Source organism: Nicotiana sylvestris, chromosome 10 (genome assembly GCF_000393655.2).
Source record: "Nicotiana sylvestris chromosome 10, ASM39365v2, whole genome shotgun sequence".
Classification (NCBI taxonomy): Eukaryota; Viridiplantae; Streptophyta; class Magnoliopsida; order Solanales; family Solanaceae; genus Nicotiana; species Nicotiana sylvestris.
Window position 1 is genome coordinate 169,259,252 of NC_091066.1, and position 144,179 is coordinate 169,403,430.

The window sequence follows — 144,179 nt, forward strand, 5'->3', positions numbered from 1 at the left end:
CAAGATGTCAAAGATCAACTCAAAATGAGTGAAACTTGCACAAGTACCAAAGACAAGACAAGCTCCGGCAAAGCAGGCCCAGTGCGGCCAGACACCATTCTGTGTGGTCCGCACTAGGAGATTCAGAGAGGTTGATTTCCAGGCAAAGATGCAATGCGGACGCACTAGGTTTTGTGCAGTCCGCACTGAAGGCAATGCGGCCGCACTCGATTTAGTGCGGTCCGCAAAACCCAAGATCAGAGAGGTGCCAGATTTGAGGATTGAAGCCTATGCGGTCCGTGGTCCATTTTATGTGGACCGTGCTAGAAGACCTGTGCGGTCCGCAGTATCATTTTGTGCAGACCACACTGCTTATTGTTCTGAAAGCTGAACCTCAGGAAATGCGGCTGCACTACATTTTGTGCGAACCACATTGCCCCTTGTGCGGCTGCACTACATTTTGTGCGGTCCGCACTGCCTGGATACAGAGAGTGGGTAGTCTGAACCCCACCTCTGTGCGGACCACATGGACATTTTGTGCGGTCCGCAGTGGCCCCTGTGCGGCCGCACACCATTTTGTGCAGTCCGCATTGGGTGACTTCTGCAACATGTCTGCAATTTTTTCTCCCATTCTGCAACACTGCGTTTCACTGTCTACTGATTCTAACAAGTTTACTTGATTGTGGTTGCAGACAATGGTGAAACAACAGGGTAAAGGATCTAAACAACATGGCAGAGGTGAATCCTCCTAGGGAGGGAAGCAAAAAATGATAAAACTCACTTCCCAAGCTAGGCAAAACATCAAAAACATGAGGAAGATGATAAAAGCTACTGACAGAGCCATTGACATGTCGGGGAGTGAGTACGAGCCCTCCCGGGAGATCTATTCGGACTCTATGCCAGAATACATCCCTGACTGGCCGGAGAGGAACATGCTGAGAGACACACCTCCGGCATCCCCCGCTGCACAAGCTTCCATAAACATTTCTTCTAGGTCGTCTGAGGGCTCAGGTGAAGGTAGTGGGGAATACTCCACCTCTCCCACAACTTCATATCTGGAGAGGGTGCAGTAGGTGATGAGGAAGAAATAGGGGGAGAAGAGGAAGTAGGAGAAGGAGGTAAACCACAGGTGGGGGGTATTGCTAGAACTAGGAAGGTAGAGGTGTGGCAAGACCGATTTGTTAGTGAGGTAGCATATCATAAATTCCGGGAATGGTGGTCGGTGAGAAAGTTGATCCCGGAGAGGAGTTTTGTAGATAGAGACTTGCTACCTCACAACCCCAATGTGAGGAGGCAATTTAGGGAGAGAGTGGGCTGGGAATATTTTTTGGATGAGTGTGGGGATACCAAGGAACACTTGGTCAAGGAATTCTACACCAACGTTGTCCACATCAAAAAGGGCTCCAAGGTGACCAAGGTTCGAAACCTGAAAGTGTTGTTTGACGGGAAGACAATAAACGATTACCTTGGCTTTAATGAGGAGGATGAGACCATATACATTGCAAAGATGGAAATGGGCAAGGAGGTCCGTCCCTGGCTAGCACAATACCTAGCAATCTCGGGTACCACCCCTGACTGGTTGACTGCACGCGTCAAGATTTTGAGACGTAGTCTGAATTTCGAGGCACGGAGGTGGGAGACATTTGTATATAGCAGATTGGACCCCACGACACATGACAACTCCCTACCTCTTCACCAAGCAATTTTGGTGGTGTCGATCATGGCGGGGTACCCAATAAATGTGGGGAATGTGATGTCAAGAATTATTACAATTGTGGGTGCTGAGCATGACAGAAACTACCCGTTCCCCAGTTTTCTCACTATGTACTTCCGGGATCTGGAAGTGGAAAAGAGGCCCTTCGACATCAAAGTCAAAGCGAAGGCCCCTTTTTCCTGGTATAACATGTAGGGGGTGATAACCCCAAGAGCAAGAATTTCAAAGGTACAATTACTGCTCCAACTGGCCAGTCTGAAGAGCCAGTTGTGGTAGTGACTCCTGCTGAGCCTGCCTCTACTTCCACTGCTATCCCTCCTGGTCCATCCACCTCAGCGGACCCGGAGATTCCATCCTCCCGTGCGCATCATATTACTGCCCACCGACTGAGCCAAGCACTTTTTAGTATCAACAACTGGATGCAGAGTGCGTCCTACCACAAGGAGATATTGGACAACCAAAAGAAAATACTCGACACTCAGAAGGTACTGACTGAGGTAGTTGATTCACATAGCAAGGCTCTCAAGGAGCTTGCTCGGGAGTACAGGAAGCTGAGAAAGACACGGGCATCCAAGGAGTCCGTGAAGGAGTTAAGAGCTGATGTTGACAGACTAAAGGCAGGTCGGCTGCCTTTAGACTTATTGCTCTAGGACCCAGTACCCGCAGCTCATTCCTAGCCAGAGCAGTCACAAAGGCCTCCCAAGAGGAAGAGGATGATTCCTAGAGCGGATGATGCAGTCATCCAGTTGGCCGACCCACCGGAGGCTTCCTCCAATCAGCCACAAGATGCACTTCATGAGCTGTCCAGGCCCAGGTCCCAGTAGCACAGCAGCAGGTCATCGGGAACTAGTCTGAGGCTCCCGAGCATAGTGAGGACCCTGGGACCACTCAGGAGCCTATGCAGACAAACATGCCATAGGGAGTCCCTATACCCTTTTTCCTTTCTCTTTTGATGCTTTATTTGGTTTAGTTGGCATTGGGGACAATTCCATCTTTCATTTGAGGGGGTAGGACCTACATTCGGATGGTTGTATATATTTAACATTTTTTATGCTTTCTTGATTTTTCATCTTTGGGTTGTATATAATTTTAATATTTCGTTACATTTATCGCACTTTTATTTTACTTTGGGTCTGTATATATGTTACATTATACATATTCATCCCATCTATTGTATATTCAAATCCCCTCTTGTATATATTCATTCTACTTTCCGCAAATTTTTTGTTCTTAGCTTCTTATTTGTGATTCATAGCTTCTTATTTTTAAAGTTTGCAATAAGCCTTTGGTTTTCTTAATGCCAAGGTTCTTTCCAAAGGAAGATTTTGTGTGAACCAGGTGGCTCTTCCCAATGATGGATGGCGTGACAACCTTCTTAAAGGTTTGAGTCCGTTTTTCTTTTTGTTTTTAGTAGTTAGTGTCACACCTCCTTTTTCACCCGCGCCATCGCAAAGGGACGTAAAGAGAGTTTTTTCAATTAAAAGACAATCGAAATGAGATTTTATTTAAAGATTCAGAGTCGCCACTTGGGAGATTTGTGGTGTCCCAAGTCGCCGGTTGAATCCCGAATCGAGGAAAAGAATGACTCTGTTTAACAGTCTGCGCACCAGAAATCTGGATAAGGAATTCTGTTAACCCGGGAGAAGGTGTTAGGCATTCCCGAGTTCCGTGGTCCTAGCACGGTCGCTCAACTGTCATATTCGGCTTGATTATCTGATTTTATACAATTATGAACCTACGTGCAAATTTAACTGTTTACCGATTTTGTTATTATTTATTCAAAGAATTGCAATGTCGTGAGAATGCATCTCGAATTGCGCCACATAAATGTACCCGCAATTTTCGATACGTTCCAACTTCGTTGAGATTTGGATTTGGGTCACATAAATGTGCACCCGAGTTTAAGAAAGTAAATAATTTAAAACGCCGGAAGTGACTTGCGCGTTGTTATCTTTTGGGGAAGGCCGTGGAATTGGCTAAACGGCCCGTCTCTAAGTTTAAGTATTTTAAAATAAATATTTATTGAGGGCCCCGCAATTTTGTATTTTTTATTCGGCGAGGCTCATCTCATTTTTTATTCAAGGATATTCTAAAGCGACTATGATTTTCTACTTTATTCATCTTTTAAAAAAGAAATCCTAATTTATTCACTGAGATTATCCAGATTATTCAAACGTGCTTAACAATTAGAATCGAGGAGAAGCCATATTTACTTATTAGAAATTAATGAAATAGTGATTCCTAGAGTCCTAGTTTAAGACTCAGAATACTTATGTATTAGATACTGGAAACACGATCGTGAAAACCCGGTTATTTTTAGGTTGATCCGAACTAATATTACTAATTGGCATTAATGAACCTGCTATTGAAATAGAGAACACGATTATCATATGGATTCAACTTATGCTACCTAAATCAAATTGACCAACTTATTGATCAAAACTTAACAGACTTGACCATTGCTTCACTGACTTATACTCAAACACTAATATTAATTTGGGAGGACCATTTGAGTTCACATGCCAATCAAACTAAAAGAAACTTACTCATGAGAAATGGTTTAAGCCCTGAACTAATATTAACCGTTATGTCAAAATTCCAACTACTGAAGCACGTTTGGCTTAGAAATGAACTTGATGTTGTCAGTGCCTCATGCTTTCAACTTGGTTGTAATTTTAAACTGCTTTTGGTTCTTAAATTTTAAACAGCCAAATGCTCAACTAAATAAATATTAACCATACTAAGTCTAAACCTAGAATAACCATAAATCAACAGTCCAGCAGCCTACATAGTTCAATTTAATCAGTACAGTTATACACCCCAATTAATTACAGCATACAGCAAACCAAACTACATAAGTTATATAAAAACATAATGAAATTATGAGGACAACGGATCTACGGCGGAAAACTTCAGTTTCATTTTCGCTATTCCGACAGGAGACAATACATTGAAACAGTCTGAGATGTGTACCTGGAAATCGAATCAAATAGAAAAGGAGAGGTCAGCAGCAAGTAGTCAACTGGTATTCAACAATCAACAAGCAGCAGTAACGGGCAGAAATCAACAACAGCCCAGAGCTTAACTCGACCAAACCAGGAATAGTATGAACCCAGTAGAAACCAAAAAAAAGAACACCCAAACACAACCTTGACCAAACCAACTGGTATTGAATTTTGATTCAAACAAACAGATCCAAAATGAATTCTGCCCCTGTATATCTAGTGTCCAGTGTGTATATCGAGTGTATACTGCTCTCTCCGCCCCCCTTCTTTCTTCTCTATTGTGTTCTATTTAAAGACCAAACTCGCCTCCCTCTTTTCAGATTTTCTCCTTTACAGCTTGTATATCCTCCCACATGTATCCCTTTTGCCTTTTATCATTGTGCTCCCATGTTATTATGTTGTGTTCCCCACTAATTATTAAACAAATGCATTATTTTAATGGTACATTAGTACTTAGTAAACAAAACACTCAAACTATCCATTTCTTCATGTTTTCAATTCCCAAATTACCCCCTCGAATCTCTGAAATTACTATCCTAATCGTTCAACTAAGGTCTTGGGAGTTTTAATTAGTTATAAAATGAGGCAAACATCACAGTGCAGATAAATATGAATGAAAACAATCAAACAGTAAACACACACTGGAAAAAGATGAAAATCCGAATTTTTAGCACAAATTAGAAACAATTCAACTATAAGACAATCTGACTTCTAATGCTCAGTTGCGATTTTTTATTATAACTAAAAGAAAAATGAAGCATTCAAGCCACTGAATCACAACAAATAAAAGCAACCTAAAATCTAAAATCATACACTTAAAGACACAGACTATAACAACAATAAGACTAACAATTAATCGATTGAATTACTCAAACGAACATTGGAGTATTTAAACTAACAAGAATCAGAAATAGAGGCGGGATATTTACTGGATTAAGAACCTATAATTAAATTAAATTAAAACCTAAAGAAGAACCTAATTACAGCTTAACAAAGATAATCAAATAAAAAGAAAAGGGAGAAACTAAGAAGAACTTACTGGTTTTCGGATCCCACCAGCATGCCTTTCGAAATTGATTTCCAGTTAGTATTATCTGTCTATTTCGTCAAAGATAGGCTTATAATACTAACTAGAACTCATTCGACCCTGGCAGCCCTCGAAACAGTCTCGAACCGTTCGATCCCTAGATCTGCCATTCGACGAGTTTTACTCGGATTCGGGATGAGGAGGTCAAAGGGGATTACTCGGTGTTAGTTTGGGGCTGATTGGGTAGGTTCACGTTTTACTTGATTCTTCGATCGAAGATTCGAAACAGGCTGGGATGATTCAAGGTCAAAGGGTATAGATTTGGACTGAGGGGGTCAAAGTGGTTTAGGGGTGTGAGTTCGAGGGCCATCGAACCTCAGGCCGCCGGGTTTTCAGGCAAAGGGAACGAGGGCGGCTAGGGTTTGGTGGGTCGTTTGATTCGTCTCTGAAAGAGACGACTGGGGGGGGGGTTGGAAATGAGATGGGGTAATGGGTCTGGGGTGTTCTGGTATATTAGATTGAAAGGGTTAATGTGAGCCGTTGGATTACAAAAATCTAACGGTTGTGATCAAACCCAAGCGAAACGGGGTCGTTTCGTTTAAGTTCTGGGGCGGGGCGGGTATAGGAATGGGTAAAAGAGAGATGATCTTGGCCGTTGATGGATTGGGATGGATGACTAAGATTGGATGTGACAGATACGACGTCGTTTAGACGTCGCATTGCCAGGTCGGTTGGACCGGGTAAGAGGGGTATTCGGACTGGGCCTGGACATATTGTTTGGGCCTGGTCCGAGTTTATAAACTCTTTCTTCTCTTGTTTCTTCTTTTTTTTTTCTTTTTTAAATCCTAATAAATTGTAAAGCCAAAAATTAGCTTAGAAAATACTAATTAACCCTTAATAATAATTATCACCCAAAATTAAATACAAAGACAATCACACAATTTGACATTAAACACTAAAATGCGAAGTACGTTATTTTTCGATTTTTTATTTTCGTAAAACAAATTACTGTTTAATTAATCCTAAATTGTAAATGCAAATGCAACACATATATTTTTGTATTTTTCATTACTAAACATTCATAGAAAAATGCCAATAATACAAGAAAAATAAAACAAAATTCACAACAATTGCAAACAAACAAAATTATTTTATTTTGAATTTTTGGGAGTAGTTCTCGTAGGGCAAAAATTACGTGCTCACAGCTGCCCCTATTTGTCCGAAAACACGAAGAGTTTTCGTGCAAAGATAAAGTGAGCGGATACGAGCGATTTTTGCCCGTTCGGCTACTCCGTGCGAAGCATTTTTGAAAAGATTTAACCGAACCTTTGCTTCAAAGGTTTCCTACATATCCCTGGCTAGAAGGGAATCAGGTTAATGTAGTTCGGGAAGTTTTGGTAGCTGGGACTACCATGGGACTGTGATTTTGCCGTTACTGCTGTTGCATGCTATTATTACTGCTTTCCGACCTCCTTATTACACCATGCTGAAAGAAAACAAAAGCTAGACTAAACTATAGTCCATGAATTACAAAATCTTATCTAGATCTTCAGTCGTGCTCTTGTGTCTCTTGTTGCTTTGATGTCTCGGTGACTAATGTTTCCTTTGATGTTTCTTTCTTTCTGATTTGTCTTGTATTCTCCCTTGACTGCCGATCTCGAACTGCTTATTTCCTTCTCGTGAGCTTCGCATTATTTTTCATCGAATCTTGAACTGCCTTCCTCTGCTGGGGATTTTTTTGTTGTTGTTGTAACACTCTGCTTTACTGACTTCAAACTTTAATGTATTCCTCTGTTATATGGGCGGGCTCCCAACTTCAAAACTTGAAATGTAAAGGCTGAAATGTATTCCTCTATTATATGTGCGGGCTCCCAACTTCAAACTTGAAATGTAAAGACTCAAATGTACTCCTATGTTATATGGGCGGGCTCCCAACTTCAAACTTGAAATGTAAAGACTAAAATGTACTCCTCTGTTATATGGGAGGGCTCCCAACTTCAAAACTTGAAATGTAAAGACTGAAATGTATTCCCTTGTTATATGGGCGGGCTCCCAACTTCACTTGAAATGTAAAGACTGAAATGTATTTCTCTGTTATATGGGCGGGCTCCCAACTTCAAAACTTGAAATGTAAAGACTGAAATGTATTCCTCTATTATATGGGCGGGCTCCCAACTTCAAAACATGAAATGTAAAGACTGAAATGTATTCCTCTGTTATATGGGCGGGCTCCCAACTTAAAACTTGAAATGTAAAGACTGAAATGTATTCCTCTGTTATATGGGCGGGCTCCCAACTTCAAAACTTGAAATATAAAGACTGAAATGTATTCCTCTGTTATATGGGCGAGCTCCCAACTTCAAAACTTGAAATGTAAAGACTGAAATGTATTCCTCTGTTATATGGGTGGGCTCCCAACTTCACTTGAAATGTAAAGACTGAAATGTATTCCTCTGTTATATGAGCGGGCTCCCAACTTCAAAACTTGAAATGTATTGACTGAAATGTATTCCTCTGTTATATGGGCGGGCTCCCAACTCCAATACTTGAGATGTAAAGACTGAAATGTATTCCTCTGTTATATGGGCGGGCTCCCAACTTCATAACTTGAAATGTAAAGACTGAAATGTATTCCTCTGTTATATGGGCGGGCTCCCAACTTCAAAACTTGAAATGTAAAGACTGAAATGTATTCCTCTGTTATATGGGCGAGCTCCCAACTTCTTCAACTTAAAATTTAACAACCTCCATTCTATAGGCGGGCTCCTGACTCCAACAACAACTTAAAAATAATTCAGCCTCTATTCTCCAGGCGGGCTCCTGACTCCTTTAACTTGAATCATCTTCTTTCAACTGCTTCCCTCAAAACTGGTATCTTATTCCTCTGAAAACTGCTGGGGACAACACCGGTGTTTTATTCACAACTATGTTATTTTCCTTCTTCACAGACTACTTCCTTTAAAGTTAGTGTCTTCCTTCCACTTGGAACTACTTTCCTCAAGCTGGTGTTTTCACTTCTCTGAAACTTGCCGGGGATAATATTGTTGGGGAATTATCTTCCTTCTTTAAGACTAGTTACTTTCCTCCCTTTAACAATGGTAGGGATGATACTGATTCAAAGACCATTACCCTTAAAACTTGGGTTATCTTGCTTCTTTCAAGATTGCTTTCTTTAAAACTTGTATTCTTTCTCCCGTAAACTGCGGGGAATTCAACTTCCTTCAAAACTTGTGTTATCTTCCATCTTCCCCAAGTGAGTATCTGATTTCATGAAAATTTCTGCCCCAGTTTGATAATCTTCTTTGTGGCAATGTCTTCCTACTGTCAATAATATCTCTTTTCCCTGTTTCAAATCAAAGAGACATTTGTTAGTTTAAAATGTGGTGAGTGGTCGTGCCACTTCTGCTGGGGATGGTTTTTCCTTTTTTCCTTTCTCTTCTTTGCTACAAAACTTGTTGGGGATGATATTATTTGTTGAGGATGATACTTCTGTTGGGGATGGTTTTTCTTTTCTCTTCCTTCCCTGCTCTGTGTTGTCCGACCATTGCGGAACTTGGTCGAGAATCTGTCAGAGTTGTTCCTGTATCTCGCAAATCTGTTGGGGATCCACATAACCTTTTAACTGTTGCTTTTTCCGTTTCTCTCCAACTTCCCTTGGAAATTTAGTCCTCTTGGGATCTAGACCCATTCATCATTTGGTCTTACGACAGACTTCTTTTCGCTTTGTCGCCTTATTTTGGCCTGTCCTATTTGCCTTTTTGCTTTGCACCATTTTGGCAACTGGTAGTAAGCTCTGAAAATCCTTTTCAAAAACAAATTGCTGGGGAGACAAAGTCTTTAAACCAAGAAATTAAAAAGTGATGATTTCAAAAAATAGAAAAAGAAGAAGTCTTTCTGAACAAAGGCTGGGGAGAAAGAAAGAAAAGAACTTATCTGGATGATATAACCGATCCCAACGATCATGTCGTGCATTCCGGATTAATCATCCCAGTCTATTGAATCAATCCTTCGGACAGCCTCATCTTGCTGGGGATAAACAATTACTCAACTCTTTACCAAATGCGGATCCTTCCCGCCAATCTTGTCCTGTCGCCTCATAGTGCCCTTCGAGGGGTTTTCACTAATAAGACTCTCTCATTTCTCTCAACTCCCGTCGTCTTGTGGTGCCTGTGAAGGTTTTCACCGATAAGACTCTTTCGTTTTATTTCTCTCATCTTCCGTTGCCTTATGGTGCCTGTGAAGGTTTTCACCGATAAGACTCTTTCATTTTAATTTATTTTTTAAGTTGGGGATCGGAGTGTTACCGATATGACTCTCTCTGCCGGGATTCTTTTCGGCTATCAATTCATTTCCAGTTTATGATCCTCTTCTCTGCTGGGGATCAGAGTGTTGTTTCCGACTTCCGTTTGCATGACTTGGCACTTCTCGGATACTGATCGGGAGGTCTTTTTTGGACATCAATATTGGTTTTTGTGTATGGCTAAAGGAAAAGGGGTATCAAAAGTTCAAAATAATTTGGAGGGGTGAAACAGTACAACTCTTGGAATCAAAATTTCTTTCCAAAATTATAAACACAACTTCTGCCCCAGTTCTTCTTGCTTGGGGATTTTTTTTTTGTTACACTATGACCGAGCCGTGAGGCGCCTACGTATCCTTCTTTGAGGAATCAAGTCAAACGTAGTTCCCAATTCCTTTGTTTTTCTTGTGACTTTTGTTGTGTTATATTTTTCTTTTCTTTTTTTTTCTTTTCATTTTCAATACTGATTTTGAGAGAGGGGTATGAAAGAATAAATAAAGCTCAAAAGGGGAAGCAAAGGTTAAAGTGTTTGGATAGAAGAAAGAATTGTCTCCGTCATTTCATTTTTCGATAAATGCCAAGTACAAACAAACAACAATTACAATTAAAAGAAATCATACATAATATCTCTTAACTGCGTCAGAATTGATAGTCATGTCGACGCATTTCCCTTCGATAACTGTTAAACATAAAGCGCCATTGGGCTTGCTCTGTTCAGATTGCGATAATCAACACACACCCTAATTTTTTCATCTTTTTGGCACGGGCACCACATTAGCCAACCAATCAGGATATCTAGTGACCCGAATAACCTTAGCATTCAGCTGTTTGGTTACTTCTTCCTTAATCTTTACACTCATGTCGGTTTTGAACTTCCTCAATTTTGCTCGACGGGAGGAAATGCCGGGTCAGTGGGCAATTTGTGAACCACTAGATTGGTGCTTAAATCCGGCATGTCGTTGTATGACCATGCAAAATGTTTTTGAATTCAATAAGTGCTTTGATTAGTTCTTCCCTGATGTTTGGTTCAATGTGGACGCTTATCTTAGCTTCCCTGATATCATCCGCATCCCCTAGATTGATGGCTTCTGTGTCATTTGAGTTGGGCTTGGTTTTTTTTTTTTTCAAATTGGCTCAACTCTCTGTTAATTTCTTCGAAGACCTCATCCTCATCGTATTCCGACTCATCATCACAATCTTGTACTATAAGTTCGAAATCAGATTGATTTTTTAGACTAGGTTGAAGATCCGTCGTACATGCCATGTCATTAGAACCAGTATAAAGAGAACTGTTCAGAAGAGAAAAAGAAGAAGAAAAATTAAAACAAAATAAGGAATGAAGAAAAAAACTTTCACTTTATTAAAATACGGGATAGCAAGGTTTCACACTTTGGCGAGCACAAAAAGAAATCTGGATTACAACCCTGGAATAATCCAGACAACAAGAAAGAAAATCAGAGCCCACTACCAAGACTCCCTTCGGATAGGAAGAGGAGTAGCCATTCAATTGTTGATTTTTGCTTTCAGCCCCATAAACTGTACATCCGCCTTGCTGGACCCTTCCCCCATCACCATAACTGGCTTGTTATCTACACACTGCACCACTGCTTTTCCACTGGTCGGTTTTTCTTTCGAACTATTTTCACTGGCACGGATCGTCATTACCGTTTGTGAGGGCTTCTTAAACTCCCCTCCCTTGTGTACTAGTTCGATCATGTGTGTCTCATGGTGCACCGGTAGCGGATTTTGATTAATGTTTGGTGCTTCTGGAGCCTGAACCTCGATCCTATTTGTATCAAGAAGCTCTTGCACGGCATTCTTCAACTTCCAACATTTCTCAGTATCGTGTCCGAGAGCCCCCGAACAATATTCACAGCTCGCTGACGGGTCAAGATTTCTAGGAAGGGGATTTGGCAATTTGGGCTTAATAGGATTCAACAGGCCTAACTGCCTCAATTTGTGGAACAGAGTAGTATAAGATTCTCCCAGCGGAGTATATTTCTGCTTCCTCTCATTCTTGAAAGCTTGATTCCCACGGAAACCTGACCCTGGAGGATTTCTATAGGCCCCCGGAGGTGGATATGTGTTTTGTGGATGTGGGTATGTGTTTTGTGGAAGTGGGTATATATTTTGTGGGGGAGGTGCATGCCATTGCGGGTGAGCCGGAGGCTGGGTATATGCTTGGGCGTGATAGACGGAAAAGCGTGGCTTTGATGGTGGGTAGTAGGGTTATGGAAGGCCATATGGCATGTGTGGGTAATTTGAGTGATGGGGTCTGGGCTGGTAGTGATGGGGGAACCTTCGAATCTGGACCAAGTACCTGCCTCGACTGTTGCGACCTCCTCTTTTTTTTTTCCCGAGCGCACCTCCCGTGCCGCTTTGGATAGCCTGAGTTGTGGCCTCGATTGCCGAATAGCTCATTATCTTGTTGGACCTGAGTCCCTCTTCTACCATACTGCCCATTTTTATTACTTCGTTGAAAGATTTACCAACTGACGTCACCAGGTGACCGAAGTAAGTTGGCTCCAAAGTTTGTAAGAAGTAGTCCATCATTTCACCTTCCCTCATTGGTGGATCGACTCCTGCCGCTTGTTCTCTCCAACGGAATCCGAATTCCCTGAAGCTCTCTCCAGGATTTTTCTCAAGTTTCAACAGTGTGAGACGGTCAGGGACGATCTCAAGGTTATACTGGAAGTGACCTGCAAATGCTTGTGCTAGATCGTCCCAGGTATACCACCTGCTAGGATCCTGCCTCGTGTACCATTCCAGTGCGGACCCGCTTAAATTTTGACCAAAATAAGCTATAGCAGCTCATCCTTTCCACTTCCCCCGGTCATCTTACTACAGAAACCTCGCAGATGTGCCATAGGATCACCATGTCCCTCATATAGATCGAACTTTGGCATCTTAAAACCTGCCGATAATTGAACATCGGGGAATGGGCACAAATCTTTGTAGGCCACACTGACTTGGTTGCCTAAACCATGGATATTCCTGAAGGACTGCTCCAGGATTTTCACTTTACGAAGCACTTCGTCCTACTCCGGATTCTTAGCCGGCCTCTCAGTTTCTGCCGGTAGGTGAAGGTGAGGGATGTAACTGTATGGCTAGGTTGCTTTGAAGGTGAGTTCAGGAGGGTAGTATTGGTTGTCGTGAACACTGGTTCATCGGATGATTTTTGCAATGTGGCGGGTGGAGGTGCCACGAAAACAGGAACATTTGGTGGGGGAGGGTTTTGTTTGGGTGGTGGAGCTTGGGGATTATAGGAAGTTTCCCCCTGATAGTATTGGGAAATGGGGAAGCTTGTTGATGGACCAGTGGGAGGGTGTTTCGGAGTCCGAGCCGGTGAGAGGGTAGGAGTAGGGGGAAGGATTGATGATGTTTGTCCGCTAGCCCAGGCTAGGTGCATCCCATCTATCTCTTGTCTCAACCTGTCTATTTCCTCCTTCATCATTTGCATCTCCGTCTTTTCCTCCTCAACACTTTTTTCCGAACCAGACATGCTTTTTGGAATGGGCCCTTTAGATCTTGTGTGGTAATGGTAATCTGCCAGAACGTTCTAACGAGCTAACCGTTTCGAAATCTTTCTCTGGATAAACAACAAACTTGTTAGCGTTAGAGTTTAATACATATTGCAATTTCACGTTGGGAAATGCAATGTTCCTAGGCAGTTTAACCATTTCTAACATGTCTTTGCTTCGACTGCATCTTAAAACCGCGGGCTTTGATGCAAGGCCCCTTTGCAGATCCTTAAAATCTTCCACGATCTGGTGGACATAAATCCTTATTAAGGTGATTAAGCAAAAATAAAATTTATTTGACTCAACCAATTAGCTATTTTTTAAAAAAAATATTTCACAGATAATAAGAAAGATCTGGTTCCGAACACGGCCTTTCAGCACTTCAGGAATGAGGATTTTAAGGCTGTGAGGGTCAACCGATCAAAACTCTAAAGGATGATCAAAAGTGACCGTTTATGCAAAGTCAGCCTTCTGGCGTCCCTTTCGGGAATATTCGGCTATTCTTGCAAAAAACGGCATTACCCGACTTATTTATGTTGACAATTAAAAATGAAATTTTTTGGCTATTTTTGCAAAAGGGGAGGTTGGACCCGATGAGGGTTGCCTACGTATCTCACATCCTGTGAGAATTAAACCGGCGTAGTTCGGGCCACGACAATAAACTAATTCTGACAACAAGACTTGTTTAAATAAATCACACTAAAAAAACGTTTTTTTTTCACAAAATTTTGGCAGAGTTCGCCGGTAACTCAGAATTATCTTTCTACACTGCTATTTTCTTTCCTCAAAAGCTGGTCAACATGCAAGTCCGAAACAAATAAATGCACAAGTAGAAGCAAGTAAGATGCATCAGGATGGTTGTTTTTATTTTTGGTACACCTGTCCTAGACAGACCCAACCCCTGTGTTGAGCCTCCAAAGTCAAATGCACGTGATGCAAACAAACGTTCCTACTAGGGATCCGACATGAAGCTGAGTTATTCTAGGTTCATAACCTGGGTATCTGTTCTAGACTGTGTACCCGAGCAGACAACTCGAGTCGAGGAGGGGGCTACGTACCGGGGACCCGCGGGATCGTCCGGCTTTGTAACTTGTCCGACCTCTTTCTTATTTCAAGGTATGAAACTAATAGAATAGGGAGTCTCGACCAGCAAGCTCCTCCCCGGAGGTAAGAAGAGAAGGGTTTCGGCACAGTTTATATACAGTTCAGATAATATCAAAGCGGTAAGAGCAGCATTTAGCACATTAGGCCCAAACATGTAACAAAAATCAGATAAAGCCAAATATAACAATTTATCTAAGCTCGAATTCTGAACCCTGAACCAGAGATTCTGGGTTTGTTCCCCAGCGGAGTCGCCAAAGCTGTCACACCTCCTTTTTCACCCGCGCCCCCGCAAAGGGGTGCGGAAGGGGAGTTTTTCCAATTAAAGGACAATCGAAACGAGATTTTATTTAAAGATTCAGAGTCGCCACTTGGGAGATTTGTGGTGTCCCAAGTCACCGGTTGAATCACGAATCGAGGAAAAGAATAACTCTATTTAACAGTCTGCGCACCAGAAATCTGGATAAGGAATTCTGTTAACCCGGGAGAAGGTGTTAGGCATTCCCGAGTTCCGTGGTTCTAGCACGGTCGCTCAACTGTCATATTCGGCTTGATTATCTGATTTTATACAATTATGAACCTACGTGCAAATTTAACTGTTTACCGATTTTGTTATTATTTATTCAAAGAATTGCAACGTCGTGAGAATGCATCTCGAATTGCGCCACATAAATGTACCCGCAATTTTCGATACATTCCAACTTCGTTGAGATTTGGATTTGGGTCACATAAATGTGCACCCGAGTTTAAGAAAGTAAACAATTTAAAACGCCAGAAGTGACTTGCGCGTTGTTGTCTTTTGGGGAAGGCCGTGGAATTGGCTAAACGGTCTGTCCCTAAGTCTAAGTATTTTAAAACAAATATCTATTGAGGGCCCCGCAATTTTGTATTTTTTATTCGGCGAGGCTTATCTCATTTTTTATTCAAGGATATCCTAAAGCGACTATGATTTTCTACTTTATTCGTCTTTTAAAAAAGAAATCCTAATTTATTCACTGAGATTATACAGATTATTCAAACGTGCTTAACAATTAGAATCGAGGAGAAGCCGTATTTACTTATTAGAAATTAATGAAATAGTGATCCATAGAATCCTAGTTTAAGACTCAGAATACTTATGTATTAGATACTGGAAACACGATCGTGAAAACCCGGTTATTTTTAGGTTGATCCGAACTAATATTACTAATTGGCATTAATGAACCTGCTATTGAAATAGAGAACACGATTATCATATGGATTCAACTTATGCTACCTAAATCAAATTGACCAACTTATTGATCAAAACTTAACAGACTTGACCATTGCTTCACTGACTTATACTCAAACACTAATATTAATTTGGGAGGACCATTTGAGTTCACATGCCAATCAAACTAAAAGAAACTTACTCATGAGAAATGGTTTAAGCCCTGAACTAATATTAACTGTTATGTCAAAATTCCAACTACTGAAGCACGTTTGGCTTAGAAATGAACTTGTGTGGTCAGCGCCTCCTGCTTTCAACTTGATTGTAATTTTAAACTGCTTTTGGTTCTTAAATTTTAAACAGCCAAATGCTCAACTAAATAAATACTAACCATACTAAGTCTAAAGCTAGAATAACCATAAATCAACAGTCCAGCAGCCTACATAATTCAACTTAATCAATCTAGTTATACACCCCAATTAATTACAGCATACAGCAAACCAAACTACATAAGTTATATAAAAACATAATGAAATTATGAGGACAACAGATCTACGACAGAAAACTTCAGTTTCATTTTCGCTATTCCGTCAGGAGACAATACATTGAAACAGTCTGAGATGTGTACCTGGAAATCGAATCAAATAGAAAAAGAGAGGTCAGCATCAAGTAGTCAACTGGTATTCAACAATCAACAAGCAGTAGTAATGGGCAGAAATCAACAACAGCCCAGAGCTTAACTCGAGCAAACCAGGAATAGTATAACTATGAATCCAGTAGAAACCAAAAAAAAAAGAACACCCAAACACAACCTTGACCAAACAACCTGGTATTGAATTTTGATTCAAACAAACAGATCGAAACCTATAAACGACTCCAAGTATAGAGCAGAAGTAAAAGGAAGAAAGGTTCTAGCTATTTCAGCTCCCAAAACTCTCCAAAATGAATTCTGCCCCTGTATATCCAGTGTATCCAGAGTGTATATCGAGTGTATACTTCTCTCTCCGCCCCCCTTCTTTCTTCTCTATGTGTTCTATTTAAGATCAAACTCGCCTCCCTCTTTTCAGATTTTCTCCTTTACAGCTTGTATATCCTCTCACATGTATCCCTTTTGCCTTTTATCATTATGCTCCCATGTTATTATGTTGTGTTCCCCACTAATTATTAAACAAATGCATTATTTTAATGGTACATTAGTACTTAGTGGACAGAACACTCAAACTACCCATTTCTTCATGTTTTCAATTCCCAAATTACCCCCTCGAATCTCTGAAATTACTATCCTAATCGTTCAACTAAGGTCTTGGGAGTTTTAATTAGTTACAAAATGAGGCAAACATCACAGTGCAGATAAATATGAGTGAAAACAATCAAACAGTAAACACACACTGGAAAAAGATGAAAATCCGGATTTTTAGCACAAATTAGAAACAATTCAACTATAAGACAACCTGACTTCTAATGCTCAGTGGCGATTTTTGATTATAACTAAAAGAAAAATGAAGCATTCAAGCCACTGAATCACAACAAAGAAAAGCAACCTAAAATCTAAAATCATACACTTAAAGACACGGACAATAACAACAATAAGACTAACAATTAATCGATTGAATTACTCAAACGAACATTGGAGTATTTAAACTAACAAGAATCAGAAAAAGAGGCGGGATATTTACTGGATTAAGAACCTATAATTAAATTAAACTAAAACCTAAAGAAGAACCTAATTACAGCTTAACAAAGATAATCAAATAAAAAGAAAATGGAGAAACTAAGAAGAACTTACTGGTTTTTGGATCCCACCAGCATGCCTTTCGAAATTGACTTCCAATTAGTATTATCTGTCTATTTCGTCAAAAATAGGCTTATAATACTAACTAGAACTCATTCGACCCTGGCAGCCCTCGAAACAGTCTCGAACTGTTCGAACCCTAGATCCGCCATTCAACGAGTTTTACTCGGATTCGGGATGAGGAGGTCAAAGGGGATTACTGGGTGTTAGTTTGGGGCTGATTGGGTAGGTTCGCGTTTTGCTTGATTCTTCGATCGAAGATTCGAAACAGGCTGGGATGATTCGAGGTCAAAGGGGTATAGATTTGGACTGAAGGGGTCAAAGTGGTTTAGGGGTGTGAGTTTGAGGGCCATCGAACCTCAGGCCGCCGGGTTTTCAGGCGAAGGGAACGAGGGCGGCTAGGGTTTGGTGGGTCATTTGATTCGTCTCTGAAAGAGACGACTAGGGGGGTTGGAAATGAGAGGGGGTAATGGGTCTGGGGTGTTTTGGTATAATAGATTGAAAGGGTTAATGTGAGCCGTTGGATTACAAAAATCTAACGGCTGTGATCAAACCCAAGCGAAACGGGGTCGTTTCGTCTAAGTGCTGGGGCGGGGCGGGTATAGGAACGGGTAAAGGAGAGATGATCTTGGCCGCTGATGGATTGGGATGGACGGCTGAGATTGGATGTGACAGATACGATGTCGTTTGGACCTCGTATTGCCAGGTCGGTTGGACGGGGTAAGAGGGGTATTCGGACTGGGCCTGGACCTATTGTTTGGGCCTGGTTTGAGTTTATAAACTCTTTCTTCTCTTGTTTCTTCTGCTTTTTTCTTTTTCTTTTTTTCTTTTTTAAATCCTAATAAATTGTAAACCCAAAAATTAGCTTAGAAAATACTAATTAACCCCTAATAATAATTATCACCCAAAATTAAATACAAAGACAATCACACAATTTGAAATTAAACACTAAAATGCGAAGTACGTTATTTTTCGATTTTTTATTTTCGTAAAACAAATTACTGTTTAATTAATCCTAAATTGTAAATGCAAATGCAACACATATATTTTTGTATTTTTCATTACTAAACATTCATGGAAAAATGCCAATAATACAAGAAAAATAAAACAAAATTCACAACAACTGCAAACAAACAAAATTATTTTGTTTTGAATTTTTGGGAGTAGTTCTAGTAGGGCAAAAATCACGTGCTCACAGTTAGTAGTTAAGGGTGCCTCAAGCAAAGCTTCACTTGGGCCTAGCACATTTTCCTTTGATCTTATGGTCAAAAATAAATTGTTGTTATTAGGATGGTGAAAGTAGTGACTTTGAGACTCTTGTGTTGACCGATAATCATCAAGTGGTTTTTCGGGACCATTGTGTGCTCAAATCTTATCTAAGGTCGTTGTGGGCCCTCGACTCTGCGTCTTTAGCAATCCCATAGCTTGTGTGGTGAGTAAACGCATTGCAAGCCCAAGTCCCGAGCCATTGGTCTAGAACTTGCCCTGAATGTTTGTTGAGGCGAAATCCTAAGTGAATTTTGACTTGAGAGATGATTATAGGCTCTCATTGGTCCAAATGATACCCTCTCTTGGAACCTAATCTTTTTTTTAGCACATGGCAAAAGTATAAGTTTGAGAGGAGAGACGAAGATTGCAACAAAGTGGTAAAAGGCACAAAAATAAAGAAAAGTAAAGGCAATGAAAAAGCAAAAAAAGCAAAATGGCAAATAGAATGTTTAATATGAAAAAGAACAAAAAGGGATTCAAGAAAAGCAAAGAATGAAAGGTGTGGAAAGTTAAAAAAGGAGAAAAGGTTTGAAATGTATAAGAAAGAGTGACAGTGTGTCTCTCTAACCCCTCGAAAATAAGTGAAACGACTCAAAGAGTCAAGTGAATGTGTGCCAAATGAATCAAAAGAAGTGTTTAAGGGAAGATGGAACCTACTTAGACCAAAACATTTCCTACCCTGAACCAAAAGCCTTCACAATATCTCCACAAAAGCCTTATATGATCTTGAGTTGAATGAAGCTTACATTAGTGGATACTCACATAAGGGGCAAACATATGGTACTTAGAGACGGACTTGTGACTTTTTCTTGAGAGAGATGAGAGAATTTCAATTATCCTCGTTCTGAGTGCCACTATCTTAAAGGTGAGGATTGCTTAGGGAGAGTTGAGGATGTGTGAGTTTGGGTTCCACAATGACCGAAGTAATAGAAAAGAGTTCTTTGATGTGTTCAGTCAATTCTTGATGCTCTTGTGTCGCACTTAATCCATGGTGTTTAAATGAGTAAAAGTTGTTAATGATTCATTTTTATTGAGGGCAATTGTTAGTCCCAATTGATGCTAGATGAGGTTACTTTAGAACAACTGGAAATTTCTTGGATTTTTCCTTAAGGGGTGGGTCTTATTTTGTTTGTTTGAGGACAAGCAAAAGCTTAAGTTTGGGGGAGTTTATAACTAGGGATTTTAATACATTTTATACTCCTTCTTGCTTAAGTTTTGATTAGAAAGTTGTACAAAATAGTCCCAAAAGGCTCACAAGTTGTGCTTGATTGCAGTTTTGATCAACAAAGGGACACGATGTCAAAGATCAGCTCAAAAGGAGTGAAACTTGCACAAGTGCCAAAGACAAGACAAGCTCAGGCAAAGCAGGCCCAGTGCGGCCGCACACCATTCTGTGCGGTCCGCACTAGGAGATTCAGAAAGGTTGATTTCCAGGCAAAGATGCAATGCAGACGCACTAGGTTTTGTGCGGTCCACACTGAAGGCAATGAGGCCGCACTCGATTTAGTGTGGTCCGTAGAACCCAAGATTAGAAAGGTGCCAGATTTGAGGATTGAAGCCTATGCGGTCTGTGATCCATTTTATGCAGACCGCACTAGAAGCCTATGCGGTCGTAATCCATTATGTGCGGTCCGCATTGCCCAAGTTCAGAGAGCTGTATTTTCAAGTTTAGAGCCCTAGTGCGGTCGCACACCATTTTGTGCGGTCCACACTAACTCCGCAGGGGCATTTTTGTCCAGAATTTTTAACTTAGTATAAATAGTTTCTTTTCCCATTTTTAGGGTATTAGATATTGTAAGCACTAAGCTGCGCTCGTGGGTTCGACTTTCTTAGCCATATTGGGCAATTTTATCTACTTTTCATCATTGAATCTTGTTATTTACCTTAGTGATTAATTAATATGAGTTGTTCTTCATCTATTTCTTGCTTTTCTTCTTTAATTATAAGTAGCTAGACCCATAAGCTAGGGTTGTGGCTCAACCCTAGTGTAGATAATTGATGGGTCTTGTATTTTAGGGCTAGATTGACTATGGGTGTTTGATATTTGGACCAATTTCATGGTTAATTACTGAATTAGTGGTTACAAACACTAGTTTGTGTTTAGTTTACTTGAGCTCTTCTTGAGAAAGAGATCTTAAGTATCTGAAATTGGTCCAACAAGGAATTGGGGCGTACTCAAGATATTAATAGCCCCAATTAAAGGGTTAAACCTCGAGAGAGTAAAACCCGACTTGAACCCTAGTTGCTTGTGCAAATTTTCATACCCAATTGGTCTTGAGAAAGTCAATTCGGGCAAAATCACTCGAACCACCGAGAGGTGTAGAGTGGATAAAGTCGTGCAACGGTTATATCATACTCCCCAATTATGTCAATCATGCCTTAGACTCAAGTACCCGTCAATTGACCACCTAGGCGAAAGTCATTACCCTAGTGCCTTTTAAACCATTTGAACAACCCGTAGCATTAACTCTTAGCTTAATCTAGTTGCATTTACCATTTGTAGTTGATAATAGTAGAAGTAAAACGAAAACCCCAAAAATGATTAGAAGTGTAATTTGGAACACATACGCAATCCTAAACTAGATAGATACTCGATTCCAAATTCTAGCTATCTGTGGAAATCGATCCCGACCCTAAAACGGGTAAACGCTGCTCCGACCCTCTCTCGTTACTTAATTAGTAGTGCAGAGTAGGCCGTGATCAATGTGCTTTCTCGCTAACCACCCAATCAAGCCACTACCTTGAGTTCCAAGCAGTTTTGGCAAGAACTTTCGAAGTCCATTCATCTCCAATCTCTCAAACGAAAATTTTAATACTAGAGCCTGATGTAGGCCTTCTTCAACAGTGAACTTTCCAAGTTCCTCCATAGTAAACACAACAGTAGGTTCTCTATGAACTATTTCAATAGGTTTAAGAATTGTTTTTGATGGATTTTGAGCATGTTTGTTTGTGAGCACTCTGGTAGCGTATGTAGTGGGTAGGTTAGAGTTTAAATTCGTCTCTCCTACAGTGGCATGTATCAAAGTAGAGAGAGAAAGCAAATAATGTAACTGAATAGCGAATTAGTGGCTTAGGGGCAGGAGGTAGCCAAAATTAGATATTTTACTATAAACATTAAAAGGTATCTATAGAATATAATTTTTTAAATGATATTTATTTAAAATAAATAAGGTGTTAGCTTTTGCAATAGGAGGTAAAAATTCATTTATTTTTTCTTTTGTTAAATCAGATGCGGGCCTCAAAGTAATTGGTTTGTGTTACTAGAGAAATTGAGAAGAGAGTTGGGCTGATTAATTTTCAGTAGTCTGTTGGCTAAAAAACCCCATATCATATAAAAATAATTGAGTATTTTAGGTGGCCCATTTATTTAAGAAATCATGTAAAAACATGATTAGAAAATCATGTTTCTTTCACTAAGATCCAACAAAGTGAACTTCTTTAGTAATAATATTTCTGATAACTTATTTATTTTAGTTGAATGCTAGGCAAGTAGTAGGCGCGCTTTATTTTTTTTATTTTTTATTTATTCACGGACTCGTTTGCATTACATGACATTTAGCATTCAACAAATTAATTAAATAATCTCATACCATATTCTTTAGTTTTCGTTAATATTTAATTTAATTAATCCTTTGCTAAAATCGCAGATTCGCTTGCGTAGCGCGATAGTTGACATTTGATGAATTTCAAAATTAATTTTCTCACATGTAGTAATTTTCCCCAAAAGTAATAACTTGTCATGACTGCAGATTCACTTGTGTAGCGCTATTATGACAAAAAATTAATAAATCTCATCTGGATCACGCATTCACTTGCGTAGTGTGGTTACGACATCTTATTATTCAAAATATCTTTTAATAATTCTAATTATCAAGCAATAATAGCGGACATAGGAAAAAAATATGAAAACCATATAAAACACAGTTTGTCCAAAATTAATTCAAGCCAAATATAAGTCAATAAAAGTGACTATGCTAGAACCACGGGACTCGAAAAATGCCTTATACTTTCTCTCCGGTCAACAGAATTTCTTATCTGGACTTTATTTTCGCAGACCAATAGTAATAATAGAGTCAAATATTCTTTTGACTAGGGATTCAAATAAAAGGTGACTTGGAATACTTAAAAATCAATTTCAAGTAGCGACTTTGTAAATAAAATAATTCATACTCAACTTTGTCACTTTAATTGAAAAAACTCTTTAATCCGCACGATCCGTAACATATGTATCTTTTTTGGGTAAAAAAGGAGTGTGACAACTCTGACGACTCTGCTAGGGACAACCAGAATTCGAGCTTGTATATATTGATTTTTATTTGACTTTATTAATTTTATATATAATGTGATTTATTTGTACCTAATGTGCTACTTGTCCACTTGAATTTTCAAACATATTCGAAGCATGCTAAGTGAAAAATACCCAAGTGAAAAAGGAAAACAAAAATAAAAAAAGAAAAAAAAGCAAAAGAAAAAAAAAGTAACGCAGAAAAACAGGTCAAAACAACAGGAAAACCGGCACTCCGACAAGCCACCCAAACTCCAGCTCTATATTTGTTCTCTTTCTTCTTCTTTTTTTTTTTCTTTTTTTTTCCTCTTTCACTTTCACATTTCACTTAAGTTTTTTCTTTTTCTTTTTTGGGTATATATATTAAAAAAGCTACATTAGTCTTTTAATATCTTTCATAAGTTTGTTATCTTTTTTTCGTCGCAACAAATATAAAAAGAGCAGTCCGATACACAAATTATCTCTCATTCATGCAGTATTCGGGGAAGGGTTGCATTTCTAAAAGGTGTAATGTAGACAACCTATTATAATACAAGTATTAGTGATTACTTCTACGATTCGAATGCGTAACTACAAACATTAGTAGTTATTTTCACGACTCGAATGTCTGACCTATAATACAAGCATTAATGATTACTTTCACGGTTCCGACGAGGACCTACACACCACAAGAAGTGTTACACCTTACAACAAAATATCTACCTTTCACTCTCTCTACTAAAATAAAACTCTCACACTACAGAATCCACTATCAAACAAAGATTTTCAAGGAGAAGGACCCTACCATTTTAACACACTATTTGTTTAATCATTATCACTCTCTTAATCATTATTATTGTTATTATTGTTATTTTATTATGTATTTTTATGGTACTAATATATCGGCTCCTTTTGCTTTTTTGAGTCGAGGGTCTCCTAAAAATAGTCTCTCTATCCTTCGGGGTAGGGGTAAGGTCTGCGTACATATTACCTTCTCTAGACCCCACTTATGAGATTATACTGGGTGGTTATTGTTGTTGTCTATTTTTTTTTCTTTCATAAAAGCAATAAAAACCAACAAAAAATTACACTTCTCAGTACCCAAAGCTTCAAAAAGCAGCTACTAAATGCTACTACTAATATTCGAATAAAAGTAAAAGCCCCACTTTTATTTTTATTAATTAAATAATAAAAGTAGAATGAAGTGAAACATAAAAAAGCAGTGGAAAATTAAAGTGAAGAATCAGTTCTTGAATTTGGCTCAGTAGTAATGGGGGTTTCTATTCCTATACTTGTAATAGTGATTGCCTTTCACCTTATCGCCTTTGTTCTTGCCGTCGGTGCTGAACGACGTCGTAGCACGGTACCCTCTATATAGCTTATATTCTGTTTTCATTGATCTTTCTTTTTTTGCTTTTGTTTCTGGATATAGGTAAAGATTGAACTTTGTGTTTGTGTGTGTGTTGTGAATATGTTTTTTTTTTTCTGGGTATAGTTAAAGCCTTAAAGGTTGAACTGTTTTGTTTTATTTGCTACATAGTCTAGCTATATATTTTTTTTTTGGTGTTTTTTTTTCCTGGGTATATTTAAAGATTTGATTTTTTTTTTCATTTCTGGTTGTAGTTACAGATTGAACTTTTTGGTTTTATTTGCTTCATATCTAGTTAAAGATTAATTTTTTGGTGCTTTTTTTCCTGGTTGTAGTTAAAGATTTGATTATTTTTTTCCATTTCTGGTTGTATTTAAAGATTGAACTTTTTTGGTTTTATTTGCTTTATAGTCTAGCTATTGATTAATTTTTTGGTTTTTTTTCCTGGGTATAGTTAAAGATTTGGTTTTTCTTTTCATTTCTGGTTGTAGTTAAAGATTGAACTTGTTAGTTTTATTTGCTTCATGGTCTAGTTAAAGATTAGATTTTTGGTGTTTTTGTTTTCTGGGTATAGTTAAAGATTTAATTTTTTTTTTTCATTTCTGGCTGTAGTTAAAGATTGAAAATTTTGGGTTTTTTTAGTGAATTTTTTGGTGTTGTTGTTTCTGGGTATAGTTAAAGATTTGATTTTTTCCCCATTTCTGGTTGTAGTAATAATTTTCTTTTTTAGTATTTGAGTGTATTTAAAGAATGGATTTTGAATGTTGTTTTTGTGTTTCTGAAGGCGAAAGTGCAACCGGATGAGTATGATGAAAGGACGTACTGTGTGTATGGAACAGATGCTTCCACGGTGTATGGATTGGCGGCGTTTGGGTTGCTTCTGATTAGCCAAACGTTGGTTAATTGCATTACTAAGTGTTTATGTTTTGGAAGAGGAATGATGGGTGGTAGTTCTACTACCTGTGCCATTTTCTTCTTTGTCTTCTCCTGGTAAGAATATCATTACTGTTTCCCCCCCAGCTGAATAGCCTGAACTACATTCTTTTGCCACTATTTTCATGTTCTGGTTGTAGTTCATTCACCACCTAGAGTTATGAAATATTTATGTGTAATAGGTACTGAAGTTGTTTTTGTTAATTGGGCTTGATTGTTGCTGTTTGGGTTGGTGGAGCCGTATTTGTTTCAAGTGTTGATGTTTGCTTAGTTACTTTGCATATATCTGTGTGTTCATCTGCTCATTGAATAGCGTCTATGTGTCTATACGGCCTAACCTGTTTGCTTAGGTTAGCTAGGTGTTGTATTATGTTATGTTACTCAAGTATTTTAATTTTGTTTTCTCCAGAAACTCATTATTTTTTTGTTGCTTCTAGCCTTGAGCTTTTCCAGTGTGGTCAAGTTAAGTGCTAATTAGACGCTGGAATAGCAATGTTTATCAGGCAGCAGTATATGCCATTTCTTCTCCTTTTGGATCAGATTGAAGAGATAGGAAGTTAAGATTGACTACTTCTGCAATTATAAACTAATTAAGGGATCATACCTTGTTGAAACTTAATCTTGCCGTAGAGTAACAGTAGTCGTGTGTTGAATGTTCCAGAATTTGGTTACTGACCTTACTCTTCCCGTCTGTTTGCACCATTTCAGGGTGAAGTAATTTACATTGTTTTTGTTCGAGCCGAAACGGTGCCATTAGATAATTTGACCTTTATAGCATGACACTAAATTGTGATTGTACTTGTGCACTAGGTAAAGAAACACTCACCAATATAACTTTTGCACTGGGGAAATTGATTCATTAAATTGTTTTTGAGTAGCTATGATACCTGTAACAGGCGCAAACCCTCAATGAATCTTTGAGATGTTTGCCCCATCTTACATGCAGGATTTTAAGTGGTTTAATAGATAAAGATAATGAAACTATTTTGGAGTTCCTCTGAGGTGAATCTTGACATTTTGCATACGGCAGTTGATCCTGTTTTCTCATGATCTATGAGCCTTATTACCCTCTGCAGGGTAGAAGGAAGCGTGAGACAATGCTGTATGTGTACACAAGTTAATTAGGAAGAAACACGAATAGTATTTCCATGTATATTGTCACAGAATTTGAAAGAGGAAAGTTCAACGATCTAGATGTGCTTCAAATTCCAGAGATTTCTGATGTTAAAGCATTGGCAAACGATTGTGTTTATCTGGTCCCCATATTTGGATTCCTTTAGCTATAGGGATAATTCTTGCCTCAACTGCGTGTTGTGCTTTTATCATAGTGAAAAAGCACATGCACATTTGTGTGAGGCTCATACTCTTTATATTTTAGCTTATACATCCCGAGCCTAAGTGCGTTGCATAGTTAACCTTCCAGGCAGTTAGTTGTTATAGTTGTTAAGTGTCTGGGGAGGGTAGTGTACAGCAGTCCTAACCCAGCTCCTCCAGAATTAAAAATGGTAAAGAAGCTGAAGACTACAAAAGGGATAAGAAGGATGTTAAATATTTAATTGTACACGATGTTTGCACCAAACCAAATAACTTAATCTTAGTAGTTACACATTGAACTGGGAATACATATCACTTAACAATGGTTGAGTCATGAGTGACAAATGAGTGTATAAAAGACACTTGTCTTGCATTCATTTGTTTGGTGTAAACTCTGTGTGCAACTAAGATTTTACCAGGACAATTAGCATAGAACCACATGGTTTCGATGGCGATGATTGAATGTGGTGATGACAGGTGATGTCTAGTTTAATTAGTTTGCTAGTGCGTGAGGCTGTTCTGATTTGGTTTTAATATTTATGGTGGATAAAAGCTTCAACAAACACTCATATGAAAAAGAATATAATACTCCATTGAAGTGATACGGAGATTGTTGAAGGTGCCGAACTAAAATTAGTAATCCCTTACTTGAAATGATGCAGATGTAAGTTAAGATGCAAATAATATGCAAAGGCCTGTTAAAAGTCAGCATGACGAAATAAGAGTGTAGTTCAACCTCGTTCCCCAGAAAATGAAAAGGGGGAAGTGGGAGGGCGGAGGGGGAATTGGAGCAAAATTCAGGGAGATACTTTGATTACTTTTGATGTCTCCTCTATCAAATTCTTATTACCTTTCCGCACATAGTCTCTGACCACTGTTTCACCACGGTTGCATTTTTCTGTCACTTGATTTAACGCAGCAATTGATCTTTTTCTCCTGCTTCTTAACCTCCATCAAAATTCTACTAGAAGAGTCACTGGAACTTGAGGGCACTAGAATTACATAAAGCTATAGCTGACTTCCTCTTTTGAATGACAAACAGGGTTAGCTTTTTAGGAGCAGAAGCATGCTTATTGGCAGGATCAGCAAAGAATGCATATCATACAAAATATCGCGGGTTTTTCCAAGCTGACCACCTGTCATGTGCCACCCTCCGAAAAGGTGTATTTGCAGCTGGCGCTGCCCTGACGTTATTATCAATGATCGGATCCATTTTCTACTACTGGATACACTCAAAGGCTGATACCGGTGGATGGCAAAAGCACCAAAATGAAGGACTTGGAATGGCAACTTCTAATTATACTGAATCAACTGAAAGAAAGGGCTGAATCCTTGTTTCTTCCAAATGTCCGTTACATTTACAAATCGAACAAGGTATTTCATTGAGGAACTTAAACATGAAGAGTTCTTGCTTTCGTTTTGTTCCACCCTTACATACATAATATATCATATATATGTAGTACTTAGGAATTTAAGTGTATGCATATTAGCAGCGTATCCGCGTCCTGTCTGTAACGGCTTTTATTAGATGTCAAATGTATCCATATGAACAATGTAAGCCTTCTTTTCTGGGAAGGTAACAGTGTATGAACTCTGTTTTTCTTGGTAGTGCACTGGAAGAGAGTACAATTTTACAGTCTGAACTAATCTTCTGCAGTTTATTTTGTAATAATATTTTAATTGAACAAACTAAATATCTATAACTTTCTGTAGGATAATCCAGACCACATACCGTTCGAAGCGTGGAAACTAGATTTCAAGGGCTACAACTTTTGTTAATATATCATGCTCCAGTTCAGTATATGTTGAGTGTAATGCAGTAGTAGAAGTTCTCTACCAAGTCTAAAACCTATTCCCAACTAGTAGGTATCGCCTATATGGATTTTTCTCTTCCATTATATCTAATTTTTAGCTAAGTCTGTATTGATTCCAAGGATTTGTAGGTCTTTCGAGATAACTTCCTTCCACGTGATTTTAGGTCTACCCCATCTCCTTTTCACACTTTCCCGACCATAGTTTCATACCTACGGATCAGTGCATCTGTAGGTCGACTCGGGACATGATCGAACAATCTCAAGTGAAAGAATGTGTGCTACTTGCACCTTCTAGGGAATGTACTCATTTTCAACCTTATCTAATCCTGCGTGATCACACCTCGATCTTAGCATTCGTATTTATGCCACACTCATCTTGTGAATATGCTGAATTTTGTAGCCCAACTTTCACTACTATATAATATTAACACAAAGTAAGAAAAAAAAAATAGAAAACTTGAAACATAGAAATTATACAAAAATACAAATTCATAATAGGTATCCATAGCAATTGGAAACTAATGTACTATTTGCATCTATGCCCATCCACATAGTTTATTAACCTTATTCATGATTGGATCAAGAAGACATTTACAATAAATCCAATACTCATTGCAATCATGATTAGAAGTATAAATTCTCAACAAGTATTAAGTTGTGGGATTAATCTCCTATTAAGTCATGAGAGGTGATAATTAACATTTCGTGTAGCCATAATTTTTTTGTGTGAGAACCATGACACAGTTTCTTTTTTTTATTCTTTTTTTATTTACCATCATAATAGGTTGGAAAAGTTGAAGGGGAGCCTTGGCGTAACTGGTAAAGTTGATGTCACGTGACCAGGAGGTCATGAGTTCAAGCCGTGGAAACACAGCCTCTTGCAGAAATGCAGGGTAAGACTGCGTACGATAGACCTTCGTGGTCTGGCCCTTCCTCGGACCTCGCACATTGCGGGAGCTTAGTGCACCGGGCTGCCCTTTTTTCTATTTTTTTTTTATTTTTATATAGGTTGGAAAAATAAAATAAAATTACCATCAGAATAAACTTACGACTGGTATAACATGAAAAAGAATTAAGTTGAACCAAGTTGGAATATATTTTTAAATACCATCAATGTTGGAGTGAATGCTAGATCAATAGCATTTGCTAAGGCTCATCGAGAGATGGATGATGTTAAAGTGCTTACTTTTGGTACAATTATAGTTCCTCGGGACGCCAACATTGAGGGTGTTATCACTAATGACAAAACCTAGCATATGATTATCAGGCTTTTACGGTATGGAGAAACCTATCAATTTTTCATTGATTGTTGCTACGGTGAAGGGGTGGGGGGTGGGGGTAATTTGGCTTTAGGACAAAGACAAACAAATCCTCTCAAGTTAACTGGTATTACGATCTTTGCTTAGTGTTGTTATTCACAGGTGACCATACCTCTTTTTAGCTCATAATATCATTATCTCCTTCATGAAGTAACGAGTGTTGTTCTTATATATTTTTTCCCTTCCCGTTTACACCTTTAAGTTTGTTGTTATCATTTTGTTTGTGTATTTGGTTTGGGCTACGTGTAGGTACTAGGTAGTAGTTGTGCGGGGGTGGGGGTGGGGGTGGGGAGGGGGCAACAGGAAATACTACTCCAAACACTGCATACGTTCTTGTCACGACCCAAAATCTAACCATGGTCGTGATGACGCCTATCGTGTTACAATGCAAGTCTATTCCTAAAATATTACTACTTATTTGATTATAAGAATTTAATAAAACTTTTCCAATAATTTAATTCTTAATAAACTAAACCAACTCTAAATATAATTAATATAAAATACGGAAACAAGTCCCAAACATCGAGGTGTCACTAAGTCATGCGCGTCTAAAACTATGAACTAAGATAAATAAATAGTCTAACTGCCCAAAGAAGAAATGACAGAAGGAGTAACAAGGTCATGCGGACACTAGCAGCTACCTTGCAATCTCCACATATAGCCGGTCTGAACTCAATGATCGTTGCGCTCTAACTCACCTGGATCTGCACATAAAGTACAGGGTGTAGTATGAGTACAACCACCTCAGTAGTAACATAAATAACTAAGGAACTGAGCAGTAATGACGAGCTAAGTAAAACAGTCCAATTATTTATTTTCACAATTTAAAAAAATAAACAGAATTAAACAGGTAAATTTCATAACTCAGTAAATGCCACAAAAAAATTTAACAGGTAAATGCAGCAACAACAAAAGTCAACTACACAGCAATGTCACTCCATCACTCAGCACTCAACACTCAATACACTCAACACTCTGCGCTCACTGGGGGTGTGTACAGGCTCCAGAGGGGCTCTCAAAGCCCAAACGCTAAGCACGGACAACTCACGTGCCATCATATCAATACCTGGATCCGCACGGTCAACTCACGCGCGGCGCGGACAACTCACGCGCTATGGTATCAATACCTGAACCCGCACGGTCAACTTACGTGCTACGCGGACAACTCACACGCTATGGTATTAATATCATCACAATCAGGCCCTCGACCTTAATCAATCATGTACCTCACTAGCCTCACCATCATCAATAAATAAGAGGACACAACCCACATCAAGTATCACAGCATATTAGCAAATAATAGAGACTGAGGTAAACATGTACAATAATTTCTATGACTGAGAACAAATAATGTGAGCATGAATAAAGCCTAAGCATGATCTCTAACATGAAGGTAGACAAGTTCAACAACAAGTAACTACGTAAACACTGATGATGGCCATGAGGCCTTACGAGACGGACCAAGTCTCAATCCCTCGGGGTATACACCCACACATCCGTCACCTACCGTGGGTATCACCTCCAAAATCACATGATATCAAATTATAAACCCTCAAAGCCAGAGTTAAAGCTGTTACTTACCTCAACCGCATAAAATCATGCTCCAGGATGCCCTCGTCTCTGGACTCGGTCTCCAAAATATCTGAATCTAACCAAATTCATATTAATACCATCACCACGTGCTAAAAAATCGAATTCCACAATAAAAACTACAAAATATGCCAAAAATCCGAAATCGGCCAAAATCTGGCCCCAGGGCCCACGTCTCGGAATCAATAAAAAATGACAGAATCATAAACCTCGTCCTTTCTCGAGTCTAACCATATAAAATTTATCAAAATCGGACTCGTTTAGTCCCTCAAATCCCTACCTAAAGCTCTCCAAAACTCAAGCCCTAACTCCCTCAATTTCACTTTGAAATCATCAATCAAATCCCAAAAACGAAGATGGATTCATGAAATATAACCAAAACCGAGTACAAAACACTTACCCCAATTCATATGGTGAAAATCGCCTCCAAAATCGCCCAAATCCGAGCTCCCCAACTCAAAATATGATTGAATGAACAAACCCTTATGTTATATATTTTTCTGCCAGCTATTCTACCTCGTTTCTCGTGCCAAACGATCCCAAAACTCGTATTTTATGCCTCCAATGGATTCCTTGTAAAATTCTAGTCAAGTTAGACTTTTGAATTACTCAATTTAACCTTATAATGAAGGAGATATGTTAGTTTTAATATTTGCAAATAGTGCAAATTTTTAAATATGTTGTCAATGACAATTTCGTAATTAATCTGAAAAAATCTGGCAACCTAATTCTTAGTAAAATGACCATAAAATCCTCATACGATGTCCAAATTCGATGAATCTTTTTGCTACGGGTTCATAATTACGAAACAGATCTAATGCTTCAATCAAAAAAGAAATCGGAGCTCATTTATTCAATATGATATCATTTATGTTTGAAGAAACGACGTCGAAACACAAGAAAAACGAGCGCAACACAACCCAAACCTATCCGAAACTCACCCGAGGCTCATGGGACCTCAACCACTAATTCCAACAAGTCATATATCACTACCCGAACTTAGTCAAACTTCCGTAACACCCAAAACAACACCAAAATACCAAATCAACCTCGAATTCAAGCCTAAGAATTTCTAAACTTCCAACTTTCGCCAATTCAAGCCTAATTCTACCACGGACCTCCAAATTATATTTCGGACACACTCCTAAATCTAAAATCACCCAACGAAGCTAATCGAATCATAAAAATCCAAATCCGAATTCGTTTACTCATAAGTCAACTTTCGATTGATTTTTCTAACTTAGCTTTCTACTAAGAGACTAAGTATTCATTTCACTTCAAAACTACTTTGAACCCAAATCTACCAACTCGATACAACTCAACACAGCTGAACAATACATAAAGAAGCATAGATGGGGGAAATAGGGCTATAACTCTCAAAACGACAGGCCGGGTCGTTACATCCTCCCCCTCTTAAACAAACGTTCGTCCCCGAACGAGTCTAGAAACATACCTGGAGTCTCAAATAGGTGAAATCTTCACTAATACCTTCTCGTCACATTCAAATCATATGAACTCATCTCGCGGTTACATCATACTCATCACGTATCCATCCAGCCACCATTGTTACTAATAGGGACACTACCGGACATATAAATCCACAAGCACGAGCTCACACAATCAATACCTCAGTGCTCAATCTACAGTTAGAACCTGGCCTCAAGTCCTCCAGACTGGCCCAACATCAACACACAAAAATCACATCTCGTACCTCCTCTAGGGAATCACAATCCGTCGATGCACAGCTGATACCGAGCGCTCATGTGCGCATATGAATGCGTGGAAGGAATTCAAAGAGTTAGACTTCAAGTTGAATCAATACAGCACGATAAAAATTCAAGAAGGTGAAGTTTTCTAAAAGTTCTGCAGCCTCTCAAAGATAAGTACAGACGTCTCCGTACCGATCCGCAAGACTCTACTAAACCCGCTCATGACTTGTGAGACTATGTAACCTAGGCTATGATACCAACTTGTCACGACCCAGAATCTAACCATGGTCATGATGACGCCTATTGTGTTACATGGCAAGCCTATTCCCAAAATATTACTACTTATTTAATTATAAGAATTTAATAAAACATTTCCAATAATTTAATTCCTGATAAACTAAACCAACTCTAAATATAATTAATATAAAATACAGAAACGAGTCCCAAACATCGAGGTGCCACTAAGTCATGAGCGTCTAAAATTATGAACTAAGATATATAAACTGTCTAACTGTCCAAAGAAGAAATGACAAAAGGAGTAACAAGGTCCTGCGGACACTAGCAGCTACCTTGCAATCTCCACATATAGCCCGTCTGAACTCAACAATCGCCGCGCTCTAACTCACCTGGATCTGTACATAAAGTACAGGGTTTAGTGTGAGTACAACCACCTTAGTAGTAACAGAAATAACTAAGGAACTGAGCAGTAATGACGAGCTAAGTAAAACAGTCTAATTATTTATTTTCACAATTTTAAAAAATAAACAGAACTAAACAGATAAATTCCACTACTCAGTAAATGCCAAAAAAAATTTAACAGGTAAATGCAGCAAAAGAGATTGCAACTTCACATCAATGTCACTCTATCAATCAGCACTCGCACTCAACATCAACACTCAACACTCAATACACTCAACACTCTGCGCTCACTGGGGTGTGTACAGACTCCGGAGGGGCTCCCAAAGCCCAAGCGCTAAGCACGGACAACTCACGTGCCATCATATCAATACCTGGATCCGCACAGTCAACTCACGCGCGGCGCAGACAACTCACGCGCTATGGTATCAATACCTGGACCAGCATGGTCAACTCACGTGCTACGCGGACAACTCACGTGCTATGGTATTAATATCATCACAACCAGGCCCTCGGCCTTACTCAATCATGTACCTCACTAGCCTCACCATCATCAACAAATAAGAGAACACAACCTACATCAAGTATCACAGCATATTTGCAAATAATAAAGACTGAGGTAAACATGTACAATAATTTCTATGACTGAGAACAAATAATGTGAGCATTAATAAAGCCTAAGCATGATCTCTAACATGAAGATAGACAAGTTCAACAACAAGTAACTACGTAAACACAGATGATGGCTATGAGGCCTCACGGGACGAACCAAGTCTCAATCTCGGGGTATACACCCAAACGCCTGTCACCTAGCGTGGGTATCACCTCCAAAAAATCACATGATATCAAATTATAAACCCTCAAAGCCAGAGTTAAAGCTATTACTTACCTCAACCGCATAAAATCCTACTCCGGGATGCCCTCGTCTCTGGAGTTGGTCTCCAAAAGCTCTGAATCTAACCATAATAAGATTAATACCATCACCATGTGCTAAAAATGAATTCCACAATAAAAATTACAAAATATGCCAAAAATCCGAAATCGACCTAAATCTGGCCCCCGGGATCACGTCTTGGAATCAATCAAAAATGACAGAATCATAAAACTCGTCATCTCCCGAATCTAACCATATAAAAATCGGACTCCGTTTGGTCCCTCAAATCCCTACCTAAAGCTCTCCAAAACTCAAGCCCTAACTCCCTCAATTTCACTTTGAAATGCTCAATCAAATCCCAAAAATGAAGATGGATTCATGAAATATAACCAAAACCGAGTACATAACACTTACCCCAATCCATATGGTGAAAATCGCCTCCAAAATTGCCCAAATTCAAGCTCCCCAACTCAAAATATGATTGAATGAACAAACCCTTATTTTATATATTTTTCTACCAGTTATTCTGTCTCGTTTATCATGCCAAATGATCCCAAAACTCGTATTTTATGCCTCTAATGGATTTCTTGTAAAATTCTAGTCAAGTTCGGCTTTTGAATCACTCAATTTGACCTTATAATGAATGAGATATGTTAGTTTAATATTTCCAAATAATACAGATTTTTAAATGTGTCGTCAGTGGTAATTTTGTAATTAATCTAAAAAATATGGTAACCTAATTCTTAGTAAAATGACCATAAAATCTCATACGATATCCAAATTCGATGATTTTTTTGTTACGGGTCCGTAATTACGATACGGACCTAATGCTTCAATCAAAAAAGAAATCGAAGCTCATTTATTCAATATGATATCATTTATGTTTGAAGAAACGGCGTTGAAACATAAGCAAAACGGGCACAATACAACCCAAACCTATCCGAAACTTACCTGAGGCCCACAGGACCTCAACCAATAATTCCAACAAGTCATATATCACTACTCGAACTTAGTCAAACCTCCGTAACACCCAAAACAACACCAAAACACCAAATCAACCTCGAATTTAAGCCTAAGAATTTCTAAACTTCCAACTTTCGCCAATTCAAACCCAATTCTACCACGGACTTCCAAATTATATTCTGGACATACTCCTAAGTCTAAAATCACCCAACAAATCTAATCGAATCATAAAAATCCAAATCCGAATTCGTTTACTCATAAGTCAACTTCCGGTAGACTTTTCTAACTTAACTTTCTAACTAAGAGACTAAGTGTTCATTTCACTCCAAAACTACTCTGAACCCAAACCTACTAACTCGATACAACTCAACACAGCTGAACAATACATAAAGATGTTAGATTCAGGGATCGAAGGAAATTGGAAGACACCCAGTTAGGGTTCTAAGATACGAAGAGAGATGAAAATCTGACTTTCATTATTCAATCAATTTACAAAATGAAACTGTTTTTCTTATTGTGTTGTAGTATCAGAAGTTAGGCCTCTTTATAGGACCCGGAATCCCAAATACAATAAATACAAATTGAGGCCCAAATACTAAATACATGTTGGATTACTATAGCTTGGACTACACATACTAGCTATTTTCTAAGCTATGAATCCCAACACCCCCCTCAAGTTGGAGGGTGGGACAACACCCAACTTGCCAAGATGAAGGTGATGAATATTGCCAGGCAGAGTTTTGGTGAAGATATCAGCCACTTGAGATGCACTTGAGGTATGAAGCAAAGTGATCAACCCATCTGTGAGCTTGCTCTGAAAAAAGTGACAATCCAACTCAATATGCTTTGTCCGCTCATGAAAGACTGGATTTTTTGCTATGTGTAATGCAGCCTGGTTATCACAGAAAACAGTAATGGAAGAATAGATAGGAAGACCAAAATCAACTAACAATCTGGATAACCATGTAACTTCAGCAACTGCTTTGCTCAATGAACGGTATTCAGCTTCAGCTGAAGAAAGAGATACCACATGTTGTTTTCTAGATTTCCAATACACCAAACTACCACCTAACAAAATGCAAAAACCTGTAACTGATCTTCTACTATCAGGGCAAAATCCCCAACCACTGTCACAGAACACCTGAAGAGAAAGATCTGAGGAATTATTGAAGAAAATACCATGATCTGAAGTACCATTAATGTATCTCAATAGGTGAAGGGCAACCTTCATATGAGGAGCACAAGGGTGCTGCATAAATTGGCTTAAATGCTGAACATCAAAAGACAAATCAGGCCTAGTATGTGTTAAGAAATTCAGCTTCCCAACAAGACTTCTATAAACTTCAGGATTAGGCAAAGGATCCCCTACTTTAGCTTTAAGTTTCTCATGCAACTCAAGGGGAGAAATAACAGAAGAGAAGGCATCGCAATGAAACTCTTTTAAAAGATCATAAATAAACTTCCTTTGATGCAATAAAACCCCAGAAGAAGAATACAACACCTCAATACCAAGGAAGTAATTAAGAAGACCCAAATCTTTGATTTTGAACTGATCATGAAGAAAGGCTTTTAAGGCAGAAACTTCTTCCAAATCAGTCTAAGTAAGTACAATATCATCTATATACATAGCCAAGATGACAAGAGAATCTCCAGAACCTTTTGTAAACAAAGAATAATCATTGAGGGTATGAGTATACCCTCTTGACTGTAAGGCTTGTGACAACTTAGCATACCACTGCCTGGAGGCATGTCTCAACCCATATAGAGACCTTTTCAGCTTACAGACAAGAGGGGCAGAGGAGGATGTAGAAGGAACAGACAATCCAGGAGGTAGTTTCATGTAAACTTCCTCATCCAAATCACCATGCAAGAAAACATTATCGACATCAAGTTGGAAAATGGGCCAATTTTTCTTAACTGTTACAACAATAAGAGTTTTAATGGTGGACATCTTTACAACAGGGGAAAAAGTTTCATGGAAATCAATTCCCTCAACTTGGGTATCACCCCTAACCACTAACCTTGCTTTATATCTTTCAATTGAACCATTAGCTTTGTATTTAACCTTATAAACCCATTTGTATCCAATTGGTTTCTTTCCAAATGGTAACTCAATTATATCCCAGGTTTTATTAGTCTCCAAAGCTTCAAATTCCTGTCTCATAGCAGCCTGCCATTCCGGGACAGCTACTACCTGGGAATAGGTAGAAGGTTCAGAAACATGTTGCTTGACTAGACTAGAGGAAGGTTCAGAAGTAGAGCTAATAGACTGACAGACATAGCTTTTAAGATATTCAGGTTGCTTGTGAACTTTAGAAGACCTCATGAGAGCATGAGCAGAAGAAGAGTTGGAGGCGAAACGAACAAGAGGAGGAGAAAGAGATGCAGAAGGCTATGAGAGTGGAGGAAGAGATTCAGATGAGGGAGCAGGAGGAGAAGAGGCAGGACTAGTAGGAAAGGGAGTGGAAGAAATGGAAGTAGGGGAGATAGGAGCAGAAGGACCAGTAGTAGGAAGGAAATCATCAAAGCATACAGAAAAGGGAAAGGGACGTAAGCTGGAGGAACTTGTGGGTGATTTAAGGAATGGAAAAATATGTTCATGAAAGACAACATCTCTAGACACAAAACATGAATGAGTCTCCAGATTATATAACTTGTATCCTTTCTTAGCAAAAGGGATACCCTACAAACATACAAGGTACAACTCTAGGTTGAAATTTGTCTCTAAGATATTTGGGAACAGTGGAATAGCAAAGACAACCAAAAGCTCTAAGATGCGTATAAACAGGCAATTTGCCATAGAGTTATTCATAGGGGCTTTTGCGATTTAGCAAAGGGGATGGAAATCTGTTTAGCAAATAGGTAGCAGTGAGAATACAATCTCCCCAGAATTTAAGAGGAAGGTGAGATTGAAATAGTAGAGCTCTGGCAGCCTCAAGTAAATGTCTATTTTTCTTTCTACTACCCTATTCTGTTGAGGGGTATGAGGGCAAGAAGACTGATGTACAATACCTTTTTCAGCAAATAATTGACATCCAAACAAGCTGGACCCTAATTCTAGAGCATTATCACTTTTAATAGTTTGGACTTTAGTATGGAATTGAGTTTCAACCATAGCAATAAAGGCCTTTAGAATGTCAAAAACATTGCTCTTGGCTCCCAAAAGGTGAGTCCAAGTAGCTCTAGTATGATCATCAACAATAGTTAAAAAATATTTGGAACCAGAATATGTGGTGGTGTGATAAGGTCCCCAGGTATCAATGTGAAGTAATTGGAGTGGCGTGGTTGACTGCATAGAACTATCGGGGAAAGGTAATCTGGTTTGTTTAGCCAAAGGACAAATGGGGCAAACAAAAGATTGCTTAGATGACAATTTGGTTCCAAGATCAGGTACATACTTCATTTTAGAGAAAGATAGATGCCCTAGTCTATAGTGCCAAACAACATCACTTTTATTCACTTTATTCATATGTACATCATCAGACACTCCAGCAGAACTAAAAGACAAACTTGTATTACTACGAGGAACACTAGAACAAGTATTAGAAAGAACAATATTTAGAACACTGCAAGGAGAAACATAAGGTAAAATTGAATCAGAAAACATAGAATTTAAGGCCATTGGGAGTTGAAACAACTTGTACAATACACTGTGAGGTCTACCAAGTACCACTGGCTTCTTCAGAGAAAGGCCCTGAAAAGTACAGCCAGTGTTGGTAAACTGAACCATGTGACTAGGTTTAACAACAAGCTTGTATACAGAAATAAGATTGTATTTAAAACTAGGAATATAAAGCACATTGTGAAGAATGAGATCAGGAAACAAAGCAAAAGAACCTACATTGTAAACTTTAACTTTGTAACCATTTGGAAGAGACACTAGGTAAGGAACAGGTAATGTTTGTTTGTTGAAAAGAAAGGATTTATCAGATGTCATGTGATCTGAGGCTCCAGAATCTATGATCCAAATAATATTGTCTATTTTAGTAAGCAAACAAGTTCTAACTGAACCATTCTCAGGCAAAAGCATACCAACAAAATTGGCAGATGCCATGAGTGTAGGAAGAGAAGATGGAGTGGAAATGTGAGACTGCTGCAGCAACATCATAAGTTGAGAGTACTGATCTTTAGTTAAACCAGGGACTGCAGAAGCTTGGGGAGACTCAGACTCAACATGTACAGCAACATCACCAAAATGATCAACCTCAACATGTGCAGCAGCTTTCCTAGGGCCAGGTCCCTTAGTGAACTTGAAATTGAGAGGAAAGCCATGCAATTTGTAACACTTATCAATAGCATGCCTTGATTTCTTACAATACTTGCAGATTAAAGATGACCTTTGAGACTCTGAGTTAAACCTTGAATGAGAATTTTGTGGTTTGGGAGAGTCAAAATCAACCTTGGATGGGAAACTCTGTTTGGAGACCCCAGCATTGAAGGAGGCAGAATTATTGTTGAATTGAGATGCAGAGGACACTTGTCTCTGTTTCTTATCAGCCAGAAGAATGTTGTACACAGTGTTCATTGAGGGCAAGGGCTTCATCATGATTATGTTACTCCTTACTTGAAGATAAGTATCATTGAGTCCCATTAAGAACTGATAGACTTTCTGTTCTTCCTCAGCTTTCTTATTACCCCCACATGTGCAAACAGACAAATGATTGACAGAAATGGAAGATATCTCATCCCAGAGTTGTTTTATGGTATTAAAATAAGATGCTATATCTAGTGAACTTGAGATATGTGTGATAATTCTTTCTTAAGTTCAAACAATCTAGCTCCATCAACCTTTCCATATCTCTCCTCAAGTTCACTCCAAATGTCCTTGGCTAACTCAGAGTACTCAGCACTACCAGATATTTCTTTGGTAAGGGAGTTTGTCAACCAGGAGATGACCAAATCATTGCATCTCTGCCATTGCCTTGCCAATGGAGACTCAGCAGGTGGTTTGACAGATGAACTATTGATGAAATCCAATATATTACGAACAGACAAAGCTACTAGGATAGTCCTACGCCAGCTAGAATAACCGGAGCCATCAAAAGGAACAGAAACTAGAGAAGCACCCAAAACATTAGAGGGATAAACATAAAGTGGGTGACATGGATGAGTGTAATCATCCGGATGAAAAGCAGTACGGGATGAAGTCCCTACAATATCGACTGGAGTCTCAGAATTATTTGTCATATTGACAATCAATTACAACAACAAAATTGGACAAGACTACTAACAATGGTGAAATTCAGGACTTGAAATTTCTAAAAAGAAACAAACAAAATTGTACATACAGAACAAGGAATAACAGCAACGAGCTAACAAATAGCTAGAGAGATGAAACGATGTTACCAAAAGCACCGTTCGGAAGGGGGCGACCTTGACAAAAATGAAGAAATATACGGAAATTTTGGAGAGGATGAGCTGAAACAAGATCGACTCAGTACAAATCAAGAAATCACACCGGCAATTTGAAAGAAAAAACTCCTTTTCATCAACAATTTCCCTTTCGCAAAAACCTAGATTTTGATCTCCGGCGATCACCAAATAGGAATGAAATTTTGCAGAGAAACTTCACCAATATCATCGCACATTGATGGAGAAACAGATCTTAAACACCGTTGCTCTGATACCATGTTAGATCCAGGGATCGAAGGAAATTGGAAGACACCCAGTTAGGGTTCTAAGATACGAAGAGAGAGGAAAATCTAACTTTCATTATTCAATCAATTTACAAAATGAAACTGTTTTTTTTATTGTGTTGTAGTCTCAGAAGTTGGGCCTCTTTATAGGACCCGGAAGCCCAAATACAATAAATACAAATTGAGGCCCAAATACTAAATACATGTTGGACTACTACAGCTTGGACTACACATACTAGCTATTTTCTAAGCTATGAATCCCAACAAAAGAAGCATAGATGGGGGAAATGGGGCTATAACACTCAAAACGACAAGCCAGGTCGTTACAATCCTTTTTTCTGAATTTTCCACGGGGGTGAGGGGGAAGGGTTATAATGTACGGAAATGAAAGCTGATAAAGTATACACTATTTAATTGAATTTTCATCCTTAGACTCTCTTTTCTCATCGCATCATCCGTGGTGATAATGTTGCTAGCCTCGCCGTCAAGTACTCCATCCATGTATACTGCGTACATTTTGTATGTAGGTATTATGCTTCTTCTTTTTTCACTCTAAAGAGTCGTTTTTGTTTTTTATCCTTAATTCAAGGTCAGATTTTGATTTCTTAAGTTTAAGGTGTATGATAAAAATGTTGAAAAGACTGATGAAAGAATGCACAGGTGCTGGAGTGTTTGTGTTTACAAGGTGTATGGGTGAAAATTGTTGTGTGATAATTATTTTCACTAGCTTGATTAAAGCATAATATATATACTAATATATTGAGAGTCTCACATATTAAACTATTATATTATAGTTTAGATTGTTGAGATAGTTATAAATAGTCTTAAGTGCAATATTCTTGCATTTATATTTAATTCATGCATTAGATTAGTTTCCGTAAAATTTTATATTCAAATGACATTGTTGAGATATATTTTTACAGAAAAAAAATATATTAGGCCACCTTTTATATAGAAGGATATTTCTAAAACTGAAATAGGATGGATAAAAAATTCATTAACCCCAATTGATAAGGAGATTTGCACAAATAGCATCACTCCGCGCCACTATTTAAAGTTTGTCCCATTTAAGGAATTGTGCAAAAATAGCCTCGATGCAACACCCGAAAGAATGAAATATTGTGTTTTGTCAAATTTTGTCCAGCGGAGCAAAACTTTGGTATATAATCTTCGATCTACCTATCTTGCTAAATTGTTTATAAGTTTTATCGGATAAATAAATCTTGCTTTGTTCACAAGTTTTGCAGCGAAGTATAACTTTAGTACAATTTTCATTCTACATATCTTATTAAAAGTGTTCATAAGTATTACTGGATTTGACAAATCTTACCTTATTCACAAATTTTGATGGGCGGTCATTATTTTGTTGGCTCACATCAACAAAATATTATTTTTGTTGATGTATCGAGGGTTCTTTATACTATTCTTTTGATTCTTTTTCTCTGAATATATAGGTTTGACCGAACCTCATTATTAAGTCCTTATCTTATTTTTTTCTCTATTTTCTTTATATATAATTGTATGTTAATTAACACACATTTTCCACAACAAAATGCAACAATCTGTCTCTTATACAGATTAGAAAGTTATTAAATGTTCAAATAATGCAATACAAAAGGGTGTCAGTGAAATATTCTTTTCTGCTATTTAATTTTTAGGTTTACAAGACTATTTATCTTAGCATCGAAAAAATAGCAAATTTTTTTTTGGGTGATTTGACCATATCGTAATCAGGGGAACATTACATTTAATTTGTCTGTTTTATATTACTCTCGTTATTGTAATCTGCAATCATGGCTAAAAAATTTAATTAATTGGTTAGAGGCAGTGAAATGAATGAAATAATCCAAAATATCATACATAAAAAGAACATTTTCTAGAAGCAGTACTCGTTATTCTTGGGGAAAAAAGGGGCACCTGCACAAATAGTCATTTCCAGAGATGCTATTTAAATATTAATCAATATTTTTTGTCCTAAAATTTTAAGCTAAAAATCTTAAGTTCAGGGTAATTATGACACTTTTATCCCGAATTCAGAACAAAAACTAATTTTTAAATAACCCTTTAAAATGACTACCTCGTGCCATTTCTACAACAAAAAAAAAAAAGAAAAAAAAAAAAGATAGAATTATAATACAACCTCTCTTCACAACAAGAACTTAATAGTTAAGATAAGAGTAACATTGTCAATTAAAACTCCCAAACATTAATAACCATACTTTTACTATTGAAAAACAACATTAAGAGTTACACACTTCAACAACAAGAACATGCACATCTTAGTTATATATCTTAAACATAAAAGCTAAATAGAAAACAACAGCAAAATACTACGACCCCCTCCGTCCCAAACGAGTTGAGATCGCCTATATAAATTCTCGCTAACCATATTACTCCATATAAACTCATCTCACGAAAATATCTTTCTTAGCACCTAGGGAAAGGGGAACCACAAGTAGAAGCAACTTTCTTGGCATTAGGGGATATCTTAAACATAAAGGCTAATAGAGAACAACAACAATATACTACGCCTCTGTCCCCAAACGAGTTTGAGATCGGCTATATGAATTCTCGTTAACCATATTACTCCATATAAACTCGTCTCATAAAAATATACTTCTTAGCACTTAGGGAAAGGGGAACCACAAGTAGAAGCAACTTTCTTGGCATTAGGAGAAGAAATCATCTTTTGAAGTCTTGGATCTTTCATGTATTTGCAAAGGCATGGCCTTTGTTCCTTTAACTTTGAGCAACACATTGCACTTGGAGTTGTAGAAGACATTATGGCATTTGCACAAACACTTAACATCACTGGATTGCAAGTGATATCTGCTTTTGCTATTTTAGTTTCTTGACCAAGAATTAAAAGTATCATTGCAAAAATAGCCACACATCTCATGGCCATAATGTTAAGATCCTTTCTTTGATAGAAATAATTGTTTGTAAGTGAGAGTGTAAGTATTTTCTTGTGTGTGTGTGTGTGTTTTGTGATGAATGCATTGGCTTGTGTGCTCAATTTATAGATGGGGATGGTAGAAAAAAAAAAGGATTAATTAATAATAAAAAAGAAAAAAGAAGCTTACTTTTTCTCCCCTCCACTGTTTTTCCTTCATCATGTGTTGGTTAAAGTAAAATATATAAGGATCTTTGAAAATAAAATATAAAAAGAAAAGTAATTTCGCAAAAGATTAAGTTATATATGTACACTGAAAATGTTTTATAGCAGGTTATTATTCTATTTTTACAATTTGCAAAGTGTGTTCTCTTGAATAATTGATGTGTGTTAACAGAGGCAGATGCAGTGTGAAAGTTACGGGTTCAATTGAACCCATAACTTTCGACGCGGAGTAGAAATTTATGTGTAAAAATTCATTAAAATTGCAAAAATAATAGATTTGAATCCATAACTTTAAATATATAATTGGTTCAATGTTAAAATCTTAAAAATTGAACCCATAGAATTTAAATCCTGGATTCGCCTCTGTGTGTTAACTTAATTTGAAAATATAAAAATTATTTAAATTGTCAATGCATAGAATATAAACTATTTCACAAATCATTTAATTTGAAAATTGTAATTAATATTTCCACTTTTTGTAAACAGATAAAAAACTTAGTCTTCTTATATGTTTTTACACAGAGAAACTTCTTATCTGTCATTGAACAAGGATGTCATCCAAACAAAAAGTAAGTAAATAAAAGATGGAGAGGGAAATGATAGAAATTGATAGAGCCAACCAGTAGTATTATATGGTTTTAATTGGTCATAATATTCGAGTATTTAAGTTACAACTTAGATATCTGAAAGTGAAGACTATATTGAGCTAAGTACAAGTAGTTGATATTAGAGCTTTAAAGTTCATGCATTATTAGTAATTATATCGGCATGCTTACCATTAGTTGAAGCTATCATAACAATCATGAGCATGAGCAATATAATAATTCCATCCTTAATTAGGGTTGTGATGGAGGGGTAAGTACGACTTCGTCCTAAATTAGAAATCTCGAGTTCTAGTCTTGGATATAAAGTCATCTTTATTAGGGAGCATTTTATTTCTCAATGTGAGAATTTTCGGCGCGAATGCGAATTTTATCGGACTCTAATATGAGTATTGAACACTAATTGCAAAAAAAAAAAAATGAACTCCTCCGATTCAAAGCTTTTGTTGCCACGTGGCTAGGAGGTCACAGGTTCGAGCCGTGAAAATAACCTTTTGCATAAATCCAACGTAAGACTGTGTATAATAGACCCTTGTGGTTCAACTCTTCCCCGGACCCCGCGCATAGCGGAAGCTTAGTACACCAGACTATTTTTTTTTATGAGGTCCTGTCTTTGGCAGTTGACACTGGTCTATTATTATTATTATTATTATTATTATTATTATTATTATTATTATTATTATTATTATTATTATTATTATTATTATTATTATTATTATTATTATTATTATTATTATTATTATTATTATTATTATTATTATTATATAGAGACGTAAATGTTTGACGATATGTGATATGTTCTTCCTTTGTGACTTTTGCAACTAGAATATTTTTCATTTGAAGCTGAAACGAAGAGAAGTCTTTCTCTATAACCATAATAAATTAATGTATTTTGTTTATATATTGTGTGTAAAAAAAAGGAAAAATTGCTCTTTATAACCGCGGTAAAAATAATAGCCGAAAAAATATTAAAAAATTTATATTATATATATATATATATTCAATATATTATATACAAATTTTATGTACTTTTTAACTACCAAACTAGTTCTAAAAATTAATCTAGAAAACAATAAACTGGTTCGACTATTAAAAAACAAATATTCTCTTCTAATCATTAAGGAAATCTTTTCGGTGATGTGATTAGATCCAACACCTTTTGCCATGGCATGCGCCTCTTCATTCCATTTTCCTTCCTTTATTTTTCCTCTTTTAATCATATCAAACTTTAATACTTTCCTCTTTCTCTCACAGATGATTTCATCATTATAGCAAGGGCCCACCCTTGGCATGCATCACGTAGAAAAATAATTCTATAGTAGTGTATGCAAAATTTTACACAAGTAATATTGAATTATTGTTACAATTTTTGTCTGTAATTATGGTAATTTTAAAATTTTAATTTGTGTTTCAAATTAATAATATTCGCTTTGCATTAGTTTCAAGCGATGCGGTTCATTAAATTCTATTATCTTGAACAACCTTTCCTTTTGATCGTACCGTTCAAGAGCGGGAGGTAGTTTTTTTTTTTTTTTCATGTTGTCAAAGAATTGGACAATGATTATTTTATATTTCTAAAGATTTGAATATTTAAAAAAAAAAATAGCGAGTGCCTAATCGAATTAATCAAGTCACCTAGAGCTGTTAATATGGACCAGGCCGGATTAGCCAGCTCAACCATGTGGGCTTTAGCAATTGACAGAATGAGTTGGACTAGCCCACCATTTTGATGGGCCTTATAATGGTAAACTCATTTCAGCCCTATGTGGATTGCGGCCCCCCATGGGTTGGTCCATCATTTTAAAAAAAATATAATTTTATGTTTTTTTCTTTAAGTTCTAACCTAAAAATAATATAAATATTTAAAATTTAAATAATATCTTATTGAAAAAATTTCGCAAAACTTAATAATTTTTTATATTGTTCCAATATATCACAATAAATATTAAAAATAAGTAAAAGATACGACTTTTCATTTACTAAAAGTCAAAACTCAAAACAAATTATTCAAGAGAACGTCCATGACGCTTTTGGATATACAACACATCATCTTCATCAAACACATTTGAATCCGTTTGTGACAAGGTTGTCTTAACATCTTCACTTTCATCAACTTTTACAATTCATATGCAATATTAATTAGTTAAATATTAAGAATGATAAAATTTTAAATACAAATAATATTCAAATTCATATAAAAAATATTACCAGTTTGAGTTTGGAAAAAGTCGTACAACCAATTTTGAGTAGTAACAACTGTTTGGACATTTTAATGACGTATGCAACTTTTATACTTTGTCAGAACACGCCCCCTCCTCCCTCCCCCCACCCCACCCCACCCCCAACCCAATGCTAAATGTTGATTCCGATGCTACAGTAGTAATAGGAATACTAAGTACATCACGCATCGTCACTGGAAGATCGAGATATTTTCTAAAATAGTCCTTCCAATACATGACAACATCCTTCTCTTGAAACTTTTCAAGATCAAGTTTTAGTTCCTCTAAGTAAAGATCTAATTTTGACTTTCTATCGCTAGAGGCAGTATACTGTTTGTATGCTATATATTTTAAATAAATATTTTTATTAGGTCCACGGGCTGACCCAGACCAACCTTAGTCAAGTCTCAAGAGCCGCGGGCTTATTAGGATCGGGCTTAAAGGTCTCGTTTTTAAATGGGCTCCAAAAATTTTAACCCAACCCTACTAAATTATGGGCCGGGCTGGTCAGGCCCAATGGGGCAAGCCCATATTGACGACTCTAAAGTCGCCTAGGAATAAAGTTGAAGTCTACCTTAATTTTTTTGCAACTCTTATTTTTTTCTCATAATTAAATTTATGTTAACCAAACAATCCATGATATAAAAACACCAACTCCTTTGGATGCAAAACTGAAAATGTTGGAAAGAAAGTGGAACGGTATTATGTTGTCATGAAATTGGATAGAAATTCAACGAATAAACAAATGCTATTTTACAGTAATTAATCTATATAAATGGTATTTAAGGGCCTAAAATATACCACAAATTATAGGAGTCATTAGTGATTCGAGCCTGAGTATAAAGTTGTCCTTCTTAGGAAGGAACTTTTTTCGGTGAATTTTAATTTAGTCGGACTTCGAACATGTACAAGACATAGCATATAGAAAACTAAAAAGAAAGAATGTTGAGAACCAAGAAAGCTCAGAGCTCATTTGATACGAAAAATAAGGAATAATTAATTTCGGAATATAAAAATACGAACTCTTTTGGACGCAAAATTGAAAATGTTGAAAACACCGTGGAACTGGTATTATCATTAAAGTGGGTTGAAAATCAATGAAAAAACAAATGCTATGTTACAATAATTAGTCTATGTTAATAGTCTTTTAAGGACCTAAAACAAACAATAGGATTTATTGTAGAATAATCACTAATGATTGCTTCATTGTAGAATGTTGATACCCATCAATATAGATTGTGATCGAGTGGTAAGTATTTATTTATTGTCAGAGGCGGATCCAGAATTTATATTTTATAAGTTCAATTTTTAAGATATTAGTATTGAACCCATTATATTTTTAAAGTTATGGGTTCATATCTACTATTTTTATAATTTTAAGAAATTTTTACATATAAATTTTTGCTCCGCGTGGAAAGTTATGAGTTCAATTGAACCTGTAGTCAACCTTCTACATCCGCCTCTGTTCATCGTCGACCAGATATTTCAAATTCGAGCCTTGATTATAAAGTTGTCTTTGCTAGGGAACTGTTTGCCGTCTATTGTGGGCTTTTCGGGGCGAATCCAAATAAATTAGTCGGGTTCCAGTGCGTATATAAAACAAATGGAATATTGATACAATCAAACCTCTCTATAACATTCTCGTTTGTTCCGAATATTTTTGAATGTTATAGCAAAATGCTGCTATAGAGAACATATATTATAACATAATATTGATTCCGAAAAAACTTGACTTTTATAGTAAATTGTAATTATATCGGGATATTGTTATAGAGCGCTCTGACAGTACCCAAGAGGGTTATAGGGTTACAATTTACTTTTACAGTACGGTAAATCTCTTAATGATTAATGAAATCACACCGCAAGGTAAAGTAATCCTTTTTGTTAAGACAAGTTAGTGGTCAAAGATCTTATCTAATCTTTCATGATAAAAAGCCAATAAATATGGAAACTTTTATTGCAAAAAGTTGACATTTAAGTCTAATGTTTAGATAGTATGAATAAATAAGAAAATGACATGACCTTGATATATGTCTTTGCCTCATTTTTTTTAATACTACCGACAAAAATATATAAAATTAAGTTGTGTTCATGAATTTACTTACAACTTGGTAAAATATCATAAAAAAATAATTTACTGGTCAATGGCATAATCGTCTTCATTAGAATTAGCTAGAGAACTCGAAATCTGTTTAAATAGAGAATTGATAATTCGGCCAATTAATCAAGTAAATAGTTTCTGCCGCTGGCTAAAAATGGAAAAAGCCCAAAATAATCAAAATGGCCTATCATCCAATCGCGCGAGAAATTCAAAAATAGCCAGATTTACAAGTGGTCATTCAAAAATAGTCACAATTTCAAAGGTAATCGAAATTTAGCCATTTTTCAGGTAAAGATAAATCTGAACGAAAACACTGTTCAAAATTCGGAAAAATACTCCAGCATAATATACTGGAGTTTGGAGCACCGGTGCTCCAGTCTCCAGTATATTATACTGGAGCCAGCAAAGTATACCGGTCCAGCATAATATGCTGGAAGTTCATACACAGGTGTACCGAACTCCATTATATTAAGTTGGACCGATCTCTGTTGCAGCAAAATAGTGGCTATTTTTTATTGACTTAGTAAACGCTGGCTATTTTTGAATGATCAATCCGAAAACTGGCTAGACCATACTATTTTAACTAAAAAGTTAGATATATTAAGCCCTTGGCGTGTTCCGTTGATTCTAATTGGGTCTATGAAAGAGAATGGGCCTAGTTGATTGAATCATAATTTTTGGGAAAATAATAGTGTGTAATAGCTCTTAAAATAATAGCCGAAAAATATATATATTTGTATATATAAATATATATTTCTGTATTTTATATATAAAATTATACAAATCTTATACACTTATGCGACTTTGTTGTAAGTAGTTTCGACTATGCGCTAAAAATGATGTTTGCCCTAATTTTGGCAACAAGTACTTACCAATTGGATTCAATTTAATTAACTGCCAGTGTGGCTCTTATAACTTTTTTTTTTCTTTTTTGGATTTTTAAAACTTTTGTTCCACTAGAAATGATACAGGTAGTAACAATTCTCAAACAGTGAGAACTGCCAAAATGTAAAAATTACCAATATATCTGGAATTCCTCTTCTTTTTTAAGTTTAATATTAAACTTATTGGACTTTTTTTTTGAAAATGCTGAACAATAAGGTAGACCTACTTGTGTATAAATGGCGTAGAATAACTACTTTTTAAAATTATCACGACCCAAAATCCCTTCGAAGGGGGTCGTGATGGCACCTAGTCTCTAAAACTAGGTAAGCCTAACATTAACATAATTAATGACAATATTCACTAACTTCGAATTAGATATCTCTGCACAATTTATAATTCCCAAAATCGGTAGTACAAGTCATAAGCCTTTCTAGGAGTAGTTATATAAAATGAATACATCATTGTTCCAGAACAAAAGGAAACAATGGAAATAGGTACAATAGAAGGTGACTCTAAGGCCTGCAAACGCTACTGCAGGTTTACCTTGAGTCTCCACAACAACGATCCGCACAACCACTAACGATCTGTACAAAAATATATAGAAGTGTAGCATGAGCACACCACAGCGGTGCCCAGTAAGTATCAAGACTAACCTCGATGGAGTAAAGACGAGGAACAGTCAAGACATCTACTGGTCTAATAAGCTGAACAAGATATGATAATAAACTAATAAGATAAAGATAACAAAGTAACGCCAATAGCAAGAAGAAATCAAATTACAAACAGTAGAGACGATAAGGGGGAAAACACAGATGGTACCGAGAAGTAACCATGTAAATTAAAACCAACACAGCTGGGATACATACAAGTAAAAATGTGCTCAAATAAGGAAAGCAATGTTAACTCAACCAATCGCATCATTCCTAATACACAATTCCGACCATCCCAATCCTCGAAGTATCATATCATAATCACAACTTCCAAACCTTTAACACACATGACACCTTGTGCCCACATATTTCCCTTTTACTTTGCACGTCAAAGATCCACGTGTTACTCAGTACATAATATCCATGACAAACACTAATTAAGATGTTTAAGAAGTCCCATTTATATATCATAAAGTAAATTTATAGTTTCTAGACCAAATAGGAAAACCAGCGAGAAAAGATGAAGTTATTTTTAGAAATCATTTGAGTGAAGAAAATAATATTTTTCAAATAGAGATACAACATCGGATAAGCTATCGCCTTTAATATAGGATTCATTAAATTAAAACTTAATAGAAATTTCTTTTTAAGAAAATATAACCTCAGACATGTTAAGGAGATTTAGTTGAGAAACCAGTTAAAATAAAATATAACAATTATTAGAAATAGTGGATACTAAAATATACAGCGAGTTCTAACTTAAAGGCACATAAGGAAACATGATATTAGTTCCTTCATTTTAAATCACAATATTACGAACGACCCAACATGGCAGGAGGAAATGACTCAACGTAGTAACTCTACTTTGAAAATTAATTCACCAGAATAATAATATTAGGAAAAGAACTCAGGAAATGATGGCAAGTCAATAAGTTAATGAAAATAACTCGATCCTCAAAACTTAGTGAAAACCAGAAATACAAATTATCAAGCGTTGCACAAAGGAACTCAAGTCAATACAGCAAAACAGGAGATACCAAAATACAAGATATGTTGCGGCACACAACCCTATCCCACTATATAATACCAATTCACCCTTATTCCTCTTTAATATATCACCCGTATTCCTTCTGTTGCGACGTGCAATCCGATCCCACCGTACAATATCAATTCACCCTTATTCCTCCTCAATATATCACCTTTATTCCTCATGTTGCGGCGTGCAACCCGATCGCACCGTACAATATCAATATCATAACAATAAACATAATATGTTGCACCGGTGCTCCAATCTCCAGTATATTATATTGGAACTTTCCGCGTATTGGAGTTCCAGCATAATATGCTGGAAGTTCATACACAGGTGCACCGATCTCCAGTATATTATGTTGGAACTTTCCGTGTTGCAGCAAAATGGTGGCTATTTTTCAATGACTTTGTTAACGCTGGCTATTTTTGAATAATCAGTCGAAAACTGGCTAGCACGTTGATGGTGCAAATGAAACAAATTTTGGATACAGCCCTTCCAATTCACCCTTATTCCTCTTTAATATATCACCCGTATTCCTTCTGTTGCGACGTGCAATCCGATCCCACCGTACAATATCAATTCACCCTTATTCCTCCTCAATATATCACCTTTATTCCTCATGTTGCGGCGTGCAACCCGATCGCACCGTACAATATCAATATCATAACAATAAACATAATATGTTGCACCGGTGCTCCAATCTCCAGTATATTATATTGGAACTTTCCGCGTATTGGAGTTCCAGCATAATATGCTGGAAGTTCATACACAGGTGCACCGATCTCCAGTATATTATGTTGGAACTTTCCGTGTTGCAGCAAAATGGTGGCTATTTTTCAATGACTTTGTTAACGCTGGCTATTTTTGAATAATCAGTCGAAAACTGGCTAGCACGTTGATGGTGCAAATGAAACAAATTTTGGATACAGCCCTTCTGAGTAAGCGCAATAAAATTTCAGCTTACTACAGTTAGACCTCTCTATAACAACATCTCTATATAATAGTCACTCATTATAAAAGCCAAGTTTTTCTTGAAACCGATTATTGTATTATGTTATAATATATACCCTCTATAACAACACTTTACTATAGCAGTTAACAAAATTCAGAACAAACGAGGCTGTTATAGAGTGTTAGATATTGTCAGAGAGTATCTCAAATATAAGATTGTATGTCGGATAGATAGTCAAATATTGTAGGTAGAAGGCGTGATCTCAGGGATGCATTGTTGACTTATGTGTCTAGCTTTTGTGTATATATTCTCGATGTAATTTATCATTTTAAGCATGAAGTGAATTACACTTACATCATTCACATGGTATCAGAGCCTCTACGATCTCGGTAGAGACTCATACCTTTTTTTCGGCTGCTTTTTCCGGCAGACACTACTTCCGGTCAGATCTTGTTACCCTCTGACCCCCGACTCCATTAGTAGTCTCCTTTTCCGGCCAGATCTTGTTTCCACAATCTTGAGTTCAGAAAGAAAGGCATCAATCTTGCCATTTTTGCAACACGGTAAGAAATTTCTCTACTTTTGCTTCTTGTTGTTGTTATTGAAGTTGTAATGAGATAGGAAGAAGAGTTGTTGGGTCTTGTATTTTGAGAGAGGAACAGAGTAATTGGGTTTATGATAAGCTTTTCGTTAAAGCTAATTCAAGTCCACTTTATTGTCCCACTTCTTTATTGCTTTTTGTCGCACCTCTTTATTTTGTCCCACCTCTTTATTGTTTTTTTTCAAAAAGTTCACTATTGATATCCGTTTTTCCTCTACATCAAACCATTACTTTGGCTTATTTTGGATTCTAGTGGAAGCTATTTGCAACATATTATTTTTACCTATTTAATCTTTTCGGAATTAGAATCTCAAAATGTCGGAGCAAGATGATTCTTCACAGACAGGTGAGTCATCCACAGTAGAAGAAGTCAAACCATTTTTCTCTTCAATTTCAAATCCTTCCACTATTACTACTGTTAAATTACAAGGTAGTAATAATTACTCACCGTGGTCTTCTTCAGTTGAGATGTGGTTCCTGGGACAGGGATATGAGGATCACTTAGTCAAAAATGCTAGTGAAATTGGCACTAGTGAAAAGACTAAGTGGACTCGAATTGATGCACAATTATGTAATTTTTTATGGAACTTTTTGGATCCTAAATTACTGAACTTGTTTCAATCTTGTAAAACTTGCTATAAAGTTTGGACTAAAGCTAAAGCTTTGTATACGAACGATATACAACGAATATACAAAGTAGTTTTGGATTTAGTCCAACTTCAGCAGAACAATCAAGATATGGCGAGTTATTTAGGACACATAGATACCTTGAAAGATCAATTTGACTCACTTATGCCATTTACTACAAGTTTCACCACCCAGGAGCAATAAAGAGATAGGTTCTTTATGGTTTTGGTACTGAAAGGACTTCGATCTGATCTCAGCCCTGTAAAGGATCAGATTTTGGCAAGCTCAGTAGTTCCTTCATTAGGTGATATTTCAGCTCGACTATTGCGTATTAGAACAGAAACACATGATACTAATAAAGTGGAGACATCTGTATTAGTTGTGCAAAATGAAAATCCACAAGAACAAAATGTCTCTCAAAGAGGAAAAGGTAAAAGCACCAGACCCTACTGCAATTATTGCAACAAGCCAGGCCATACTCGCCAAACTTGTTGGAAACTACATGGTCGACCATCACGTATAAACAATCGCAGTACAGCCCATATGATTCAAAATGGTGGTGAAACAGATGATCAACATGCTGATTTTATTACTTTATCTGGAGTGTATTATAGTAATTACCTGCAGTATCAAGCGGCTAAACAATAATCACTCTCATCTGGCACCTCAAAAACTAGTAATTCCTTTGCTTGTCTGAGAAGGTCTTCACCCAATTGCTCATGGATACTGGACTCTGGTGCATCTGACCATATCTCCGGTAATCAAAATCTTTTTTCAAACCTTATTCCTTCCTCAACCCTCTCTGCGGTTACCCTTGCTAATGGCTTGCGAACTGCAGTAAAAGGAATAGGAGAAGTGCAACTTCTTCCCTCTATCTCTTTAAAGTCAGTTTTATTTGCTCCAGAATGCTCATTCAATTTGATTTCCATTAGTAAATTAACCAAAAGTCTTAATTGTTCTGTCACTTCTTTTGCTAACTCTGTTGTCGTGCAGGACTAGAGAACGGGGAAGACGATTGGAACAGAATATGAGTCACAGGGACTATATCATATGTCCAGATCACAACCACCAGTTGTCTTCACTACCGCTGCGTTAGCTGATCTACTCCACAGTCGTTTAGGCCACCCGAGTCTTTCAGAACTTCAAAAATTAATTCCTAATCTTTCCACATTGTCTTTTTTTGAATGTGAATCTTGTCAGCTTGGGAAACACACTTGCACTTTATTTCCTAAAAGAGTCAATAATAGGGCTTCATCTATGTTTGAAATTTTTCACTCAGATGTTTGGGGTCCTATTCGTGTTATTTCAAGTTTAGGATTTCAGTATTTTGTTACCTTTATTGATGTGTTCTCCTGTTGCACATGGGTATTTCTAATGAAAAATCGTTCTGAATTGTTTTCTATTTTTCAAAATTTTGCGTTGATGTAAATAATCAATTTGGTGTTTCAGTAAAGGTATTACACAGTGACAATGCAAAAGAGTATTTATCATCCCCCTTCACTAGTTTCATGTCATCTCAAGAAATCACTCATCAGACTTCTTGTGCATATACTCCTCAACAAAATGGAGTCGTCGAACGTAAAAATCGGCATCTCATTGAAACTGCTTGTACCTTACTTATACACCATCACATTCCTCTTCGTTTTTGGGGAGATGTTGTTCTCATTGCTTGCTATCTAATCAATAGGATGTCTTCTTCTGTGTTGCAACATCAAAGTCCTCACTCAATTCTCTTTCCAGGTCAAAATCCCTATCATTTACCTTTGAGAGTGTTTAGATGTACTTGCTTTGTTCATGATCACAGTCCTGGAAATGACAAACTCCAACCAAAGTCAATTAAGTGTGTCTTTCTTGGATACTCTTGTTACCATAAAGGTTATAAATTTTATGATCCAAAAGAACATAAATATTTGATCTCTGTGGATGTAACCTTCTTTGAGACGTCTCCCTATTTTCCACTAAACACTACAAACCGAAATTTGATGCCTCAAGTTTTGCCAGTGCCTATGTTTCCTGTACCGTAGGTTAGTCTTCCAGATAGCCTTGAGGGCTCTCCTCCTCCTCTCCAAGTACCTCTAGCTAATACTAATGATAGCACTACACCTGATCTGGATACATTGGCAGCCCCCCATGACTCATCTCTTGCTCCTAAGTCACCTGCTCCAGTCATGCCTTCATCAGATGCAGTAACTCCACCAATTGCCATACACAAAGGTATACATACTACTCATAAACCAGTACGATTTAACTGCTTAAGTTATCATCGATTGTCCCCATTATATTATACCTTTATATCTGTTTTATCTCATGTACCTATACCAAAGACTGTTGGTGAAGCATTGGAACATTCAGGGTGGAAAGGTGCTATGATCGCAGAAATGACTGCTCTAAAGACCAATAACACTTGGGAATCGGTCCAGTTACCGAATGGAAAATCTATTATTGGATGTCGGTGGATCTATACAGTAAATGTAGGTTCAGTTGGAACAATTGATCGCCTGAAAGCTCGCCTTGTTGCTAAAGGATACACCCAGATTTATGGCCTTGATTATGGTGACACATTCTCCCCCGTTGCCAAAATTACATATGTACCACTGCTTATATCATTAGCAGCAATGCATCGTTGGTCGCTTCATCAACTAGATATAAAGAATGCTTTCTTACATGGTGAGCTTGCTGAGGAAGTTTATATGGAGCAACCTCCTGGGTTTATTGCTCAGGGGGAGTCAAACTTAGTATGTCGGCTGAAACGTTCACTATATGGCCTTAAGCAATCTCCGAGATCATGGTTTGAAAGATTTAGCTCTGTTGTCCAACAATTTGGGGTGTCTCGAAGTAAAGCAGATCACTCCGTTTTCTATCGACATAATGGTCCAGAAAATAATATTTATCTGGTCGTTTATGTTGATGACAGAAATGATCAAGAAGGAATATCTCAACTAAAGCAGCATCTATTCCGTCATTTTCAAACTAAGGACTTGGGGAAGTTAAAGTATTTCTTGGGAATCGAGGTAGCACAATCCAAGACAGGTATTGTTATCTCACAAAGAAAATAGGCTTTGGACATACTAGAGGAAACATGCATGTTAAACTGCAAACCTATTGACGCTCCTACGGATCCAAATGTCAAACTCGTCCCTGGACAGGGGGAGCCATTGAATGACCCTGGCAGATATCGAAGACTGGTCGGTAAACTAAATTATCTTACTATCACACGACCTGATATTTCATTTGCAGTAAGTGTGGTTAGTCAGTTTCTCCAAGATCCGTGTAAAGATCATTGGGACGCAGTAATTCGCATCCTAAGATACATCAAAAAAGCTCCAGGGCAAGGACATACATACATTGTTGGATATTCTGATGCTGATTGGGCAAGTTCTCTGTCAGATAGACGATCTACTTCTGGGTACTGTATCATGATTGGGGGAAATCTAATCTCTTGGAAAAGTAAAAAAACAATATGTTATTGCCAGATCTAGTGCAGAAGCAGAATATCGAGCTATGGCCCTTGCTACATGCGAGCTTATTTGGTTGAAACAACTCCTTCAAGAATTGAAATGTGTCGAAATTCAAACAGATGAAGCTTATATGTGACAATCAAGATGCTCTTCATATTGCCTCTAACCCCCTTTTTCATGAAAGAACGAAACATATAGAGGTAGATTGTCATTTTATTCGGCAGAAGATTGAGTCCGGATGCATTGCCACCAGCTTCGTCGGTTCAAATGACCAGTTGGCAGATGTGCTTACTAAGTCCCTTAGAGGAGCTCGGATTGAACACAATTTGTAGCAAGCTTGGAGCATATAACATGTATGCTCTATCTTGAGGGGGAGTGTTAGATATTGTCAGAGAGTATTTCAAATATAAGATTGTATGTCGGATAGATAGTCAAATATTGTAGGTAGAAGGCATGACCTCAGGGATGCATTGTTGACTTATGTGTCTAGCTTTTGTGTATATATTCTCGATGTAATTTATCATTTTAAGCATGGAGTGAAATACACTTACATCATTCACAGAGAGGTTTGACTGTATTTATTATTTTCATCTTCACATGTGTGAGCTTGCTTAAATTGTCGATTTTAAACCCTAATAAAATAAGGTAAATTGTGGTAGCCTAGCAACCAGCGTAAAACTCATCAATTTCATCATAAATTGTGCCTAAGAAACAAAATAAAAAAACAACCCGTTGCATTAAACGTCCGCTATGCACCTTGCAGAAAAGGTCCGGGCAACATTAGATCTATTGTACCTTGTAGCATGTTTACAAGAGGGCGTTTCTAAATGTTAAACACGTGATTGAGATACAAAGAGATTTTTTTCTTAATTCCAACAAGTAAAATTATTTCAATTTTTATGATGTATTTTCTACATGAATACACCTTACTTTCTATGTTAAATAACATATTCCAAAGAAGGTGAAATAACAATGCTATAATAACAAAGAAGCTAGCTAGGTTTCATATTTGTGAAGCAAAACTTCAATGCTGTGCTAAAGCCATTCTTTTCTTTGCTTGTATGTATATACTTCTTGGGCTCCCAAATTTTAGAATTACAACTACCTATAAAATTAAAACCCTACTATTCTCATATTCAAACTTCAATAAGTCCTCAAAATTCAGCAATATTAGACAAATATTTTTCATAAAATCATCAGAAATATGCCTATCTATTCTTCTGATTCTGATGACCTACGCCCTTCATCTTCAGCACCTCTAAGAAGATTTTTTACTCATGAAAAACCCATGCATGCAATTCTTGGAGGAGGAAAAGGTATATTCTTTTATTTATTTATTTTTAAAAAAAATCACTTTTGCAGCATTTCCAATTCTAAATCTTTTAACTATTTTCCGACCCACTTTAAAAAAAACATTTTAAAAACCATGATGTGCCACATGGTGAAAGACGAAAGTAGAGTCACGTAGATATTGTGTAAGGTGAATTATTAATGTGACTATACTTACATGACAATTTTATTTTAATTAGCATATTTTTCTTTCTTTTTTTGTGATATATAGGCGTAGTTGAGTTAGATACTAGTATAAAAATTAGTTTTATGACTTTAGATACAGTTTATGTAGTTTCCACATTATTTTATATGGCATTATTACTTGTTATTGTTATTGGTTTTCCATCTATATTTTATTTCTTACGATGCACATATTATTTTTCTGGCTTCTGTTGTTGTTACTGATCTATTATCTATTATTTTTTTTCTTCTTCTTGAGCTGAATGTCTTTCGGAAACAGCCTTTCTATTCCTATAGGGTAGGGATAAGGTCTGCGTACACTCTACTCTCCCCAGACCCTACTTGTGGGATTTTACTGTGTTGTTGTTGTTGTTGTTCTTGTTCTTGTTCTTGTTGTTGACTTTAGGTACAATAATAAACGAAAAGTTGAAGACAAAATCCATAAAATTATCTAATGATATACCTTGGTTTTTTTCATTTAATTTCTTTGCAGTTGCGGACATATTATTATGGAGGGACAGGACGTTAACAGCTTCAATATTAATGGGATTCACAATAATTTGGTCCCTTTTTGAAGTTATGGAATACAATTTTGTAACTCTATTGTGTCACATTTCCATGATCTTGATGTTAATTCTCTTCATTTGGTCTATGGGAGCTGGATTTGTTGACTGGTATTTTTTACTATATCTATTTGAGTTTAACTTATATATCTCGAAGTATAAAGAGTTTTTTATATTTATTATTTTGTAGGAGTCCTCCCGATTTTCGGGCAATTATGATTTCAGATTCAACATTCAGATGGTTATGTGGGAAATTCAACTCTATTTTAGTGAAAATCTATGAGATTTCATCTGGGAAAGATTTAAGAACATTTTTCCTGGTAAATATATCGCATTTCCTATGCAATTTCATCAACCCTTTTGCTTTTATTTTCTATTGAATTTTGTTTTGACTTTACTCTTTGGTTTTTATGGGTCTAGGCAATCACTTTCCTATGGATATTATCAGTTATTGGAAATTACTTCAGCTCTCTGAATCTATTGTACTTAGGTAAGATTTTGCAATCTTGATCTTATTTTTGTTTCTTTTATAGCATACTCGCCCCCGTTTTATTTTATATGAACCTATTAGACTGAGCATATAATTTAAAAAGAAAAAAGACTTTTAGGACGTGTTTTCTTAAATATATACCATGACAATTGTGTGGCTATGAACTCATGTCATTAACCGTAAAATGAGAAATCTTACGTTAACTTATTTTCAAATATTGAAATGTATCATTCTTGTTTAATTCTTAACGGACTAACAAGAAAATAGTGTCAAAAAGAAAGGCAAAGTTCTACATTTGAAAACGATTTAATTTTAATTTTTTTAATTTTATCCTTAATGACATTCTTTTACGGCTACCGAAATATCATGGCATGTTTAAACTGCATGCAAATTCCAAAAATCTTTTTTTCTCAAACTTTAAAGTCCAGTCAAACACAGTCACATATGATGAAAGTGAGGCAATAATTAACACAAAAATAAAAAAATATTCAAATGGGCGGGATTCAAACTCGTGACAATAAAAAAGGCAGTCCGATCCACTAAGCTCCGGTTATGTACGGGTCTGAAGAAGGGCCAGACCACAAGAGTGCATTTCTGCAAGAGACGATTTCCACGGCACGAACCCGTGACCTCTTGGTCACATCATACCAGTTATGCCAAAGTTCCCCTTCAAACTCGTGACAGTATGATTCGAATTATGACGTCTTGTGTGTTGAATTGGATTATAGGTTTTATGTGTTTGGCAACATTACCAGCTCTGTATGAAAGGTATCAAAATGAGGTGGATTATCTAGTAAGCCAAGGTAACCAAGATATGAAGAAACTATACAAGAAATTTGATACAGAAGTTCTTAACAAGATTCCAAGAGGACCTGTCAAGCAAAGGAAAAAGTATTGAGTCATCTCTCAAAGTTGAAAAAACAAAAAAAACAAGTTCAAGAAATCAGCTGTGGATATGTTTGAATTGTAAACAATTTAATTGTACATGTAAATACCGTAAAAGATGAAGAGATTGTGCTGTTACTGCTGTAATTACTTGTATTTTCATTCTACAACTTGGAGAGGTAATTTCATTGGACTCTCATGATTTTAGATAAATCATAAATAACGAAGAAATCGTGGTTTATCTTTTCTTAATGAGTCTTATGCGACGGGGACATGACTTAATCAGACCAGTAAGTTAGTACCGTATACGAATAATTAAAAAGAAAAAAGGATCATGCTTGTTGCCCATCAGGGGCGGCAGTGGCGAAGGCAAAATTTTCCAATGGTGTTCAAAATTGAAAAAAGTAAAAAAAAAAATTCCATTAAAGAAGTTCAATATATGTTATATACCTCTAAAATTTAATATTTTACTACCAATAAGGATTGTGGTGGAGCTTCATCCTTAACTAGAGGTCTTGAGTTCGAGTCCTGGGTATGAAATCGTTTTTGTTAGGGAACGTTTTACCCCCAATGTGGGATATCAAATATTGGATGAGAAATCAAAAAATATATATATGTTACTTATATATAGTGTAACTTTTTGTAACATCTCGGCAAAATTACAGTTCTATTTACGGGTTCGATAGAACTCAATTACTTTAGTTCAAATCCTGTTCAATACCTAGTTAACTAACTTTTTCAAAATTTAAAATTCTAGCTCTATATCTGCTCGTGACAAGTGTCATATCCATCTACTTTACACGAAGACAAGTCCCTATCGTCATTGCCTCGAAGGTTAGAATTCATATACATAGATATGCAGGAACGTGAAGCTCTAGAAGTTTCGATTACCTAATGAAGAATCTTTACATGCATTTAAACCAAATATCCAGATGTCACTGGATAGTTTGAAATAAATTTTAGTATTGACTTTTCATGAGAGTTATTCAGGGTCTCTTATTCTCCTTTTTTGCTTTCTATTCTTAGTTATTGGCTAGCATGCAGCAATAATTACGAAGATTAAAATTTCATGGCTATTTATAATATCGTGAAATTTTTTAGTTATAAAAATTAAATAGTAAACACTAATTCCTCATTTTTGCTATAAAAGTTGTGAAGTGTCGTGGCAAGAATTACCTAAATAAGTATAAACTTCATCAAGTTGTTAGCCAATTCACTCCGTACCTTCGTATAAAAGCTGGGAATGATTTGACAAAAAGTTGTAATCAAACTTTCAACCAACTTCCAGCTAGCAAACAAGTTACTACCAAACTACAACAACAACCACCCAGTATAATCCCACTTAGTGGGGTCTGGGAAGGTAGTGTGTACGCAGACCTTACCCCTACCCTGGGGTAGAGAGGCTGTTTCCAAAATAGACCTCCAACATCCTTCCCTCCAAAAACTTCTCACCTTACTCTTGGGAAGACTTGAACTCACAACCTCTTGGTTGGAAGTGGAGGTTGCTTACCATCATAGCAACCTCTCTTGTCTTAAAGTTACTACCAAACAACTTTCAAATTTAAACAAAAAATTCACAATGTATTTCTAGCAAGTCTGATGGTAGTAGCATGAGTAACTCACTATTTCGAAATACATTATGCTATCCTATGCATAACTATTTCTTGGCAACCACCTAACTAAACCTAATAACGGATAAGCGTCAAAAGTATATATAATCAAGTCGAACCTTTTAAGTTCTACGAAGGGTCAAATAAAGGTATTTATCAAATAGAAAAAATAAATATCCCACTACTTACGCTCTACAACTTTTGCAATTGTGTGAATCACAAATAAGAATCTGTTCACACTGCATTTAGCCATGTGCCCAAGTATTCTACCATATTTGGATAAGCACTGCCAAAAAGTCAGAACCCTTTACCCAAAACACAAGGTAGTTTATTTTGACCACTCATTATTAAGTCTCAACCATCCTTAAAAGCCATCAACTCCTTTCCTAACTTGATAAGAGAAACTCATTTTTGGTGATAAGAAGTCAGTAGAACTGCTCTTATCAAAACACCTGTTAAAATAGCCACTTAGACAAATATGGTTAGGGAATTGAAAGTAACAGTTGGAAGCTGGGAAGGAAGAGGTGTTGAAGATATTGCACAGGTTGACATTTGGGGTCTGTGGTTGATGATTTTGGTTAGTCTGTGTATCATTTCAACAATCATCTTCTCTTGTGCAGATGGTATTTCTAAAGAGAAGGAAGCGACAACCCATACCGATAATTATGGCGCCGGATGTGGTGCAGGCTGTGGTGCCGGATGTGGAGCCTGAAAAGTAAGAAAAGGAAAGGGGGGAGAAAGGAAATAGTGAGAATCGAATCCAGACCTATTACGTGGAAGACTTCCACTGATACTAGTAGACTATAGTCTATAAGTCGCTGAGAAATTCCTTTCCTTCTGCATACTCTCTATTTGTAATGGGGCTGGGTTTCTCTTGGGGGTGGTTTGGGGAGGGGGCGGGTGATAGCTCGATTACATTTCATTGCAATACTTTGGTGGCGATGTTCAACTGTACAATTCTCTGTCAGATATTTTTGTGAGTAGACTGTAAGCAATAGCCCAAAAAACGTCCTACTGAAAGAAAAAGAATAGCTTAAGCCAATGATTTAAGTATATAATTAACAGAACCTAGAGCCTTAAGCCTTGGTTAAAGGGCATAATATTTAAAAACCAAGCATCAATTAATATACAAATGTTAGAAAGAATACCCATATCAGAGTATAACAATTCCTCACATTCTCAGTTCTGTGGAAACTGGAAAAGCAACGCAAAACGATGAAAAACGAATAGAGCTTGCTTTCTCTGTTATCACTTCTGTTCTTTTCTTTTTGACTTTTATTTTCATGTTACATAGAGAAAACCAATTGTTTAGACGATGCCAAGTAGCAATGTATAGAAGTTAGGTGAGAATGATACAAACAGCTTACAAAAGTCCTTTACTCTTCCGGATTTCAGTGGAGGATATATCCACGCGGAATTTGTCGACCGGTATAGGCACAAACATGTCTTTCAGCTCTGCTGGAATGTCGAAATCCTCAAGAACCTAGAGAAATCAGATGATACAAAATTCATAAGAGTTTCAAAAAGCTAAAGTGATAAAATACATGAAGGTCGCGCTGAGTTTGTTACGAAGTATGTACCTTGAAAGTTCCATTAACATTTCGACCACCAACCAGAAAAGTACATCCTGTGTTTTTACATCCCAGAAGTATCTCCAACATCTTTCCATAGTCATCACCATAATACTTTGGCTGGCAAGAGTAACTAGCAGAAATCAGTATGTACATTTTGTAAAGCTTCCTTTCTATAGCAGCTTATTGCCCCGTTTATCAGAATAAGTTGAATATGCAAAAGCAGAATTTAACCACAAAATAAAGACCACCTTTTCTATTTCCGAGCACACATCTTTGGTTAATCTCCTTCTGCCAACGTAATCTTATAGTTGACTGCTAATGTCTCTATACATAAATATAACTTTGCATGAGGTGCTAGTTCACTTATAGAAACCAGCTATCCGGCTGGATTCTATCACAAAAAAAATTCGACACAAATTATCTTCCTCCCAATAATTGTGTTTCCAAACTAAGTAGACGAGACCATAAATTCTAGTACAAGAAAACACAAAAAGATTTAAGAAAATATTAAAATAAAAAGGCACCAGCCTATCAAGTACCACCAACAATGCTGCCATTTCTGTTCACTAACAAAAGAACAAAATATGAAGCACACTGTCCCAGCATTTTCCAGATAGGCAGATTTCTATTACTGTTAAGCCCAAGTTTAACTATCAGCAAACATCAAGGGCAGCCCAATAAACCTTTCACCTCAGCATGTAATGAGCTACAAAGACTTATGAATACAGTGATAGAGAAAGGGAGCAAGCTACTCTGCAGCAGAAGTCTGTAGAATAAGTGATATAGGTAATATCACACATCATTGTTGAACTACAGCTCTCTTTTTTGGATGAAGTATTATTGAACTACAGCTCTTCTGATATCAAAGCTACTAAAAGGTGTTGTAGCATTGAAGTTGAAGTCTTCACCAAAAGAGTTGTGGGACACTTAACCAAAAGAATGTAGAATAACTAAATAAGAGAGATGACCTAGAAAGTCAGAGCATATAAAGTGCATAGACCGCTCTACAACTTATGGTTCTCTAGGCAAGTAGTGAGAAGCCGAGGACAGTTCTGGGAAACAACATTTGCCAGACAGAAAGAGGCCGACACTTTTCTGATGGTATGATATTAGAAATGGAAAGCAAAATAGAGATGTTTGAGAGAGAGAGAGAGAGAGAGAGATCGAATTTACTAAATTCTTGATTTCATGTAATCACAATGTTATAAAATAAATTGACAAAACCTTACATGTACAAGTCTTGCAACTGTGTCAGCACCAATGACAAAAGCGCTGCCAGGAAAAAGTTCTGCTTTCTTGTAAAAATATGGCTGGTTCGACACTATCACCGTCTTTCCTGCAATTCAAAGGCTGAAGCCATTCAAACACCAGCATATTTGGATAATGGAAATAGGGAAGAATTTAATGCCATGGCTAAGTCTTTTCTCTTCTTGGATAACATGAAATTTGGAATATTACTTTTCTTCATACTAGGATATGAAACTTGTATGGCTAAACAGTACTGAGAGCATATACTTCTCTCGAATTTCTTTTTCTTGTGTTTCTATTTGTATTGAAGTAATAACGGAGAGGCACTTTGACGATCAGTTTCCATCAGATGGTACGGGAAAACCTCAAACTGCAGTTCAGCATTCAAAGCCTTTGCGATGTGTTGGAAAAGAATTAAAAAAACAAGCTCATCATAGTCAATTCTCAACCCCTGCTTTCTGTGAGGTCTCAATTTAATTTTTGATGAAATAAATTTTCACTTTTCCATTGGTTCCTTATCAAGGATATGTCTGAATGCAAATAGAGTTCTGTTACTCTGGGTAATAGAACCAGAGGCAAGCAAGACCACCATGCCATTCTAATATCAATTTCCTCTGCTAAATTTTTCTTTTCTCCTTTTTCTATTGAAACTTAGATAACTCAAGTTTGTAACATTTCACCTGGTACACTGATCCTCTTCAGAGGTTTGATTGATCAAGCTAAATTTCATCACTAACTTAGACCTTACTTTTCATTTTACAATACCCAAAGATTAAAAATATTAAAATGACGGCAAAGCATGATAACATATATGTACGTTCATACCAACTTTTTCAAATTGCTTAACACGATCTTTGATCTGAGATATTGCCAATGGAGGTTTGTCTGCATTGACAGCTGACAACTCAAAGCATGGATATCCACCACCACAAATGCTGCATGAAATAAAAACATGAAGTGAATAATATTACATTAAAAGCATAATATTTTTCTCTGCAAGTGAAGACTTCAAACTCGAAGCTCAAAAATGTGCTACACATCTTTGGTTTTCTTTTCCTTGTAAAATTTGAAGGGAAAAGTTTGGCACTCTGCAGAAAGATGTAATTCCTTAAGAGATAAACATCTTTTCTCAATGTGTACAAGAAATCAATCTTTTCAATAGTTGAAAATCACGCTTGATGGTTAGAGATGTGTACCTAGTTGCAATTTCCAAGAGCTTAATGTGACCATCATGCAATGGATTAAAGGAACCAGATAGAATTATTTTCCTTTGTGCATCGGACGTGTCTGCAAAGTTCCTGTATCAACATATGTACTGAATCTTTGGCTTCTGAAAGTGACTATCTTGATTGCATTTACACATACCGCTTGAGAATGGATACATTTTGAAGCATATAGTCCCAGTGAGAAGTTGCTCTAGCTCTTCATCTTCATCAAACTGCCTTTCATATTCATCTGGAACTTCTGATTCAGTCAAGTCTGGAACAAAAGTTCCTGGAACCTTGCTAGCATTTGCAATTGCCTGAACCAGATGGCAGAAGCTAATATGATAATCTATGGGATAGATAGATCCAGCATAGAAGGATTAGCCATGTACTTGTACATTTTGTTCAGGCATATGATTGATGAAACCAGAGCAGTTGTATGTTGAACTTGTATAATTACCCAAATACAACAACAACAACAACAACAATACCATTTTTCCCATTAATGAAGTTAACAACATGGGGCAACTGACTCAGATATTGGGAGGAGAAGTTGGGTCCCTACCAACTGTTTACCTGGGGATGCCTCTTGGTGCAAGATCCAAATCAAAAGAAATCTGGTATTCAGTCATAGAAAAGTGTGAGAAGAAGTTGTCAAGATGGAAATCGCAGTATCTATCATTGGGGGGTAGGCTAGTTCTAATCAACTCAGTATTAGACTCTCTACCTACTTACATGATGTCTTTGTTCCCAATTCCATCAAGCATTTTACAGAGATTGGACAAACTCCGAAGAACATTCCTCTGGCAAGGCAATAAGGAGAAAAAGGTCTTCCATTTGGTCAATTGGAAGACAACAACAATGGATAAAAAACAAGGTGGATTAGGGATAAGGAATTTGAAGAATCAAAGCAAGGCTCTTAGAATTAAATGGTTATGGAAGTACTCTAAAGAACCCCAATCTTTATGGGTCAAAGTGATCAAAGCCAAGTATGGTGAAGAAAACAATTGGGTGTCAAAAAAAGTCAGTACATCATATGGAGTAAGTGTGTGGAAATCAATCAGAGAACTTTGGCCAATAATGAAGAATCACTCCTCCATAAGAGTGAACAACGGAAGGAACACATCATTTTGGAATGATAACTGGCTAGGAATGGGAAGCTTAAAGGAAAGATACCCAGATATGTTCGGTTTAGCACAAAACCAGCATAAGACAGTCGCTGATATGAGGAGTTGTCAAGGATGGGAAATAGCTCTAAGAAGACAGCTGAATGACTGGGAGATAACAAGATTAACTGAACTCTACAAAGAGCTGGAAGCATTTACAGGACTACAGGAAGGTTTGGATTCAATATGGTGGAAGAGGTGCAACAAAGGGATTTACCGAGTGAAGGATGCATATAAGATTTTGAATCATGATAATCAACAGGTAGACACATGGCCTTGGAAACATATATGGAAAACAAAGATTCCATACAAGGTAGCATGCTTTACTTGGCTACTAGCAAAGGAGGCGGTTTTAACCCAGGATAATCTCATAAAAAGGGGAATTTCTATGTGTTCAAGATGTTTTTTGTGTGGGGAAAATGCAGAAACTGTCAACCATCTGTTTCTACACTGCAAGATTACAGACCAACTATGGAAAATCTTTATTAGTCTTAGGGGTATCTCATGGTCAATGCCATTCAGGATTAAAGATGTCATCTATAGCTGGGAAGAAGCTGGAGCTGAAGCAACTAGTAGAGATAGATGGAGGACTGTTCCGGCATGTATTTGGTGGACAGTCTGGAGAGAAAGGAATACTAGATGTTTTGAAGATAGAAGCAACTCAATGCAGAAGATCAAACTCAATTGTATTCTTCTATTTTGTTTTTGGTGCAAAAAGATGTACACAGAAGATACATTGACAATCATAGACATTCTAGGATCCTGCTAGGTCTCAAATTAGAATATCTATAAATTCTCTCTATGTAAATTTGGTTTTCAGTGCAACCTATGTACTGATTGTTATAATATATACAATAGTTACCAATTCAAAAAAAAACAACAACAACAATACCCAGTATTATCCCACACTGTGGGGTTTGGGGAGGGTAGTGTGTACGCATACCTTACCCCTACCTTGTGACGATAGAGAGGTTGTTTCCAATAGACCCTTGGCTCAGGAAAGCATAAGCATCACATTAATGAAAATATAGACAAGGGACAACACCAAAAAGCCATATAAAAGCAGAATAAAAACAACAAGATAGTAAGGTTCCTAATTCCTTTTTCAGAAAATATCTCAAAATTTCATATACACCTTGATTAAGTATTGACTTGAGACTCCATCTTCCTGCTCACGAGTCCGCAGCCCCTGTATTAGTTCATTCAGTTTAAGCGAAATAATACTTCAGCAATAGAAATCCAAGGATCCTAATATAAAGAAAGTAAAGATGACAACATGAGACATATGCATTAATAATACCTTAGTTAAAGTAACAGTTGAGGACCAAAGTCGGTTAGACGTTCTGGTTGACAAGTGAAACCTACTCATAAAGCACTAGCTTAGAAGGAGATCCAAATTTTGAAGTACAACTGAAAGAGTTATTCATTCACAAATCAAAATGGCAATGCTCGGAACATCAATGACTTGTCAAGGGCATCTTTCTAGAGATCCAAACATGGTCCACAGGACGCAGGCATCTTTAAAGGGATGGAAACCTTTCAGACTTAATTATAGCAACAATGTTTGGTGCTTTATTCCTCCCATTAGGGGTTACAAATGAGCACTGAGATGAAGCAATTCTAATATGAACACAACTCAGCAACATATTTCAAAAGAAGGATCCGTCTGTGTTCTTAACATCCATACATATAAGATATCAACAAAAGCTAGTGCTTTCTTGATCAGCAGAAGAAAGAATACAAATTCAAAAATAGGTTGTGGATTAGTGTTAACAAGAAGTTCATCAACCACAGCAACAAATATTCTATATCTGATTGCAGAATCTTTTCTCATGTCTCCAACAGAAAGAAAAGCAGTTATTTCCATCCACATCATAAAGATCAAGGAGGAACAGCTGTCATTAATATTATCTTGTGCTTGTATAACCACCCTCTAGTTAATCAGCCCCACTTTTCAAAGAGAAATGTACAAATCTATCTTAGCATATCTTTTTTCCCCTTAATTTGATCCATTTAATGTTTTAAGGAAAAGTGAATGGTAATTAGGGTAGTCACACTCAACAACAACAACCCAGTATAATCCCACCGGGGGGGGGGGGGGGTTAGGGTAGTCACACTATGTAACAGAAATCTCATGTGAATAATTCAATGAAAAACAGCCGTATACCCCTCCTAGTGCATCTAGGAAACATACAACAAAAATGATAAACCCCGAACAAAAGGTGCTCCTAAGAGAATAAGAAACTGAAAGGATATATGAGGATAAACTGATAGATGCAACAAGAATACCTATGATCTCCACGTTTTGGGCGTGCACTAGCCAAGGCACCAGTAAAACCCACACCTAAAACTGGTGAACCTGTACATTCAAACAAATAGAAAGCATGTCACATAAAAACAACATAGATCAAAGAATAAAATGCTATTACATAATAAATTGTGAAACTTTGTAATACACAGGTGTAAAACAGTCTAACTTTGACTCAAAGTGACATCACTAGTTTTACGACCATACACATGATCCAACATAAAAATGAGAAATGATAAAAATCTGGCTTTGTCCTTTTTGTGAAAGAGATCATTTATCAGAAAGAGTAATAAAAAAACCTGTGCTGCTATCTAGTAACTGAAAAGATGGTACACTTTGGCTTCTAGACTGTACCTTTAGCCTTTATACATCTTCAATAGCAAGCACAAATTTCACACTAGAATGTTTATTATAGTTTGTCATAACAGGAAAACCTTCATCATTTAGCCAAGGCATACCAATCATTATATCCGCATATGTCAAATAGACCACTCATGATTAACTCAAGTGGTCATCTATGATGAGCTGTCAGTGTCTTCCAACCACTTCAATTTGACACTTGAAAGTTTTATCTTCTAAATCAATTCTCAACACGCTTAAATATGAATCAACTAACATCAACACAAAACTAGTTAGAGACGGTAAAAGATGCAATATGAGGACTCTCCATGAAGTCACACATCCTAATACTATACTCGGCTAAGCACACTTAACTTCCGAGTTCTTATGCGATCCATTACATTCTTGTTAGTATGATCGCATCCCTCACATATTTAATCTATTTACCTGCCTCCTTTATTCTTGGATCTGGCTATGCTTTAGCTGCTCAGACGGAATTTTCTCATTTCTCCTAACTAAACTAGAAAATTTCTATAAATGTGTGAGCCAAATTTGTTTAGCTAAGAGATGCACGCACATGATAAAACCACAAAATCCATAATCGAACGACAAAAAATCACATAATCCAAAATCAAGACCTGGTTTAGAAAGCTTTAATGCTCTATTATAAGCCAACAATGCCATTTCTTCAGCCGTTTGCGAACTAGCTGCTTGAGCAGGAACCTGTTCCAGAAAAAACAAAAACCTCAAATGTGTTAGCAGTGAACTCGCGCTAATCTCAACATAACGACGATTAAATTTGAAAACTAAATGACCTTGCCGAGTAATTGAATCATAGACATTCTGGAATAAGTAACTACGGATTCAAGCACAGTATTCGATGCTCCTGGAACTGACATCAACCACCCCAACGCCTGCTCAAGATAACATTTCATAAAAAAAAAAATTGCTACTTTATCAGTTGATAACATAAAGAGCTGCCTTTGTATTTCATATCATTTTAACTTCTGTGCACTCACAGTATATATTTTAATTTTTTTATACGATCACATTTAATTGAACTAAAACATAATATTGATCTGCTTTAATATCACATCAAAAAAAAATGCTATGGATCAGTTGATAACATAAAGAGCTGCCTTTGTATTTCAAACTGAGTTTAAATTCTGTACATAGTTTAAACATTTTACACAATCAGATTAAACTTACCTGAAACAACAGTTATTAGCTGCTCATCACAAGTCTAATATGTACCTAAATTATCAGTGTAAAAGAATTTTTACACTGTCAGTGCATATCGGTTACCTGAGAGGCACCGCCGGAGAGATAAATGACAGCTTGAGTAGGAGAGGAATGTATGGCTTCCACTAGAGCTCGAAGGCAACTATCCGCCATCGCCGCCGTTGATCGTTGCCGTTCCGTCGCCGTTGATGGACGACTATGATTAGTTCGCTCGATCTTTTGTCAAATTTCCGACAAATTGATTTCGTCACAACGGTGTCGTTTTTGCAGCTACCAGAAAGAGAATTAAGAAAATGTTATAAATATATTATATTATGGATGTTCATTTAGTACTCCGTTGTAAATAAGTTTCCTGAAGAAAAACTTATCCATATGGGACTCCACCGTAAATATGTTTATCTATTTAGTACTCTATTGAAAATAAGCTTCCTTAACAAGCTTATCACTTCGGTACCCGGTTATGGATAAATATTACCCCCGGTAGAAGATTATCCATACTGGGTATAATAAACTTATCCTTTCAGTACCCAGTTATGGATAAATATTACACCCGGTAGAAGATTATCCATACCGGGTATAATAAGCTTATCCTTTTAGTACCTAGTTATGGATAAACATTACCTCGGGTAGAAGATTATCCATATCGGGTATAATAAGCTTATCCTTTCAGTACTCCGTTATGGATAAACATTGCTCTCAGTAGAAGATTATTCATATCTGGTATAGTAGAAGCTTCTTTTCTTCTATAAATAGAAGAGATTTCAGTTCATTATGTACATCAATTTGAATTCGAATAATATAACAGTTTCTCTCTATACTTATCTTTACTTTACAGTCTTTATTTTATAATACGTTATCAGCACGAGACTCTGACATCTCGGGCAAATACTTTGAAAGTATTAGAGGTAAGAACTTTCTTTTCCTAAATAATGTCAAATCTTTCTAAAATTGAATCTGTAGCCCTAGATATATCGAGCAAAAGCTATATGTCTTGGGTGCTTGATGCTGAAATTCATCTTGATGCGATGGGTCTGGCAGACACCATCAAGGATAAAAATCAGGCATCAAACCAAGACTGTACCAAAGCAATGATATTCCTACGCCATCACCTTGATGGGGGCATGAAAATGAAATATCTCGCTATTAAAGATCCAGTCATACTGTGGAATAATTTGAAAGATAGATATGACCACCTGAAGATGGTCGTTCTTCCACATGCACGTTATGATTGGACTCATCTAAGGCTACAGGATTTTAAATCTATCAGTGAGTATAATTCTGCTATATTCAGAATTATTTCCCAATTGAAATTATGTGGTGATAATATTACTGATCATGATATGTTGGAGAAAACTTTCACCACTTTTCATGCCTCGAATATGCTCCTGCAGCAGCAATATCGAGAGATGGGATTTAAAAAGTATTCTGAACTTATCTCACATCTTCTTATAGCAGAGCAACATAATGGGCTATTAATGAAAAATCATGAAAGCCGACCTATTGGTTCTTGTCCATTCCCTGAAGTGAATGAGACGAACTTCCACCAAGCTAAACGTGGAAGAGGTCGTGGCCCCAGTCGTGGTCATGGCCGTGGTCGGGGAAGAAACCCCAATCATGGTAATAATAATGCACCAAAGAAGCCTCCTCACCACCAGCAGTGGAAAAGGAAGGAACAAAAGCATGAAGCGGTGCAAGCGCCAAATGCAGAAAATGCATGCTATAGATGTGGAGGAAAAGGGCACTGGTCACGTACTTGTCGTACGCCAAAGCACCTGGTTGAGCTTTATCAAGCCTCCCTGAAGAAGACAGAGAAAAATGCTGAAGCAAATTTTATTTCTGAAGATAATTTAGACTTCATGCATTTGGATGTAGCTGATTACTTTGCACTCCCAGAAGGAGAAACAAGTCATGTAATCGGTAGTGAATCTGTAGAAATGTAAATATTTTAATTTTTGTTGTTTGTAATAGATAGTATGGTTATGTAATTGTTGTACATAAATAAAAGTTATGCTTTGATAATGATGTTTACTATAATATATTTTATTTATGTTATTTTGAAGAATATGGATAACCCTCAAATTATGTTTGGATCAAAGACAAATCATGAAGATATTTGTGTTATTGATAGTGGAACAACTCATGCCATATTCAACGATCAGAAATACTTTTCTTATTTGCATAAGGAAAAAGCAAATGTTTCAACAATTTCTGGTAATATAAGTTTGATTGAAGGCTCCGGAAGAGCCATAATATTTCTGTCTAAGGGAACAAAACTTATTATAGACAATGCATTGTTCTCCTCCAAGTCCCGAAGAAACTTGTTGAGTTTTATAGATATCCGCCGAAATGGGTATCATGTTGAGACAATAGATGAAATGAACAGGGAATATCTTTGTATTACAAAGAATATTTCTGGCCAGAAATGCATTGTAGAAAAGTTACCAACTTTATCTTCTGGCTTATACTATTCAAAAATTAATACAATTGAAGCACACTCTATCGTAAACCAGAAGTTTACGGATTCAAATAATTTTGTGCTTTGGCATGACCGTTTGGGCCATCCCGAATCAATAATGATGAGACAAATTACTGAAAATTCGAGTGGGCATCCATTAAAAAACTTGAAGATTCTTACAAATGACGAATTTTCTTGTGATGCTTGTTATCAAGGAAAAATGATCACTAGACCATCACCAATGAAGGTTGGTATTGAATCCCCTGCCTTTTTAGAGCATATACATGGGGATATATGTGGACCTATTCAACCACCAAGTGGGTTGTTTAGATATTTTATGGTCCTAATAGATGCATCTTCAAGATGGTTTCATGTTTGCCTAATATCATCTCGCAACCTGGCGTTTGCAAAACTATTAGCCCGAATAATTCGATTAAGGGTACAGTTCCCAGATTATCCTATAAAGGCTATTCGCCTTGATAATGCTGGAGAATTTTCATCTCAAACTTTTGATGATTATTATCTATCCGTTGGGATAAAAGTTGAACATCCTTTAGCTTATGTTCATACTCAAAATAGCCTTGCAGAGTCATTTATTAAACGCCTGCAATTGATAGTAAGACCACTACTTATGAAAACAAAATTGTCCACTACTGCTTGGGGCCATGCTATCTTGCATGCAACATCACTTATCCGTCTCAGACCGACACATTATAATAAATATTCTCCGTCACAATTAGTTTTTGGTCATGAACCAAATATTTCCCATCTACTAATTTTCGGATGTGCTGTATATGTGCCAGTAGCACCACCACAACGTAGTAAGATTGGACCACAAAGAAGGATAGGAATATATGTTGGGTTTGAATCACCCTCTATTATTCGCTATCTTGAACCATTGACAGGAGATTTATTTACTACTCGATTTGCAGATTTGTCGGTTTGATGAAACAAATTTTCCACAATTAGGGGGAGAGAAAAAGGAAATCAAAAGAGAAATCGTGTGGAAAGTTTCATCATTATCTCACTTTGATCCCCGTACCCCTATATGTAATCAGGAGGTCCAGAAAATCATCCATTTACAGAATATAGCAAATCAAATGCAGATGCATTTACTGATTTGAAAAGGATAACTAAGTCACATATCCCAGCAGAGAATGTGCTTATCCGAATTGATGTCCCAGTAGGACCATCTACTAGCATGAGAGCTAGTAAACCTAAAGTACGCCTGAAGCGTGGTAGGCCTTTGGGTTATAAGGATCGAAATCCTGGAAAAAGAAAATCGACAAATGATCAAAACGATACTATGAAGGGATCTCCTGAAGAGACCCAAAGTCTGATTAGTTCTGAGATTCCTGAAGAAATCAATGAACCCGAAGCTCATGTGAGTAAGGAACTTTTAATAAGTTCGATCGGTGATGGGATTAATTTAAATCGATCTGAAATAGTGGTGGATAATATTTTTGCATATAATGTTGCACTTAATATTATGCAAGATAGTGAGGATCTTGAACCTCGATCTGTCGAAGAATGTCGACAAAGATCTGATTGGCCAAAATGGCAAGAGGCAATTCAATCGGAATTGAAGTCACTTGCTAAAAGAGAGGTCTTTGGACCAGTAGTCCAAACACCTGCTGGTATAAAACCAGTTGGTCATAAATGGGTTTTTGTGCGAAAAAGGAATGATAAAAATGAAGTTGAAAGATACAAAGCTCGCCTTGTTGCACAAGGATTCTCACAACGACCTGGAGTCGATTTTGATGAAACATATTCACCTGTTATGGATGCCATAACATTTCGATATCTCATCAGTTTAGCACTACATGAAAAGCTTGAAATACATCTAATGGATGTAGTTACAGCTTATCTGTACGGTTCACTTGATAATGAAATTTATATGAAAATCCCTGAAGGATTTAAAATGCCTGAAGCAAAATCTCAGGAAATGTATTCAATCAGATTACAAAGATCTTTGTACGGTTTAAAGCAATCTGGGCGCATGTGGTATAATCGCCTTAGTGAATATTTGCTGAAAGAAGGTTACATAAATGATGTTATTTGTCCATGTATTTTTATAAAGAAAATGGCATCAGAATTTGTTATACTTGCTGTTTATGTTGATGACATAAATCTTGTTGGAACTCCAGAAGAGCTCCAAAAGGCAATTGAATATCTTAAGAAAGAATTTGAGATGAAAGATCTTGGAAAGACAAAACTTTGTCTTGGTCTGCAAATTGAACATTTAGCAGACGAGATCTTTATCCATCAATCTGCCTATACAGAAAGGGTCTTAAAACGCTTTTACATGGACAAAGCGCACCCATTGAGTACACCAATGGTTGTTCGATCACTTGAAGTGAATAAGGATTTGTTCCGACCTCCAGAAGAGGACGAGGAACTCCTTGGTCCCGAAGTACCCTATCTCAGTGCAATTGGTGCACTAATGTATCTTGCTAATGCTACAAGGCCTGACATAGCATTTTCTGTTAATTTACTAGCAAGATATAGTTCTTCTCCTACACGGAGACATTGGAACGGGATTAAGCATATATTGCGATATTTAAAGGGAACTCTTGATATGGGTTTGTTTTATGCTAACAAAGATAGTGCAGACCTTGTTGGTTATGCAGATGCAGGTTATTTATCTGATCCCCATAAAGCTCGATCTCAAACCGGCTATGTATTTACATATGTAGGTACTGTCATATCATGGCGCTCCACAAAGCAATCTATTGTTGCTACCTCTTCAAATCACGCTGAGATAATAGCTATTCATGAAACAAGTAGGGAATGTGTATGGTTGAGATCAATAATTCATTTTATTCGAGAAAAATGTGGTTTGGAATGTGAGAAAAGACCCACAACTTTATACGAAGACAATGTTGCATGCATAGCCCAATTGAAGGGAGGATTTATAAAAGGAGATAGAACGAAGCACATTTCACCAAAATTATTCTACACACACGATCTTCAGAAAAGTGGTGACATTGATGTGCAACAAATCCGTTCAAGTGATAATCCAGCAGATTTATTCACTAAATCTTTGCCAACTTCAACTTTTGAGAAGATGGTATACAAGATTGGAATGCGGAGACTCAAATATTTGAAACAAGGTTTTCATCAGGGGGAGTAAAATACGCGATGCACTCTTTTTCCCTTACTAAGGTTTTTTCCCATGGGGTTTTCCTTATAAGGTTTTTAATGAGGCACCTAACAATGCGTATTACTAAATATGTGTACTCTTTTTCCTTCACTGAGATTTTTTTCCCACGTGGTTTTTCCTAGTAAGGTTTTAATGAGGCACATTATCTTTTAATGAACATCCAAGGGGGAGTGTTATAAATATATTATATTATGGATGTTCATTTAGTACTCCGTTGTAAATAAGCTTCCTGAAGAAGCTTATCCATATGGGACTCCACCGTAAATATGTTTATCTATTTAGTACTCTATTGGAAATAAGCTTCCTAAAGAAGCTTATCACTTCGGTACCCGATTATGGATAAATATTACCCCCGATAGAAAATTATCCATATCGGGTATAATAAACTTATCCTTTCAGTACCCAGTTATGGATAAATATTACCCCGGTAGAAGATTATCCATATCGGGTATAATAAACTTATCCTTTCAGTACCCAGTTATGGATAAACATTACCCCCGGTAGAAGATTATCCATATCGGGTATAATAAGCTTATCCTTTCAATACTCCGTTATGGATAAACATTGCTCTCAGTAGAAGATTATCCATATCTGGTATAGTAGCAACTTACACAACATCTTTCTTTCTTCTATAAATAAAAGAGATTTCAATTTATTATGTACATCAGTTTGAATTCGAATAATATAACAGTTTCTCTCTATACTTGTCTTTACTTTACAGTCTTTATTTTATAACAGAAAACAAATTATCCATATTTATATATACATTAAAGCAAGAAAGTTACCAATATATAATTGACATTATGGTTAAATCAAGTGGCAAGCTAATAAATATCAATAGTATATGATAACTTTATTCTATATTTGACTATTTTAGTTAAATATAATATATATATATATATATATAATACGGAATTTGAATTAAAAGATAATTTTGAATTTATAGATAAAATTCTAAAATTCGAATTTAAATTAAAAATAAAATTTATCTTTTTTTATCATGTTATCATACTTAATTCAGTTAATGATCATATGCAATCATGTTAGGAACTTTTGTTATTTTTTCTAATTATTTAAATACTACTTCGCCTCTAGCAAAAAAAAAACTACTCCATATTGTCACACCTCCTTTTTCCGTACCCGAGAGGGTACAAGGGAGTTTTTTTCCAATTAAAGGACAATCGAAATGGGATTTATTTATTTATTTCAGAGTCGCCACTTGGGAGATTTAGGGTGTCCCAAGTCACCAATTTTAATCCCGAATCGAGGAAAAGAATGACTCCATATTACAGTCTGCGTACCAGAAATTCGGATAAGGAATTCTGTTAACCCGGGAGAAGGTGTTAGGCATTCCCGAGTTCCGTGGTTCTAGCACGGTCGCTCTCAACTGTTATATTCGGCTTGATTATCTGATTTTATACATATTGAACCTATGTGCAAAATTTAACTTTTAGCCGCTTTATTATTATTGTTTTTAAAAGAAATATGAACATCGCTTAAAACACGTCTTTGGACTGCGTCACATGAAATGCACCCACAATCCGGAACACGTTTTATTTGATGTTTTGGGATTTGGATACGGGTCGCATGAAATGCACACCCAGGCTTAAGAAAGTAAAACATTAAACACGCGCCTAAAGAGACTATCGCGTTATTATTTTGGGAAGACCGTGAAATTCGCTAAACGGTCCTTCTGAATTCTAATTAAACCATACATTTTGTGAGGGCCTCGCAATCTATACGTTTTATTTGGCGAGACTCGTCTCATTTTTATTTTAAAGGATAAACCTACAATGACTATATTTTCTATTAAGTTTGTCTCTAAAATAAAAAGAAAATCTCTTAATTATTTACATGCTAAAAAAACGTAACTTATTAGTTATTAGTTTACGGCTAATGCGAATGGAAAATTGCGATCGAATTTGTACAAAGAAAAACTGCTTTCATTTTATATTCTGTTATTCAATAATACTAGAACATGAGATTGACCATAATATCAAAACAGATTAATTATTCTCCGATTAATTTAAACTAACATTATTAGATGAAGAAAGTATACATATGCAACCTCATTATTCATTAATCATTCAACTACATCTTTATACGAAGAAAGAAAAATTATATTCAACCACAAATCTAAACAGGAAGAATTCAACAGGAACAAAGCCTGATTAATATTTCATTTTTGCTTCAAGCCGAGATTGTACAAATGTGTACCTGGAAACAGCAGTACAAGAACAAACGAAGTAGGAGTCAGCAACAATAATACCACAGCAAACAGCAGATTCAGCAACACCGTAAAACCAGTAACAACCAGTAGAATAACCCAGCAACGGATTGAAAAATCAGCAATGCAAAAGTGCAATCGCAGTCAAAGCAGAAGAGAGAAAAGATACAAGATGCAGTAGTTTCGGATTTTTGAATAACACTCGAAGAAAAGCAAACGAAAATTATTCGAGTGAAAGTTCAAATTGCATTTCTCTTTTACTCTCAAAATGTTTCAAGTCTATCCTCTCTCAAGTGTAAAAATCTCTCAATAATAATCTCTAAGTCTTCCAATAATGTTCCCCCTAAAAAAAACTCTCCAAAATGAATTCTGCCCCCTGTATATTTAGTGTATCCAGAATGTATATCGGGTGTATACTTCTCACTCCGCCCCCTCTTTTTTTCTTCTCTCTATCTAGTTTTTCCTCTTTTTTTTCCACCCCTTCTTCCTAAATTTTCTCTTCTATTTATAGCAAAATTTTCGAAATTTTCAGATTTGTTTTTTTATTATTTTATTATTTTTTTAATTAAAAGAAATCCCACTTACAAATTGCTTTTATTTTTTTAGAAAAAGAAATCCCACCTTTATTTACTTTTATTTTTAAAATTCCAACTTTAATTACTTTATCTTATTTAAAATCCCACTTTTTATTTTTTTAAAAGAGAATCTCACTTTATTTAACTTTTCTTTAAAAAACAAACCACTATCTTTTCTTTTTCTTTTAAAAATGCTACTTTCAATTACTTTAAATTTTTTTAAATTTTCAGATACCTTTATATTTATTTTTTAATTCCAACCTTATTTTACTTTTAAATTTTTTAAAACTTTTTACTTTTTTTAAATTTTCTACATTCTTTTACTTTTTTTTATTTTTTTATTTTTTATTTTTTTAAAATCATTTCTTTTTTTAAAAATAAAAATAATAAATAAAATAAAATATTTTCGGATTTTTTTTATATATAAAAAAAACAAAAAATAAAACTATTAATAGTGATAATTCACTTTTTATTTTTTATTTTTTTGGTTTTGTTTTGTGTTGGACAAAAATGAAGAAGGGGTGTTGGGTTAATGGAGCGGACCGGATCGACCCGGTTTGAAACGGACCGGGTCATGGGGAAAGTTGGGCAATTATTTGGGCCTGTGGTTTGAAATTGAAGAAGTGGCCCAATCCGATTTTTCTTTGTATTTTTGTTCTCTTTTCTTCTTTTATTTTTCTAAAACTAAATTATAAAAGTACTTAAATTATTATTAAGAACTAAATTAAGTTATAAAAGCGCAAATTAACTTCCAATAACAATTAACGCACAATTAAGTAATAATTAAGCATAAAATTGTTCATTTGGACATTAAATGCTAAAAATGCAAAAGATGCCTATTTTTGTATTTTTTATTAATTTAACAAATAAACATGCATAGACAAACATACAAATAGTTACACAAAATATCACAAAAATTGCACACCAAGAAAAATTATTTTATTTTTGAATTTTTTGGGAGTAATTCTCATATAGGGCAAAAATCACGTGCTTACACATATAACTATAAAATTATTTCACATTTAAAATCCTATAAGTATAGTTCTTTGAAACACCGTAGCTAGATTTGAATAAAACGAAATTCTTTTAAAATAAATGTAATATATATGCTACACGTCTATGTTTATCTAAATAATAAAAAAGAGTTTACAAAATCAAATAAAAGTTTACTTACATATATAATAAAGTAAACATACATGCTGGAGAAAGAAACATCACAAAATCAGTCAACATTAAAAAAAAATGTTTCTTTTTTCTTCTTGAAGAATATTTGTTTGAAGAGCCAATTTGCATAAATGGACATTAAACGAATAACAAAACTTTGGTTATACAATTGCTATCATTAATTCAATTTAGCACATTCAAGGAATTGAAGGGTATAAGTTGAAACCCCTTTATTTAGCTGTAGTCAAGCCAATATTGCAAGGGTATACTATTTTTTTCGTTGAAGAATATTAGTTTTGAATCATTAATTATGTGAAAGTTTTTTTTTTTCAAACTCAACAAGAGATAAATTGGTTTCTGATTGATAGTTTCTATAGCGACTTTTAAGTGTAACAAAGAGTATATATACAGAAAAAATTGGTATGACGTGAAATATTTTTTATAAAATGTAAATAAATTATTTCGAAAAAACTCTTTACTTTTTTTAATTCAAAGATAAGATATTTCTGAGCATTAGTAGAGAATTTTAAAATTATTATAATAGAAGTTATATAATGGATAAACTCAAAAAAAATCGAAATCTTATGGAATATTTATATAATATCCGATCATATTTATTGTTTACTTTTTATAGCTAATATAAATAGATGCTATATCGACAACACACGATTATACATATACTATATATGAATTATATATAAATTACACACCAATCAAATTTTTAATTTAAGTGGTCGGGTGAGCACCTATTTAGACTGATTAGATAAAGCCAAAAGAAAAATATGAAATAATTTCAACCAAAAACTAAAATTATAATTAAAGTTCATATGTAGACAATTTTTATTAAAATTCATCATTTTATAGTGAAATAAATTAATTTTTTGTAACAAAAAAAATAATAACATAAAAAATAAGATAAAATAAAATATATATTGAAAAAATGTTAGAAAAATCTAAAAACGAGAAATAAAAGATGACAACAAATTTCTTCTTATGTTTCATCTTTGTTGAGTATAAAAATTTTGAAAGTTAATCTCATCGATTTCAAATATATATTTTTTCAACTCAAATACATAGATTACAAGATAAGGATATATTAGAATATTTTTTTTTAATTTACATTATGTGTCGTTTTTAAAAAATCACTATTACTAACAAACTGATATGATATTCGAATTTGAATTGAAATGCAATTTGAGTAGTTTGCATTGAGGTTAAGCCAAGTATAGTGTCGAAAAATGAACTACTTGATAATTTTAAGACAATATATGCAATGTTTTATAATAATAATCAACTAATTTAACATTGAATGATTCAAAGAACAAATTTTTTGTATATATAGGGTATTAAAAATTCAAATTCTGGGGCTAGATATATCGATAAACCTTAAGTGGAGTCATACTGAAATAAATCCGGCCAAAAAATTATTTAAATTTTTAGATAGCCGATTAAAGTAAATTTTAAATTAAAGGATAATATCTTCACTTGCATCATTATAAAAATCATCATTATTATAATATATATAAATTTTTAGAAAATTTCAAAATAGAAATATTTTTGAAAGATAAAATCATACCAAATAAGAGTTCAAGTCGTAGTATAAGAGTCACGTCGTAATCAAAGAATCGTTTATATCGTGCCAACCTTTGTGCTTTGCCATAAATATAAGTTATTATTTCACTTTGTGGCTATTTTTAGGTTCCAATGACACATATGAGAATAGTGCAAAAATAAAATTATCACTACGAGAATTGAGAAAATGTTAGTCTTTTTTCATATAGCGTTTCTTAATTAATATCTAACGATTATCTATAATTATTTAGAAGGTTTAAATATTAAGGTTATTTACATATAATTCAAATAACTCATATATTTAACATGGTTAATATGAAATATCAAAATGGAGTAAAAAAAAAAAAATCACTAGCTAAAGAATTTTTTATATTTTTAGATTGCCAACTAAAATGAGTTTTGAATTAAGAATAATATTTCCAATTACATTATTATAAAAATAATTATTATTAAAAAATAATATTTTAGAAACTGAAATTTTAAGAAAGAAATATTTTTTAAGAGGTATCAACACACCAAATAAGAGTTCAAGTAGTAGTAAAAGAGTTAAGTCTTATCCAAAGAATCATTCATTGTCTCAACATTTGATTGTTTTGCCATAAATATGAGTTATTATTTTGCTTTCTGATTATTTTTAGGATCCAATGACACCGGCAAGAATGATATCAAAAAAGAAAAATAGAAGAAATGGTTAATTTTTTTCATGTAGTTAATATCCAATGATTTTCTATATTTACTGAAAAAGTATAAATTTTAAGATTATTTACATATAATCTAAATAACTTAAATATTTGACATGATTAGTGTCCGCGCATCAGCGCGGGTACTAATACTAATTATGCTTAAAGTCACTGAACTACGGTATGCGTTAGTAGTAATTAGTTGTATTATTACTAAAGTCATCAAATTATTAAAATCGCTGAATTATGTAATATGTATATTAATTTCTTAGAAAACATAATTTATTGGAAAGTCAATTTTCCGCACCCGAAAATTGACATATCACTGCCACGTCAGTTAATTTAAAAATTACAGCTTGGAATAACCATGTTTTAAACTATAAACAATTAAAAATATTTTTTCCTCCTGACCAGCCAATTATTTCGCATTTAATTTCTTGCTCCTTTGATCGCGCTAGATTAGGAATTTGAGGGGAAATGATGTGTGAATATTTATGTGGTGTAGAATTGTGTACTTTACCTGTATAAAAAAAAGGTGATATTTAATAATAAAATAAAATTGAGCAAAATAGAACGAAATAGATACATAAGATTTATAAAATTTAAGCTTAACAAAACTTAAGATATTGAGATGTAGTTGATTGATTAATGTGGCGTCTTTTTTTTTTTTTTTTTGAAAATTCCCGGGAAAATTGTAGCCGCTACCCTTGCGCACTGAGTAATCTGCTTACTGTGCAATAACTCGCAAATCACACGTGAGATGTAAATCGCACTAGGCACGTTCGGTACGACGAGCTATGACTGAGGAGGCTGTCGGTGAAGGGAATTGATCACAGGTTTCCCATGTGAGAAACCATTCACCATTAGGCTAAATTATACTCCATCCGTTCCAATTTATGTGAACCTATTTGACTAGGCACGGAGTTTAAGAAAAAATAAGACTTTTAGAATTTGTGATCCTAAACAAGTCAAAAAGGGGCACAAAGTACTTGTGTGGTTATAAAAGCTTCTCCTCAAGGGTAAAATTGTAAGTTTAAGCTAAATCGTTACCAGATTTAGAAAAAGGTCATTCTTTTTGGAACGGACTAAAAAAGAAATAGATTCACATAAATTGGAACCGAGGGAGTATGAAATTTGTGGCCATCTTGTACATAATAGAGAGATGAAAATGATCAAACAAAAAGGCAAAAATACGAAGCACTACTCGGGCAAAATTGGATCCACGTGTCTAAAATAATACTATATTTTTCTTCGCCTAAGGTTAATAATAAGGAAAATTTCAAATATTACAAGAAAGAAAACAGCTTAAAATCTATTAAAAAAAGGGTTCACGGTCGATGAAAAAAGATTTAAAAAATAGTTTTAAGCCCTATCCATAAAATCTTCTTTTTAATTGCTTAATATTGAGTACTTGTAGCTAAATAAAATAAAATTGAAGAATGCACCAAGCAAATATACGTGAAACAGTTTTCTAATTTCTCTAGTTATAACTTAACTATTGGATAAGGGAGGATACAGTCTTTTATTATTTTAAATCTACATAAATTACAAAAATAAAATTTATTCATTATAGATAATCAAAAATTAAATATTTTGGCATGTTAGAATCACCTTGCTTCCATTGAAAATACTGCTAAAGAGTTTTTCAATTTACTTTTTTTCTATTTCTCACTCGATGTTTGAAGTCTATATTTATATCAAATCAATAAATCATGTATTTATTGATTTGATATAAATATCCGACGCGAATAAGTTTTTACCGATTTTATAATTAGGGCTTGAGGGTGTCTTTATCTGGACAAAAACAAGAGGTTAAGGATTAATTTGGGTCAAATAAACATGTGGAGTGATTAATAGACAGTCAAAATGCATGCTTCATTGAAATCTGTTCATTATTAGTAGTACTATTTCATTTAGTTAATTAACAATAATTATCTTGCTGTTTCACCCTCAATTGTCCAACACTATAAAGACAGTCCTCACTGTCAAATGTGGCCACTTTTTACCAACTTTAAATCCTGGCCCTCCATCCTTTCTTGTAATTCTAGCCCCCCCAAAAATCAAAGTACAGAAAAGTGGTCCTTAAATTTTGTTTATTACAACTAGCTAAGTAGCTGGTACTATTACCAATTCTAGTTCTAGATAAAAGATAAGAGTTGCCCCAAGCCTGACTTTTTCTGAGTTGTCATTGCTTTACTTTTGGCATAAGATATGGTTCATCCTTGGTACATATTTCTAGTTCCAGAAAAAATAATAATTCCTCAATATTTATTTATGTGGTAGTACTTAGTACATAATTTAAGAAGAAATAATATTTTTCGAACATATTAAATTAAACATGTAAATTCATAATTTTTAAGACATGAGTGCATGCTTTTGTCGTTAATCAACAGTTGCTACTAATCATAAAAGGATACATTAATACTAGTTTATAACAATAACAATAACAACACAACAAACACAATAAAATCCCACAAATGGACATAGGGAGGGTAATATGTAAACGTATCTTATCTCTACCTTGGGGAAGTAGAAAGACTATTTTCGATAGATACCCGGTTCAATGAAAGATGACGTTAATACTAGTTTCATATACAAAAATATAGAGCTGAAACTGAAATAATAAGTGCTTGAGTATTCATTAGTTTGTATGTATAACGGAAACAACCTCTCTACCCCTCGGGGTAGGGGTAAGGTCTGCGTACATACTACCCTCCCCAGACCTCACTTGTGGGCTTATACTGGGATGTTGTTGTTGTTGTTGTTGTTGTATGTATAGCGGAAAGTTTAAAGTTCAATTGTCTCTAAATATAAATAAACATTATTATTTTTAGAATAGACTAACTAGAAAAAAATACCATATAAAATAAAATACATGGTATATAATTAATCTCATTTAAGGGATTTTTCAAGGCACATGTTCCTTAAGTCCTAACCTAAAGTTTTTACTCTTTTATTTTTAACTGTTCCTATTTTGTTTTTCATATTGGCTTATAGCCCTCCCTCCCCCCTCCCCCCCAAAAAACAATCTTACGATAATAAAACGAGATATATAAAATTGTCCCACGTATATCCTTGCCCCACTCCACTGAAACATACAGCGTTACTAAATTAAAGTTTCTTTTTCGTGCTTGTTTTTTCCTAAGTAATAAGAAAATAACTACCAACTACCAAAAGACGTGATATACTAGATAAGACAGCCCTTAGTTTCGGGTTCAAATTCTGAGTATTAAAAATACTTTGTAAGAAGCACTTCCCCGAATGAAGCCTCACACGATGCGAATCGAAATATAATTGGATTCCACTACATATAATGACGGAGCCACCTTATAGGAAGGGATGTCAAATGACACTCATTCGCAAGAAAAATACATTGTGTAAGTAGGTAAAAAAAATATTTATATATATATATATACATATACTATGTGTTGACTTCTCTTAATTTTTTAACATATTTACTTTTATATATTTTGATACCTATTAATAAAAATTCAGGCTCCGCCGCTAAATAATCGCAGAGACATTGGATGGAAAACCCAACCAAAAAAAGTAATAAGAATACATTAATCTATTTTCCCAACGTCTTTCTTCCACTTAGCTCAAACCCCACTTTACCTTTCTCCAACACACACACACACAGTGTACCCTCTTTTCTTTCTTTCCACTGTTCTCACTATCAACCCTTTCACACTCTCCCTATCTTTCTCTAAAGCTCAAAACTTGGTTTTCTGGTGTACAAAGGTAAGCTCTTTGAGACCAATTTTTTCCATTTTCTTGAGCTAAAAATGCTAGCTTTATGTTTATACATTTTCATGGTTCTTTCTAATTCTTGTATTTTAGTGAGTTCTTTGAATAATGAAGGAATAGCACTTTGGTCATTCAAGAAAGGTATAGGTCAAGATCCTGAAGGTTCATTAAATAATTGGAATTATTCTGATGAAACTCCTTGTTCATGGAATGGTATTACATGCAAAGATTTTAAAGTTATTTCTGTTAGTATTCCTAAAAAGAAACTCACTGGTTTTGTTTCTTCTAGTCTTGGATCTTTATCTGAGCTTAGACATGTTAATTTAAGGAGTAATTTGTTTTCTGGTAGTTTACCTGTTGAGTTATTTAAGGTTCAAGGTTTACAAAGTTTGGTTCTTTATGGGAATTTGTTCTCTGGGGTTATACCTTTTGAGGTTGGGAGGTTAAATTATCTTCAAACTTTGGATTTGTCACAGAATTTCTTGAATGGTTCTGTTCCTGTGAGTTTGCTTCAGTGTAAAAGGTTGAAGGTTCTTGATCTTAGTCAAAATAATTTTACTGGTTTTTTACCTGAGGGGTTTGGTGGTAATTTGTCTGCATTGGAAAAACTTGATCTTGGTTTTAATAAATTTGAGGGTCCAATTCCTAGTGACTTAGGAAATTTGTCTAATTTGCAAGGGACTGTTGATTTGTCTCATAATATGTTTAGTGGTTCAATTCCGGCGAGTCTTGGTAATCTACCAGAGAAGGTGTATATTGATTTGACTTATAACAATTTGAGCGGTCCAATTCCACAAAATGGTGCTTTGATTAACAGAGGACCTACTGCTTTTATTGGTAATCTTGGGCTTTGTGGACCTCCGTTAAAGAACCCGTGTTCTGCACAAAGTGAGGCAAGTTCACCGGAATCGGAACCTTTCTTGCCTAATAATTCTCCCTTAGATGATGCTGGAAATGATGGGAATGCCAAAGGTTTGAGTAGAGGTGCTGTAATTGCGATAATCATTGGGGATGTGGTTGGAATTTGTGTTATTGGGTTGCTATTCTCGTATTGTTATTCGAGAATTTGTGCCTGTGGTAGGAAAAAGGATGAATCTGGCTTTGGTTTTCAAAAGGGAGGGAAAGGAAGAAAAGAGTGTTTATGTTTTAGGAAGGATGAGTCAGAGACGTTATCGGAGAATATTGAGCAATACGATTTAGTGGCACTAGATAATCAAGTGGCGTTTGATCTTGACGAACTTCTCAAGGCATCTGCTTTTGTCCTTGGTAAAAGTGGTATTGGCATTGTGTACAAAGTTGTTCTTGAAGACGGGCTTAACTTGGCCGTGAGAAGACTAGGTGAGGGTGGTTCTCAAAGATTTAAGGAATTCCAAACAGAGGTCGAAGCAATTGGAAAACTGAGGCATCAAAATATTGTGACGCTTCGTGCCTATTATTGGTCTGTGGATGAGAAGCTACTGATATATGACTTCATTCCAAATGGAAACCTTGCAACTGCAATTCATGGTAAGCTTTTAACATTGACCATTGTGTTCTTGTTTATCGTTTTTTCTCCAGCTTTCTTTTTACCTTGGTTTATGGGCAGGGGCGAAGCTACGTTGGGTTAAGGGTGGTCAACCACCTTTTCTCGAAAAATTACATTGTGTAGATAGTTAAAATATTAGATTTTAGAGGTATATAATATATATATTGAACACCCTTTGTTGGGAATTTTTTTTCTCTTTCAAGTTTGAACACCCTTGGAAAAATTTCTAGCTTCGCCACTGTGTACGGGCTAGGTGGCCAGCTTGCGCGCACCTCATGGTTCTCAACCCAGCTCATTGACCACTAGGTCACACCTTGGGTGCTCGTTTTTTCTGTAGCTTCTTTAATTGTTTTAAGCTTTCATGACTATTTAATTATTAATTGTGGTTTTTTTGGCTTGTCTCAACCCTTAGGAAAACCTGAAATGGTGTCATTTACACCTCTTTCATGGTCGATTCGCCTGAAAATAATGAAGGGAACTGCTAAAGGGTTGGTTTATTTACATGAATATAGTCCCAAGAAATATGTTCATGGTGATCTGAAACCATCTAATATATTGCTTGGGCACGATATGGAACCCAAAATCTCTGACTTTGGACTTGGACGTCTTGCTAATATAGCGGGAGCATCCCCTACGTTGCATTCCAACCACATGGCATCTGAGAAACCACAACAAAGTAAGCAAGGCAGTGCACCGTCAGAGGCTGCAACGACAGTTACGTCAACTACAACTTCTGGTTCTTGTTACCAGGCTCCCGAGGCATTGAAAGTGGTGAAACCATCGCAGAAATGGGATGTTTACTCATATGGAGTGATTTTGCTGGAAATGATTACGGGAAGAACCCCGGTTATCCAAGTAGGTTCCTCAGAAATGGATCTTGTCAACTGGATTCACTGGTGCATTGAAGAAAAGAAGCCACTTTCAGATGTATTGGACCCGTATTTAGCTCAAGATGCTGATAAAGAAGAGGAAATGATCGCAGTTTTGAAGATTGCAATGGCGTGTGTTCACAGCAGCCCGGAAAGGAGACCATCAATGAGGCACATATCTGATACACTAGAAAGACTGCCCGCGTCCTCTGACTGAAAGATCAAACACAGCCCGTGTCTCGTTCTCTTGGTTAGCACTGAAGTTTCAGCATCTAACCAATATTGTGCAAAACGTTAACCAGTTGGAGCAAAAAGAAATGGTGCAGAAATATTTACGACTAACAGTAGTATTCTCCACTTGTTCTTGTTGAGAGATCTAAGTGAAGGAAAGTCTGTAAATTTGCTACTGTTTTTTCATGTGTTTTATGTAGGCTTTTTGCTCTAAATTCAGGCTTTTTTTGTCTATTTGTTGTTCTTTCTGTTGATCAAGAACATAAATTATTGTTTCTATTTATTACTACTGCTATTCATCTTTGTTTGTCCATGATTATGTAAATAGCAATGATTGTCAAAACAATAAAGAATTAATGGTGTAGCAATAACTATATGTTTCTGTACTCTGCAACCTTTGGTACCATTTTTGTCAATATTCTTTGTCAGTACTTAAAATTCTTTAACTAAAGGGATTAATGTTTTATAGTGCCAATAAATGCATCTTGGTGGCAGCTGCATAATTGTCTCATCTACCCTTCTCATTTCTGCAAGAGGTTGTTTCCGCTACTTGAATTTGTAATCTCATCACACTGCGACAACTTTTACCGTTGCACCAACTTCCTCTTCTTAACTTCTATATGGTAAACGTATAAAAAATTATGTACGCTATCAAGTCACCTAAAAGATAATTAATAGTATTTTTGCGAATTCAGCCTAGGCAAGCCATCTTGAAATGTTTTTTGTAGGAAAAGAGAGGCAAAAATCATAAGAATGATATGCAAATGAAAATTTTGGGGATCATTTTTCAGATTATTTCAGCTTCAGCACATGCATTTCTGTACAAATCTGTTTGATTCTTGATCATTTCCTTACAAGGTATATCAAACAAGTTATTGATTCTTGATTGTGTCAGTCTACTTAGCCCTCAATGGAACAAGTCAAATATGCAAAGATTAATAAAAGGAGTCTTTATATGTTAAAGATGCACCTTTTCAATTCAGTGTCGTGTAGAAATGCAGGGTAAGACTACCTACAATAGATCTTTGTGGTTCGGTCCTTCCCTGGACCATAACAGAAGCTTAGTGCATGAGGCTGACCTTTTATGCACCCTTTCGATCCAATGGCTCCTCGCAAATATGGTAAAAAAAACAAGATTAAGAATTTAGAGTTAATAGATTCAGACTGATATATAAATAGAACTTTTCATGTTATTTTTGCGCACACACCCCGATATTAAAAACAGTTTATGTGACAACATTCGCCGACATGAAACAAGATTCGCTCGTGCTAGAGGCAGAAGCAGCCTTATTTGCCGGAAAATTAGCAAAAAAAATTAAAATTATTAATCAAATTATGAACTTTTAATTTCAAAGTATAATGAATTCAATATTAAAAACCGAAAAAATAAATGTATGAAGTTTATATTCTGAATCTTTTCTTATTTCTCATTATTACTCCTTTTTCAGATTCCATACAATCATCAACTCACCATCTTTTCTTAGTGCTGACTATAAAGGTAGCTATAGAGCACATGAACTTTAGCCAAAAGACAATATTACAGATACACTGAAGCTTATTGTCATTTTAGTAGGTAGCAATGCATTGAGACAAAGTATGACAGCTTTAGAAGTAATAGTATTTTTAATCACTGTGTTTGGACATCAAAAAATCTATAGGGTCTATTTGGATATGATTGGTCTTAATTATTTGAAAGAATCCTTTAAACAACGGTAAAGTTATCTTCGTATGATTTATATGTCACGAGTTCGAACCGTAAAATCAGTCACTGATACTTGCATTAAAATAGGATGCCTACGTCATACCCTATTGGGATGCGGCCTTCCCGGGACCCATGAACACAGGATGTTTTGTGCACCAAGGTGCTGTCTTAGTGGGCGTTTGGACATAAGAATTGTAAAATTCCAGAAAAAAGGTAAAAAATTTTTTTAAGAGAAAATGATATTTGAAAATTAGAGTTGTGTTTGGACATGAATATAATTTTGGGTTGTTTCTGAATTTTTTTGAGTGATGTGAAGTGAAAATTTTGAAAAAGTTTTTTGGAGTTTTTCAAAATTCATGTTCAAGTGAAAATTAATTTTTTTTGGCCAATTATTGGTTTAAAAAAAAGTATAACTTTTTCGAAAAAAAGTGAAATATTTTTATGGGCAAACGGGCCCTTAATTAGTTGAAACTTTATGGATGTAGACCAATATTAAATTATGGATTTTCAGTGTGAAAAAAGCTTGACATATTCTTGGTCTTGATTGGCTACTTAAATTGCAAAATATTTGACTTTATAATAGTGCTTTATTGTCGGAATGTGGCTTGTCAACTCAATGCAGTAGCACGAGCTCTATTTTTTCTACTATTTCTAATAATGATTGCGCCATTCATGCCAACTACAATGGGAGAATTTGGTACCTACGTATTTTGGATTTTGAAAAATATTACTCAAGTGTAAATTGATCTTCAATATTAGGGTCAAATTAATCACCTTTCATCAATGTTTTAGAAATTTAATTGAAGAATTTGTTGTCAAAGAATCATAGATACGATTCACCAAATACCATGTACATTAAGTTGTTAGTTTTGACAGATGAATTAATCATTTTTAATAATTATAATTATAGCCTACCTTTATAGATATTCAATGTAGGGATTTTTTCACTTATAGCCCGCGCCAAAAATTATTTACATTCGAACGTCGAAAAAGTGTATAAAATTTGTATAATTTTTTGTATATAACATACATAATATATACTCCCTCCGTTTCAATTTATGTGAACTTATTTCCTTTTTAGTCCGTGCCAAAAAGAATGACCCATTTCCTTAATCACTGTAAGCACGTGATTTTTGCCCTATATGAGAATTACTCCCAAAAAATTCAAAAAATAAAATGATTTTTCTTGGTGTGCCATTTTGTGATATTTTGTGACATTTTGAATAATTATTTGTATTTGTCTGTGCATGTTTATTTGCTAAATTAATAAATAATACAAAAATATGTCGCATTTTTGCATATAGGATTTAATTCTACAATTGTAAGTGATTAAATTTGTTTTACAAAAATTAAAATTACAAAAATAGGCATCATTTGCATTTTTAGCATTTAATGTCCAAATATACAATTTTATGCTTATTTAATACTTAATTGTGCGTTAATTGTTATTGAGAGTTAATTTGCGCTTTTATAACTTAATTTAGTTCTTAATAATAGTTTAAGTATTTTTATAATTTAGTTTTAGAAAAAATAAAAGAGATTTTAGGTGGTGTGATATGTTATTTAATGTAATGGGAATGAGTGGGAAGATAATGAGTTTGGTAGAGAAAATGGGTTGATTTTAATTAATGCCAATATGAGAATTACTCCCAAAAAATTCAAAAATAAAATGATTTTTCTTTGGTGTGCAATTTTGTGATATTTTGTGATATTTTGAATAATTATTTGTATTTGTTTGTGCGGTATTCACGCTTCATATTTCGGATTACAATAAACAGCTTTTCAATTGTGTACCTGATATTGGAAGCAAAAGAAAATGGATATGAGAATCAGCAGCAGCAGTAAAATCAGTACAACACAGCAACAATAGCCCAGCAACAGTAATAACCCAGTAACAGACATGTTTGATGTTTGTTAGATTCAAATTGAAATTTAATCAACTATTTCTTCAATTTGTTTCATGTGTTTATGTATTGTTAGAAATTGTTAATATTGTTAAGTTCAGAGGCATACATTTCTGTCATTTTACTTTCAGTTCTAGGTCGCCCACCAGTAAAATGCGGGAATACATTTCAGTTCTAGGTCGCCCTCGCGGTGCCGGAAAAAGGAGGTGTGACAATCACCAGATGGATTTGTGGTTTACTTTTTTTAGTCAGTATGCATAGAATATATGTTAATTATATATGTTTATATACATAATACATAAATTATAATATATATTATATATTTATCGATTATTTTTAATTTATGCTATTAAGTGAAAAACGTTTTAGATTATTTCTTCAAAGACTTGGAAAAGTGAAACCAGAGATGCATGACAGCTTGTTTCTCATGCAATGTCCATAGGAAAGAGAGGCTCACTCTATTGCTTGTTTACTCCTTTAATACATACATATTAGCTAGCTATATAGCTTTGACAGTGAAATGGATCATTGTTGTCATAATGATTTGTTCCTAGAGACATATCTAGAATTTCTAAAATATGAACGCATCATAGAAAAAATGAGAAGAAAAAAATATTAAGTAAGAATTAATTCATGTTATTTTGGATAAATAATTCAACATTCAATCAGATGTATCATTTAATTTTTTTGGAGCATGAGGAACAACAGATAAGATTAGATCAATTTTACAAAATACATATAAAGTACCTAATTTAACGAAAAGACCATGAGTTCACGTGCATTATAAAATGGACTAAAGTACGGGTACATTTTTTATTTTTATTTTTAATATAACTTTTAATTAAACTGACAGTCTAAAAGAATTTAATTATATATAACAATTGAAAATAACAACTTGAAAAATAAAACCGATAATCTGTAATCAAATCCCTTAATTGAAGGCACTAATAATGGGGTGAGAGTCTTTTAAAGAGCAATGATATAATTTGTAAGAAAAATCTAGATACTTATTAAAAACTACAAAATATAGAGAAAATAGGTAAATAAGTTTCTAATATAGTAGTGTTTAACCAAAAAATAGGAATTTCGATCAAAACTTATTTTTAAAAGTACTCGGGTTACTAATAATCAAAAAAATCAATATTCTGGCAGTAAGAAAGGAAATTATAAAATTGCAAAGTAATCAATAGAAATCAAAAGTAAATAATTGTATTCCAATCAAAATCAGAACATGTCATACAAATAACATTTCTTTTCCTTATATAGTCATCTCTAAGTACAATGTCTTTTTCCTTTTATGATCGAGTCATTATGAGCATTAATGACATTAATAAAACGTTATAATTGATAATTGTAACTGTTTCGTGAAGATTCTGTAACATTTGTAATCATTCATGCTCATTAATTGAAGACCAATGAATCTGTCCTTTTTATTGTCTCGGTTCATTCCACCGGTGCCTCTTCAAATCGCTAAAGAAACTCGAGCAACCGTTTCTTCTCGTCTCTTAGAAGTTTTGCTCATACCTATTAGGACCCACGTCTTTTCTAATACTCTTTTCCAGATGTCGCTTTTCTAGTGATCCACATGTCTTGCCATGTTAGCCACATAATTAATTCCTCGTGTAATATTTATTTTTTCTAATATAGATAATATCCACACTTACCAATTATTCATCAATTGAATATTTGGGAAGTTGATCTCTTTTAAAGCGGGAAATTTTGCCGCTGTTTCTCACGTAACATTGTACCTTCTTCTGAACTGATGTGTCGTATGTCACTTGTATTTAATGCATGTGACACTTGGCAGTCATCGATTGGATCTACAACTTTTCAGCGGGTTTTAGGGATTTTTTGCGGCTGCATCAGTCACGAAGTGACAGTTTTCATAATGACGTTTCCATCATTACCTTTTTTGCATGACAGTTGCTTCTGCATATAAATACATCCTTTGCCTTTGCTTTCACGAAATTTTTTTTTCCAGTGTTCTTTATTCATAAGTTTTTCTTGTTCTTCAACACGTTCTACTTCTTGATACAACTATGTCTTCTTCAAATCCTGGTCCTCGAAAAGTTCTCATCGTATACAAACTTTCCCTTTCTTCTGCTCCTACCAGAAGTAGGGGAGGTGGTAGGTTGCGTAGTTTAGGGTCAATTTCTGTACGTAGTTCTTCTTCTCAACCAGTTCTACTCCTCCATCTTCTTCTAGAACTAGAGCTTCTTTTTCACATAGATCTTCTGCTAGAAATAGAGATTCTAGTGAACCGCTTCGTGAGCCTACTATCGACGAGATTATTCCTGCTGAACTTTTCTTTATCATAGATTGAGAATTAATAAAAAATCAGGTTACTTCTATGACTTCTAACGATCGTGCTGGTGTTTACCCTTCCCAGATCACTGAGGGTTTGGTTTCTATTATGCGTAGAGATTGCTATTGGAAATTTGACTTCCCGATTCTTGTCCCTAATGAGAATCAAAGGATCACTTCCTTTAAATCTGGTTTTTCTTTTGTGTATACATATCCCTTCACATTAGGTTTTATGCCATCTATTGACCCAGTTATCATTGAATTTTGCCGTTTCTTTGATGTGTGTTTAGGACAGATTAGCCCTATTGTATGGAGGGTTGTGGCATGCCTTAGATATTTGTCAAGTCTGGCTCAGTTACCCTTCACCCTTTACCATCTGATTCATCTCTACTCTCCCAAATTATTCTGTCATGGGATTTTTACTCTCGTGGCGAGAAGTAATGGAGTTTTGGTTAGCCCCGTAGATGACAAAGATCGTGGCTGGTAGGCCCGATTTTTTGCCACTCCTACAAGTGAGCTAGTAGGAGAAGAAAACATGCCTTCCCTAAGAAGTGGAACTTTGCACGTGAGTTTCACTTCCAATCTTTTATTTTTCTTTTTTTCTTAAAGAACTTGTACTATTGTAACTATTTTACTTTTCTTTTTCATCAACCATGGGAACTGTTGAGGAAATTTTTGATTTCCGTGGTTGGGTAGAAAAATTATTAAAGTTGCTTTAATGGAAGTAAGGTCCTAGAAATACCTTTCAAACAGATTTGGATGGAAAGTTAAGACTTATGGTAACCTTCTCTTTCACTTTCTTCTTTATTTTCATGTTTATCCTAGGACTTATTATCCCTTTTTTTTATTAGGGTTTCCCATTCGGGGTGTGAGTGCTGCATTAATCACTGCTTTGAGGCTCTCTTTATCAAAGGCTCAAGAGATAATCTTGAGTTACTTGTCAAAAAGAAAAGTTGGTAGACCACAGAACTCTAAAGACGTAGAGGAGTGGGATGAAGGCTCGTTGGTTCATAAGCCACGATCTAGAAGACGGGTCATTTCAGATGACGAAGCTACTCCCCCTCCTAGTTATGTTCCCATGCTCGAGCCTGAGAGTGCTACCTTAGTGAGTTCTGATGAAGAGACACCTGTAGCACCCCGTGACCCAACTGAACAACTCTTTTCTCGTAGATTTGATGAAGAAAGTTTTGGCTTTATTTCTGAGGAAACACCTCTTGCCTCTTTTTCTGTGTCTGCTTCAATTGAATCTTAGTTACCTATATCTGCTGCTGCTGCCACTCCTCCGCCCGTGGCTATTTTGACTTCCTCAACTACTCCTACTGCCACAACTTCCCATGCTGAAATTGGTTCCTCTAGTAGAAGTAGGGCAATGAAACAAATTACCATCGAGATTCCTGTAGATGGTAATCTTTTGAAGAAATCAAGCCAAGATGACGTGTGGCTGAAACCATTGATTGGTCCAAGCGAGAAGTCTAAACTGGAAAGTCACAGCTCTCTCACGTGGATGAATGATATTGTGCATTCATCTTTAAAGGTATAAACCTTATTTTTTACATGATTTTTCTTTTATTAGTATCACAATTCTCTTTTCATTGTGTAGATCAATCTCATCGGTACAAAGATGTTGAAAAGGATTGTCCACACGGAGCAGCTGATGAATGATTATCATACTGAAGCAGACAATTGAAAAGAGCAGTACGAGGATCTTCAACTTGAAATGGACATTTTAGAGGAAGATAAGTGTACCTTAGAGCAGCAAGTAAAGGTTATGGCAGCGGAATAGCGGTTGAGAACCACTGCTCAACCTCAACTCTTAATTCATCCTTCTCATTCAAGGCAACATCATAAGAAGCATGTAGGGGGCAAGAGATCTCTCTAGAAATTTAACCTTGTCTGAAGATACACGAAGATCTTCTTAAGTTTGTGTGAGCATTTGAACAAACTTTCCAGAGTAAGCTTCTTTTTGGTTTAACAAATCCTTTAAGCTCCTAGTTTCTTCAGAAGCCTGGGAAAGATTTTCAGCAAATGAAGACTCAAGAAGATTCTTATCTTTGCCCGCCTGATTAGATAAGGCTGGGAAAACACTATGAGGTCCTTGAAGATAAAGCCTTTGTTGAAGTTAGTTGGGCTTTCTTGAACACACGCCATGCCACTTTAATGGAGGCAAGCCGGGAAGGCTTTGACTTAGTTGCTGAGATAGCAAAGATCAAAGAAACTAGTGAGAAAACCGAACAAAATCAGAGCTTTTCTTCACCCGTGGTTGACATTCCCGAGGGTGATGAAGTTACTCCTGATGAAGCTGCTGTTCAATTTCCTTCCGCTCAAGTTGCTCCTACTAATTCTAATGATGCTATTCTTCATCCTTCTGGTTAAAATTCTGTCCCTCAATGAAAGTGAAAAAGCTTGAAGCTTGTTTTTTTTTATTGGTGGAACATTTGGAGGTTTACCCCTGATCCCATTTGGGGGTAATATTTTGGAAAATCTTGCCCCTAGTCCATTTTGGGGTTTTTTGTATAAGACAATCAGGTTGGAACTAAGCTCATACCTAGTTTTAGCTAAGTTATTATAATATAATAAAGTTTTTTTCTAACTTTTATAATACCTTTATTTTAAGTTTCTGTTATACTCTCTTACCGGTTTACCCTTGTCTTATATTTATAAGTTTGGGCTTTACTTTCCACCTATTTTAATGTTTGGTTTTTTGTTTTACCCTTTGTTTGTACTTAAAAATGCTTCAATGCTTCGTGACTCTTTTGATAAGCACGAATTATAAATGAGGGCCCTATTATATACAACACTTAATGAAGAAGACGTCTCAACTTTATAATGGTGTAAACATACGAAAGAAGAAATGGGAACACACACGTTTCTTTGAATAACTTTAAGGAAAGTTTTGTATCATTCGAACTTTCAAATTATATAATACTTTACATGTATTTAAGTATCATCTATAACTCTTTCGTAACTGTTTTCTTTACAACAGATTTGTAAAAAATTCAAGGGTATATCTTGCAACCCATGACTAAATATTGCCTTTAACCTAAACATTTTGAAATTTACATCCACGAGTGTATTTCTCACAGGTTTTTGAATCAGGATTGCATTTTTGACTGCTCGTGAATTTGCTCTGAACTTTCGATTTGTTGGGCAGACTTTAAGCTTGACTTGAATTCTGATTTTTCCGGTCTTCTTTGCCTTTACTATATATATATATATATATATATATATATATATATATATATATATTGTCCTCCAAGTGTTTGAGCTTTGAAGTATGAAATCTCGAGCACTTGATTATTCCTTCCATGTGGTCCTTTTCCTGAAAAAGGAAAAATATACGGGACTTGGAGGTATATATAATTTAGATGATGACTATTTAATCCTTTATATTTCCATCAGAAAGGTTGTAACCTTAGACCGGGAATTATGTTATTTTCGTGTGTCTTTCATGTCTAATATCATCACTTAGTGCGGGCTAGCTTTTTGCCTATCATCTAAAATTGTTAGTATAATTTTAACTATATAAAATAAAAATCGTAATTGAGTGATACCTTACTGTTGGTATTTCTTTTACTTAGAAATAGTACTTCTTCAGATGAACAACATTCCAACTCGAGAGTAGAACCTTGCCATATATGATTTCTAACTTGTAGGTGTCACACCTCCTTTTTACCCATGCCCGCAGAGGCATAAAGGAGTTTTTCCACTTAAAGGACAATCAGAACGAGATTTATTATTGAGATTTAGAGTCGCCACTTGGGAGATTAATGGTGTACCAAGTCACCGGTTGAATCCCGAACCGAGGAAAATATGACTCTGTTAACAGTACGCGAACCAGAAATCCGAGTAAGGAATTCTGTTAACCTGGGAGAAGGTATTAGGCATTCCCGGATTCCGTGGTTCTAGCACGGTCGCTCAACTGTCGTATTTGATTTTATCTGATTTCAAAACATGCTCTAGCTTATGTGCTTTTTATTCGCTTTAAAACCGCTTTTATTATTATATTTATTTTAAAAGGATTACAACGTCGTGAAAACGCATCTCGAACCACGTCGCAATCAATGCACCCGTGGTGGTCAACACATTTCGACTCCGTTGAGATTTGGATTTGGGTCTCATAAATGCGCACCCGAGTTTAGGAATGTAATTTCATTAAAATCGCGCCTAAAGAGTCTAACGCGTTATTATTTGGGAAAGGTCGTGAAATTCGCTAAACGGCCCTCCCGAATTCTAAGTATTTTCATATAATATTTATTGAGGGCCCCACATTTTGTATTTTTGTTTGGCGAGGCTCGTCTCATCATTTTATTAAAAGGCCAACCTAAAAGTGACTATGATTTTCTATTTGTTTGTCTCTAAAAAATTTCCCCAATTAATTAAGAACTGAATTATACCAAGCTAAACTATACATTGAATTTTAAAACAGATCCAAATCTACGCACTAAACGGGCCTACTTGAAAGCTGCAGTGAATGGGAATCGTTCCCAGCTTTGGAAAGGGGAGCTACTTGGGCCTATGGGGAGTAAATCAGGCCCAAACAGCCGTAGCCCCCATACCAATATCGAATCCTGGCGTGGGCAAAACAATCCAGACGGACTAAGAGGCCAGGAACAAAGTGTTATTAACTCAAAACCTTCTGATTTCTCTAGCTAAGTTGCTCAGAACCAAAATTGAATTAACTAGGACCAAAAGGAAATATCCATCAAGATTAGTCTAATAGTTTACTCAAATCAGGTAAATACACTAAACTAACTATGAATCATGCTTTTCCGGTTCTAGTTCGACATTCAAATTCATGCAACGTTTAATTAATAATAGTGAGGCTAGACAAGGCTACATAATTCCAAAACAAGTGTTAACCTAAATATCTGAATATTAACAGGGCTCAAGCAATGATATAGACACCATGAACGATTTTCATACATCTCAGATTAGCTAAGAGACCACCCTCATCACACACATGCTTAAGACTTTAACACACTACTGGATTCAATGTCTGCCTACTGGTTTTAACTCAATGTTGTTAATACAAGTGAAATCCATGAACTTCTAAACCATTTTCCATTTCAGCCTGCTTTTAATTCCGAAATTATACCACACAAAACGAAATTAAATCAATACTCTAATAGTTCTATCAGTTCAGTTATACACCATAAAACCAAAAAGAGTTTAAACAAATACAAATTATCTACTACTACTCTACTAACAGCTTAAACACATAAATTCCAAAGAAGACCATTTCATTTCAGCTTTCAATTCAAACGGCTACATTGGGCCAGTTTCAGGCGTGTACCTGGATTGGAAAAACAGAACAAAAGAAGGAAGAGCAGTCAGCAGCAGCAGATGACACAACAACACCAACAACAAATCACCAACAGTAATGGAATAGTTAAAACAAAAACCAACACAGCAATACCACTCTCCAAATCAGAAATACACTCAAACCAAAGACCACACTGATTTGTAGAACCAAACAGCAATACGGACGCCCAAACAGAACAAACTGAGCTTGGATAAGTTCAGAAACAGAATCGATAGACTACCAAATAGATTCAACAATCAAAAGGGGGCAAGAACCAGTGCTTGGAATCTAAATTCTGCCTAGAACTCAATGGAACAGTACCCTTTCTTTTAAACTATCTCTCAGAACTGATTCAAGACTCAAAAATGTTCTCTCAGATTGACTTTTCCTCTCTCCAGGTTTCCCAATGCATATCTCTCTATCTCTTCTCACTTAATCTTTTAACTCTCTGTCTTCTCTCTATATCTTTGGATTTTTCTCTCTGTGTTTTCACCCTCTCTCTCTTATTGCCCGTTCTAGTCCCTTTTAAGACTAAAGCCAACTCCTTTTTTTATTCAAATCTTTTCCCTTTCCAGCTTGTTTTTATTTTCTTACCATGTGTATCCCTTAGCCTTTTAATCACACCCCCATGTTCTCTCACTTTCCAGCTCTAAAAGGTCCTTAAACAAGTGTAGTTTCCACTATCAATACCCTTTTCTATTTTTAATTCATTCCACTACGTAGTGTTTATAGTTTATTAGTCCAGTAGTGCACCACTACCCTTTGTTAACAGACTTTATTCGATTAATAAGTTTCCCTTATCCCACTATTATTAAACAGATGCCTTATTTTAATGGCACATTAGTATCTACTGTCAGAATTTCAAATTTCAAGTCCAAATTACCCCCCCCCCGATGCCCTGAACTATTATCCTACATGAACCTCTTTTAATCTGTACCAAACCTTTCAACTATAACCAATTCAAACCTAATCAATTAACTAATTAACCTCATGAACTGACTCCTAATCAACACTATCACACCAAAACTGAATTTAAACCAATGATAGATTCATATCAGACCTTGAACATGACAACCTTAGGATTTAATTCATCAAACTCAGATCACAGTTTAAGCTCGAAACTCAAATTAAATGAATAGCATTAAAACAAAGATGTAGGAACAGAAAGCATACTAACGATGAGCCTTGATGCTGGGAATCTAAGGATCACAAAATGAGTCAATCGACATCAAATAACTTGACGAGGACTATTAAACTACAAACATGAACGGACTAATCGACGAAACTATTTAATTGATCAAACAATTTATAACATATAATCAGGCAACAGAAAATTTGGACCAAGAAAAAGGTCTGATGGAGAAGGGAGAAAATAACGGACAAAAGACGAATTACAACGAACCTAATTTAGGAAAACGAATAATCGATTGAACTACACCAGAATCAAAAAAAGAAGCGGAGTATTTACTGGGTTAAGAATTATCTTAAAATGAAAACCCAAAGAAACGACTGATTACAACCTAGCACAGACAAATCATCATATAGAAAAAGGAAAATAAGAAGCTAAGAAGAACTTACTGTTCTTTTCTCGGATCTCACCAACATGCCTTTTCGAACTTGAGTTCCAGTTAGTATTATATGTCTATTTCGTCAGAAATAGACTTATAATACTAACTAGAACCCATTCGACCCTGACAGCTTTGCTACAGTCCCGAACCGTTTGAACCCTAGATCCGCCATTCGACGAGTTTTACTCAGATTTGAGCCAATTTGGTTAGAGATTAGCGACGAGAAGGTCAAGGGGATTATTGGGTGTGATTTTGGGGTTAAGTGGACAGGCTAGGGTTTGGGACGGGGATCTTCGATCGAAGATTCGAGAAGTTGTAGCATGATTCGAGGTTAATGGAGTGTGGAATCGGGGAGGGGGGAGCAAGGTAGTTCAAGGGTGTTATTTTCATGGCCATCGGAGCCGGCGCCGCCGGGTTTTCAGGCGAAGGGAACGAGGGCAACTAGGGTTTGGAGGGGGGTCATCTCTGAAGGGTTTGAGAGAGACGATGGGGCGAGGGGGGTTTGGTTTGGGGGGTGGGGTATGGTTTGAAGTATATATATGAAAGGGTGGGATGAATCCAGGTTGTTCGATCTGATGAGATCAATGGCTTGGATCCATTCATAAACGGAAACGACGTCGCTTCGTTTACCCTTGAGACCGGATCGGTCTTGGATGGGAATGGGTCGGGTGACGGAGGAGTTGATCTGGACCGTTGATCAACTGAGATCAACAGCTCAGATTGAGCGTTACTAAACGACGTCGTTTGGTTTGTCTCTGAGACGGACTGGATTGGGGCGGGTATTGGGCTGATTTTTGGTATGGGCCTGGTCCAAATTTCCCATCTTTCTTATTTGTTTCTTCTTTTTCTTCTTATTTCCTATCTAAAATTTAGATTAAATTACCAACCAAAATTAAAAAATACTAATTATCTTCTAATAACAATTATCATGCACAATCAAATACCAACCAAAATAAAATCACACAATTGGAGATTAAATTAAAAATGCAAAGTACATATTTTTTGTGATTTTCATTCTTATAAATTCAAATATTGTTTAATTAATTCCTACTTGTAAAGCTAAATCCTAAATGCACATTATTTATTTATTTTTTGTATTTTTTTCCTTAATTAAAGTAAAAATAATCATGCACAGACAAATACAAATAAATCACAAACAACACAAAACTATTTTATTTTGAATTTTCTGGGAGTAGTTCTCGTAGGGCAAAAATCACGTGCTCACAGCTGCCCCTCTTTGTCCGGAAACACGAAGGGTTTTCGTGCAAAGATAAAGTGAGCAGATACGAGCGATTTTTGCCCGTTCGTCTACTCCGTGTGAAGCATTTTTGAAAGATTTGACCGAACCTATGCTTCAAAGGTTTCCTACATATCCCCGGCTAAAAGGGAATCAGGTCAATGTAGTTCGGGGAGTTTTGGTAGCTGGGACTACCATGGAGCTGTTGATTTACTGGTACTGCTGTTGCTGCTACTGCCGCTACTTACTAACTTCCTTATTACACCATGCTAAAAGAGAACAAGAAGTTAAACTAAACTATAGTCTATGAATTACAAAGATTTATTCTCAAACTTGGTCATGTGACTGTTGTTGTCTTGTTGCCTCACTGTCTTGTTGCCTTGTGTTTCCTCCGATGTTTCTTTACTTCTGACTTGACTTGTATTCTCTCTTTATTGCTGAACTTGAACTGCTTATTTCCTTTTTGTGAGCTTCGCATTATTTTTCCTTCGAAGCTTAAACTGCCTTCTTCTGACTAGTGTTGCCTTCCTTCCGACTTCTGGACTTTAATTTATGCTGGGGATTTTTGTTGTAACCTTCCGTTCTCCGGGCGAGCTCCTGACTTTTACTACGACTTAAAAAGATAATACCTCCATTCTCCAGGCGGGCTCCTGACTTCGTCTACAACTTGAAATGATAACAACCTCCATTCTCCAGGCGAGCTCCTGACTTCCAACACAACTTAACAATATAACACCTCCATTCTCCAGGCGGGATCCTGACTTCAACGACGACTTAAAAATATAACACCTCCATTCTCCAGGCAGGCTCCTGACTTCAACAACTTATTAAAATATAACACCTCCGTTCTCCAGGCGGGCTCCTGACTTCTACTACGACTTAAAAATATAACACCTCCATTCTCCAGGCGGGCTCCTGACTTCAACAACTTCTTAAAATGTAACACCTCCATTCTCCAGGCGGGCTCCTGACTTCTACTACGACTTAAAAAGATAATACCTCCATTCTCCAGGCGGGCTCCTGACTTCCAACACAACTTAAAATATAACACCCCCATTCTCCACGCGGGCTCCTTACTTCAACAACGACTTAAAAATGCGTTCTATTGTCGTTGTTCCTTCCTGCCTCCTGAACCATTTTCCTTCTAACTTGAATTAGCTTCTTTCAGAACTGCTTCCCTCAAAACTGGTGTTTCATTCCTCTGAAAAATGCTGGGGATAACATTGGTGTTTCATTCAAAATATGTTATTTTCCTCCTTCGAAGACTACTTCCCTTAAAGCTGGTGTTTTCCTTCCTCTGGAACTACTTCCCTTAAGACTTGTGTTATCTTCCTCCCAAAATTGCCTTCTTTAAAACTTGTTTTGCCTTCTTCCGTAAACTGCTGGGGATATCACTTTTCTCCAAACTTGTGTTATCTTCCTTCTTCCCCAGGGTACCTGACTTTCAGAAAATTTTCAAAAATGAAAGAAAATTTTCTGCCCCAGTTTGACAATCTTTCTTGCGGTATGTTTTTCTGTCATCGATAACATTTCCTGTCCCTACTTAAAATCAAAGAGAATTTGTTAGTTTAAAATGTGGGGATGCTCTTGCTAGGGACGGTTTTCTCTTTCGCTCTTTTCCATGCTCTGCGTTGTTCGACCATCTTAGAACTTGGCCGATAACTTCCGACCTTTTTGATAATTCTGTATTCCCCAACTTCTCGACCGTTGTTTTCCACCTTTGCTCCATACTGTCCCGAAAACTTAGACCAATTCATCATTTGGTATTACATCGACATCTTTCTCGTCCCATCACATTATCCTTACATGTCTTATCCCCATTTACCTTGCACCATATTGGCAACTGGTAGTTAGCTTTGAAAAATCCTTCTTAAAAACAAACTACTATTGATCAAAAAGAGAATGGAAAATGATGACTTCGAAAGATAGAACAAGAAAAATCTTTTTGAACAACTGTTTGAAGAGAAAATAACTTATCTGAATGGTATAACCGATCCCAATGGTAATGTCGCGCATTTTTGGATTAATCAACCCAGTCTGTTTACATCAATCAATCTTTCTGATGTCCCTACTTTGCATTTCAAAGGTCCCGCAACCCATCCTCTTTTGCCGAAACAACATCTTTATTCTGCTTGATGTCTCGACGGATCCTTTCTATCAAGCTTATCTCGTTTGCCCCCTTTTAATTCCTTGTCGCCTTATAGTGCCCTTCGAGGGGTTTTCACTAATAAGACTCTCTCGTTTCTCTCAACTCTCGTCGCCTTATGGTGCCCGTGAAGGTTTTCACCAATAAGACTCTCTCACTTTATTTCTGTCAACTTCCGTCGCCTTATGGTGCCTGTGAAGGTTTTCACCAATAAGACTCTCTCATTTTAGTTCTCTCAATTTCTGTCGCTTTATGGTGCCTGTGAAGGTTTTCACCAATAAGACTCTCTCATTTTATTTCTTTTCAGCTGGGGATTGGGGTGTTACTGATAAGATTCTCTCATTTCATTTCTTTTCTGCTGGGGATTCTCTCATTTCATTTCTTTTCTGCTGGGGACCAGAGTGTTACTCCAGACTTCCATTTGCCCGACTTGGCACTTCTCGGATACTAATCGAGAGGTCTTTTGGACATCAATATGGGTTTCTGGTGTATGGCTAAAGAAAAAATTTAAAATAATTTTGATGGGTAAAACATTACAACTCTTGGAATCAACTTTCTTTCCCAAAATTATAAACACAACTTCTGTCCCAGTTTTTCTTGCTTGGGGATTTTTGATTCTTATTACACTATGACCAAGTCGTGAGGCGCCTACGTATCCTTTTTGAGGAATCAGGTCAAACGTAGTTCCCATTTCCTTTGTTTTTCTTGTGACTTTTCTTTTGTCTTTATTATCATTATTTTTCTTTTCTCCCTTTTTTCATTTTCATTACTGATTCCAAAAGAGGGGTATGAAAGAATAAATAAGGCTCAAAAGGGGAAGCAAAGGTTGAAGTGTTTGGATGGAAGAACAAATTGCCTCCGTCATTTCATTCTCCGATATCATGCCAAATGCAAACAACCAACAATTACAATTAAAAGAAATCATACATATTATCTCTTAACTGCGTCAGAATTGATAGCCATGTCGATGCATTTTCCTTCGATATCTGTTAAACATAAAGCACCATTGGACAACACTCTGGTTACAATGAATGGCCCTTGCCAATTCGGGGCGAACTTGCCTTTTGCCTCAGCCTGATGTGGAAGGATGCGTTTCAGTACTTGCTGGCCCACTTCAAACTTCCGGGGACGCACCTTTTTATTGTATGCTCTTGCCATTCTCTTTTGATATAACTGGCCATGACACACAGCTGCCAATCTTTTTTCATAAATCAAGTTCAACTGCTCCAGACGAGTTTTGACCCACTCATCATCATCAATCTCAGCTTCAGCGACAATACGAAGGGTCGGGATTTCAACTTCCGCAGGTATTACGGCTTCAGTTCCATATACCAACAAATAAGGAGTTGCACCTACTGAAGTACGGACAGTGGTGTGATAACCCAACAATGCAAATGGTAATTTTTCATGCCATTGCCTCGAACTTTCTACCATTTTACGAAGTATCTTCTTTATGTTTTTGTTGGCTGCCTCAACTGCTCCATTCGCCTTGGGACGATATGGGGTGGAATTGCGGTGTGTAATCTTAAATTGTTGACATACCTCTTTCATCAAATTGCTGTTAAGATTAGCACCATTATCCGTGAGGATCACCTTTGGGATTCCAAATCGACAGATGATATTTGAGTGAACAAAATCGACCACTACTTTCTTGGTCACAGACTTGAAAGTTTTGGCCTCAACCCATTTGGTGAAATAATCAATGGCTACCAGAATGAACCTATGCCCGTTGGATGCTGTTGGCTCAATTTGTCCAATGATATCCATGCCCCAAGCGACGAAGGGCCATGGCGCTGATATTGTGTGCAATTCCGATGGTGGAGAATGAATCAAATCTCCGTGTATCTGGCACTGATGACATTTGCGCACAAAACTAATACAATCTCGCTCCATGGTGAGCCAATAATAACCTGCTCGGAGAATTTTCTTCGCCAGCACATATCCGCTCATATGTGGTTCGCAGACTCCTGAATGTACTTCGGACATGACAACCATAGCTTGTCTAGCATCTATGCATCTTAACAATCCCAAGTCTGGTGTTCTTTTATACATAACTCCTCCACTCAAGAAAAATCCACTTGCCAACCGTCGAATTGTTCTCTTTTGATCCCCGTGGCTTGCACTGGGTATATCCCCATTCTGATGTATTCCTTGATATCGTGGAACCATGGTTAGCCATCCAGTTCTTCTTCAATCATGTTACAATAAACATGCTGATCTCGGACTTGAATATGCAAAGGATCGACATAAGCTTTGTCCGGATGGTGCAACATTGATGCTAGGGTAGCCAAAGCATCGACGACCTCATTATGGACCCTTGGAATATGCATGAACTCCACTGATCTAGACCGTTGGCAAAGATCATGTAAGCATTGTCGGTATGGTATGAGCTTCAGATCTTGCGTTTCCCATTCTCCTTGAATTTGATGTACTAGAAGGTCTGAGTCTCCCAAGACCAAGACTTCCTAGACATCCATGTCCGCAGCTAACCTTAAACCCAAAATGCATGCTTCGTACTCAACCATATTGTTGGTACAATAAAAACAAAGTTGAGCCATAACAGGATAGTGATGCCCTGTTTCAGAAATAAGCACAGCTCCTATTCCGACTCCTTTCATGTTAGCAGCCCCATCAAAGAAAAGTTTCCAGCTTGGTTTTTTGGCCTGTTCTAGTTCATCAATATGCATCACCTCTTCATCAGGAAAATAAGTCCTCAGTGGCTCATACTTTTCATCGACCGGGTTCTCGGCCAAATGATCGACCAATGATTGGGCTTTCATCGCAGTCTTAGTCACATAGATTATGTCAAACTCTATGAGCAAAATCTGCCATTTTGCAAGTCTTCCTGCCGGCATAGGCTTTTGAAAGATATACTTCAATGGATCCAAGCGTGAAATGAGGTAAGTAGTGTAGGATGACAAATAATGTTTCAACTTCTGTACCACCCAAGTTAGGGCGCAACATGTTTTTTCCAAGTGAGTGTACTTAACCTCATAAGCTGTGAACTTCTTGCTAAGATAGTAGATGACATGTTCTTTTCTACTGGTGGCATCATGCTGCCCTAGTACACAGCCAAATGAATTTCCAGGACAGTCAAGTAAAGAATCAAAGGTCTCCCTGGTTCTGGTGGTACCAGCACAGGCGGGTTAGACAAGTATCCTTTTATCTCGTCGAATGCTTCCTGCTCATCAGTCCACTTGACCGCAGCGTCCTTCTTCAGCAACTTGAAAATAGGCTCGCAAGTCGTCGTGAGCTGAGCGATAAACCTGCTGATATAGTTCAACCTCCTAACAGACTCATCACTTCAGTCTTGTTCCTCGGAGGTGGCAATTCTTGTATGACTTTGATCTTTGATGGGTCCAACTCGATGCCTCGCCGGCTGACTATGAATCCCAACAATTTTCCGGATGGAACACCAAATGCACACTTGGCGGGGTTAAGCTTGAGGTTGTACCTGCGAAGCCTCTGGAAGAATTTCCTCAAATCCCTGACGTGGTCGACCTGGTGCTTTGATTTTATGATCACATCATCTACATATACCTCAATCTCCTTGTGTATCATATCATGAAACACAGTAGTCATTGCCCTCATATAAGTTGCCCCAGCATTCTTCAAACCAAATGGCATTACCCGGTAGAAATAAGTTCCCCAGGGTGTGATGAATGCCGTCTTTTCTGCATCTTCTTCATCCATTAGAATCTGATGATACCCGGCATAGCAATCCACAAAAGATCCGATCTCATGCTTGACACAATTATCGATCAAAATGTGGATATTGGGTAGTGGGAAGTTATCCTTCGGACTTGCTTTGTTGAGATTGCGGTAATCGACGCATACTCTGATCTTGCCGTCCTTCTTCGGTACAGGCACGACATTAGCCAACCAGACAGGATATCGAGTGACCCGAATAACCTTTGCATCCAACTGCTTGGTAACTTCTTCTTTAATCTTCACACTCATATCAGTTTTGAATTTCCTCAACTTTTGCTTGACGGGTGGGAACGCTGGATCAGTGGGCAATTTGTGGACCACTAAATCAGTGCTTAAACCTGGCATGTCCTCATCATCGTATTCTGATTCGTAATCACAATCTACTTCTTGAACTATCATTTCGGAATCAGATTGATTTTTAAGACTGGGCTGAGGATTCCTTATGCACGTCATGTCATTAAGACCAGTATAAAGAGAACTGTACAGAAAAAGAAAAGAAGAAAACAAAATTAAAATAAAATAAGGAATGAAGAAGAAACTTTTTTATTTTATTGAATTACGAGATAATAAGGTTTCACACTTTGATGAACACAACAAAAATAAAAGAAATCTGGACTACAACCCTGGAATAATCCAGAAAACAGGAAGGAAAATCAGAGTCAACTACCAAGACTCCATCCGAATGGGAAAAGGAGTAGCCATCCAATTGTTGATTTTTGCTTTTGGCCCCACAAACTGTACATCCGCCTTGCTGGACCCCTCCCCAACTTCTACCATGTTGATTTCGGTGAATAATCTTTCAAAGCCTTCATTTAAGTCTCCATCTGCACCAATCAATGGCCCTGTAACCTTGGACATCAATTGCTTTTTGATGCTCGGCGTGACAATAGATCTGGATAGGCACGGGATTGGCTTGGGAAGGACCCAGACTCTTTTCTTCAACTTGCAGGCCCGTCTCACATCCGCCGCTGTAGGCTTGAACCCCAGCCCAAAGGTATCCAGATTTTTGGGCAAAGAAATCGGTTGAACAATACCCTGAAGATCAGCCCCTAAACCTTTGCCTAGCACAAACCCGTTTTTCAATATCTCCGAGGCTACCATGACATTTGCAGCTGCTATTTTGGGAAGTGGGATGCTTTCACCCTCGGGAACTTTGTCTTGTGAAACTGTATCGAAGACCTGGTAAACCCAGGGCCCCTTGTCATCGTCAGCCTCTATGAAGGGTACGATGGCATCACTTACGGCGCTTGCATTGTCTTCTCCATGTACTACGATCTCTTGCCTATCCCACTCGAATTTGACAATATGATGTAATGTAGAAGGCACTGCTTTGGCGGCGTGAATCCAGGGTCGCCTCAACAGAAAATTATATGACACTGCCATGTCCAACACTTGAAACTCCATGGTGAACTCGACCAGACCAATTGTTAATTCAAGTACGATGTCACCCACTGTGTCTGTACCACCTCCATCAAACCCTCGAACATAGATGTTGTTCTTGTGAATTCTATCACCATCGACCTTCAGTTTGTTCAACGTGGTCAAAGGATAGATATTGGCACTGGACCCATTATCAATCAGTACTCGAGTGACTACCGAGTCTTCACACTTCACGGTCAAATAGAGGGTTCTATTATGTTCTGTACCCTCCACGGGCAACTTATTGTCTGAAAAAGTGACCTTGTTGACCTCGAAAATCTTGTTTGCTATTTTCTCTATATGGTTCACAGAGATCTTATCCGGAACATAGGCTTCGTTCAGAATTTTTATCAATACCCGGCGGTGCTCATCTGAATGGATCAACAAGGATAACAACGAGATCTGTGCCGGGGTCTTCCTCAACTGCTCCATAATGGAGTAATCTTGCGCCTTCATTTTCTTTAAAAATTCCTCCGCCTCTTCCTCAGTAACTGGATTCTTTGTCGCTACTGGATTGGCCCTTCTTAACTCTGCGGGAGCAAAACACCTTCTTGAACGAGTTAGACCTTGGGCTTCACACACTTCTCCTTTGACTTCTTTCCCTTTGTAAATCACCGTCACTCGTTCATAATTCCAAGGAACAGCCTTGCTATTGATCACTGGAAGCTGAGTTACCGATTTTATAATAACAGGCTCTGTACGAGCACCCTTCACGACCACAACAGGTTTACTTGCAACCCCTGGCACTACCACTTTAGCTTTCTCGGGTTTCACTGCAACAAGGCTCGACGACCCTCTCTCGGCTACCACAGCTGGCTTATCATCTACCCCTCTCAACTGGATCACTGATTTCCTACTGGTTACTTTTTCCTTTGAGCTGGTTTCGTTGGAACGGATCATCATTACCGTCTGTGAGGGCTTCTTGGGCTCCCCCTCTTTGTGTATCAACTCAATCATGTGTGTCTCATGGTGAGATGGCAGTGGATTCTGATTAATATTTAGTGCTTCTGGGGCTTGAACCTCAATCCGATGAGTATCGATAAGCTCTTGCACAACTGTTTTCAGCTTCCAACATTTCTCTGTATCATGCCCTGGTGCCCCTGAACAGTACTCACAACTCACCGATTGGTTAAGATTTCTAGGAGGAGGATTTGGCATTTTAGGATCAATTGGATTCAGCATGCCCAACTGCCTCAACCTGTGAAAAGACTGGTATATGATTCCCCTAGTGGAGTGAAACTTTTGCTTTGGTAACCTCTCATTCTTGAAGGCTTGGTTTGGTCGGAAACCATCACGGAGGGATTTCTGTAGGCTTTTGGGGGTGGATACGTGTTTTGCGGAACTGGGTATGGATTTTGTGGAGATGGCGCATGCCATTGTGCGTGTGCCGGAGTTTGGGTATACGTTTGTGCATGATGGACGGAAAAATGGGGATCTGGTGGTGGGTAGTAATGTTGTGGAGGGCTATATGGAGTTTGGGGGTAATTTTGGTGGTAGGGTCGTGGTTGGCTATAGTAGGGTGACGGGCCTCTAGATCCGAACCAGGCTCCGGACTCAACAGTCGTGACATCTTCTTTCTTCTTCTTCCTAAGTACACCCCCAGTGCCACTTTGGATGGCCTGAGTGGTTGCCTTGATCGCTGAATAGCTCATGATTTTGTTGGACTTAAGCCCCTCCTCGACCATGCCTCCCATGTTTACAACCTCATTAAAAGACTTGCCAATTGCGGACACCAAATGACCAAAGTAAGTTGGCTCCAGAGCCTGCAAAAGTAATCGACCATCTCGTTTTCTTTCATCGGGGGATCTACCCTAGCTGCTTGTTCCCTCCACCGGAAACCATATTCTCTAAAGCTTTCACTGTGCTTATTTTCCAGTTTGGTCAGGGACAGTCGGTCCGGAATGATCTCAAGATTATATTGAAAGTGACAAACGAATGCTTGGGCCAAATCGTCCCATGTGTACCACCTGCTATGATCTAGTCTAGTGTACCATTCTAATGCCGATCCACTTAAACTTTGGCTGAAATACACCATGAGTAATTCATCTCTTCCGCCCGCTCCCCTCATCTTGCTACAAAAACCTCTCAGATGGGCCACCGGATCACCGTGTCCGTTGTACAAGTCGAACTTGGGCATTTTGAACCCTGCCGGTAGTTGTACATTTGGGAACAAACACAGGTCTTTGTAAGCTACACTCACCTGACCTCCTAACCCTCTCATATCCCTGAAAGATTGTTCTATGCTTTTCATTTTTCTGAACATCTCTTCCTGTTCAGGATTTCTGGTCGATTTTTCTGCTTTCCCCGGTAGGTCAGAATGTGGATCATGTGGATAGGTTTCAGGTGCTTTGAAGGTAAGCTCCGGAAGATAATACTGGTTGTCCTGCGCTTGGAACACAGGTTCACTCGGGGATTTATGGAGTGTAGTTTGTGGAGATGCCACAAAGACAGGGGTGATTGGTGGAGGAGGGTATGGAATTGATTTTGGTAGTGGAGCTTGTGGCGTATGAGAAGTAGTGCCATGGTAGTGTTGATAAATGGGAAAACCTAGATCGGTGGCGGGATGATCCTGAGACTGAGCTAATGGTGGGGTAAGGGCCGGGTTGGCTGGGTAAGCTGGCGGTGATTGCCCTTTGGACCAGGCCTGGTACATTTTGGCCATCTGTTGCTTAAGCTTGAGCATCTCCTCTTTCATTTTATAGACGTCCAACTCCTCTACCTCAACACTAGTATCGACATCTGGGATAGACATGATTTCCGGTATTGGTCCCTTCGATCTGGTTTGGTAATGGTAATGTGCTAGTATCCTCTAAATAAACTAACTTCTTGAATTCTCTGGAAATCAACAAACTTGTTAGTTTTCAGAGTTTAACACATATGCAATTACACGTTGGGATACAATGCACCTAGGTAATTAACCGTTTTCTATCATGCATTTGCTTCGGTTGCGTGCGTCATTCCGGCCTCTCATAATTGTGCCCCTTCTTTTAAGCTTCCTTATTTATTTATTTTTTCATTTTCCCTTTTTTTTAGTGGTGGTCGAATCCTATAGAGATTGCCTACGTATCATGTCCCCGCATGAATCAGACCGTGCGTAGTTCTGTCTTATAAGTGCGAAAAGCAAAGATACAATTTTTGGACATTTTCGATTTTTCATTAATAAACATTCTATTACAAACCAGACGCTTTTGGAAAGGAAAATAACAGACTTGAAACCAAACCAAGTTCGAACTCAATAACTTCTGACAGACTCTGATGCGAAAGAAAAAAAACAGACTCTAACAGACAACAAACTCTAAGGAACAAGAAAATGCAGATTCGAACTATGAACACATTAAAGTTTCAAATTTGGGTGCCCGCGGGGCGTCATTCGGCCTCGCCGCGAGCTTAGGTGTAAGGCCCCTTTCCAGCTGTTCCAATTCATACATGATTTGCTGCACCAATATCATCACCGCCGAGAAGAAAGTAGTGCGGGTCATGTTTTCACACACCCGACATTTCCTGGTAATAGCATGAGCAATAGTCAAAATCTTGTCCCTAGTTCGGTCATTCTCTAGGAGTAGGCGTTCTATCTGATCCCTTCTAGCCTTCAAAACCCAAGAATCATGTAGATGTTGTTTCTGTAACTGCTGTATTTCATCTTCGATCAAGGCCATTAGATTATAGCAGCGTTTACTTTCGGTTTCAAAAACCTTGTCTTGTTTAGCCGCCTTGCTCTCTAGGGTGGTCATCTTCTTTTTTAGACCGACAATGATCTTTTCATAATCTTTCCTCGCCTGCTGTAAGTACTGTGTGCGCTCTTTTGTTCTTTTTGCCCATTGTGCCTGGAGTTGTGCTATGGTACCCTAAGATTTCTTCAAATCATTCTAGCACTCACTGATTTCTTTTTTCAACCCTTTTATTAACCGCTCATCTGATCGACTCCTTTGTTGGTTGTAAGCATCTATCCTTATTTGTCATATTTGGGCTTTCAGCGCCTCATTTTCTTGGGCCAATTTGTTCTTTTCTCCTTGATCGGCGTCAACTTGCAGACTATTTTCAAATTCCAGGTCTCTAATCTGTTGCCTCAACTTGCCTATTTCTGCCCTGTAATTCTCTTCTTTAGCCAACCAATCCCACTGTTCTTGCGATGCCTGGACGAACTCCTGGAGATGGTGTCTTTTGGCCGGTCTCCCAAACTCGATTTCTCTCCTAAACCAAGCACGGTATCCCGGCGAAACTTCACCTTTGGATCGATCACGTACACATGTATTGGCTGTTAAGTATTGACATTCGCTCCAAATTTGCCGGACTGTTGCTTCATGAAATTGTCCGTTGGGCCCAATCTCAACTACTTGGCCGCTAAGATCTTCATCTTTCGGAACTATTTGGCATCTCCCTAACTGCCTCAGAACTCGATAAGGGGCATAGGGCTGGATACTCCTGAGCCCCATAAAAAGGAAATGGGGTCCAGTGGCTGGCATATATACTATTTCATCCACAGGTAGCCATCCGAATGTCCACTCTATTTGGCTCGCAATGACAGAACGGAGGCGCGCTATCCATTCTGTGACCCCTTCTGGTAAGCTGATTCCGTCAACCCTCGTAGTAAATTCCTCTATGCACGTTTTCTCCGTCGACCTATAACCCATAAATTGAGGACGACGACATAGGTGTTCGATCATCCACATCTGCAGTAACGCGTTGCACCCCTCAAAAAAGTCTCCCCCGGCTTTGCAGGCTATGAGAGCGCAGAAGATTTCAGCTACTACCATGGGTGCGAGGGTACTGTTGGCCTGAGTAAGTAAAGTGGTGACAACTCCAGATACTCGTGTATCAATGTTCCCGTCTTTTCTAGGAAACACCAGGAGTCCCAAAAAGGCTACCATGAATGCAAAACACCTATGTTCTTCCCACTTAAGGCGATTTCCTTTACTACAAATTTTGTTTTCCGGCTTGTTGAACCCGCCTATGTGGCCATATCTGTTGTATATAAACCGCAAGTACAAAAACCTGCTGCCAAGTCTGGATTGTGGACCCCCTGCTTATTTTCAAAGAGTCTAGGAACCTGTGTACGGCTACGGCCCTTGGAGCAATCAGGTACTGGTGTCTCAGAGGAACCTTGGGACCCCCGATGTATCCGGCTATTTCTTCCAATGTTGGGATAAGTTCAAAATCCGAGAAGTGAAATACGTTGTGAGCCGGGTCCCAGAATACAACCAAGGCCTTTATAATATCCCCCCTAGGATTAATCTTCAGCAACCCAGTGAGGCCTCCCAGGTATAGATTGACTGTGTCGCGCCCTGATTCGCCAAAGTCATCCCACCATATGTGCAACACCAAAGGGATCTTGTTCACAATTATTACGTGTGAATTTTGACTTGTGCTCATTCTGCACATTTATTAGGGCGGTTAAGCAAAAATCACAATTTAATTGACTCAGAGATAACATGGACACTTTTCTTTTTTTCTTTTTTTATTTATAATAAAACCCGGTTTTGCCAGTACGGCCTTTCAGCACCTCGGGGTCGAAGATTTTAAGGCTGTGTCGGCTAACCGGTGAAAGCCTAAAAAATGACCACAGGCGGCTGTTCTTGCAAAAATAGCCTTCCGGCGCCCTTGTAGGGATATTCGGCTATTTCTAGCAAGAATGGCATCACCCTAATTATTTTCAAATAAAATTTGGCTAATTTCTCAAAAAGCGAAGTTGGACCCGATGGGGGTTGCCTACGTATCTCACACCTTGTGAGAATCAAACTGGCGTAGTTCGGGCCGATAAAACAAACTTCTTTTGAAAACCAGACTCTTTTCATTGGCAAATAAAACTATATTTTTTTTTCATTTTCTCAAAAATTCGGCAGAGTTTTGACACTATTTGGACATTGTTTTTTTTTTCAAAACAGACGACTAACTCTCTTTAACCCTCGTACTGCTATTTCTCTTTCCTCAAAATTTTCAAAAGTCGGTCAGCATGCAAGTCCAAAGCAAATAAATGCACAAGTAGCAAGTAAGATGCATCATGATGGTCTTTTTCATTTTTGGTACACCTGTCCTAGACAGACCCAACCCCTGTGTTGAGCCTCCAAAGTCAAATGCACGTGATGCAAACAAACGTTCCTACTAGGGATCCAACATGAAGCTGAGTTATTCTAGGTTTATAACCTGGGTATTTGTTCTAGACTGTGTACCCGAGCGGACAACTCGAGTCGAGGAGGGGGCTACGTACCGGGAACCAAAAGGCCATCTGGCTTAGTAACTTGTCCGAGCCTCTTTCTTATTTCAAGGTATAGCACTAACAGAATAGAGAGTCTCGACCAGCGAGCACATCCTCGAAGATGAGAAGAGAAGGGCTTCGTAGCAGTTTATATGCAGTTCAGATAATATCAAAGCGGTAAAAGCATCACTTAGCACATTAGGCCCAAACATGTAAAAAATCGGATAAAACAAGCCAATTATAACAATTATTTAAAGCTCGAATTCTGAACCCTGAACTGGAGATTCTGGGTTCGATCCCCAATGGAGTCGCCAGAGCTGTCACACCTCCTTTTTACTCGTGCCCGCAGAGGCATAAAGGAGTGTTTCCACTTAAAGGACAATCAGAACGGGATTTATTATTGAGATTCAGGATCGCCACTTGGGAGATTAATGGTGTCGCAAGTCACCGGTTGAATCCCGAACCGAGGAAAATATGACTCTGTTAACAGTCCGTGAACCAGAAATCCGAGTAAGGAATTCTGTTAACCTGGGAGAAGGTATTAGGCATTCCCGGATTCCGTGGTTCTAGCACGGTCGCTCAACTGTCGTATTTGATTTTATCTGATTTCAAAACATGCTCTAGCTTATGTGCTTTTTATTCGCTTTAAAACCGCTTTTATTATTATATTTATTTTAAAAGGATTACAACGTCGTGAAAACGCATCTCGAACCGCGTCGCAATCAATGCACCCGTGGTGGTCAACACATTTCGACTCCGTTGAGATTTGGATTTGGGTCACATAAATGCGCACCCGAGTTTAGGAATGTAATTTCATTAAAATCGCGCCTAAAGAGTCTAACACATTATTATTTAGGGAAGGTCGTGAAATTCATTAAACGGCCCTCCCGAATTCTAAGTATTTTCATATAATATTTATTGAGGGTCCCGCATTTTGTATTTTTGTTTGGTCAGGCTCGTCTCATCATTTTATTAAAAGGCCAACCTAAAAGTGACTATGATTTTATATTTGTTTGTCTCTAAAAAATTTCCCTAATTAATTAAGAACTGAATTATACCAAGCTAAACTATACATTGAATTTTAAAACAGATCCAAATCTACGCACTAAACGGGCCTACTTGAAAGCTGCAGTGAATGGAAATCGTTCCCAGCTTTGGAAAGGGGAGCTACTTGGGCCTATGGGGAGTAAATCAGGCCCAAACAGCCGTAGCCCCCCATACCAATATCGAATCCTGGCGTGGGCAAAACAATCCAAACAGGCTAAGAGGCCAGGAACAAAGTGTTATTAACTCAAGACCTTCTGATTTCTCTAGCTAAGTTGCTCAGAACCAAAATTGAATTAACTAGGATCAAAAGGAAATATCCATCAAGATTAGTCTAATAGTTTACTCAAATCAGGTAAATACACTAAACTAACTATGAATCATGCTTTTCCGGTTCCAGTTCGACATTCAAATTCATGCAACGTTTAATTAATAATAGTGAGGCTAGACAAGGCTACATAATTCCAAAACAAGTGTTAACCTAAATATCTGAACATTAACAGGGCTCAAGCAATGATATAGACACCATGAACGATTTTCATACATCTCAGAATAGCTAAGAGACCACCCTCATCACACACATGCTTAAGACTTTAACACACTACTGGATTCAATGCCTGCCTACTGGTTTCAACTCAATGTTGTTAATACAAGTGAAATCCATGAACTTCTAAACCATTTTCCTATTCAGCCTACTTTTAATTTCGGAATTATACCACACAAAACGAAATTAAATCAATACTATAATAGTTCTATCAGTTCAGTTATACACCATAAAACCAAAATGAGTTTAAACAAATACAAATTATCTACTACTACTCTACTAACAATTTAAACACATAAATTCCAAAGAAGACCATTTCATTTCAGCTTTCAATTCAAATGGCTACATTGGGCCAGTTTCAGGCGTGTACCTGGATTGAAAAAATAGAACAAAAGAAGGAAGAGCAGTCAGCAGCAGCAGATGACACAACAACACCAACATCAAATCACCAGCAGTAATGGAATAGTTAAAACAAAAACCAACACAGCAATACCACTCTCCAAATCAGAAATACACTCTAACCAAAGACCACACTGATTTGTAGAACCAAACAGCAATACGGACGCCCAAACAGAACAAACTGAGCTCGGATAAGTTCAGAAACAGAATCGATAGACTGCCAAATAGATTCAACAATCAAAAGGGGGCAAGAACCAGTGCTTGGAATCTAAATTCTGCCTAGAACTCAATGGAACAGTACCCTTTCTTTTAAACTATCTCTCAGAACTGATTCAACACTCAAAAATGTTCTCTCAGATTGACTTTTGCTCTCTCCAGGTCTCCCAATGCCTATCTCTCTATCTCTTCTCACTTAATCTTTTAACTCTCTATCTTCTCTCTATATCTTTGGATTTTTCTCTTTGTGTTTTCACCCTCTCTCTCTTACTGCCCGTTCCAGTCCCTTTTAAGACTAAAGCCAACTCCTTTTTTATTCAAATCTTTTCCCTTTCCAGCTTGTTTTTATTCTCTTACCATGTGTATCCCTTAGCCTTTTAATCACACCCCCATGTTCTCTCACTTTCCAGCTCTAAAAGGTCCTTAAACAAGTGTAGTTTCCACTATCAATACCCTTTTCTATTTTTAATTCATTCCACTACGTAGTGTTTATAGTTTATTAGTCTAGTAGTGCACCACTGCCCTTTGTTAACAGACTTTATTCGATTAATGAGTTTCCCTTATCCCATTATTAAACAAATGCCTTATTTTAATGGCACATTAGTACCTACTGTCAGAATTTCAAAGTTCAAGTCCAAATTACCCCCCCCCCTCCCGATGCCCTGAACTATTATCCTACATGAACCCCTTTTAATCTGTACCAAACCTTTCAGCTATAACCAATTCAAACCTAATCAATTAACTAATTAACCTCATGAACTGACTCCTAATCAACACTATCACACCAAAACGGAATTTAAACCAATGATAGATTCATATCAGACCTTGAACATAACAACCTTAGGATTCAATTCATCAAACTCAGACCACAGTTTAAGCTCGAAACTCAAATTAAATGAATAGCATTAAAACAAAGATGTAGGAACAGAAAGCATACTAACGGTAAGCCTTGATGCTGGGAATCTAAGGATCACAAAATGAGTCAATCGACATCAAATAACTTGACGAGGACTATTAAACTACAAACATGAACGGACTAATCGACGAAACTATTTAATTGATCAAACAATTTATAACATATAATCAGGCAACAGAAAATTTGGACCTAGAAAAAGGTCTGATGGAGAAGGGAGAAAATAACGGACAAAAGACGAATTACAACGAACCTAATTTAGGCAAACGAATAATCGATTGAACTACACCAGAATCAGAAAAAGAAGCGGAGTATTTACTGGGTTAAGAATTATCTTAAACTGAAAACCCAAACAAACGACTGATTACAACCTAGCATAGACAAATCAACATATAGAAAAAGGAAAAGAAGAAGCTAAGAAGAACTTACTGTTCTTTTCTCGAATCTCACCAACATGCCTTTTCGAACTTGAGTTCCAGTTAGTAGTATATGTCTATTTCGTCAGAAATAGGCTTATAATACTAACTAGAACCCATTCGACCCTGACAGTTTTGATACAGTCCCGAACCGTTTGAACCCTAGATCCGTCATTCGACGAGTTTTACTCAGATTCGAGCCAATTTGGTTAGGGATTAGCGACGAGGAGGTCAAGGGGATTATTGGGTGTGATTTTGGGGTTAAGTGGACAGGCTAGGGTTTGGGACGGGGATCTTCGATCGAAGATTCGAGAAGTTGTAGTATGATTCGAGGTTAATGGAGTGTGGAATCGGAGAGGGGGGAGCAGGGTAGTTCAGGGGTGTTATTTTCACGGCCATTGGAGCCGGCGCCGTCAGGTTTTCAGGCGAAGGGAACGAGGGCGGCTAGGGTTTGAAGGGGGGTCGTCTCTGAAGGGTCTGAGAGAGACGATGGGGCGAGGGGGGGTTTGGTTTGGGGGGGGTATGGTTTGAAGTATATATATGAAAAGGTGGGATGAATCCAGGCCGTTCGATCTGATGAGATCAATGGCTTGGATCCATTCATAAACAGAAACGACGTTGCTTCGTTTACCCTTGAGACCGAATCGGTCTTGGATGGGAATGGGTCGGGTGATGGAGGAGTTGATCTGAACCGTTGATCAGCTGAGATCAACGACCCAGATTGAGCGTTACTAAACGACGTCGTTTGGTTTGTCTCTGAGACGGACTGGATTGGGGCGGGTATTGGGCTGATTTTTGGTATGGGCCTGGTCCGAATTTCCCATCTTTCTTATTTGTTTCTTCTTTTTCTTCTTATTTCCTATCTAAAATTTAGATTAAATTACCAATCAAAATTAAAAAAATACTAATTATCTTCTAATAACAATTATCATGCACAATCAAATACCAACCAAAATAAAATCACACAATTGGAGATTAAATTAAAAATGCAAAGTACATATTTTTTGTGATTTTCATTCTTATAAATTCAAATATTATTTAATTAATTCCTACTTGTAAAGCTAAATCCTAAATGCACATATATTTATTTATTTTTTGTATTTTTTTCCCTTAATTAAAGTAAAAATAATCATGAACAGACAAATACAAATAAATCACAAACAACACAAAATTATTTTATTTTGAATTTTCTGAGAGTAGTTCTCGTAGGGCAAGAATCATGTGCTCACAGTAGGCACCTTTTCTAGTGATATCTCGAATCTTATAAGGTCCTTCCTAATTTTGACTCAACTTTCCTACATTGGTTGCTTTCGTTGATTGAAAAGCTTTCTTGAGTACGAAGTCCCCAATCTTGAAGTACCTTAGATCAGCTTTCCGATTGTAATATCGCTCAATAATTTGCTTCTGTGCATCCATCTTTATCAAGGCTGTTTCTCTCCTTTCTTCAAGCAAATCGAGATTTATTCGCATCTCCTCCTCATTTGACTCTTCGGTTGCTTGGTTGTATCTCGTACCTGGTTCACCTATTTCAACTAGAATTAAGGCTTTAGTACCGTACACAAGTGAAAATGGTGTCTCTCCCATACTCGTTTTTGCTGTTGTTCGGTATTCCTACAAAACTCCAGGTAACACTTCTGGCCACTTACCTTTTGACTCCTCTAGCCTTTTCTTCAAGTTATTAATAATAAATTTGTTTGTTGATTCAGTTTATCTATTGGCCACGGGATGATAAGGTGTTGAAGTAATCCTTTTAATTTGCCAACTCTAAAAGTATTCTGTGATTTTTGCACCTTTGAACTACGGGCCGTTATCACACACGATTTCTTTTGGAACCCCAAACCGACATAAGATGTTTCGCCAAATGAAGTCCCTGAATTCGTTTTCTCGCACCTGTTTGAAGGCACCTGCTTCTACCCATTTAGTGAAATAATCTGTGAGTACTAATAAAAATTGTGTCTTTCCTTTGGCTTGTGGTAGTGGACCCACGAAATCCATCCTCACTTCATAAAAGACCATGGTGCAATAACCGGATGTTATAACTCTGTTGGTCGATGCATGTTGTTACCATATCTTTGGCATTTATCACATTTTGCCACAAAACTCTCTACCTCTTCTTCCATTTTTGGCCAGTAATACCCTGTTCTAATTAGAGTTTTTACCAAGGATCTTCCTCTTGCATAATTTTCACAATGTCCTCCATGTACTTCTCTCATTACATACTCTGTTTGAGAAGGTCCGAGACACCTTGCTAAAGGACCATCGAATATTTTTCGATATAAATTGCCTCGATCCAAACAATAACGGGCAGCTTTTCGTCGAAGTGTCTGAGCCTTTTTCTTATCTTCAGGTAGAATTCCAAACTGCAAAAAACTAACGATCTCGTTTCTCCAATCCCAGGTTAGATTATTAAAATTTACCTCATTTTTATCTTGATCGAGTGTCGAATGAAACAAATATATTACAGAAGCATTTTCTTCATTTGTTACTTCTGCAGTGGTGCAAGATTAGCCAACGCATCCGCTTCGGCATTTTCTTCCTTGGGTATCTGCACGATTTTCTAAGTTTGGAATTACCTGATCAAATCTCGTGCCTTTTCCAAATATTGTTGCATCATCGCCTCTCTAGCTATATAAGTCCCCTGCATTTGATTAACTACGAGGTGTGAGTCGCTTTTGATTGTAACCTGCTCTATTCTGAGCTCGCGTGCCAATTCTAGACCTGCAATCACAGCTTCATATTCTGCTTCATTATTTGTAATAGGATGGCATTTTATGGCTTGCCTTATAGTTTCTCCCGAAGGTGGGATTAGAACAATGCCTAAGCCTGCTTCTTTAACATTCGAGGAGCCATCGGTAAATAGGGTCCAAGTACGTGGATTAGACCCGTTAAATACCTGCAATTCTTTTTCTGCTTCTATTACCATCCCTGGTCTAAAGTCTGCCACGACATCTGCTAAAACTTGTGATTTTATCGCAGTTCTAGGTTGATATGTGATGTCATATTCACTTAGTTCTATGGACCATTTGGCTAATCTACCTGATAACTCTTGCTTATGCAATATATTTCGTAAGGGGTAGGCGGTCACTACAGAGATAGGGTGACATTGAAAATAATGACTTAATTTTCTAGAAGCCATTATTAGTGCTAAAGATAATTTTTCTAAATGAGCATATCGAGTTTTATCATCTAATAAGGACTTATTAACATAATAAATTGGAGATGTCTTACCTTTATCTTCTCGAACTAACACTGCACTTACCGCTATTTCTGACACAACGAGATAGATAAATAGCTTTTTACCGTCCTTTGGTTTAGCGAGCAATGGTGGGTTTGACAAGTATGTCTTTAAATTTTTGAGCGCTTGTTGGCATTCTTTAGTCCACTCAAATTGGCTTTGCTTTTTCAATACTGAGAAGAACTTAAAGCTTTTCTCCGAAGATTTAGAAATAAATCTTCCCACTGTTGTTATCCTACCTGTCAACCTCTGTACTTCTTTTTTGCTCGTGAGTATATCCGGTATTTCTTCAATAGCTTTAATTTGCACAGGATTTACAATTCCTCGGGTAGAAACAAAGAAACCTAAGAACTTACCTGATGACATGCCAAATGCACACTTTTCGGGATTTAGCTTCATACTGAATTTGTGGAGAATCTAAAATGTATCTGACAAATGTTGGATATGATCCCCCGTCTGTGTTGACTTGACTAATATGTCATCAGTGTAGACTTCCATGGTTTTTCCCAGGTATTCCTGGAACATCTTCGTTACTAACCTCTGTTATGTGGCTCCAACATTCTTTAGACCGAAAAGCATGGCTTTATAACAGTAAGTCCCCTTTTCTGTAATAAAGAAAGTTTTTTCCTCGTCTAAAGGATCTATTTTTATCTGATTATATCCAGAACAGGCATCTAAAAAACTTAACAATTCATGTCCTGCGGTAACATCAATTAGTTGATCTATGTGCGGTAAAAGAAAAGAATCCTTAGGGGAAGCTTTATTTAAATAAGTATAGTCTACATAAACTCGCCACTTACCATTCTTTTTGGGCACCACTATAGCATTAGCTAGCCAATTAGGATATTTTACCTCTCGAATAGACCCAATTTTTAAAAGTTTTTGTACCTCATCCTGAATCATCTGGTTTTTGAAGGATCCTTGCTTCCTTTTCTTTTGTTTGACCGGTGGGTGTGTTGGATCTTCATTCAACTTATGGGTCATCTCCTCCAGGGGTATACTTGTCATATCTGAATGCAACCAAGCAAAGTAATATGCGTTAGCTTTTAAAATTTCAATTAACTTACCTTTCAACTCTGGGCTTAGATTGGTTGCGATGTAAACTTTTCTATTTGGCCAATGTATAAAAAGCACCACAGCTTCGAGTTCCTCGATTGTTGTTTTTATGTTTTTATTTTCTTCTGGCTCTTGAATAGTATCTAGCCTTGAGTCTACATCCGTTTGTCCATCATCAGTTGAGGTTTGAGTTGTTAAACCTCCAACCGAATTTTGTAGTTGCTATTTTTCATCTGCAACGTCATTTTATATGCTTGAATCTGCCACTGAATTGATACTTCTAGAAGCCTGTTGATTACCACAAATTTGACTAATTCCCTATTGAGAAGGGAACTTAATAACCTGATGTAAAGTAGATGGAACAACATCCATCTCATGAATCCAAAGTCTGCCGAGGATCATATTGTATGCCATGTCCATATCTATTAGTTGAAATTTCGTATCTTTGATCACTCTTTCTGCGAATTGGAGAGTATTATCTCCCCTTTTGTGACAACGCTTGAATTGTCAAATCCAGATAAGGTATGTGTTTTAGGTACCAATTTGTCATCAGCTTGCATCTTGTTTACCACTCTTAAAAGAATGATATTTACAGAGCTTCCTGGATCAATCAAAACTTGTTTCACATTAGTATCATATACAAGTAAAGATATTACCAGTGCATCATTATGTGAGATCATCACGCCATCTACATCTGCATCATCAAATGTTATACTGTCTTCTTCCAAAAAAAAAAATTTGATACCTTTTTTATAGCCGCATATGTCACACCATTGACCTCCTATCCTCCCTTATGATATTAACCATTCTCTTTGTTGATAGAGGTTTTGGGGATCCTGTCTATTCTTCATATATGCTTGCTTACCCTTATCACTGAACAAATCAGTTAAGTAGCCTTATTTTAATAAGTGTTCCACTTCACCTTGTAGCAATCTGCAATATGTTATTTTATGACCGTGATCATTATGAAACTCGCTCCAGAAATCTAGGTTTCTTCTGTTGGGGTTCGATCTTATTTCTTTTGGCCACCGCACCTATTTCCCATGCTTCTTAAAACAACTACCAATTCGGATGTGCTAACATTGAAACTGTAACCGCCAATCTTCGCTTTTGAACTTCTGTTATTGTCACGCATATCTCGTGTGTCTCGCTCCTTTCCAAACTTGGATGACAAAACCGAATCTTTGTCCCTAGATCTGGAATTGCACCTCGGGGTCTCCTATTTTGGACGTGAATCCCTTCATGCGAGTCCCATGTAAGGTCCATACTTGTTCTTACTGAACCTTTTTTCAGTTTTTGGTCACCTCGAGCTTACTCTTTCACCCCCTGTGACTGAATGATAGTATTTTCTTCTATCTACAGCTTCGTGCTATACCTGTGTAACGACCCGACCTGTCATTTCATGAATTATCGCTTTGTTTCCCCTATTTCTGCTTCCTTGTGAGTTGTTCAGCTGCATTTCATCATATCATATTGGAGGTGTTGTGTTCGGAGTAGTCTTAGAGTGGAATGAGACACTTAGTCTCTTAAGTTGGTTATTTAGTTGGTAAAGTCAACCGAAAGTTGACTTGTGAGTAAATGATCTTGAAATTTTGTTTTTATGGTTAGGATAGCTTCGTTAGGTGATTTGGGACTTGGGAGCGTGTTCGGAATGTATTTTAGAGGTCCGTGGTAGATTTAGGTTTGAATTGGAAAAATTGAAAATTTGGCATTTTCCGGTTGGTAGTGGAAATCTTGATATCGGGGGACGGATTGGAATTCTAGAAATTGGAGTAGGTGCGTTGTGTTATTTGTGACGTGTGTGCAAAATTTCAGGTAATTCGAATGAGGTTAGATAGGTTTTTACGTTATTTGCATAATTCGAAAGTTTTGGAATCCTTAGGCTTGAATCCGAGGGTGATTTGATGTTGTTTTGAGTGTTCCGAGGGTTGGAACAAGTTTGAATGGTGATATGTGACTTATGGGAATGCTTTGTTGAGGTCCTGAGGGCCTCAGGATGAAGTCGGGGGGTTGACGGAGAGTTTGGATTTCAGTTGGAGTTGCAAATTTTTGTTGCTTCTGTTCTTTCCGCACCTGCGGATTGGGGACCGCAGGTGCGATGATCATAGAAGCAGGAAGAGACTGCATATCTGGTTTGGGCATCGCAGATGTGAAAGGTGAGTCGCACCTGCGAGCCCACAGGTGAGGCGTGTTGATCGCAGGTGGGGATAGGGGATTTTAAGTGAAGTCTGCAGATGCGAACGTTTGGTCGCAGGTGTAGGGGCCGCCGGTGCGGAACCCCTGGCAGAACATATAAGTTCTTGCCTTTGCGAAATTTGGTCATTTTTTCACCATTTGTGTTCGGACTTGGAGCTTTTTGAGAGGAATTGAAGAGGGATTCGAGGGGTAGCACTTAGAGGTAAGGTTTTTGAACTCAATACTCGATTCTTTGGTGATTTCTAACTAATTAAACATGAAATTAGTGGGATTTAAGGGTTAAAATTGAAGGCTAGGACTTGAGTTTTGGGAAGTTTTGTGTGGGGATTTGAGGGGCCATTTGAGGTCCGATTTCGATATTCTTGGTATGTATAGACTCGTGGGAGGATAAGGATTCTAGTGATGTAATTTTTATTAGATTTCGAGATATGGGCCCTGGGGTCGGGTTTGGCCAATTTCGGAATTTTTAAGTTAATTTGATTATTTTCGCTTGGGCTTTATTCCTTTAGCGTGTATTAATGCTATGATACTGATTTTGGTTAGATTTGGAGCATTTGGAGGCCGAGTCGAGAGGAAAAGGCATCATGGGTTAGAGTTTGGACCGGTTTAAGGTAAGTAATGATTGTAAATGTTGTCCTGAGGGTATGAAACCCCGGATTTCACATCGTTTCACTACTTTGAGGTGACGCACAAGCTAGGTAACGAGTGTGGGGTCGTGCACCGTTAGAGATTATGACTTGGTCCGTCCCGTATGACTATTAAGTCGCGTATTTGATTGAAAACTATTTGATACTATTGTGTTTTGGAAAGTATTACTATGTTTTGGGCTGGATGCCATATTTGGGCCTCGTACCAACTGTTTGGACCCTTAGAGGCTTTCTTTACTGAAATTTCCTCACTGTTTTGATTTAATAACTGTACTCAATCATGCTATATTTTACTGACTTCATAACTCAGTCTTATTTACTCTAATTTGATGCATAAAAATATTTTGACTAAGCATCTTGTTTTACTGTAGCCCGAGTGGCTTAAGAGGTTTCTGACTGAGTGAGGCCGAGGGCCTGTGTTGTGAGGATATCATGGGATCGGGCTTGCGCCGCAGCATGTTGTACGGATTTGTGATATATGAGAGGCCGAGTGATTGATTTGTTATGCCACGAGAAGACTTGTTATAGCGCTTGGGTTGTAGGAGCCCCTCCGGAGTCTGAACATCCTCAGTTGAAGAGATTTGAACTTATAATAATCTCACTCCAGTTCTCTATTTTCTAACATACAAGATATCATATTATATACACAAGAGATTGGAAATGAAAAAGGCAAGGAAAAGTAATTCCAAAGCAGACCCAACGACTACAAGAGAGAAATTGGAAAAGAGTCTTCAATGGCTTGAATTGGTCTTGGAGAATCTCTCTTTCCATATATACAAATAAACGTTTCTTTGTTTCCTTGTTGGCTTCATTCAGAATATGGATTCAACTTCTTTCCTTAGTTGACATATTCCTTAGTTGGCACTTGACATAATTCAACCGCTTTCCTTTTCACCCTTTTTCAAGCTGGAGGTAATGATTGAATGTACTCCTAGCTTGGCTCGAAATAATCGGAAGGGAAGCTTTGGAATAGGTTTAGTAAATATATCTGCAATTTGAAGTTTAGAGGGAATATATCGTGTGGTGAGTGCGCCAAGAGCAACCTTTTCTCGAACGAAGTGATAGTCTATCTCAATATGCTTGGCTTGAGCATGAAATACTGGATTAATTGACATATACAATGCACTTTTATTATCACAAAAAAAGCTGAGGTGAGTGATATAGTGAAATACCAATGTCTCGAAGGAGAAAAGTTATCCAAACTAATTCAGCCGTCGTAGATGCCATGGATCGATATTCTGCTTCTATGCTAGATCGAGACACTGTTGGTTGTTTCTTGGAGGACCATGAAATACAATTAGCACCTAGATATATGCAAAAACCTGAAGTACTTCTCCTTGTATCCGGACAACCTGCCCAATATGCATCACAATAACCATAAAGTTTGAATGGACTTTGAGAAAGGAATTTAGGCCATAATCTGTTGTTCCTTACAGATATCAAAGAATTCTTTTGACGGCTATCATATGCTCTTCCGTTGAGAATTGGAGATGTTGGTAGACTTTGTTGACTGCATGAACAATGTCAGGTCGAGTGTAGGTGAGGTATTGGAGAGCACCTACTAAGCTTCGATGCTCTGTTGAATCAATGGTTTTTGAGTCTTCAGGTGACGACGGTGATTTTAATTCCATGGGAGTATTGAAGTGAGAACAATTTGTGAGCTTGCCTCGATCTAGTAGTTCCTTTACGTACCTACTTTGGAAAGTAGTGATTCCTCCAGGGAAATATTGAACTTCGAGACCAAGGAAGTAGTGAAGTTGGCCAAGATCCTTGAGAGAGAATTCAGATTGTAGTTTCTTGATAAGATCCTCTAAAAATATGTCATTGTTTCCTGTGAGATATCATCAACATAAATTAACATTAGTACAACAATATTTTCTTTATGTAATGTAAAGAGAGAAGGATCAGCTTGATTGCATTTAAACCCAATATAAATAAGAAATTTTGATAAATGATCAAACCACGCTCTAGGAGCTTGTTTAAGACCATAGAGTGACTTGTGCAGTTTGCAGACATAGTTTGGATGTTGAGGGTCCTTAAATCCAGGAGGTTGTTCCATGTAAATTGTCTCCTTGAGGTAGCCATGAAGAAAGACATTCTTGACATCTAGTTGTCGCATTGTCCATTTTTGTGACACTACAACTACAAGAACAAGCCGAATCGTTGTGGCCTTGACTACAGGGCTATATGTTTCTTCATAATCCACTCTTTCAATTTGTTTGTATCTTTCTGCAACTAGTCTAGCTTTGAATCTTTCGATCGATCCATCTTTTCTATGCTTGATGCGAAAAATTCACTTGGATCTAATTATATTAGCATTAGATGGTCGAGAAACAATGGTCCATGTTTGGTTGGTGTGGAGTGCTTGGAGATCTTCAAGCATGGATTCACGCCAGTGTGGGATGGTGAGAGCCGTTTTAACACTTTTTGGTACTGAAGCGGTCGTGGTAGTGGTCAAGGCTTTATGTATCCGCTTTTCTTGATGTTGTTGAATGCTTTCAGCCAATATAGGGTCAAGATCAGGATGAGTATCAAGTTTTTGACGAGTTATCATATGATGCCTATTTGTTTGTGTCGCATCAAGACTTGAACCTGTAGAAGATGAATTCAAATCAATAGTTAGATTATTACTCGAATCAGGTAAATCATTAACATTGATAGAGTTAGTGCTGTTATTCTCGGTATCATTTGTAGGGCTAACTTTAATATTTTCAGCTTGACTATGATCTTTATTGTTGTCGGGAGGTATATCTGGCGTGATATATGCATCATCAATTGTGGTGATGTCATCCAGTACGATGTGGTCATCATCTTTTTCCATATGGAGGTCATTTATCTTTTTGTTGGAGCTTTCCTTTTGAGATTTGTTCGTCCCTTTTTGTATCCAAGAATCAGTGTCAGAAAATGTTGTGACCTCAAGATTCTCCTGCGATATACTTTCTTTGTTAGGGGCACAAGGAAAAATAGTTTCATCAAAGACAACATGTCTAGATAAATAAATCCTATTTGTAGAAGGATCCAAACTTCTGTATCCTTTATGAATAGGACTATATCCCAAAAAGATACATGGATATGTCTTCTTAGAGAATTTGTTCTTTCCATAGTCTCTAAGGTAGGGAAAACACTTGTAACCAAAAATTCTCAAACTACCATAGTCAGGATGGTGATTGAATAATTTAAAGAATGGACTTTCCATATTCAGTGATTGAGAAGGCATACGATTTATGAGATAAACAGATGTAAGGAAAGCATCCACCCAATATTTGGTGGGTAAGCAAGCTTGAAAAAGTAGCGTGAGTCATGTTTCTACAATATGACGATGTTTCCTTTCTACTACACCATTTTGCTCCGGTGTGTTTGGACATGAAAATTGGTGATGAAATCCATAGTTAATCAGATGATTTTAAAATCAGTGGAAACAAATTCTCCGTCTCTATCACTTTGAAGAACTTTTATTTTACGCTCAAACTGATTTTCTACCATTTTCTGAAAATTAAGAAATATTTTAAGGAAATCGGATTTTTTTCTCAATGAAAACAACCATGTGTATCTCGTCGACAATAGCAACACAATATTTAAAATATTGACAGGATAAGATGGGTGTTGGACCCCATAAATCACAATGTAGTTTATTTAATGGAAATTTTGAAATGTTATTTGATAATGAAAAGGAAATTCGACAACTTTTTCCCATTTGACAACTACTACAAACTGCTGGACTTTTTTCCCAACTCGAAATATTTATCAAATTTTTTGACTTTAGAATCTTTAGATATCGCAAATGGGGATGTCCATTCCTTTTGTGCCACATATTTTGGGAAGCTTTATTCTTAAAGGCAAGGAGAGCTTGTTGATTTATTTCTCCAAGAGCATAAAGTCTCCCTTTTTGCATCCTTTAGAAAGTATCCTGCCCTGTTGAGACTTAACCACAAAATCATTAGCAAAAAATTCAACGGAACAAGGATTGTCGTGGGTCAATTGTCCTACAGAGAGTAAATTTTTCTTTATATCAGGAACAATGAGAACATTTTTCAGACTTAAGCTACCATTTTTGGTTTTTAGTTGTCCTTTACCAACATGAGAAATGGAAAGGCTTTCACCATTTCCTACAAATGTAGATTCATTGCCCTTATATGGAGTAGTTTTGCAAGTTTACCTGGATTGTTTAGGATGTGAGTTGTCGCTCTTGAATCGACATAGAGTGAAGAATCTTCATGTTCTAGTTTCATTGCAGCAAGGGCCTTAGGAAGTTGGTCTTCGGGTTGAAAAGAATGGTCAAACCGATTCCAACATTCCAAGGCTGAGTGATTAGTCTTACCGCAAATTTGGCAAATGATAGCTTGTTCTTTCTTTTGTTGACGCGGATCGACACTATAATTAGTTGCCTTCGGCTGGTATGGTATTTTATCATTGAAATTTAGCCTAGCACTGTAATTACCATGGCGCGCTGCTGGAGCAAAGCCTCATCCTCTCGAGTTAAACCTTCTTCCACCACGATGTCGTCCTCTTCCTCTTTATCCGATGAAAGCTTGTTCATGGTGAGGTTGCAAGTGATCTTTCTCCTCGCTTTCATTAATCATCATCTGTTCATGAGCTTGCGGGGCTACAACAAACTGATTATAAGTAGGATAAGGGGCTTTTGCTAACATAGCAGTTCGAAAATCCTTATATTTAGCGCCAAGACCCCTAGCTAGTTGAAATGTGTTGCTTGTATCGTCCATGGGCTTTTTAATTGCATCCAAGCTATCACATAAGCCTTTGAACTTCTTAAGGTATTCATCAAGAGACATGTTTTCCTTTTTAAGGGATATCAATTTTTCATTCAAAAGTTGTTCTTTTTCAATCGTAGTAGGGAGAATCTGATTCTCAATAGATTGCCATACCTGATGTGCCGTTTGGATGTTTTCCAACAACATTAGAACCTCTGTCTCTATGTTTCTTAGTAACCAAGTCATTAGCAAGCCATCATTGTTGATCTAGGTAAGATACTACAGATTTGGAGCAGCCTTTCTGTCGTCTCCAGTGATTTCTATTTCCGACTTGCTTTCATTGGTAAGGTGATGTTTTAATCCAATGCTCCGAATTAAAGGTTCCATTTGAGAATACCAAAGTAAGAAGTTTGAAGTGTCTAGTTTCAATGAGATGAGACTAGTACACTGGTGCAAAGTTTGAAGAGAAACAGAGGGTTCTTGCACTTGTTGGTTAGAATTGGCCATGAGAGTTTTGCGTGTTCCAATCTCTTGTGAGGGCTCTGTTACCATGAAGAGATTTGAACATATTAATCTCATTCCAGTTCTCTATTTTCTAACATACAAGATATCATATTATATACACAAGAGATTGAAAATGAAAAAGGCAAGGAAAAGTAATTCCAAAGCAGACCCAACGACTACAAGAGAGAAATTGGAAAAGAGTCTTCAATGACTTCAATTGGTCTTGGAGAATCTCTCTTTCCAATTTCCATATATACAAATAAACGTTTCTTTGTTTCCTTGTTGGCTTCATTCAGAATATTGGATTCAACTTCTTTCCTTAGTTGACATATTCCTTAGTTGGCACTTGACATAATTCAACTGCTTTCCTTTTCATCAGTGAGCACGGGTACCCAGTGTGAGTGATGTGATGTTGCCCGAGGGGATAATCTTGATTCATGTTGTTTCCCTAGGGGCCGATTATGAGTGATTGTGAGGTAGCCCGAGGGGCTGATTCTGTTGATATTTTGCCCAATGGGCAGTATATGGTACATGTCTTGCCCGAGGGGCTGTTTACGTTTCTATCATTTATACTCGCCGTTTCATCACTTGTTGAAACCATTGAAAGATGTTTTTAAAAGAAAAGGTTTTTACTGAAACTGAGTTGTTTTACGAGATAATTGATTTCTGTACTATTTTGGAAATGTGTTGTATTTGTTGTGGTGCTATGACATGGAATTATCTGTTTTCTTACTGCTCAACTTTCATTTACTTTTATTACTTACTGAGTTGGCATACTCACATTACTCCCTGCACCTTGTGTGCAGATCCAGGAGTTGCGGGTTGCGATAGTGAGTGCTGATCGTTCTTCCAGCAGGTCTTCGTAGTTGGCAAGGTAGCTGCTTGGCGTTCGCAACCCTGCACTTCTCCTTCTTACCTTACTCAGACTGTTCTTAGTATTTTATTTTCGTACTATGATAGCCTTTCTTATGTTTAGACAAACCTTGTAGTTGCTCGTGACTTGTGACACCCCGATGTCGGGCTTGTCTATTTACTTTGCACTGATTATTTAGATCCATGTTATGAGATATTGTCATAACGGAACCAATTTGTTTAACCAAAAAATAGGAATTTCGGTCAAAGCCTATTTTTCGAAGTACTCGGGTTACTGATAATCAAGAAAATCAATATACTGGCAGTAAAAAAGGAAATTATAAAATTGTAAAGTAATCAATAGAAAGCAAAAGTAAATAATTGTATTCCAGTCAAAATCAGAACATGTCCGTACAAATGACATTTGTTTTCCTTATATGGTCATCTCTAAGTACAACATCTTTTCCCTTTTATGTTCGAGTCATTATTGACATTAATGACATTAATGAAACGTTATAATTGGTAATCGTAACTCTTTTGTGAAGATTTTGTAACGTTTGTAATCATTCATGCTCATTAATTGAAGACCAATGAATCTATCCTTTTTATTGTCTCGGTTCATTCCACCGGTGCCTCTTCAAATCACTAAAGAGGCTCGAACAACTGTTTCTTCTCGTCTCTTAGACGTTTTGCTCATACCTATTAGGATCCACATCTTTTTTAATACTCTTCTCCGGCTGTCGCTTTTCTAGTGATCCACATATCTTGTCATGTCAGCCACATAATTAATTCCATGTGTTATATTTATTTTTCCCAATACATATAGCTAGGTAAAATTAAATACATATTTTTCGCATATATATATATATATATATATATATATATATATATATATGGTCCTTTTTATGCTAATAATACTAATTAACAATAGACCCACGTTTCCTTTTTCGTTTTAACGGTCTAAAAGTTAGTTAATATAGGTTTAGTAGTCTTAATTGGTTGGATAGGCGAGAATAAGGTGAAGAGTCTCGTTTGCTGATTAAAGAAGCTTATAACAGTAGATAGAGTACATGGCGTGTAAATTTTATTAGTAAAACTAGTTAATTAGTTAAAAAATATCCATGGTAAATTAGTTGATGTAAAAAAGATAAAAGTATATATATATTGTATGCGTGTGCCCTCGCGCGCGTAAAAGGTAATCAAATGAATAAGAAAAAATAAAATTTAGAAAAGTAAAAAACGTCCATTAAATAAAAAAAATAAGAGCATCATGTACCCTTTTGTAATTTTATATTAACAGAATTCCAAGAGAACGATCACAATTTAGGAAGGAAAGTTAACTCTCATTTTATAGAGAGAGAAATATATTATCGTTTTAATTAACTGATGTTCAATAATTAGTTATCATAAATATTAATAACACAAATATTTATATTTCTTTTACAGGAGAGACTTTTGATTAGGGGTGTCAATGGTTCGGTTCGGCTGGTTATTTTATAAAATTTGTACCATATCAATTTTTCGGTTATTTTATTATGTATAACCAAAATTAGACTTTTCGAAACCGTCCCAATCATGTCGGTTTCACTTCGGTATCGGTACGGTTCGATTAATTTTCGGTATTTTTTAAATATCATATAAAATTCACCAGTAAAAGTAGAATGCAATAACGTACGTTCTTTTATAGGACTTAACGAAACTCTCTAGACATTTTTACTGTTTAAAGGATAATGAATTACAAAAAATGAAAGATGGCTAGAGTATAGATACACAACTATTCGACACCAACGTAAAAGAAACCAAGTAAAAGCAAAGAAAATATAAATCACACGAGTGGAAAGATATAACCAAGTTGGGACTCAAGAATAAAGTCTATATTAAATATTTAAAAAGATAAATCTAAATTGTATAAAAGGAAACATATTCAAACAATGTAGTTTGCCACTCATAATTGTTAGAATACTTTGTGTTTTGCTAATAAAGATACTTGAAATAGCTTAGTTTAAGTATAAGTAGCAGAATATGTTTTAAGAATTAGTATTTTGAGTTTAATTACTTATTGGCTTGTAACAGTTTTCATAATTCCAAGACCCAATGAAAAATTTAATACTTTATTAGTTTTAAACTTACTATATGAATATATTTTTCACATGTAAAATTTATTCGGTATGGTTCGGTATTTTTTCGGTTTATTTTTATAAAATAAAAAACCTACCCTAATTATCGGTACGGTTATAAATTTATATAAAAACCTACGGTTTCTTTAAAAGAAACCTAAAAAACGATTCGGTGCGATACAGTTCGATCGATTTAGTCGGTTTTCTAATATCCATTGACACCCCTACTTTTGATCTTACACAACTCTCTCTTTCCATTATGTTTAATTAATTTTGATTCTTTTTAAATCCTTTATAATTTTTTTGACAGAAGAAACATGTAAGGACATCTCAAATCAAACATAAAAAAACTCATTTACATTAGTATATTCAGACTTGGATAAGGGGAAAAAAATACATAAATTTTTGTAGTTGATACGTAAAATAAAGGTATCGATATTTTTTCCTATATCTAGCTTAAACATTCGTTCTAAGAAATGTCATTTTTTTTAATAAAAATGCGTGAAATAGAGAACTAAGAAGAGACAACAAATTTATTAGCCTCAAATCTCTCCTGAGAGCAATGACATAAAAGAAAAAACATAAAAGATCAAGATTCTAAAAGATTGCAACCCCATAGGTAGGAGTGTCAATAGATATTCGAAAACCGACTAAATCGATCGAACCGTACCGCACTGAACCGATTTTTAGGTTTTATTTTAAGAAACCGTGATTTTTATATAAATCTATAACCGCACCGATAATTAGGGTAGGTTTTTTATTTTATAAAAATAAACCCAAAAAAATATTGAACCGTACTGAATAAATTTTACATGTGGAAAATATATTTATTTAGTAAGTTTAAAAATAATAATGCATTAAAGTTTCTTTGGGTCTTGGAATTATGAAAACTATTACAAGCCAACAAGTAATTAAACTCAAAATACTAATTCCTAAAACCTATTATGCTACTTCTACTTAAACTAAGTTATTTCAAGTATCTTTATTAGCAAGACACAAAGTATTCTAGCGATTATGAATAGCAAACTACAATGTACATTGAATATGTTTCCTCTCATATAATTTAGTTTTATCTTTTTGAATATTTAATCTTCCATAGACTTTATTCTTGAGTCCCAGCTTGGTATATCTTTCAACTCGTGTGATTTATATTTTCTTTGCCTTTGTTTGAGTTCTTTTACGTTGTTGTAGAATAGATGATGGATCTATACTCTAGCCATTTTTTTTTTGTTAATTCATCACCTTTTAAACAGAAAAAATATCTAGAGAGTTTTGCTAAGTCCTATAAAAGAGCGTATGTTATTGCATTCTACTTCTACTGGTGAATTTTACATGATATTAAAAAAATACCGAAAATTAACCAAACCGTACCGATACCGAAGAGAAACCGACATGATTGAGACGGTTTCGAAAAGTCTAATTTTGGTTATACATAATAGAATAACTAAAAAATTGGTATGGTACAAATTTTATAAAATATTTTCGAAAAAAGGTTTTCACTCACTAACCAAACATGAAAAAATAAGTGATAAAACCACTCATTTTCCATGAAAATATTTTCTAGGTTTCCTTCCTACCATACACACCCTTAGTGTTCCCTTTTTTTCTTTTTCCATAAATCGTTTATAATATAGTCTTTTTGAAAGACATAGAACGTTTAATTCATATATTAATATTGTTATTTATATTGATAAGAATCAGTTCAAGTTAATAAGATGTTAGCCATATGTTGCATTACATTACATTGGATATTGTTGCAAAAAACATATTTAATAGGATGAAGATTTAAATAGTTAATTAAAATTCTAAAATATTTCTACTATTAAAAGTAGGCAATCTTTCTTTATTTCTTTTTTTTTTTTTTTGTAAATTTGTACTCTTTTCTACAAAGTATAATTTAATTATTGTTTAAGCAAAACTAAAATTATAAAATCTATCATTAAGGCCTCAAAATTTTGGGAGCAAAAATAAATACTTTACTAGCTTCTCCTTTGAGTCACCATGCAAGCACGTTGTGCTCTCATGACAATACTAGCTTTTTGTATGCCAAACATTTGCATGGAAATATTTGTTTCAAACAGATTTTTCATTACATTGGGAGATTGGAGAAGGGATAATGGAAATCAAAATCATATATAGACTCGCTATAATAGGATTAATACAATTAAATAAGTCAAAAAAGCAAATGTTAACATTTCAAAGTTGTAGCAGAAATCAGAGGACTCTTAATTTCTTCTTCTTCTAAATTCTGAGATTTGAGTATCAAATAGAACTTAGTAATGTAGATGAACTTGAGATAAACACTTCATCTTTCCTCACAATTCTTAGCCTCTTCACGCGATCCGTAAACTGGCTGTTCATGTAGTCATATAAAAAATAAAAGATTAAGTTCTATGCACTGACGATATAACATATACTTAAAACCTGCTAGCATAGGTTAAACTGTAAAAATAGCACGGGCTAGCCAGTTTTCGGACTGGTCATTTAAAAATAGTCAGTGTTTGCAAAGTCATTGAAAAATAGTCATTATTTTGCTGTAATACGAAAAGTTCCAGCATAATATACTGGATGCACCTGTGTATGAACTTCCAGCATATTATATTGGAACTCCAACACGCGGAAAGTTCCAGCATAATTTACTGGAGATTCGAGCACATGTGTATGAATTTCCAGCATATTATGCTGGAACTCCAGTATACTTTGCTGGAACTCCAGTATATTATACTGGAATTTCAATATATTATGCTGGAATAGTTTCCGGATTTTGAACAATGTTTTCGTTCAGATTTATCTTTACATGAAAAGTGGCTAAATTTCGATTGACTATTTTTGAGTGACTACTAGTAAATCTAGCTACTGCATGACTAATAGTGTAAGAAAATCTTTACGCTAATAGCCAAATTATTCATAAATAAAGGGGGGAAAAAAAGAGAAGTTTGATAATAAAACTCACTTCCATGGAACATCTCCTACAGTCCTCCACTGGTCATCCCTGCCCTTGTAAAATAGGGAAAATTCTGAACCATCTTGAAATAGCCTTAGCCCTGATATGGATTGCTTTCCTGCACAAACACAGTTATATATTTTCTCCGGTCTATATTGTCTGTCTTCTAAGGTTCTTGCCCTTAATAAAGAGAGCAACAACTGACTACGAGCCCGTTTGGACATAAGAATTTTTTCCTTTTCTTCAAAAAAAATTTCAAAATAATGTTTGGTTATGAAATTTTACAATTTTTCAAATCCAACTTTAAAATGCATTTTCGAATTTGAAAAACTGGTGGGAACCAGTTTTTCAATTGGAAAATTAGAAAGTTGTTATTTTTAAGTTTTACAAATTTACCCGATATTTTTGAAATTTATAAAAGAGCACAATCAGTTATTAAACCTAGGTAATACCGACAACTACCCACCATCTGATTGAGTAGCTTTGGACTATATTTTGACATCCACTGCTGAGATCTACAATTTATACTTTTACCTGAAGGAGCCAATTCCAAATTTGAAAAAAAAAATCTTGGAATTTATGTCCAAACGCCTACTACATCTAATTTTTCTAAAATGTCCAATATATTTGTACTATAGAACATACCAAACATGTCTTCTAGTTGAATTGCAAGGCTAGAATAGTCTGAATGTTCAAGAATGCAAATTTTTCTGCCAACAATCACTCTATCCATGTTAACTTTCACATAAGCCCAACTCTCTTTGCTCTGAATTCCTTCAGCTTCTTCATCATAACTTTCCACAAAATTAGTTGGATATTGATCTGTTCTTGAATTATCCCTTAGTTGTGGATGCAGATGTTGCCAATCTATCAGCTCATCATAGCCACCTAACAGTAAGTACTGAATAATGAGCAATCTCACATTTAATTTTTTGAGGAAAAAAAAAAGATGGTGAAAGACCTAATAAGCAAATAAGTTTGATAGGATCCTATATGTATATGATCATGTGTTATGTTGCTCCGACTTTTCAAAAATATTGTCGGGTGCATAGCGGATCCTCCAAAAGTAGTATATTTTTAGAGGATCCGACAAGGGTACAACAACATCAGTGGCGGAGCCACGTGTACTCAAGGGGTGTCGCTGACACCCCTTTATCGAAAAATTACACTGCGTAGCTAGGTAATTTCTGTAATAATATGTATATATACTATGTATTGACATCCATTGACTTCTTGATAAATTTATTTCTTTATATTTTGAACCCCCTAATGAAATTTCTGGCTCCGTCACTAGGCATCATTTTGGAGAAATGTGTAGGGGTGGAGGTAGAAGCCCAAATACGGTTTCGACTGAAACCGAATAACTTTTATTCAAATAGTGTATTTGTATTAAAAAAATTATTCCGTACATACACGTTAAATTTAGAATTAGCTATTACTAATTAGCACTTGAAGTCGTCTTTCAAAAATTTAGAACCTATAAAGTTAAAATCCTGACTCGTCGTTCTAAAATTTAGAACCTATAAAGTTGAAATCCCGACTCGTCGTTCTAATATTTCTAACATTTTTGTTTAAAACTTCAAAGGAGACAAAGGTAAACTAAATGCAACTCAATAAAAGCTTGTTAATTTAGAATGTCATTGCAAAAACCAAACATGGAAAAGTGAAAAAAATGGAAAAACACATACATACCATGAACAGATGGATAATAGGCCTCAGGCTGCAAAACTCTAAGGCTAAGCCCCAAATCAATGAAGTTACCATCCTCTCTATTGCCTTGATAATAAATAGAAGGAAGAGTAGCATGGTTTAGGAGATAGTTAGAAGAATTAGAATCCATTTGACTCTTTCACAAAATAAATATTTGTTATGTTTGTGTAGATAGAAGCAAAAGAGATGCTTGAAAAAAAGAGACATATATGCTCTATATAAAGTAGTACTATAGTTTAGCGGCTGATCCAGAATCTTGAAGTAGTGGGTTCAAAATAGGGGTGTCAATGGACCTTTGAAAAACGATTAAATCGACCGAACAAAACCGATTAGTATTAGGTTTCTTTCAATAAAATCATAGATTTTTATATAACTTTTTAGTTGTATCGAATAATACGGTCGGTTTTAAATTTTATAAAAATAAATCGAAAAAATACTGAAACATACCGAATAAATTTAAATATGAAACATATATTTTATATATTAAGTTTAAAACTAACAAAGCATTAAATCCCAACTTTTAAATTTGTTCTGCTACTCTTATTGAAACTAAATTAGTTCTAACATCTTGAGTAGGAAACCACAAGGTATTGGATATCTTTCCTCTCGTATGATTTAGATTTCTCTTGTTGGATGTTAATCTTTTAATAAACTCTATTCTTGAGTCCTCACTTGATTAATATCTTTCCACTTGTGTAACTTATATTTCTCTTATTTTTGCTTAATTTATTTTATGCTGCCATGGAATAGTGGGATGAATTTTATTAAGGATATCTTGATCCAACACTTTTTTAAATAGTAAAAATATCTAGAGAGTTTTGCCAAAGTCCTATGCAAGTACACATTTATCGCATTCGTCTAACTTGTACTAGCGATTGTTACCTGACGTTTTAAAAAAAAATTAACTGAACCGTATCGATACCGAAGAGAAACCGAGATGACTGGAACGGTTCCAAAAAGTCTAATTTTGGTTATAAAGTGAAAAATCGAAAAATACGTATGATACAAATTTTATAAAATAACTGGCCGAAACGAACCATTGACACCCCTAGCTCAAAATGAGCATAGACCTATATATTATATGTATGCATATTTTTGCATATACTTATACATTTTGAGCAAAAGACACTACTAAAAAACACGAATTTCTAACGTTTTTGACGGACTTTCCATTGGAAATCCCCTTATGATGAGCCAATTTCTGACGAAACGTCCGCCGAAAATTCTTGGTTTTTTAATTGTGACAATAAATTCAGTTGAACTCATAGAACGGACCTATTTTCTCTTGCACTATTCATGTCCATGCAAAACAAAACAAAGGTGCTGCAAGAAAATAAATAAATCTAGCTAGGCTCAGAGAATGCACACAAGAGCAGGGACATGGAACAAGAAGGAACTCATTGCCCATAATCAATCATTGTAGTGTTAGTTAATTTTTGTATTTTATTTCTGACATTTATAACATGGAAAATCTAAATGGATCAAACAAAAGAACAAGGGATGGGCTCAAATAATCCAACAAAAGTAGGGTTAATATGCTGCATACCTTTAACACTACAGAGATCTTTGTCATCTGTTCTCATTCAGGCCTTCAATTTGTGACAGTCATCTGAGGCAGCCTATCATGTTTGTATGTCTATAGTCAGTACCGGAGCCAAAATTTTCATCTAGGTGATTTAGAATATAAAAAAATAAATACACGGAAAAATTAAGGGGAATATTCAACATTTACTATATATACATAAAAATAATTTTGACCTTGTATATACAGTGTTAGTTTTTGGGGAAAGGGTTCGGCGACTCTGCCCCTATCTATAGCTCAATAAGCCTTCAACTAGCATCAGGGATAAGGTAACTCTGCCCGTTATAGTTTAGACAAACATGTGAAGAAATCACCTAGCGTTTGTTATTTTTATACTGATATTTGCACTCTGATCTTTCCTATGACTTTTACCTGTTTCATTGATCGCTAAGGCACACACTTAAATGCTTTTTTGGTTTGTTTCTTTTGACATTCTTATTTCTTTTCCTTTTAAACCTTGCATTTTCCTCTTATATATCTTGTGATCCCAACCTATATATGGCTTTGATTCAATGACACCTCATAGATTTGAGTATCTGCAAAATCTAACATGAGTAAGACATCAACACTTAGTTTTGCAAGATTAGCCAATATTTCGTTCAAGCATGTTGCACTATTCACCTCTATATAATTTGCAAAACTAGCCTATGTTTCTAACAAAAGAAACTTTGTCCATGAGTCATGACGTACTAACCTACTAGAATAGAAAGTAAGATGAGATACATTGTTGTCTAACACTCAATCAGTAAACATTTTAAAATCCATATATCAATCACAAATGAAATTTTATTTCCAAACTAGTTTTGAGAAAGCCATATCAACTAGTGTTTGTAATAATTTGGCAAAACTTGGTATGCTTGTAATCAGTGGTAGAAGTAGAATTTTCATCAAGGGAATTCAAATATGGACACCTAATATATGTACATGAAAAATAAATTAACCCCCCTTGTATAATTTTTGGACGAAGGAGGTTCGGTTGAACCCCTTCCGGCTACCTAGCTCCCCCCGCTTGTAAAGATTTGGATCTCTACGCTTGGTGTTCATAAAGTCTTTCAATAGTTCATATACAATACTAATTCAGGCAATGATTCAATACAATTACTGTCCGAATTGTAATCAAACAATAAATGACAGCCACAATATTTCCAAAAGACTTCCTTTGGCTCCTCCTTTTGATCTCCAAGATGTGTTGAACAACATCTGTATATAGCAAGCTAAATATTACCATGTCTCTTGATTTTCCCTTTATATTCATGAACTTTCTTAGAACACCTTCTCTCAAGAACCCAACTTTTTCTAGCACCCTTTGTGATCCTATATTGTTTATATCCACCAACGCCTCAATCCTCTCCAGATTTGACCACTCTAAATGTTAGGACCGAAATAATCAGGTGTTATGCAGACGCTAGTAAAATAAACCTTGAATGACGATAAATTAGACAATCCATAAGAGATACAAATATTTAACGTGGTTCGGTCAATTGACTTACTTCCACAGCGGAGATGAGCAATCCACTATATAAAAAAGAGTCCAAGAAATCGAGAGAATAACCTCACGAAGAGGCAAACACAAATGACATACTAACACTTATCCCGTAAAGTTCTCCCCCTAAACACGACTTTCAAGCCTCCTATGACTACATTGTGGATGCTACTGAATAAGAAGGAAGGACCCTCAATTTATAGAAGTCCAAACATTTT

General features: G+C 36.5%; 6 protein-coding genes across 7 annotated transcripts; 3 read left to right on the forward strand and 3 right to left on the reverse strand.

The window, feature by feature from the left end:
* Positions 1 to 24,175: 24,175 nt before the first annotated feature.
* LOC104212842 (uncharacterized) lies at positions 24,176 to 28,417 on the forward strand. The gene is made up of 3 exons (XM_009762202.2): positions 24,176 to 24,521; positions 25,312 to 25,517; positions 27,817 to 28,417. Exons 1-3 carry the CDS (start codon positions 24,429 to 24,431, stop codon positions 28,100 to 28,102), a joined length of 585 nt encoding a protein of 194 aa, XP_009760504.1. The 5' UTR covers positions 24,176 to 24,428; the 3' UTR covers positions 28,103 to 28,417.
* Positions 28,418 to 58,705: 30,288 nt separating this feature from the next.
* On the forward strand, positions 58,706 to 61,201 carry LOC104212841 (reticulon-like protein B9). Its single transcript, XM_009762201.2, has 5 exons — positions 58,706 to 58,874; positions 59,564 to 59,744; positions 59,824 to 59,953; positions 60,054 to 60,123; positions 60,852 to 61,201. Exons 1-5 carry the CDS (start codon positions 58,763 to 58,765, stop codon positions 61,019 to 61,021), a joined length of 663 nt encoding a protein of 220 aa, XP_009760503.1. The 5' UTR covers positions 58,706 to 58,762; the 3' UTR covers positions 61,022 to 61,201.
* Positions 61,202 to 62,895: 1,694 nt separating this feature from the next.
* On the reverse strand, positions 62,896 to 71,975 carry LOC104212840 (uncharacterized). 2 transcript variants are annotated; one of them, XM_009762198.2, is made up of 14 exons: positions 71,764 to 71,975; positions 71,274 to 71,372; positions 71,097 to 71,181; positions 70,101 to 70,170; positions 69,112 to 69,172; positions 68,947 to 69,000; positions 66,806 to 66,962; positions 66,637 to 66,727; positions 66,266 to 66,375; positions 65,422 to 65,528; positions 64,199 to 64,309; positions 63,986 to 64,101; positions 63,276 to 63,326; positions 62,896 to 63,070 (listed from the first exon to the last, which is right to left on the reverse strand). In XM_009762198.2, exons 1-14 carry the CDS (start codon positions 71,851 to 71,853, stop codon positions 62,983 to 62,985), a joined length of 1,290 nt encoding a protein of 429 aa, XP_009760500.1. In that variant the 5' UTR covers positions 71,854 to 71,975; the 3' UTR covers positions 62,896 to 62,982. The 2 variants fall into 2 exon arrangements, with proteins under 2 accessions (XP_009760500.1, XP_009760501.1); XM_009762199.2 differs by lacking the exon at positions 71,764 to 71,975 and adding an exon at positions 71,668 to 71,761.
* Positions 71,976 to 87,188: 15,213 nt separating this feature from the next.
* On the forward strand, positions 87,189 to 90,302 carry LOC104247542 (receptor protein kinase-like protein ZAR1). Its single transcript, XM_009803584.2, has 2 exons — positions 87,189 to 88,789; positions 89,221 to 90,302. The coding sequence occupies exons 1-2, from the start codon at positions 87,322 to 87,324 to the stop codon at positions 89,892 to 89,894; spliced, it is 2,142 nt and encodes a 713-aa protein (XP_009801886.1). The 5' UTR covers positions 87,189 to 87,321; the 3' UTR covers positions 89,895 to 90,302.
* A 31,899-nt stretch (positions 90,303 to 122,201) lies between these two features.
* On the reverse strand, positions 122,202 to 122,510 carry LOC138880244 (uncharacterized). The gene has a single exon (XM_070159922.1). The coding sequence runs from the start codon at positions 122,508 to 122,510 to the stop codon at positions 122,202 to 122,204; it is 309 nt and encodes a 102-aa protein (XP_070016023.1).
* Positions 122,511 to 138,504: 15,994 nt separating this feature from the next.
* LOC104240024 (auxin-responsive protein IAA32-like) lies at positions 138,505 to 141,026 on the reverse strand. Its single transcript, XM_009794804.2, has 4 exons — positions 140,879 to 141,026; positions 139,832 to 140,074; positions 139,196 to 139,304; positions 138,505 to 138,595 (listed from the first exon to the last, which is right to left on the reverse strand). Exons 1-4 carry the CDS (start codon positions 141,024 to 141,026, stop codon positions 138,505 to 138,507), a joined length of 591 nt encoding a protein of 196 aa, XP_009793106.1.
* Between the last annotated feature and the right edge of the window lie 3,153 nt (positions 141,027 to 144,179).

Excerpts from the sequence above, each read along its gene's own strand:
- LOC104212842 (XM_009762202.2), top strand. The coding sequence starts at position 24,429 with ATGGGGGTTTCTATTCCTATACTTGTAATAGTGATTGCCTTTCACCTT. Across the intron at positions 24,522-25,311 it reads CTGAACGACGTCGTAGCACG|GCGAAAGTGCAACCGGATGA; the intron begins GTACCCTCTATA and ends GTGTTTCTGAAG. Across the intron at positions 25,518-27,816 it reads TTCTTCTTTGTCTTCTCCTG|GGTTAGCTTTTTAGGAGCAG; the intron begins GTAAGAATATCA and ends AATGACAAACAG.
- LOC104212841 (XM_009762201.2), top strand. The coding sequence starts at position 58,763 with ATGCCTATCTATTCTTCTGATTCTGATGACCTACGCCCTTCATCTTCA. Across the intron at positions 58,875-59,563 it reads AATTCTTGGAGGAGGAAAAG|TTGCGGACATATTATTATGG; the intron begins GTATATTCTTTT and ends ATTTCTTTGCAG. Across the intron at positions 59,954-60,053 it reads ATTTAAGAACATTTTTCCTG|GCAATCACTTTCCTATGGAT; the intron begins GTAAATATATCG and ends TTATGGGTCTAG.
- LOC104212840 (XM_009762198.2), bottom strand. The coding sequence starts at position 71,853 with ATGGCGGATAGTTGCCTTCGAGCTCTAGTGGAAGCCATACATTCCTCT. Across the intron at positions 69,001-69,111 it reads CAACTGTTACTTTAACTAAG|GGGCTGCGGACTCGTGAGCA; the intron begins GTATTATTAATG and ends GAACTAATACAG. Across the intron at positions 66,728-66,805 it reads AATGTATCCATTCTCAAGCG|ACACGTCCGATGCACAAAGG; the intron begins GTATGTGTAAAT and ends GGAACTTTGCAG.
- LOC104247542 (XM_009803584.2), top strand. The coding sequence starts at position 87,322 with ATGCTAGCTTTATGTTTATACATTTTCATGGTTCTTTCTAATTCTTGT. Across the intron at positions 88,790-89,220 it reads CCTTGCAACTGCAATTCATG|GAAAACCTGAAATGGTGTCA; the intron begins GTAAGCTTTTAA and ends CTCAACCCTTAG.
- LOC138880244 (XM_070159922.1), bottom strand. The coding sequence starts at position 122,510 with ATGGGAGAGACACCATTTTCACTTGTGTACGGTACTAAAGCCTTAATT.
- LOC104240024 (XM_009794804.2), bottom strand. The coding sequence starts at position 141,026 with ATGGATTCTAATTCTTCTAACTATCTCCTAAACCATGCTACTCTTCCT. Across the intron at positions 140,075-140,878 it reads CTATTATCCATCTGTTCATG|GTGGCTATGATGAGCTGATA; the intron begins GTATGTATGTGT and ends ACTTACTGTTAG. Across the intron at positions 138,596-139,195 it reads GTAGGAGATGTTCCATGGAA|CCAGTTTACGGATCGCGTGA; the intron begins GTGAGTTTTATT and ends CTACATGAACAG.